Source organism: Xenopus laevis, chromosome 1S, assembly GCF_017654675.1.
Source record: "Xenopus laevis strain J_2021 chromosome 1S, Xenopus_laevis_v10.1, whole genome shotgun sequence".
NCBI lineage: Eukaryota > Metazoa > Chordata > Amphibia > Anura > Pipidae > Xenopus > Xenopus laevis.
In genome coordinates, this window is record NC_054372.1 from 12,158,374 (window position 1) to 12,302,552 (window position 144,179).

At 39.7% G+C, this 144,179-nt stretch overlaps 1 protein-coding gene across 1 annotated transcript; it reads left to right on the forward strand.

Annotated features, from left to right (window-relative positions):
- Positions 1-9,130: 9,130 nt before the first annotated feature.
- fgfr3.S (fibroblast growth factor receptor 3 (achondroplasia, thanatophoric dwarfism) S homeolog) lies at positions 9,131-85,115 on the forward strand (the record flags this gene model as incomplete). The annotated part of the gene is given in 17 exon segments (NM_001090701.1): positions 9,131-9,212; positions 38,386-38,649; positions 41,479-41,544; positions 59,004-59,173; positions 63,837-63,960; positions 65,788-65,978; positions 66,802-66,949; positions 71,124-71,311; positions 73,185-73,333; positions 73,417-73,538; positions 74,700-74,810; positions 75,514-75,704; positions 79,339-79,461; positions 80,414-80,484; positions 82,035-82,172; positions 83,914-84,019; positions 84,105-85,115. Coding segments are annotated over 17 exon segments (2,409 nt in total).
- Positions 85,116-144,179: the final 59,064 nt, after the last annotated feature.

Here is a 144,179-nt window from a genome sequence, read left to right on the forward strand (position 1 = left end):
GCAGGATTTGTGCAAAAGGCAGTTATTTTGTTAGATTTTGTTTGTACTGGAATCAGTTATTTGAGTGAGCTCTAATTCATCTGCTAGGAAAGGAGCCCCCCTATAAGATATATTGGATCTAACTGTCAGTGATTATCTGACACCCAACTGCTGCATGAAGAGAGAATGAAGAGAAACAGATGATGAGAGAGGGATAGTGAACATAAACGTGACTATTTCAGAAACAATGCAGAATATTTAATGCAGATTGTATTTAGAAAGTTTCTTATTTCAGTATGCTGAAGCTTATATTACATTTTTATTTTTGCGATAGTTCCCCTTTAAATGGTTATTTTCCAGCAGCAGAAGTGGAGCCCTTTGAATAAGGTAGGAAGTGTGATTGGGTTGTTGCTCTTGCTCACTTGTTCTATCTGCCTCACTTTCCTATAAAGTGCTGTTACAGAGAACTACCCTGTACTGACTACTCCTTATTCACAGGGTCCCTGTATCCCTGACTTCACCAAAGCCTCCCCTTTACTGAGGCCTAAGCTCCAGGTTCCCCTTACCTTGAACTCCCTCCTGGAGTGGCAGGTAAAAGAGGAAGCTCCACCCTCTGCCCAGCGCTATACTGAAGTGTGGCAGGAACTTGTCATCAGCCTCTGGGCCAATGATACACTGCACACGTTATGCTAATAAGCAAAAGTAGATACATAGGGGCAAATTGACTAAGATGCGAAGTTGCGCCAGGGGCAACTTTGCCGCACTTCGCCGCACTTCGCCAGGCGTAGTTTCGCCAGGGCTCCGCAAATTCACTAAAATCCGAAGTTGCGCACAGGGGAAGCGTAAGGTTGCGGAGTTGCGCTAGCGTTGATTCGCTATATAAAGCGAAGTTACGCTAGCGAAGGGTAATTTGCATACGGCGCGAAATTCAAATTTCAATGGAGGAACACGTATCTGCACTACAAATGCCTAGAAAACTTTCAAATCAGCAAATAAAAATTTTATTTTGCCCTACACATGTGCCCACTGTCTAGGTAAGTTGCCATGAGTTAGGAAATGTAGGGGGGAGGAAGGGGAGCCCCAAAAAAATTTCGATCTTTTTCAACCTATCAGCCATCATGTAGAAAACACGCCAGCGTTTTTTGGGACTTAGAAAAAAAATTGACTTCTTTTTAAACAATCCCTATCTACTCTATTGCGCTTCGCCAGGTCTGAGGTGGCGAAGGAAGTCTAGCGTAAAAGGTAGCGTTCAGTACACTGCGCAAGTTAGTGAATTTGCGTAGTTTCGTCGCTAGCGAAACTTCACCTGGCGTAAGGTTGCGAAGTAACACTAGCGAAACTACGCCAGCGTTTGTTAGTGAATTTGCGCAGTAGCGAAAATGCCAAACGCTAGTGAATTAACGCTAGCGTTCCGCGCTTCGCAGCTTAGTGAATTTGCCCCATGGGGTTTTGCCCAGCAACCAGAGAACAAGGAAATGTAGGCATTTAAAACCATAGGGGAGAATTAACCCTATAGGTCTCTATACATAGACAAACTAAAAACTAGCACAGCCACGGGGTAAGCGCTTTTAGGTCTATTTTAAAGGAGAGCAATCACACCTGAAATTTGTCTCTTTTCAAAATATTCTGTGTATTAGCTATAAAGCAGGCCAGAATTTATGCTTACAATGCGGATCAGACAGGATCTGTGACAGAATTTTCTGTCATACAGATAGCTAAAATCTCAGCCATAAAGCAGGGCTCAGATAGGATCAGTACAGCCACTGGGACACTGGGACAGAATGCTCTGTTATACAGATAGCTAGAATCTCAGCTGCCATAAAGCAGGACAGGACTGCTGCTTACAATGGGGATCAGATAGGATCTGTGCAGCCACTGGGACAGAATGCTCTGTTATACAGATAGCTAGAATCTCAGCTGCCATAAAGCAGGACAGGACTGCTGCTTACAATGGGGATCAGATAGGATCTGTGCAGCCACTGGGACAGAATGCTCTGTTATACAGATAGCTAGAATCTCAGCTGCCATAAAGCAGGACAGGACTGCTGCTTACAATGGGGATCAGATAGGATCTGTGCAGCCACTGGGACAGAATGTTCTGTTATACAGATAGCTAGAATCTCAGCTGCCATAAAGCAGGACAGGACTGCTGCTTACAATGGGGATCAGATAAGATCTGTGCAGCCACTGGGACAGAATGTTCTGTTATACAGATAGCTAGAATCTCAGCCATAACTGCTGCTTTATTAGAGACAATGAGGAGACTGGGCAGGTGCCTGCCATTTGCAAAATGATGTATTAATGCATTGCTTATAGGACTTTGAGAATATTCCTTCCATTGAAAGCAAAAACTTTACCTTTAAGACTGCTAGGAATTATACTGGGTGGAATTATACTATAGTATAGATAATGGTATTATTTGGCAAGCAACAAGACAGCTCCCACTCATAGGGATACATACAAATAAGAAGGTTCTACACAATAATCTATGCCCGCATTCTGCTGAGTGAAATGCAATGAAAGAGAAGCAGCACTGACCAATCATTCTTATCCAAGCAATTGGCACAAGTGGGTTTACTTTGGGTTTATTTGATTGTAAACATAGGGGTGGTTTGGAAATATTTTATAACTGTGATTACCCTGTAATAATATAAATGACTCCCTTCTCAAGTGAATGTGCTGGCTTCTAGATAAGAACGTGTGGGTGCCAGCAGTCTCAGCCAGCCCACAATCCCCTGTGTGTACATTTTCAACACAAGCGATTTGATTCCGTTGGGTTTTGGAACATTTTATCACAGGAATTATAATTTATTACTGTACAAATAAAAACTGTGCCAGACACTCTTTGGCACAAAATCGAATATCATGCTGTACTTGGTGCATCCTATATAAATATGTGAAATAAGAATGATGTAGGCGGATGGGTTAAAAAAAGGTACATAAAAATATAATTAATTCATAGTACAGGTATGGGATCTGGTATCCAGAAACCCGTTATCCAGAAACCTCTGAATTACAGAAAGGCTGTCTCCCATAGACTCTATTTTATCCAAATAACCCACATTTTTTAAAATGATTTCCTTTTTCACTTTAATAATAAAACAGTAGCTTGTACTTGATCCCAACTAAGATAGAATTAATCCTTATTGGAAGCAGAACCAGCCTATTGGGTTTATTTAATGTTTATATGATTTTCTAGTAGACTTAAGGTATGAAGATCCAAATTACGGAAAGATTCATTATCTGGATAACAGGTCCCATATCTGTAGTATAAGCCTGTGTGACAACAGAAACAATAAGTAATTATGGGAAAATGCACCAAAATGACAAGACTAGTAGAGATGCCTTTGAGCCTATGGACAGGCCAAGGTGGAAAGAGTCAGAAGAAAAGGCAAATAATGTAAAATAAATAAATAATAATAAAGACCAATTAAAAAGGTGCTTAAAATGATCCATTCTCGAGTATACTAAAAGTAAACTTAAAGGTGAACTACCCTTTTAAGAAGGCCAGACTAGAGCGCTGCCAGGCTAGAAGCTAGGCAAGTATGAGGTTAAAGGGATCCTGTCATCAGAAAACATGTTTTTTTCCCCCGAAAAGCATCAGTTAATAGTGCTGCTCCAGCAGAATTCTGCACTGAAATCCATTTCTCAAAAGAGTAAACAGATTTTTTTATATTCAATTTTAAAATCTGACATGGGGCTAGACATATTGTCAGTTTCCCAGCTGCCCCTGGTCATGTGACTTGTGCCTGCACTTTAGGAGAGAAATGCTTTCTGGCAGGCTGCTGTTTTTCCTTCTCAATGTAACTGAATGTGTCTCAGTGAGACATGGGTTTTTACTATTGAGTGTTGTTCTTAGATCTACCAGGCAGCTGTTATCTTGTGTTAGGGAGCTGTTATCTGGTTACCTTCCCATTGTTCTTTTGTTTGGCTGCTGGGGGGGAAGTGAGGGGGGTGATATTACTCCAACTTGCAGTACAGCAGTAAAGAGTGATTGAAGTTTATCAGAGGACAAGTCACATGACTTGGAGCAGGTGGGAAATTGACAATATGTCTAGCCCCATGTCAGATTTCAAAATTGAATATAAAAAAATCTGTTTGCTCTTTTGAGAAATGGATTTCAGTGCAGAATTCTGCTGGAGCAGCACTATTAACTGATTCATTTTGAATTTTTTTTTTTTTCCCATGACAGTATTCTTTTAAGAAGCGCTGCTGTCCAGCTATGAAAGCGCTGCAGATACGCGCGGGTTAATATGTATTGATGATGATGATGTAAAGCAGAGAGAGGCGTGTGCGAGAGGCGTGTCCTACAGTCGGATCCCCGCCCAGCACGCTGTAGTTGGAGTTAGGGGCGGAGCTGCAGAGTGGCCGGCAGTGTAGAGTAGTAGAAGCGGGAGGAGAGGAGTAGGACGTCGGTGTAGCAGCAACAGCAGCAGGAGGGTTGTTCCCGGCCGGGGCTTTATCGTTACGGGCGCAGGAGGATCTGTTGAGGGTGCGCCTGGGACTAGCAGTCTATTGAGAGGGATCTCTGTATCACAGAGCAGGTAGGTGTCCTTTACTCACCCTGCAGAGCTCGGCAACTTTCTCCCAGTGTATCAATGAGTCCGGCCGGGGGACAGCGTTGCGCTTCTTCTTTCCTCTCTCCCGGGCACCCAGGAACTTAATGACACCCAGGAACTCACTGGCACCCCTTCCTATAGGACCCTGTCTTCTTACACCTCATGTAGCACCAGCCTAGTGCTGATCCACTGTACAACCCTGACCCTGCAACTAACCACCTCCATTCCCTGCTGCACCCATGCCACTGGCCACCCTGGCTCAATACCTCAATACCTGCCTCAATACATATCACACACACGCGCCTGCCCAGAGCCTCCTTCTGCAACCTGTGCATGTCCTGTGCCATCTGACTCATTGTAGCAGCCACTGCTCATTTGCAGCAACTCTGATCCCTCTTGTGTTTTACCCAAAGCTTCATGCTCTGGCACCCTGGGTACAGCTGGCACCCCTACAGCCTACAATCTGGATCCCCCTGCAGCAGATACATTGTAGCCACAGGGGAATGGGATGCCACCAGGTTTATCTATGGATTATTCTAGCTACTTGCTTGTTGCTGTCAACTGCTTCTTGTGAATGTTCCGTCTCACTCCCTTATCCCTGGTGTTCCCCAGCAAAATTCTCCCGTCTTGCAGAGCTCCATCTGCCAAACCCATGCTTCTCTAGCTAGGGACTTGATTGTGACTGGGGGCAAACCAGTAGGCTTAAGGTATGACAATCCAAATTACAGAAAGATCCATTATCTGAAAAAGCCCCATGTCCCAGGGATTCTGGATAACAGATCCCATACCTGTACAGCATATATCATATATTACATTGGAGTGCCCCCTGGGACTCCATAATTCCCTGCCATCCCCAAACCGTGAGACCATTGTAGTAAAGCCTTTTTCCTCTATAAGTTCCTATCAACCACATGCTGCCTGCTGTCAGTAATTTATTATACATAAATAGTATATAGTTAGCATCCTAAATACCTTCCCTATACACCACTGCTACCGGACATCAATCCTCCAGTCTGACGAGGAGCTCAGAAATACTGTTTTGTGTCTCACTCCCTTTTCCCTGATGTTCCTCAGCCAAATCACGAGCAAATTCACCCGTCTTGCAGAGCTCCATCTGCCAAACCCAGGCTCCCCAGCTAGAGACTTGATTTTTGTGACTGGGGGCAAATGCTCTATCAAGGCTACACAATTTCTATCTTTAAGCCTCTTCAAACATATATCCAAAACCTAACAATCGGTTTGTTGCACCTCCGTGCATTTTTTTGTGACTTGACAGAATTATTTTTGTGGAACATTATCTCATTACAATGACTGGCGAGTTAGAAAGCGCAGGTGTTTGTTGCGGCTGGCCGTGATTAGACCAAAAAATGTGCTGGTTTAAAAATATTTGCTGTGGTCTGTAAGTTTGAAGCCGGCTGCAGATTTCGGTGGGTAATGATGCATTTGTAAAATCCAAGTTATTGTCATGGCAGGAGGGAAGGCTTCCCGCTGGGGTTTCGGTAATGGGAAACCTCTACAGAGTTTAAAGGGTAACTGGTGTGAGATAAGTGTGCCCTTTTCACTTTCAAATGTTACACACACACACACACATACATACATATATATATATATATATATATATATCTATTGCTGTATAAGCTCACATAAATATAATGTTTTTGTTTTCAACAAACATCCTGGAGTTGCTGGTCTTTTTGAATTATATATATATATATATATATATATATATATATATATATATATATATATATATATATATATATATATATATATATATATATATATATATTACACAAAAGCCATGAATATCTTGTAAATTATATCCTTATAATACACAAAAGCCATGAATATCTTGTAAATTATATCCTTATAAACGGTGAGTAGTGATGTCATCAGTTATAAACGGTGAGTAGTGATGTAATTTCTGTCACATGACTCACTAAAATTTGTGTATTATAATAAATAAAGTACCCCAGTTGTAAAATATGAGGATATTAGAAGTTACCTCGGAGTTCCATGACCTGTATAAAAACACTCGGCCTTCGGCCTCGTACTTTTATATGGTCATGAAACTCCTCGGTAACTTATAATATCCTTATATTTTACAAGAGGGGGTACTTTATTCACTATATATCCTTATAAACGGTGAGTTCTGATCATCATCATCATCATTTATTTATATAGCGCTGTCAAGATACGCAGTGCTTTACTGCAGTTATAGCAAACAGGGAATAAATGGTGGATAACAGACAAGGATTACAGAGTACAATAGGGTTAGAAGGACCTAGAGATTAGAGTTTACAAACTAAAAGGTTAGGGTACAATTGAGACATTAGGATTATATAAACACTGTCATCAGTTATAAACGGTGAGTTCGGATGTCATTTCTGTCATATGAAACACTGAAATTTGTGGATTATAATAAATAAAGTACCCCCAGTTGCAAAATATGAGGATATTAGAAGTTACCTAGGAGTTCCATGACCTGTATAAAAATTATATGGTCATGAAACTCCTCGATAACTTATAATATCCTTTTATTTTACAATAGGGGGTACTTTATTCACTATATAATACACAAAAGCCATGAATATCTTGTAAATGATATCCTTATAAACAGTGAGTACTGATGTCATCAGTTATAAACGGTGAGTTCTGATGTCATCAGTTATAAACGGTAGTAGTATTAGGAGTAGTGATGTCGTTTTTGTCACATGACTCACTAAAACTTGTGTATTATAATAAATAAAGTACCCCTTGTTGGAAAATATGAGGATATTAGAAATAACCTCGGCATTCCATGACCTGTATAAATATATGGTCATGGAACTTCTTGGTGACTTATAATTTCCTTACAGTTTACAATAGGGGGTACTTTATTCACTATATATAAATACTAGTGATATACAGTAATGGTACGGTTATATATACAGTATTCTGAGACCATAGGATTGATCGTTATCAGAAAAATTGATTATATAAAGTAATTTTTTAACAAGGAATCTGCTATCATTATTTTACCTTTTGAGCAAACGTTTAAACAGTTTTGCGTCTCTCCAATGTCTAACTGGTAAATATGGGCAGTAACCTTAGGTACCAGGCGTTATTTTGAGGGCAAGTATGATGCGTAGAAAGGAAGGCCTGAATATAGGGATAAGCTTAAAGGAGTTATTCACCTTTTTATTCAGCAGCTCTCCAGTTTTGAAATTTCAGCAATTTGATTGCTAGTGTCCAAATTACCCTAGCAACCATGTATTGAGTTAGAAGAAGAATGCAAATAATTCAAAAACTGTAAAAAAGAAAAAATGAAGGCCAATTGAAAATTTGCTTGGAAATGGTCATTCTATAGCATAGTGAAAGTTAAAGGGTTTGTTCACCTTCGAGTTAACTTTTAGCATAATGTAGAGAGTGATATTCTGAGACAATTTGTGATTGGTTTTCATTTTTTATTATTTGTGGTTTTTGAGTTATTTAGCTTTTAATTCAGCAGCTCTCTTGTTTGCAATTTCAGCAGTTTGGTTGCTAAAGTTCAAATTACCATAGCAACCATGCATTGATTTGAATAACAAGCCAGAATATGAATAGGAAAGGGGCTGAATAGAACGTTGAGTAATGAAAAGTATCAATAGCTATACATTTGCAGCCTTACAGAGCATTTCTATTTAGATGGGGTCAGGGACCCCCATTTGAAAGCTGGAGAGAATCAGAAGAAAAAAGCCAATAATTCAAAAAACATAAAAAATAAATAATGAAAACCAATTGAAAAAACTGATTTTTTATATTTAATTTTGAAATCTGACACGAGGCTGGACATATTGTCAGTTTCCCAGCTGCCCCTAGTAATGTGACTTGTGCTTTGATAAACTTCAGTCACTCTTTACTGCTGTACTGCAAGTTGGAGTGATATCACCCCACTCCCCCCTCCCCCAGCAACCCAACAAAAGAACAATGGGAAGGTAACCAGATAGCAGCTCCCTAACACAAGATAACAGCTCCCTGGTAGATCTAACAACAACAACACTCAATAGTAAAATCCAAGTCCCACTGAGACTGATTCAGTTACATTAAGTAGGAGAGATAATAGCCTGCCAGAAAGTAGTTCCATCCTAAAGTGCAGGCACAGGTCACATGACTGGGGGCAGCTGGGAAACTGACAATATGTCTAGCCCCATGTCAGATTACAAAATTGAATATAAAAAAATCAGTTTGCTCTTTTGAGAATTGGATTTCAGTGCAGAAGTCTACTGGAGCAGCACTATTAACTGATGCATTTTGAAAAAAACATGTTTTCCCATGACAGCTTCCCTTTCAAGATGAACCACCCCTTTAACTTTAAGGTGAACTTATGGGGTGCTGGTATTGCAGGCTGAAGATTGCAGGCTGAATATCAAGACTGGGAAGGGTTTTTAATGTGAGAGTTCTTAAAGTGAAAACTTTTTTTTTTCATCTTTCTAGGTTGGCACAAGGGCACTAGAAATAGGATTACCCACCCAAGGAAAGTATGCGACTAGAGGATGTCTAAGGCTGAAATTGCCCTTTATCAAGGGATCCATATGGGAATGGTCACCCTGTTCTGTACTCTCTGCTTTTTTATGGTCTCTGTGAACGGTGTCCCGGCTGCCCGACTGCCAGTTACGCTCCCTGGAGAGGACAGAGCGACCAGAAAAGCACCAGGTAAGCAGGAGAGAGAGATTTGGATTTAGTCCTGTTGGTTTTGCTTGGAAAGCACTGGGTTAAAAAGAAAGCAAAATTGTTGTTGCTGTGAATGGCATAGCAGGGAGGGAATGGTTTGTTTGACATGAGGGATGCCTATGGATTAAACCAACCCTTGCTGGAGCTCCTGAGAAATGCAAATGTACTTGTTGTCCCTGGCGTTCCCTGGGAGAGAATAGCAGGGGGGCATTGTTAGACGAGGCTAATTAATCATCGGGATGGCTGAGTTGCATATTAACGCCTTTAACTTTAATTGACCGGACTCCTCTAATTTACAGTCATGCCGTGCTTGATGGGGCCTAATGAGCTTACAGTACCTTCAGGGAGCCCAGGCAGCTCCCACGGGTGCTCAGTAATCACTTGGTAAATGTTCAAGTGGCACCAACGTTTGTCCATCATTACTTCCATCAGAGTATAGGACCCTGGGCCCCCCATCCCTTGGTGAAATTATATAACAACAGTTATATTTTATCTGTAGTTGAACCACAAATCACAACACTAGGTTCTGGAAGTTGTAGTTTAAAGGGATTCTGTCATGCTTTTTATGATGTTGTTTTTATTTCTAAATTACTTTGTTTACACTGCAAATAATTCACTCTACAATATAAAATGTAATTCCTGTACCAACAAGTGTATTTTTTTAGTTGTAATATTGGTGTGTAGGTGCATCTCAGGTCATTTTGCCTGGTCATGTGATTTCTGAAAGAGCCAGCACTTTAGGATGGAACTGCTTTCTGGCAGACTGTTGTTTCTCCTACTCAATGTAACTGAATGTGTCTCAGTGGGACATGGATTTTACTATTGAGTGCTGTTCTTAGATCTACCAGGCAGCTGTTATCTTGTGTTAGGAAGCTGCTATCTGGTTACCTTCCCATTGTTCTCTTGTTAGGCTGCTGGCAGGAAGGGGAGAAATCACTCCAACTTGCAGTAAAGAGTGACTGAAGTTTATCAGAGCACAAGTCACATGACTTGGGGCAGCTGGGATACTGACAATATGTCTAGCCCCATGTCAGATTTCAAAATTAAATATTAAAAAAAATCTGTTTGCAGCACTATTAACTCTACTATCTTTTTCCCATGACAGTATCCCTTTAAGAACAGTAAAACAATCTCATTTGGGCAGAGGACTAGAAATGTGCATGAACTAGAAAAAAAAAAAAAGCAAGGCCAAGACATACACACTGTATCTATAAAAACCATCCCTATTAGTAGGGTGCTATCTCATTGCATCATTTGGGAAGGTGCAAACTGCTCGCTCTTGCAGTCTCTGTTCGATATTCAAAATCTCCCAATGGCAGGCTGGAAGAAGTATAAACACCCCTGGCACATGGTACATCCCAAGCGCTCATGTGATCAGGCCCGGGCTCACAGCATGAGTGCGCTGTTTGCAGCAGGAATAATCACAATAAGGGCAGGACTAGATGATGCGTTTTGACCCGACATGTCACACGCATGTCGGATGAAAACGCAGCCGACAGTCGGATCAATGTAGTTGTTTACATTAGATTCTCCTTCACTTCCGTTTTCATTAACCATCCGACACGTCGCATGCGTTTAGTCTCATTGCGTTTAGTCTCATTGCGACGTGTCGGGTCAAAACGCATCATCTAGTCCTGCCCTTACTGTTGCTGGATGTTTCCTGCACAATCCAGATCAGGTGTGTGTCATATGATGGTGCTCCTGATCTATATCCTAAGCTCTTGCCTGAAGAGTGCCCAGCTCATCTCTGTTCATCCTTATAGACCCCTATTGTATTCCCTTGTCCCCCCACAGTTCCCAGCGCTGTCAAACTAATAATATAAACATGAATACGCTTTGTAAACTGTTTGGTGCTCTGCTTATCTTTATAGAACTACTGTTCCCATCATACCTGGCTGATGTGGAGCGCTGGGAGGTATAGTTCTACATATCTTGGGGGTGGGTGAGGGTTTGTAACCAGTTTCCTAAAAATGTGATTTGGAGATGCTGTGAAAACTGGAAACTATGAATTGGCTGGGAAAAAAAAAATATTGCTGTAATGTGCAAAACGCGTTATGTAACGACCAAAGATTTGCATGTTATGATTGGCTGATCAGTAATAGCTCATCTGCATTTATTGTGCATCTCTAAAGCAACTTATGGATCAATGAAGGCTGCTGTACAACACAGTGCCTAGAAGTGCTGACGCCAGGAATGGCTTTTTGACTGCATAAAGAAAGATTTATAGGCATTAACCCTGCTGATATTTTTTCTGTGATTCATTCCCCATTTAAAGGGCAAGCACTATTCCTTTTCACCGCCAATGTTTATAACGTGAGCTTAGGTTATTCTGCATTGTTAGCCCCATGTATGCAACTGTTTTTAAGCGGCTATAATTTCTCTGATGAGGTGACCTCATCCAAACATTCCAATTGTACAGCGCCCTCTAGTGGTCAGATTCCCATACATAGTGGTTGTTTGGGTTAACCTAGCAATAGAGACTTTGTTGTGCTCAGGAAGAAAAGTAGGTGTAGTTTCCTTTCATAACTGGTCAGTATAATGCCCTTTTATTCTGTATTTATAATGCTATGATTAGTATTGAGTATTCCGCCTGCAGCAGACTTATTCTGTAAGTTATTCTGGGCTGGATAGAAGCAATTAGTTACTGGCGATGGCTTGGCATTATTTTATGCCATAATAAAGCAATGAGTAAAGTAAAGTGTCCAACTTAAATTGCTTCCCTTATTCCAAAGAATATATTTGCAGCTATTATAGTACAGGTATGGGACCTGTTATCCAGAATGCTCAGGACCTGGGGTTTTCCGGATAATGGATATTTCCGTAATTTGGGTCTTCATGCCTTAAGTCTACTAGAAATTCATTTAAACATTAAATAAACCCAATAGGCTGGTTTTGCTTCTAATACGGATTAATTATATCTTAGTTGGGATCAAGTACAAGGTACTGTTTTATTTTTACAGAGAAAAAGGAAATCATTTTTAAAAATTCAGATTATTTGGATAAAATGGAGTCTATGAGAGACAGCCATTCCGTAATTCGGAGCTTTCTGGATATCGGGTTTCCGGATAAGGGATCCTATACCTGTACTGACTTATATCCCATTTACTGATGGACCTGTGGCTCTTATAGACAGTTCTGTCACAGTTACTTTCATATTGTACTTGTAACAGTGGCTGTTATACTTCTGATTATATCCCAGTTAATTATAAACCTGTGGCTGCTCCAGTTACCTACAGTATATGTACCTAGTTCTAACTCAAATACTTACAGTGCATACCTGTGGTGTGATCCTTATAATACCCAGATATTAGATTTATATCTACCGGTAATTAAATATTCTATTCATTTACAATATATACTTGTGGCTGTCATAATACCTATTTATGTCAGTTACTTGTTGCTGTTATATATACAGTATACTGGGATATAACCCAGTTACTTACAATATATACGTGTGCCTATTATAGTACCCAGTTAAAAACAGTGGCTAGTATAGTACTCTATAGTACCCCAATTACTTATATACTTGTTGCTTATACAGTAACCAGTTACAGATATGGGAATCTGTTATCTTGAAACCCATTATCCAGAAAGCGAAAGGCCATCTCCCATAGACTCCATTATAATCAAATAATCCAGATTTTTAAAATTGATTTCCTTTTTCTGTGTAATAATAAAACAGTACCTTGTACTTGATCCCAACTAAGATATAATTAATCCTTATTGGAAGCAAAACCAGCCTATTGGGTTTATTTAATGTTTACATGATTTTGGAGTAGACTTAAGGTAGGAATATCCAAATTACAGAAAGATACATTATCCAGAAAACCCCAGGTCCCAAGCATTCTGGATAACAGGTCCCACTTGTATAACTTGTTATAGAACCCAGGTATAAACTATTTACATATATACCTCATACCTGTGGCTGTTATGGTACAGATATGGGACCTGTTATCCAGAATGCTAGGGACCTGGGGTTTTCCAGATAAGGGATCTTTCAATAATTTGCATCTCCATGACTCAAAAGTAATGTAAACATTAAATAAACCCAGTATGATAGTTTGCTTGGAATAAGGATTAAATCTATCTTGGTTAGGATCGAGAACAAGGTACAGGTATGGGACCTGTTATCCAGAATCCTCGGGCCTAGGGTTTTCCAGATAAAAGATCTTCCTGTAATTTGGATCTTAATACCTTAACTCTACTAGAAAATCATGTAAACATTAAAGGGATACTGTCATGGGAAAAAATTTTTTTTTCAAAATGAATCAGTTAATAGTGCTGCTCCAGCAGAATTCTGCACTGAAATCCATTTCTCAAAAGAGCAAACAGATTTTTTTATATTCAATTTTGAAATCTGACATGGAGCTAGACATTTTGTCAATTTCCCAGCTGCCCCTGGTCATGTGACTTGTGCCTGCACTTTAGGAGAGAAATGCTTTCTGGCAGGCTGCTGTTTTTCCTTCTCAATGTAACTGAATGAGTCTCAGTGAGACATGGGTTTTTACTATTGAGTGTTGTTCTTAGATCTACCAGGCAGCTGTTATCTTGTGTTAGGGAGCTGTTATCTGGTTACCTTCCCATTGTTCTTTTGTTTGGCTGCTGGGGGGAAAAGGGAGGGGGATGATATCACTCCAACTTGCAGTACAGCAGTAAAGAGTGATTGAAGTTTATCAGAGCACAAGTCACATGACTTGGGGCAGCTGGGAAATTGACAATATGTCTAGCCCCATGTCAGATTTCAAAATTGAATATAAAAAAATCTATATGCTCTTTGGAGAAATGGATTTCAGTGCAGAATTCTGCTGGAGCAGCACTATTAACTGATTTATTTTGAAATGTTTTTTTTTTCCCCATGACAGTATCCCTTTAAATAAACCCAATAGGCTGGTTTTGTTTCCAATAGGGATTAATTATATCTTAGTTGGGATCAATTACAAGCTACTGTTTTATTATTACACAGAAAAAGGAAATCACTTTTAAAAGTTTGGATTATTTGGATAAAATTGAGTCTATGGGAGATGGCCTTTCCGTAATTCTAAACTTTCTGGATAACGGGTTTCCGGATAACGGCTCCCATACCTGTACTGTTTAAGTATTACAAAGAAAAGGATTTTTTTTTCTATTTGAATTGATTCAAATTGAGTCTATGGGAGATAGCTTTCCTGTAATTTGGTGCTTTCTGGATAATGGGTTTCTAGTTAATGGATCCCAATACCTGTACACAGTTGTAAATTAGTTACTTATATATGTGTGGCTGTTTATAGCTCCCAGTTATACGTTCATTAGTTATATAGACTTGTGACTTGTAGCTGTTCTAGTGCTGATTATATCCCAGGTAGGTTTTGACTGTTGCGTTAACCCAGAGTGCTTAGTCGCCAGTGGCTACAAGTTGTCAGCACTCGGCTACTTCTCATTCCCTCTCATATTCTGCCGTTAATCTTTCTCTTGACAGTGGCCTTAAAAGAGACATTTTGTGTAAAAAATAAGAATGTACCAGTGCGTTACGGTATAATCATTTACATATAGAAGAATTGTGCTTAAAAAGTCATGTTTTAGGCTGATTTATTGAATATTTCTGAAAAAAACCCTAATAATCCCTCCTTTCCACTTCTTGCTCCCTGAATTCCCAGGCTGTACAGGGGAGCCGGCGGCTCTCCGCTCACTGCATTGTAGGACAGGAACCAATCAGCAGCTAGCAGGACCTGATAGGGAACTGAAGCCTGTCTGCGCTTGTGTGATTGCAGGGCTGTGATTGGCTGTCCTCCTCCTCCTACTGCTTCTTGCAGGGACCGTTAGGACACGCCCACCCACCCCTCCTTTGAAACACAGACGGGGACCAGAAAACATCTATAGGGATCTCTAATAAAGGGGCTATTTTTAAAGATAATATTAATTTTTAGCACTATGTAAAAGCAACACTATATATTACTTATAATTGCCTACAAAATGTTTTTTTCATTTATCCTATATGTCTCCTTTAAATACATTGGCTGCTGCTCAAAAGTCAACAAATATGTATTTGCCAAAATGTGTTTTTATTGGCTGGGCTTTGTTTGGAACAATGTAGAGCCCACTGGTGGGAGGAGCTGGATTGGGCTTGGTAAGTGATTTTGCTCAGCTGTATATTGTATTGCGGTAATGGAACACACACACACACACATATATATATCATCATAGAGATGTTTCCATTATCAGTAATTATGGTGGGGTGGGAATGAGTGATCTGTCATTTTCCTATAGGAATGAATGGGGCCTGCTGAATAGCGCAAAGATTTCTCGTTTGGCTGTACACATTAACCCTTAATGCCATGGAGGGGATCATTTAGAGTAACAGAGCACAAATCTGGCCCATTGCAGTCGTACAGAGCAACCAATCAGCAATTGGCTTTGATTAGGCAGCTACAGGCAAAGCAAATAGTTAATTGGCTGTTATGGTTTACTCCAAGTTGTGCCATCAAGGGAGCGCTGAGCTTGTTCAGTATACTATCTGTATGAACTACATCTCCCAGAATCCTCATTGGTTGAGGAGTGGGAGTTGTTATTGTTTCTTGTTTTTTTTTTTTTAAATGCACCTGATTTTTTTTCCCCACAAAGAAAGCCCCAATGAACCAAGGAAGCCAAATAAATTGTCCACGTCAGGTGTTGTCTTTTCCACTGAAACGTGAGCGAGTCACCTGAGCTCCTGTTGGACTGTATTTCTTCTTTGTGTTTAGTATATCCCGTCTATTGAGTGAACCAATCAGACTGCAGGGCCTCGGCTTTATGCCCAGAGAGAGAGAGAGTTTGCATTTGATGCCTTTGCAGCTGCAAATATGTTTCTGTCATTATTGCTAAAGCTATACACTGTTCGCAAGAGCTTGCAATCTATCAGTCTGCTTTCTGCTGTATCTAAAGGGTATTTCATGTAAACTAAGCCGTAGAACATTAACATTCCTTAAAATGTGTCTTCTGCTTTTTTAATTTCTAATCTCCTTGATGCTGAAGAGGTCCCGATTCTGGTCAGACCTAAGCCGGATTAATTAACCCCTTTTGCAAGAACCCGTGACCGTATTGCCCCTCTCCGGCACATGTTTCAGCAGTAATTAAGATTAGTTACAAAATATCTTTTATTTGTACAAAGTTAAAAATGTATATTTGCATCTCCATCCGCCTTACGCGTTTTGCACCCACCCATGGCCCTTAGTCATGGGCCAAATGACCGTGGGTGGGTGCGAAACGCGCAGGGCGGATGGAGATGCAAATATACATTTTTAACTTTGTAAAGATAAAGGATATTTTTTAACTAATCTTTATTGGTCCTGTGGATCCGTTTGAGTGCCGGTCGGCCCTGTTTCTTCTTCAAATCCGGTGCAGGGAGTTGCTAACCGGTAGAAGCCTTTTATTGTAAAACACTGGAACAGCTTGGCTAGGTTTAGCAGAATTTCTCCTTTAAACAAGTATATGCTTCATGGAAGTAGTTTTGCAACTTTGCAGTTGGTCGTCTTTCTATGAAGTTATGCCTTGCCTGCGACAAGCAGATACGTTGCGTGTTTATGATTACATGGAATCTATTGATTTCTTTCGTTGAGATTTTCAATAGGTACAAGGGCCCTTACAAAGCAATCCCAAAGTGGGATTTACTAGACATTTAGTAGACTCCGACTGCTTAGACCTGTGGCAGTTCCGCAGCAGCACCTTATTGGCAAATCATAACAGAGACCCATAACTAAAAGGAATAGGAATGTTAAACCCTGTGCACAGTCACACCTGGGAATTTTCACAGTTTGGCCCCCCAGGCAGTGGCTCTCAGGATTTTGTTGCAGAATTCTCAGTGACAGATTTATGAAGCAGAGCTTACACTTCCTGCAGGTAATTGACATCTTCTATTTTCCCAGATGTTGCCCCTTCCCTATAGATCTGGCAGGGAGACATTGTTTTCATGTATGGTATTGGGTGCAGTCCAGTGTGTTTATGTACTTGAGGGTGGGTTAATAAATGTATATTGGAAGGTAGTTCAGAATAACAATTTCTTTCAGTAAGCAAAATTATATTTGGTAATTTGGGTTTGTATCCCCTTTAAAAAAAAACAGGATTGGATCATTATCACCCTGCTGACATGGGGTAAATTGGTATCTCAGTGTTGCACTGGTATAGAGAATAAACTGCATACAGATACCCGCAGGGATCAAATGGTGTATGGCAGCAGTGCTAACCATTGTGACGTCATGCAGCCACCGGCATTAACTACAGGTATGGGACCTGTTATTCAGAATGCTCGGGACCTGGGGTTTTCCAGCTAAGGAATCTTTCCTTAATTTGGATCTTCATACCTTAAGTCTACTAGAAAATCTTGTAAACATTAAATAAACCTAAATAGGCTGGTTTTGCTTCCAGCAAGAATTAATTATATCTTAGTTGGGATCAAGTTCAAGGTACTGTTTTATTATTACAGAAAAAAAGGAAATCATTTTTAAACATTTGGATTATTTGGATAAAATGGAGTCTATGGAAGATGATCTTTCTGTAATTCGGAGCTTTCTGGATAACAGGTTTCTGTATAATAGATCCCATACCTGTACTAGCCTGCAGGATGTGCATTTCTTATGTTTTAAAAGGGGGTGAGGTGGCACATCTGCTGGTCTCTTTGTGGAATAAGGCTGTTTTAAAGGAGAAGGAAAGGTTAAAAACGAAGTAAGCTTTATCATAAATACACCAGTAAACCGTCAAAGTAATGTTGCTCTGAGTCCTCTGTCAAAAGAAACACCAAATTTCTTTCCTTCTATTGTGTACTCATGGGCTTCTGTATCAGACTCCTGTTTTCAGCTTAAACCTCCAGGGCTAGGGCTTGAGCATGCTCAGTTTGCTCCCCTCTCCCTCCTCTCCTCCCTACTGTAATCTGAGCACAGAGCTATGAGTGAGCAGGGAGAGACTCCGGCAGGAAGTAATGCCATACCAACTAATATGGCAGCTGCTATCCTAAAAACAGAGACAGTGTCTAGAGCTGTTTACTCGGGTAAGGAAAAGCATTCTAAAGAATAAAAATTGCATTCTAGCTTGCACTGTTGTGGCTAATCTATTTGCAATAAACTGCCTCGGTAACTTTCCTTCTCCTTTAATGCAGACCAAATTTTTATCAGTAATGCTCCTGAAATCCCTTGAGCGTCTTAGCCTTCAGGCACTCGGGCTTTGATTTTCCTGCTTTGTGACATGGTGCAGAAGCTACCCTTTAAACGTCAGGGTTAGGAAAGTGCAGCAGGTTAGCATTGACCAACCTGTAACGTGATCTTTGACACCTCTCCGTTCATGTGGGGATAATTGGATTGCATTTGACTTAAATACATGTGATTTTCACATTCCATTAAGAAAAGTTAAACATTTCTGCCTATTTTCACGTGTCGGTTAAACAAGTCTCCTGTTTCAATGCTGACCTGTCACATCTCTTGTCACTAAGTGCTTTCCAGAGGGGGGGGTCAGAATTCCCCTCCAGTTACCTTGTTAATTTAGTTGTTCAGCTCTGTACTTTCTTTAGTTCAGTCACATCCTTATGATTTATCGTTCAACAACGCACAATGCAATACGACTCTGATCAATACTGTTCTATGATATCATAGAGCCCCCAAACCCTGTTCTGCGTAATACAGGCCCATGTTTGATGGCAAAAACTCAGAGCTCTAAACATTTTTTTAAAAATGTTCCATCCAGCCAAGATGGAATGTTCTGAAAACTCTCTGTAGTTGCTGCTTTGTGATCTAATGTAAAATAAAAAGACTTTGTGCCCCATCAGGACTGACCAATTTGAATCCAATGAAGATGAATGCCAGTTGTAGCCTTGAGCAATGATTCTTGCACCCGGATCCTGTGTATAAATTTTCCTGGTGCTTTTACTCAACTTTCATAAATCTTGCCCAAAGTGATTTATTGTATAATGGGGAGAACATCTGTGCGCCCGCACCCTATTTCCATCCATGTTGTATAGAATACAGAGCCAGGTGGCTGCCTTCAAATTGTCCTAGTCTTGCTGTTTTTTACTACAAAATGTTTACCATTATGGATGGCTGGACACCAAACTGTAAGATACTCATAGTGTACTATGGGTCTTTATGAAAAATGCTTTATACAAACAAGACTGAGAGGGCCAGTTTTATGGTATGAATATTTGTCCCAGGCCCAGTTTTAGTTGATGGGAGAAACTTTTAATAACATGAAAACTCAAGCCTATGGAAAAATGAAACAAAGCTGTTTGTAAATCCAATTGCATCTGAAAGCCATTAATTGTTCAGTTCTGACTCCTGAAACAATGTACGTCGTTCTCCTCCAAAGGAGATGACAGATACTACTGAGAATGAATATCAATTACACTCACACATCATTTTAAAACCAATGACGTTTATTTTAATGAATATATATTGGAAGGTTGCTTAGAATTGCATTTCGTTAGATGGCAACTCTAGGCATAAACATTATACTCACTTTAGGACCTTATAAATAAAGCCTATTAAAGTCAGCACTTGAGGAGATAAACCCCATGTTGCTGCTGGTGTTGATGATCCTTACTTCCCTGGATATATTGCCTGTCTCAGTATTTTCTTGCCTTTAATCTTAAGATTACTCAGAGCTTTCAGTGATAGGTCTATATCAACCATTGATCCGTCTCCTCCAGCTGCTGCTGCTGCCGTCCATGGGATTCAACTCATTCATTGATTAATCCTTCCAGAGCAGCTTTAGTCACAGATGTTCATGTAGTTGAGGTTCTTGTATGTGCTGGATAACTGACCCGGGAAACATCTGGGGTCTGAATGTGCAGATCTGTCACTGGGGCTATTTACAATCCCCAAAGCTGAGGCTTAACAGGAATATGAAGAGTTGCTGGAAACCACAAGACTCCAGAATGAGGTCCCTATTTGTCTATTAATGGAAATTTGGTTTCTCAGCATAGGGCTATGAGTACAATGAGGCGAACACCCAGTGACTGGCAGTGTCTCAAAGTAGTATGGAGGCCCAGGTGCCCAAATGTGAGCCTTCAGCGTAAAAAAACAAAACAATTAGCTATAAGAACTAAACTAAAATGCCCTGCTTCTTTTTCTGTTTCTGGTGTGTCCGCCTTCAGTCTTATTAATTGTTATTTGACCATCTAATTCTGCCATGGGTGTGAACTGTTCCAGGCTCTTTGCCTTATGAATGAACTGTTCTAGCCATTTGCCATGTGTATGAACTGTTCTAGTTGCATGCCAGTTGTGTGAACAGCTACAGTTGCATGTCAAGTTAGTAAACTTACAATGTGTGAACTTTTACAGTCTCCTGCCATGTGAGTGAACTGTTAGTCACCTGCAATGTGAGTGAACTGTTACAGTCACCTTCCATGTGAATTACAGTTGCCTGCCATGTAAGTGAACTGTTATAGTTTCCTGTCAAGTGTGTGTGAATTTTTTACAGTCAATTAACAAGAGAGCTGAGAGAAAAGCAAACGAAGAGGCAGAACTTGCTGCTAGGTGCTCTTTATTGCACACAACATGTTTCGGGCCAGAGCCCTTTATCAAGGAATTTTTACAGGTACATGCCACATGACTCAACTGTTATAGTCACCTGCCATATTAATATTTTGCCTATGTCATGGGAAAAAACATTTTTTTCAAAATTAATCTGTTAATAGTGCTGCTCCAGCAGAATTTTGCGCTGAAATCCATTTCTCAAAAGAGCAAACAGATTTTTTTTATATTCAATTTTGAAATCTGACATGGGGCTAGACATATTGTCAATTTCCCAGCTGCCTCAAGTCATGTGAGTAGCACTATTAACGGATGCATTTTGAAAAAAACATGTTTTCCGATGACAGGATCCCTTTAAGTGTCTCTCAGGCATGAAACGCTTAAGTCTCTTTGCTGTGATGTTTTTTTGCCTAAATAAATACTTTCTTACTGCATCAACCTGAGTCCGAATTGTGCCAGCCTTTTTCTATTTTGCAATTGTTTGCCTCCCTGAGCTGAAGGTCTGGGGCTTGAACACCTGGACCCCCGATTCATTTGGGTAAGTTTACCCCAACCTACACTATGTCAGACACTGAATGCGTTTTTTGTAAATAGTTTTTGTCATATTAATATCTTACCTTTATTAATAAATTTTGGCTGCGTTAGTAAAGTCAAATTCAGAATGCTGGAGCTAAATTGGTGTAAATTTGTTACTCCAGCTATTTGATATTTAAAAACATTTTGGCGTAGTGTTGCTTTCAGATGTGTGTTGTACAATTATTTTCTGGAACATTTTTTGCCAAATTTAGCTTAATGTCAATTTTGTGAATCCCTATCTCTTTTTGTAACAGAACGTAACATGACATTCCTCAGCTGTATATTTAAGAGTGCAGGAGCTTTAACAGTGAGAAACGACGTGATAATTGTGACCCTTTGTAATGCTTTCAGTGAGTTACTCCAGCCACCCTTGATCTCTAGTTACGGCAGCTGAAGGCCCCACACCTTGGCCAAACAGGGCAATGGAATAAGCAAAGCACTCTGGGCAGGCTGAGTTCTAGCTGACAAGGAGCTGAGCGGAGTTAAGTGAGACCCAGTGAAACTCACATGTCAGTGCCATCGCATGAATGGAATTAAACATTCCGCAGCTATTTGGAACTGGGAAGCCTTTCATTTCTCACACTGCTGCTTTGAGTAAATGTGTTATTTTGTAATTGGCAGTGAAAGGAGGTATTTTTGTTGGCGGCTTTTAAAAAGGGAGGCTCGTGAGGGGGGGGGGGATGCAAGTGCCAACTCCAACAGAAGAGGAGTAAAAAACCGTATTGGCTAGTGGTGCTCTTGCCCTGCCCTAATTCACATTAATTATGACAAATTAGAACCACAACTTGGGAGAATTGTTGAATCAGGTTGCTGGTGTGGAAGGTTTTACAATTTATCACTTGGAGAGGGGGATGGTGGTTAAAATCAACAGTATTTGTGGAATTTCCCCCAGGAAAAGCACCTTTAGTTTGTCTTATCCACCTTTTCCGTAGTAGTAGATTTATCCTGTGGGGTTTTAACATCTGCTATTCTCCTTCTGCCGCAGGTTACAAGGCAGGTCTGGAAAAATAACTCTGAATTGAAAGCTTAAAGGGGATGTAAACCCAAAAATAAAAATGTGCATAAAGAAAGAAACTATCATTCCAGAGCACTTTCAAATATATATTAATTACAAGGTCTCAGTGGTTTTTACATTATTTGTCCAACGGTGCTAAAACTGCAGTTATGAATAACTTCAAGGCCACTGAAAGTCTTTCATATCTTTGCATTGGAAAGTTGCTTAAATTTAAATTTTTTCTTATTAAATGTTTGGTTTCTTTGGGTTACATACACTTTAAATCCACATTTTTAATGTCATCTGTTTTTTTCAACGTACACTCAGCATTTTTGTGTCTGGGGTAGAAAACCGCAGTGCACTACCAACTGTCATGGAGTCTATGATGTATTCATGAAGATTTTTAAATGGTTAAAAATATCCTTTTATGATATTTTAAATGCCAGGCTTTTTGTTGTTTTTACTATGCATTTTCCTTACTACTCTGTTATTATATAAAAGAAAGGGTCTCTGACCACTATGGTCTGAATGCTGTATTATAAAGATAGCTAGGATCTCAACCATAAAGCATGACTGAGCTGCTGTTTTGTCAGATAAAAAGAATGAGATTTAGCCTAAAGATTCAGCTTCCCTGTTAAAGCACAAATAAGGATAAATATTTTCTAGAAATATATTATTGTATTATTTATTTATTTCGTTTTTAAGGAGTATCCTTATACCCCATGCCTAATTACAGACTTCTGTCGTTATTAACGGTCGTTATCGGCTTTGTTATTGAATGGGAGGTGGTGCTATCTCCATAAACTTTGTCCTTAGCTCATCAGTGTTGTAGGACCAGTTCTTTAAAGAAGTATTCTGCAGAACAGAATAAATAGGAAAGACAAACATACAGGTTTTGTGCACGGAGGCAGCGATTAGATCTCTTGGAATTTAACCAAAAGTTACTTTTAGACAAAGATTTTGACAGATATTCATACATGGGCATAGGCTGGACTAGATACATACAACTATGGGTATTATTAGAGTCCATTAACCATATTTATTTCTGTATTTATGCTTTTCTCTCAGCAGTTTCTTGTGTCGGTGTAGAGTGGTGTAGAACCATTTTGTCTTGGTTATGCAGAATACTATAATATGAACCAGGGATTTCCTTAATCAGGGATTTTGTTTAGGAATTGGCAAGCATGTTTAGATTTGCCAGAATCCTTTTGTTTTTTAGCAGAACACAATAGAAACCCTTCTAGTCGTGACTTTAAATCAAGGGCAAACCTGCACCAAAATCCAGCATTTTTCAATACAGCCTAACACTGAACGCTCGTGAGCAGTAAAGCAAATCTGAAATCGAATCTGCATATTCACATTTGAGGAAAAATATAAAAATTCCATCATTTGTAGAAATCAAATTTGCTTAGAGCTTTAAAGTCACGTGATTTGGTCCATCTGTCTAATAATGAATCACGTGAATCCAAACCCTGCAAAGAGGGCTAAAATGTGGCCAGATCCTGAGTTCTGTGTATCCACACAGTGGCAGTAGGACTTGTTTACTGATATCAGTGCTAAATTGCCATGGAGATTAGACTTCCTGTGGTGCAGTAATGCAGTGAAGCGACTAAGCAGGAAGTTGTCGGTAATTGTGCATCGGCTGTTTGTCATTGGATCAGTTGTACCTATAACAGTTTATATAAGGAGTTCTGTCACTAAATCAGTTCTGCTGTGTAAAACATTTTGAATGGCATGAGGAGTAAGAAGGCAGGGCCTGTAACAAGTGACTTTTATGAGGTGTTTCAGGGTTGCCAGATTGGCAGTTTTCTACTCAAATTTTAAGCCTAGGCAGGTTTTGAAAGTACAAACTAGCCAAGGTACGGATTTGGGCTACTTTTTGGGCCTTTGGCTGGTTTGTAGCAGCCAAAGTTTTTTCTTGCCCTAATGTGCCAAGCCTGTGTCTCCCAATGCATGTTGGGTAATGTAGTTCTTGTTTAACAATTTGCCTACTGCCAAGTTTAATGTAAGACTACAATACCCAGCATGCAATGGGACTGACTTGTGTAGAAGTCATACCAGATTTTGGGCTCTTTACCCCAGTCTACCATCCAATTCTCACATTCCTCAATTTTAGACAATTTTGGGGCAAAAATCTGCTGGCCACCAAAATTATCTAGAGGTTATCTAGAGGTCTGTCCCATTTTGGTTCAACATAAACTTTGTGAAACAGTGAAAATTTTAAAAAGGTGTATTTTAACATAAATTAATTTATTTTTTACCATTTTTTTCACTGCACAAATTGTGATATTTTTGAGCTGCTGTTGAATTGCCTCTTTGCGCTGGTTTTTGTAGCTGACTTTGGCTGGTTTTGAAGATTAGACCTGGCAACCCTGAGGTGTTTTGCAATTCATTTTCGCTTATTCAGTTGCCGCATGAGACTGACCAAGATTTAGTGTTGGACATGTGGAAATAGAAAGATGTCCTGTAAGTAGGAGGAGGCTAAAAGCCTATAATGAAGGCCATTGATTTCAGTGCTGACTTTTGGCTGTGCCCCCAGAAAATGTAGCAATGCTATGATTACTGAGAAATATAATGCTCAGGATTCACACTACAATCAGCAAGTTCTTCATGCCTAGAAAGGCATTCTATCCATATATAGCCGTGCCCTCTCGCCGAGAAATAGCTTTTGCTGTGAAAGTTGGCCACTTGTAGTCGGAATAACAATTCATTTTCCCTGAATATAGTCCTGGTGGGGGGCCGTATTGAATAGGCAGAAAAACACTACTTGCACAACACTAACTCTATAAAGGGCCTCTGGTTTCCACTTTTAATTAGCGGGGCCAGCAAAATTTTACCCCATTGTTCCATTTTCAGGATTTTTTTGTCCCAAATAGTATCTTAGATTTCCCCCGGCTGACTGCAATCAGGCTGTCCTTTTTATTTCACTTCCTTTTAGAGTTTTGGGTTTTCCAGGATATATAGGATTAGGCTCATTGTCCTGGGATATTTGCTGCCAGCTGCCGCCATTGAGGGAACATTAGGCACATTAAAGCTGGAAGTACATTCACATGAATGGAGTTGTGCCTCGCTCTCAGTCTGTGGAAAGAATGGCAATAAACTGCCACAGAGCTGTCTTTTGGGAGGTGCAAACTGGTTTACAGTTACGTAAGATGGGGCCACTAATCCTTTTATCCCCGTGTTTTCCAACTTGACCACCATGAGGTGGTCTAAATGCATCTACCTTACTGTCAGCTGGGATTTGTAGTCCAACCAGGCACATTGTACAGACTATTTTGCCACAGTGCTACTAGAACTGGTCTACACAATTAATAGTTTGAGCTCTTATATCAGGAATATTCCATCTAAAGGTGGCCATAGACTTAACAATTACGATCTTTCTTGGGAAGGATCTTTCCAGTAAAGATTGTTCATTTCAATACACACATCTAGAGCTTCAGATATACAGGTAGTAACAATAGAATTCTACCTGTATCTGATGATTCAGCACTAACAATGGTTGATGTTTGGGTCAATTCAAAGGCACCCAATCAAAATTTGCCGTCCAGCCCGATCTACGAGCCGACCGATATCCAAGTCTTCTGCCGATATCGGTCGTCTCTTTTCCCACCATACATGCACCAAATATCGTACGAAAATTTCTTTCGTACCATATCTGTGCATCTATGGCCTCCTTAAGTCCCACGTCAGACTAATGTTAGCACTAAGGTTGCCACCTTTGCCAGCAGTTAAACCCGTATAAAGAGGCAGATATCATTGGGGGTGGGGCAGTGATGTTGGGATGGGCATGATGACATCAGAGGAAGGCACAATGATGTCAGTGGAGTTATGATGCCGGGGGCGGGTTTAGTGCATCATTTAGATGCAAACGGCTTGATTTCTGTCCAGTTTTTTAAATGTTTTAAACCGGACAGAAAGTTTTGAACAAACAGCCCTTTGGAACACTGAGATGTCCAGTTCAAAACCACAGGGATGGAAACCCTATCTATATTGTGTCTGATGAGTAAACCCAAATCTCTAATTACAGGTATGGGATCTATTATACAGATATTGGTTATCAAGAAAGCTCTGAGATACAGAAATGCTAATTTAGAAAAACAATTTCTTATTTTTGATTGATTGGACGTTGGTCTTTTTTCCTTGGTCTTTGGTCTTTTTTCAACCCAACTTAATGTAACTATGATTTGCTTTTTTTTGTTTCTGAATTAATAAGAAATTAACTGTATTTTATAATAACTAGGTTGTGTTAAGATGATTATCTTAGTATTTAAATGTTTTTATTTTTAGGGCAGATTATTGTTCGGGTTCCACAAGGCTGAAAACCGAACAGAAAGTTGAGATCTCAACAGGCCTTAGAAAAACCGAACTGTTCTGGTTAAAGGAGAAGGAAAGGTTAAAACTAAGTAAGCCTTATCAGAAAGGTCCATCTAAATATATAAGTAAACCCCCAAAGTAATGTTGCTCTGAGTCCCCTGTCAAAAGAAACACAGCATTTCTTTCCTTCTATTGTGTACTCATGGGCTTCTGTATCAGACTTCCTGCCTTCATCTTAAACCTCATTGCCCTGGGCAAGAGCATGCTCAGTTTGCTCCTCTCCCCCCACCCCTCCCTTCTCTACTGTAATCTGAGCCCAGAGCAGGGAGAGACTCAGGCAGGAAGTGATGTCACACCACATTAATAGTGCAGCTCCTATTCTAAACAAACAGAGAGTTTCTAGAGCTTTTTACTCAGGTATGGTAAAACATTCTACAGAATAAATATAGCATTCTATCTTGCACTATTGCAGCTAATCTATTGGCAATAAAATGCCTCCGTAGCTTTCCTTCTCCTTTAAAACCGAACAGGTGGCAACCCTAGTTGGCACTTCTCTTTTGAAACTAAATACAACCAGTCTGAACTTGTGTATGACTATGAAGATTTTCATTCATCCAGGTCATGGTATATCTGATATAAGTAATTCTAAAACAACTGGACTTGCTGAGTAATCATTGAAGACGTTTCACTATTTAAGTGTGGATGATTAGTGAAACGTCTTCAATGATTACTCAGCAAGTCCAGTTGTTTGTTTAGAATCACTTATATTCGATATCTTCTTGTGTATTTTTGATTTATCAGCCTTTTCTTGTTGCTCTCTCTGAACTGAAATTTAAAAAGCTCCTTGGTTACTAAGGACACTGACTCTGGCAACCTATTCAACGTAATATTTCACTGCTGCTACCACACAGTGGCATGTATACCACGTAGGCTGCAGAAGCTAATATCCATTTGTAGACTATGATTTTCTTCGCCCACATCACAATATATCATGTAACACATTCACACTGATATCCCTTAAGAGGGTGGGTCTTATTTCTTGAGGACACTAGTTCAATGACTGCTTACACTAAGGGGGTTATTTATTAAAGTCCCATTCTTTTCCAATCGTAGTTTTAAAGTGGAAAAACACAATTTCTTCTAGTAAAAAAAATGTACAATTTTTTTAGGTTTATTAAACCCCGATGCTGTTAAAAGTTCAAACAAAAAAGTACTCCAGCTCCAACCCAAACCTCCCAACTGTCCGTTTTTTGCCGGACAGTCCCGATTTTGACAGCTCAACCCGCAGTCCCCGATTGTTACTGAAATGTCCCAAGTTTCTCTTTGATCTCCTGCACTGAACAGCCAGAAAAAGATACAAAGTTTCTAAAACTGAAAGGGATCCTGTCATCGGAAAACATGTTTTTTTCAAAACGCATCAGTTAATAGTGCTACTTCAGTAGAATTCTGCACTGAAATCCATTTCTCAAAAGAACAAACAGATTTTTTTATATTAAAGGAGAAGGAAAGCTACGGAGGCATTTTATTGCCAATAGATTAGCTGCAATAGTGCAAGCTAGAATGCTATATTTATTCTGTAGAATGTTTTACCATACCTGATTAAAAAGCTCTAGAAACTCTCTGTTTGTTTAGGATAGGAGCAGCAGTATTAACATGGTGTGACATCACTTCCTGCCTGAGTCTCTCCCTGCTCTGGGCACAGATTACAGTAAAGAAGGGAGGGGTGGGGGGGGGAGGAGCAAACTGAGCATGCTCTTGCCCAGGGCAATGAGGTTTAAGCTGAAGGCAGGAAGTCTGATACAGAAGCTCATGTGTACACAATAGAAGGAAAGAAATGCAGTGTTTCTTTTCACAGGGGACTCAGAGCAGCATTACTTTGGGGGTTTACTGGTATATTTAGATGGACCTTTCTGATAAGGCTTACTTAGTTTTAACCTTTCCTTCTCCTTTAAATTTTGAAATCTAACATGGGGCTAGACATTTTATCAATTTCCCAGCTGCCCCTGGTCATATGACTTGTGCCTGCACTTTAGGAGAGAAATGCTTTCTGGCAAGCTGCTGTTTTTCCTTCTCAATGTAACTGAATGTGTCTCAGTGGGACATGGGTTTTTACTATTGAGTGTTGTTCTTAGATCTACCAGTCAGCTGTTATCTTGTGTTAGGGAGCTGCTATCTGGTTACCTTCCCATTGTTCTTTTGTTTGGCTGCTGGGGGGAAAAGGGAGGGGGGTGATATCACTCCAACTTGCAGTACAGCAGTAAAGAGTGATTGAAGTTTATCAGAGCACAAGTCACATGACTTGGGGCAGCTGGGAAATTGACAATATTTCCAGCCCCATGTCAGAATTCTGCTGGAGCAGCACTATTAACTGATTCATTTTGACATTTTTTTCCCCATGACAGTATCCCTTTAATTGTCTGTTGGAGAACCCAGAATATGTGGCAGTTTCAAATAGATACTTTTGTAACAATTTAAGATAAGCAAAGAAGCAATTGTAACTATTTAAGATAAGCACCTTCATTAGCAAAACTGTAATAACACATAAAAACCACAGAAATGTGTTCAATCTTTCATAACCTGTCAAATTCTGTAAAATGAACATGGTAATTAGGGGGCCACACAAATGTTCATGGTGAAAAAATGTCAGCACGTCAAATCTTTTTATCCCTTTTTGTATTTCCAAAATGTTTGCAAACCTGCCGAGGTCATGTAGAAGTCAATGGCAGATGTCTTGTTCACAATTGGAAGATAATAAATAACCCACATAATTTGTGGTTTTCCGGCGATAATCTGATGTTTTTTAATGATTTTATCGAGTCTTTTCCTGCACTAGATTTTTTTTTTGGAGTAAATTTATTGATAAATTCGGTAAAAATTTGGAAGGGAGTTTGTTTAATGTGGTTTTAAGAAAATAGTGAGACATTTTGGGATTTTATTAAATTAACCCCATAAATGTCTGTTTTTCTGTGCTGGACACGCAGTCGTGCAGCTGCAGTCCTTATTTGAAATCAGAATATCTGAATGTAAGTAACCTGAACAGACTTTTAGACCATCACCAGTCAAAATAAGCCTGTTCTTTTCTTCGTTGCCAGCTAGCGTTACGGTTTGTGCAATAACGCCAACATGCCAACGTTCTAATGCAAACAATCGCAGCAGGATAAAAGCAATTATTCTCTCTGAATTCCTGACTCTGCACTTGTTACTATTGTATCAAATGGAATGTGATTTATCTCAGTTTAACATTGTGGCTTGTAAAGGGGACACTGAATTAAATATTTACATATGGGATATGGTTAAGTGCTACAATAACTGCATTTTGGCATTATTAGTTTTTCTTTTTATAATTATGTTTTTTTTAACTTGCTCTTTAGTTCTTTCATTAAAAATAGATACTTGACCAGTGGTTTCTGGGAGCCCTAAAATATACTGGGCCAAATGGGATCCTGACTGATTTGTATTTTTATTTTATTTTATTTGGTTTGGTTTTTTTCTGTATAATAAAGTAGCATATTGTACCTGATGTGAATCTGGCCACATTCATCCTTACTGGGAGTAGAACAATTCTACTGGGTTTTTAATGTCTGATTCCCAGGTACAAAGAATTCCAGATAATAGATCCTATACCCATTTATTTTTTTATTTATTTATCCTCAAACAGCTATTTAATAAAACCCCGCCTAGTGGTGCTACCCCTTATTTTGATGGTACTATTGAGTATTTCTCTCCTTGTGAAGTATACTGATACATATATATATATATATATATATATAATACACAAAAATGCTAGGAATATCTTGTAAATTATATCCTTATAAATGGTGAGTTCTTATGTCATTTCTGTCACATGACTCACTGAAATTTGTGTATTATAATAAATAAAGTGCTCCCAGTTGTAAAATATGAGGATATTAGAAGTTACATGTATAACTTGTGCTTTTATATGGTCATGAAACTCCTCAGTAATTTATAATATCCTTATATTTTATAAGAGGGGGTACTTTATTCACTATATAATGTCTGGGTGAAACCTTTCTGTCTGGATTTCCAAATTAGGAAATTGAAAATAATGACATAGCGATCAATCAATCGCCAAGTGCCACATCATCAATCCAATCCCCAACATCACCAGTCCCGCCCCCGATATCACCGGTCCTGCCCTAACCCGCCCCCTGCCCGTTTTATTTATATATATATATATATATATATATATATATATATATATATATATATATATATATATATATATATATATATATATATATATAGTATATATTATATATAGTATAATATAGTGTAAATGGGACCAATGTTGATAAATTAGTAAATCGAGTACTTATAAGATACAGATCTGTTTTATCTCAGCATTTAATTTGTTACTTCGCCCTTTCTCCATGAAAAATGTGCACTTCCTTTGTTATTTGATTTAAAATGCCTACATTTGTCTTCTTTGTTTTGGCTCAACTCTTTATTTCATGTGGTTTCTTTAAAACCTAATTGGCAGCAATAAATTAAATGCAATGACGCCTTTAGTGAGTGAGAGAGTGAATGTTTCCTCGCTTTATACTCCTGTATTCTCTGAGCTCTCGCTAGAGCACATGCACATCAGATATATGACTTTACATGCAGGGGCCTTATTCTGAGAGTCTAGGTGCAAATTCATTAACTTCCTAAAATTTACCGGCGACGGCTTCGCTAACATTGCAACACTTCACAGGTGTAGATTCGCCAGGACATCGCTTATTCACTAAAATACGAAGTCCAGGGCGCTGAACGCTGGCGAAGTTTCGCTAGCGATCTTTTTCAGCCTATCACTCTGGAAAAGGAAAAGACGCTAGCGTTTATTGGGACTTAGAAACATTTTCAACTATTTTTTGAGGAACTTCTATCTACTCTATTGCACTTCTCCTGGTCTGAGCTGGCGAAGGCAAGTCTGGCGCAAGAGGGAACGTTCAGTAAAATCCGCATCTTAGTGAGTTACGTCAGCGACCGTTAGTAAATAGGCGAAGTACCAAAATGGCGTCACTCTGGCAAATTTTCGCCTGCGTTAGTCACTTCGCCCTTTAGTAAATCTTCCGCTAGATATCTATGTCTGTATATGTGAGTTATAGTTCAACAGCAGCTGGTTGAATATCATTTACATAAATTGTGATGGTATGATAAGCATTTTGCTCAGCTACTCGTTCTGTAGGCCTAAAATAAAGTTGCTCAACCAAGAAACATCTTTTTACTAAACATTCCGCATGATGACAGGTGTTTTACTTTAGGCCTAAGTTTTGTAGAAGGTCTAATTTGTACTTGCGGGTTTTTGCCAATTATAAATGTGTGATTCTGCATCAAAGAATTACAGAAAATTGATGTTTCCTGTATCACATAATTACATGTTAGCTTTATTTTCTTTTTATTTGCCCAGATTTTTGTTCTTTCTCTTATGGTGCGGACTAATACAAAAAAAAAAAAATCACCATAAATAATAGCTGCAGCTGCCTTTATTCAGCCGCATTCGAATCGAATTTTCAATTGGAACCTTAATAAATGTGCCCCTTCATGTTCGTAAGGCACAGTGCAAAAATCATGGCAGATTGTACCCATTAAATTAAATATTAATTTAATGGGTAAAATCTTCCATGATTTTTACACTCTCACTTACAAACATGAAGGGGCACATTTATTAAGGTTCGAATTGAAAATTCAAATTTTCGAGTTGGATTTTTGGTCAAAACTCACAAATTCATTTGGGAATAATTCAAACTTATCTTATTTATCATACCTTGACCCTGGGAACAACTCAAATTCGACTATTCGCCACCTAAAACCTGCCAAGTTCATGTAGAAGTCAGTGGCAGAAGTCCAGTGACCCATTTGAAGATGTTAATAGCCTTTTTTCGGAGGAAAAAACTTTAGTTTAGTCAAATTCGTTTTGAGCTCGATTCGAGTTTTCAGTTGGTAATATTTATTCGAGTTTTAGATGTTCGAATTTTAGATGTTCGAGTTTTTTCATAAATAAAGTACTATTCAAATTTCTCGAAAACTCTAACATTCGACCTTTGATAAATTAGCCCCAAAGTAACGCCACAGATCTCTGCACCCCTAAATGCAGCACAGAAACCTGCATCCTCTCAATGGCAGTCCGCATCTTATGATTTAACCATTAGGTGCCCTCCTGTTGAGGTTTAAGCCCTATTAGAGGATGCTGGGAGTTGTATTGTATTATATTATATTATATTAATGGAAGAATTGTGGATTTGTGTCAGTAGCTGTTGTACTTGTAGACAGGTTCAAGAAAGGGTTGGTTGCTTTTAAGTAAGACAATACAAGGCTGCTGGTATTAATAGCTGATCAGAGGTTAAAATTGATGGACACGTGTCTTGTTTTTTCATCCTCACTTATTATGCAATTGTATCTGAATCTGAGTTTAGAGACAATGATATGTGCTTTCAATATGAGGTCCTGCCATGATGTTTGGTTTTCAGGGTTTTGATGGAAGACAGGCACATTTATCTTCATTTCCTCCTGTGCTCTTTGAAAGGCAGTGTTTATTTGAGTTCTCCATTTGATCCAATATGCATGATACGGAATACGTTTTGCTGCTTCCCATTCTGTCGCTGAAGTATGTTCTGGAAAGATAATAACCGCAGACCTCAGGGGGGGGTTTATAATGTGTAGGTGGTTAGCTAGTGTGCAGAATCAGTCAAAAAGTATTAACGGGAGTCTTCTCTCTTTTTAAGTGGAAGTATAAGGGCTCTTACAGACGAGCGTTTTTACCTGCGCTCCCTGACCTGCAGAGTCATGGCCCAGGGCTGTCAAAGGATGCTGGGAGCTGAAGTCCATCTGTAGGCAAATGTATCTTTAATTGTTGTGTGGCTAAACAGACTTGTCGGTGGTTCCAAAATGGTTCTAAAAAAGAAAATAACTGATCAGTGCACCTTTAACTGATCAGTGAACCTGTTGGAGGATTCTGAGAGCTTTAGGGCTCTTACTGATGAGCGTTTTTACCTGCGCTCCCCTGCGTTCCGTTTTTCTGCTTTCAGCCGCAGGGGAGCGCATGAATAGACGCATTCGATTTTTTCCAATGGGGCTGTACTCACACAGGCGCGTGTAGATGCCGAACGCAGGTTGAGACACAACATGCTGCATTTTTCCTGTGTTCGGTGCCTACACGCAGAAAAACGGAACGCAGGGGAGCGCAGGTAAAAACGCTCGTATGTAAGAGCCCTTACTCAAGACTAAAGTGCCCCTACAACCTCCACTCCCTACAACTCTTTTACCATCTTGTCATACATAAACTGCTAGGCCTCCACTCTTCTCCAATACAGCTATTGCTCTCTTGGGTCATTAGTAAATGCCAGCCCCTGATCCACTGCATCTTGCTTGCCCATGGTTGACTGTATCTATAAAAGAAGATTTGACCTTTTTTTCTGCTTATGGAAAGAACTGTGGCCACACAGGTACCAGCATTAAAAAATATGTATAAAAAGCCTGACATTTACATGAGTCAGAAATGAGTTGAAAATAAAGCAATAAGATAATTCTGTTCTAAATGCGTAATACTGCAGAGGCAAGTTTTCCTCTTGTTGGTGAACCTCAATGATATTTTTATAGTCTGGGCATTAGGAATGTTCCACAGTGCTGGAAAGTAATGGTTCCTATATATTTATGGCAGATACCAGAATTCTTGAAAGTAGCCTTTCTTCACCTTAAAAGACACTCTAATCATTTAAAATCATTAGAATTGGAAATAAAAATGGACTTATGTAAAGTCCTTGTGAAATTCATGTTTTTAATTGCTTCAAGTGTCCCCTTGTAAACAACACTGAATGAGGCAGAACTTGAATGAAAAAAATCCCCAATGCTTGACCTAGCCAAGCTAGCAGCACCCCTATACATTTTGTATAAATAATGTGGATTTAGTACCTAACTTTGGTCAAAATATTTCATATTGGAGATCAAGGCCCCTCATTGTACGAGTCAGACATTGCCTGTTGGTGCACTAAATCTATGGTGCATTTAGAATCATTAATGCTCACCGACAATGTACACTAATGTACGACCCTTTTGCAGTTATATGGCCATACACTTAAAGGGATTCTGTCATGATTTTATGGTGTGATTTTTATGGAAAATTTTATTCCTGAACCAAGACGTGTATATTTTTTACTTGTAATTTTGGTGTGTAGATGCATCTCGGGTCATTTTGCCTGGTCATGTGTTTTCAGAAAGAGCCAGCGCTGCACTATGGAACTGCTTTCTCATAGGCTATTGTTCCTCCTACTCAATGTAACTGAAGGAGTCGCAGTGGGACTTTGATTTTTACTATTGAATGCTGTTCTTATATCAACCAGGGAGCTGCTATCTGGTTACCTTCCCATTGTTCTGCTGATGGGCTGCTGGGAGGAGGGGGTGGTATCATTCCAGCTTGCAGTGCAGCAGTAAAAAGTGGCTGAAGTTTATCAGAGCACAAGTCACATGACTGGGGCACCTGGGAAACTGACACTATATCTAGCCCCATGTCAGATTTCAAAATTAAATATAAAAAAATATGTTTGCTCTTTTGAATAATGGATTTCAGTGCAGAAGTCTGCTGGAGCAGCACTATAAACTGATGCATTTTGAAATTTGGTTACCTTTGCTTTTGAACTCAACCCTAGACCATGAGGCATTAAGTCATAAAAGAACAATTCACAAAACCCCCTTTGCGAGCTTTCCTTGATGGACCCTTTCCTAATTCTTCATAATATTCCAGTATGACTGTGAGGTTAGCACACTATAATGCTTAATCTCTTAGATCGTTGATAAGTGCTTAACAGTTCTCAAATGATCCCAGATCAGGGCATTGAGGACTCTTGAATATTCTCTCAAAGAAAAAAATATATATCCCATCCCAAGGTTGAAGTGACCTATCAACCTCTAGGTTTTAGTGCTCAAGTGAAATAATTAAACCATTATGAAGTGGCTTATAGGATTCCAACTAATGGCCGCTCACTCTGAGGCTTGTAGACGAGGTCAGAATTGGTCCTGCAACAAGCATGGTGGATTTATAACATTTTGATAAAGTAATGTGCATTTCTGTTTTCATGCACTCTGTCTCTAATTGATGGTTATGTTCAAAAGGCAAAAAGGGTAGACTGAGAAAAATCTGTGTGTGTTACATGTAACACCAAAAAAATGCAACAAAACAGCAGGAAGGTTGTTACACAGAGCCCTTTCTTCATTGGGAGCCCTTTAGGCAGCTGTTTGCTCAGCTCTTCCTGAAGCCAGGGTAGATATTTGAGCCACTCCATTTTTTCTTTGAAGGCTTTTAGCCCAAATATTTTTCTTCTTCCGTTCCTTAATGCTTTGTAAACAGCTTGTGCATTTTTGTCTCTTCTTCTGTTGATGTTCTGTCTCTGCTAGGAAAGCACCAAACCCAGAATTCAGTTCAGGATTCGGTCAAATCGAAGCCCTTTTTGCAGAATTTCGATTCAGTCGACCCCTTAAAGCATTTAGCCAAATCCAAAAAGGGTGCCTTCCCTCTATAACACCGCTGATGGACAATTGAAGTCCATTTTAGTAGCAGAGAAGAAGAAGTAAGCCATCCCCATTCATAGAACAGGGTGTAAAAAAATGTAATATGACTTGTGTTGTAACCAAAAAGTCAACCACTGTTGATATATATATATATATATATACAAATACAGAGTATATTATGGCTTTTCTGCTGACCTGGGTAGGGCAGACAATAAAGTCACCACACTCGTGAGTTGTGGAGGGTAAGCTCTTAATTGTCCTAATGTTCCTCAATACAACTCTTTATAAGATAAGCCTAGGCAGGTTGAACCAAAGGGCCCAATGCCGTGGTACACTTTTGATCCTATATAGGGTTCACCATTGGCCTGTGCTTCTCCAACACCACCAGAAAGCTGGTGGAACAAACAGAACAAATAAGTACCTGTTCTATAAATATGTTCTTCAAAATATAACCTTGAAATGTAATATTATCTATATATTTATTTATTCTAATAAAACTTGAGGCAAGCTTGAGCATTTCCCAAGGCTGCTAAGGAAACAGTTGCTGGTATCTCCAATATATAAGTTGTGACTCAGCGAGGACCTATTCTAACTAATGACACCTTGTACATTTAATAAAGTGATAGCATCAGTGAAGTCTTCACACAATCATATCTACTGCAGAAAACAAGAGAGATCTTGTTTCTCTTTCTGTAGCTATTTTTGTAAGGAATGAAAAGAAAATCGAGCGTTTAGCAATGAAAAACTGTTTATCACTCGCGTAATTATTCTGACAAGCTTGATCCAAAGAGTTGCACAGTGATGGGCCTTCTGGGCAGATTTGTAAATCCAAGAATGTCTAAACGTCGCCCTGACAAAAACTATTTGACGGGAAACATGAGCAGAGTGTAAATCGACGACACATTTTTACAGCCTTTTTGTTTATTTTGATTTTTTTAAAATTGGTTTAGCCGTCATCTGAAGTCAAGGGCAGCTTTAAAGCTAAAATAAGCAGCCCCCTTGGAGGTTTTAAGTAAATAGGAGAGGAAAAATAAAAGGCACACTGTTGCAATTACTTAACATCTTAAAACAGTTTTTAATTTTACTGTCAAGTGGGTGTGATGCCGACGGAACTATTGTTCCAAAAAAGAAAAAGTGAAATTTAATTAACCATGCAAATTGAAGTGTTTTGGTGAACACATCTACTGAACAACTTGAAAAGGCTTGTCCTCCATACGAGAAAAGTTAATTAAAGCGAAGCATGGCTTCTTACCAGAACTTTGAAACTGCTTTCTTGCCAACTTTGAGTTAAGCTGACAAGCATGTTGAGTGTTGCCTGCAGGGATCTCAGCCTAATATGCAACTCGATGACTTGCCGATGCTTTTTAGAGATATACCGGTATGTATTTCTAGACTGACCGTTATTGCCCTCCTTGCGATCTTCACCTCTCACATACAGGTAGCTTGGACTGTGTAGGCTGTTAAATATCAGTTCTACTCAAGGCTTTTATATCTCAGGGTGGTTTATTTTCATAACAAGCTAGATGTCGGGCGCTGGTATAAGGGGTCATTTACAAATGCAAGTGCATTGCAAGGTTTATAGGGGTGGGGATTCAAAAACGAAAAATGAAGTGTGGACGTTGCTCACTCAAGAGTTTTATATACAGGTATGGGATCCGTAATCCAAAAACCGTTATCCAAAAAGCTCGAATAACGGAAAGGCGGTCACCCATAGACACCATTTTATCCAAATAATCCAAATGTTTTTTTTAACTGATTTCCTTTTTCTCTGTAATAATAAAACAGTAGCTTGTACTAGATCCCAACTAAGATATAATTAATCCTTACTGGAAACAAAGCCAGCCTATTGGGTTTATTTAAAATTAACATGATTCTCTTGCAAACGTAAGGAATGTAGATCCAAACTACGGAAAGATCTGTTATCCGGAAAACCGCAGGTCCCGAGCATTCTGGATAACAGGTCCCATAACTGTACTTAAATAAATAAAACAGATATAGAAGTATTTATACACACGAAGCCCCAGTCAAAAGATGAAAACAGGTTTGTATAGGATTGTGTGAACTACTCAAAAAGTAAATAAGCCAGTAATTATAGAATAAAAAATCTACTTTATTAGGACATATCAAATGGCCTAACGAGTTTTGAGCATGGTGAAGCAAGGTAGTTACTAATGAAACAACTACATGATGATATATGTTATATATGTTGCTCTACCAAACTTGTTTGCCTACCATCCTTTAAGTATACAGTATAAATGTACTCAATATGTACTCAAATGAGCGCCTGATTTTCTTTCAGATTATCTCATGGTAGAACAGCCCCCATTCGATGAACTCATGTATACAATTGGAGAAACCATTGAGTTGTCCTGCGCTGCAGAAGATGCTTCCACAACTACCAAGTGGTGTAAGGATGGTATTGGCATTGTACCGAACAACAGAACAAGCACAAGGCAGGGCCTGCTGAAGATTATCAACGTCTCCTCCGATGACTCCGGGATATACAGCTGCAGACTATGGCATTCTACAGAGATTCTGCGCAATTTTACAATCAGAGTAACAGGTAATTATCATGTACCAGTTCCTGGCAGGTATTATATAGTAACATAATGTTTGTACAATTAACATCCACGCTGGGCTTTTTCTGTTTTGTGTCTGGATCCAAATGGGTTAGACGAATGCAATAAGAGTGGTAATGTTTGCACCTGGTCTAGTTACCCATGGCAACCAATAAGATGTTTGCTGGCTATTTTAGTGCTGTTCAGATGTTACTTTACTAAGATTCAGCAAATAATCACCCATGATGGGTGTTGGGTTGCCAGCTCACCCCTTTAAAACACATGGAATCCACAGCCTGCATGGCTAATTAGCAATTCATTTAGATACATGGCTGCACATAAATCAGTTCAGTCTACAGCATAAATCTACATGAATTGCTAATTAGCCATGCAGGCTGTGGATTCCATGTGTTTGGTTTTAAAGGGGTGAGCTGGCAACCCTAGATGGGTGCCAATAGTTTACTAGTTGCTATCACAATCAGGACATAAAGTTACAAACAAGATAGTATTTTTATAATTTCCTTTATTTATATATGTGTGTGTGTATATATATATATATATATATATATATATATATATATATATATATATATATATATATATATATATATATATATATATATCTATCTTGCATTATGCCATTCTGTTGCCTCATCTACTGCCTCATAACGAAAGCCTGGAAACTCAGATACTGAGCATCATATGGTGGTGAAAAGGGTTGATAATTGGATTAAAAGACGACGAGGATCATGTAACCTTACCCACTGTTAAAAATACAGCCTTTTCCCATAGATTCCAAATGTATGTATATAGAATTGAACTTTACTTTGGCTTCCGATGTATCAGAATTCATGCAATAAATGTAAAGTCTCTAGTGTTTCTCTATCAGAAACATTCAGTGTTTAAAGTCTGCTTGAGTCTGTATGTGATATTTCCTTTTTGCAAGATAAATAGGAATTATTTATCCTTAGTGCTGCATAAACTTGGGGCCAGAGAAACACTGAATGATTGGCAATTGCATAAGTAACTAATGCGTGACTTATCTGTCTTCTATATTTGGTGATCCTATAGCATTTGTTCCTGTGTGCACACATCCATAAGGATTAGTGAGCCCTATTTTATTATCATCCTGTAAATGGATTTCCCCATGTGTACACAGCCCAAACCACAACAATTTTATTATCCCTTAGTTAAAAACAATTAGCAAAGCATGGAATTAATTATCAAAGCCAGCTGTTGATTAACCCATATCTTTCTCTTTTTTTAGAATATGGGGGCATATTTTTGTTTAATGTGTGGGGTAAGCACTGCTTTCCCTCATTCCTCCATTGCATTTACTACCAGCCAAGCAGAGTTTGTGGGATTCCTGTAGAATTTCCAGGGGAGTGCCTGTCTCTGCCCAGGATTAAACATTAAAAATAAAGAAACAAAGGCTTTGGAAGGGGATTGCTATTTCTTTTTCTCTCACTCTGTCAGATTGATATACATCTGCTTTTAATCACACATTATTTAAGATTCCGGGAGACATTTCGAGGTCAGATCAATTAAATAGTCAAAGGAGCTTTTTCGATCCCTTCCCACCCCTCCTTACACCCATAAAGCTGTAACAGGAGAAGAGTCCAAAGAACTTATGAGTTCCTAAAAAAATGTGGTTTTGTCTATAAAATTGCATTAAAATGCTTTGGATCAAGGGGCAATTCAGAGGCAATAGTTTGGCGGGCTGGCAGTGTCTTCAATAGAAAGCAGCTGTGACTCCAGGAAGATGATGGATCAAAGATATGTTTGGATCGTAGGAAGAACCATCATCTTGATGTTTTAACAGATTGGCCCTCTTTATACTCTTTTAGACTGGCTCATCATGAAGCCATAACTTTAATGCGTTCCTGATTTACTGTATGTGCTAATATTGCCTCCATCTACAAGACTGGAAGGATTAAACTGGGCTTTCTTGCCTGTCCATAATATGGTGGTTATTGCATATTATCTGCATATATTTAGCTTTGGAGCTCTATTTTGAAAGAACCCCCACCCCTGTTGTAGTCAAAATGCACATAAAGCCTCTCAAAACTCAGTTTGTAAATACAGGTATTAAACCTGTTATCCCAAATCCCTGGGATTTTCAGTATAAGGTTTTTTGTTTTTTTACATAATTTGGATCGCTATTTGGATCACGTGTTTAGGGGCAGATTTATTAAGGGTCTAATTTTTTTTTGCCCAAAACTCTCAAATTCAAATTGTGAATTATCCAAACTCGACTAAATTCGAATTTAAACAACTCGAATTCGACTATTTGCCACCTTAAACCTGCCAAATTGCTGTATAAGTCAATGGGAGAGCTCCAGGAATCATTTTGGTAATGTTTGCAGCCTTCCTGACATTCAAATTTTTTAGTATGGGACCTATTATCCAGAATGCTTATCTCAAAATTGTTACAAAAGTATCCTATCAGCTGTTGTGGCTGTTCTGGGCTCTCTGTTAAAAGCCAATTAAAGCTGGCCTAGATGCAAAGATCCGATTGTTCGAATCCTCGAATGATCGGACTTCCCCATCTACCGACCTGCCACTAACCATTCAGATGAAGTAAAGTAGAAAAAAAATGGGACTTTCCAGTACAAACGAGGGACTGCGGGTTGCGCTGTCAAAAGAGGGACTGCCCTCTAAAAACGGGACAGTTGGGAGGTATGCATTACTTGGTTTTTCCAAACTGAAGCCTTTTGGAAGCAAACATATAATGGTTTGCTATCAATATGAGAATATAGTTTTCTTACATTCCCGAAGCCCAAGAAGCATAACGAATGTCTATTCTGACATTTTATATTCTTTCGGCCTTTTAGACTTGCCATCATCTGGTGACGATGAGGAGGATGATGATGATGATGATGATGAAACCGAAGACAGAGGTAGGAGGAATTTATTTTCATTTAGAAGATGTTTATGCTCTGGAAGCTTTTCTTTACTTTTTCAGTTCCCCCAGTTTATCACAAGTCTAACAAGCCATTCCTTTTGTCATTTGTACTTTCTGTTCAGTAAACTTTCAACTTTCAGATGAAGAAAGGAATGAAACAGGAGCCACATATGCTCTTTATCAAGAACGGTTGCTGAAACTTAGCGGAATGTTATTGTAGCCATGTTTGCTCTTTTTTTAGCAGGACCAGTCTCTGCATACCAGCCATTTCTTTGAGTTATCTTAATGTTTGTTGAGTTTCCCATTCTCGGTCATTCACATTGAATTTAACTTGAGCCAATTGTTTTCTGGAACCATGTCCATTTTTTGGCCAGTCTTTGGTCGATGTATGGGTTGCCCAGTTTTCAGAAGGGCTGCCTGAGTCAAGACAGTCTGCCAAGTTTTCCGGGCAGGACCTCCCCTGATTGACATGATGATCAGTCAGTCATTGATCATCAACGTCGTAGCCCCACCCACGTGACATAGCACACCCTGCCTGCAACATCACTGACCTGCCCCTGTGATGTCATGGCCCGCCCCCTGCCCAGATCATGAGCCGCACAAAGGTGGCAACCCTAGGTCGTCATGTTTTTAACTTTCTTTGAGTTGACCAATTTTTGTAATCATGTTAAGGTTTAATCTGCCAATTGAGCCCGTTCAGACTGAGTTGTGTATGGGGCCCTATGACAAAAATCAATCAGTTGATCGGACAGTTTAAAAAATCCCATCAGGTTTAACGTGGTTCTCATGACGGCTTGCATCTCCGTTGTTATGATCTGATTGTTTGGTGAGGCCAAATGAGTGGATCTTTCATTGTTGGCCAGCTTCAGTCCTTTCTTTGATTTTCCCATTCACCATAGATTCAAGTTTGACTTTAACTTGAGTCAACCAGTTTTGCATCCATGGGCATTGCATCAACAAGATTATCCTTTCTTTGAGATAACTGGTCATTGTAGCCCGTTGGTCCTTTTTTGAGCTAACCAGTTTATTCTTCAGAACAGGTCAAGTAGCTATAATGTTTCTTTAGCTTGAGATAAGCTGCTTGAATTGTTAGGCATGTTATTCAATGTGATAAATCTATTTCATATACTTGCATCATCTTTAAAATAACGATTATTTAGGGTTTCCTTGTATGCCAAATTAAACATGTCCATACAATGTTGCTTCATTTATACTTCTGCACTTTAGCAATATAATGTTTCACAACAGGTTTCTCTTGTAGCTCGAGTTCCCAGCAACTGATGTATGTAAAAGAGCACAAATCTCTATTGACTTTTTAATTAAGAAAAGGTTTTATTCTTTTGACGCAATATAAATTGTTTTCCAATGAAAGAAAAACGTGATCAGCATTTATACTGCTGAAGATTTGGGTTGGCATGTAATATAAATCATACACAGATGTTTGAGTACACAAGTGGATGAAAGCAAACATATAGACTTTCTGAATTTTGCCATGAACAGGCTCTTAAACCAATGCAAAATATCATCTGTGTATAATTTAACTTTGGTTTTAAACAAGATGTAGTTCATAGGTTTAGCAGCTGAAAACCGTATTATTGGAGTTTATGGGAGATTTCCATGTCCAATAAATGTTCAAGAAATAGTGTAAATCTGTTGCCAAGTTTAAGGAACTGGGAATAAAGGTTTATACTGAACCTTACTCTCATCAATAATGTTCATTTTGCTTATTTTACTTTTTTGCCATAAAATACAGTTGCTTTGTAGTAGTAAAAATACAGTTTTCTGCTATATACAGCTCACATTTTTTTTAAAATAATAAATGATGTTTTGAGGTGACTGAGAGCCAAGAGCATTTAAAAGACCGTTTCATACATTGTGTTAAGTGATTTGTTAACTACAACCTAAAGGGATACTGTCATGGGAAAAAAAAATTCAAAATGCATCAGTTAATAGTGCTGCTCCAGCAGAATTCTGTACTGAAATCCGTTTCTCAAATTAATTTTTCTATATTTAATTTTGTAATCTGACATGGGGCTGGACGTATTGTCAGTTTCCCAGCTGCCCCCAGTCATGTGACTTGTGCTCTGATAAACTTCAGTCACTCTTTACTGCTGTACTGCAGTACTGCAAGTTGGAGTGATATCACCCCTTCCCCCCCAGCAGCCTAACAACAGAACAATGGGAAGGTAACCAGATAGCAGCTCCCTAACACAAGATAAGAGCTGCCTGGTAGATCTAAAAACACCACTCAATTGTAAAATCCAGGTCCCACTGCGACACATTCAGTTACATTGAGTAGGAGAAACAACAGCCTGCCAGAAAGCAGTTCCATCCTAAAGGGTAATTTATAAATAAAAACAACATCATAAAAATCATGACAGAATCTCTTTAACCTGTATGAACTACTGTATAGCTGATAGTTTTCTGCTCACATCCTAGCTTGTATTGAGAGTTGCCTAAATACTGAACCAGTGTCCTTATATCATAGTTATAATTTTATCTGACAGTTGACCCTAGTTGATGAAGACCTATTCTCAGACTTCCTTGCTAGTATTGCCTTTGTCTGTTGTCAAATATACATCTCTTTGCCACCTTTTCTCAAAAAAAAACAGCCTTCCTAAATTTTTACCTTTTTTCCGTTGTTTGAATTTCCATTTTTTTTAGAGAAATCAAACTGGTTATTGTGAGACGGGCTTAAAGGAGCCAAAAATACCTTCACAATGCAAGACATGCAACAAAAAAACCTTCTGAAATCAGGAGGTATTTACATGCTCCGCTGTTCTCCAAGTCCTACCCACTCAGAAGCCATGTTCCAAAATCTTGCACTGATGAGATCTAACAAGATCAAAATATACTGTCTGCAAGTTTGGATATATGGCTCTGAACTATTTTTTTTTTTTAGTTTTTTAGCATCGGTATCACTTAGAAAAATCATGTAAACATGAAATAAACCCAATAGGCTGGTTTTGCTTCCAATAAGGGTTAATTATATCTTAGTTGGGATCAAGTACAAGCTACTTGATTATAATGGAGTCTATCGGAGGCAGCCTTTCCGTAATTCGGAGCTTTATGGATAATGGGTTTCCGGAAAACGGATTCCATACCTGTAGTACAAAACAAGTAAAAGCAGTCAAGGTCCTATAGAAGTTGATTGGAGCTGCTCTGATACTATTGGACCTTTTTTTATCCATTCAGACTTTTAGAAATGTACAGATTTTTTTTTTTTTGCTATGAATTATCAGAAAAACTCTAATTTTTAGAGGTATTCAGATTTTTTAGCACATCGTTCTATCCTTTTTTTGTTAATACTTTTTTATAATACTTAAGTGAAATAGAGTTTCATCGTAATTTTGAAAATCTCTAAAACCATTAAATTCGAATGTGGATAAATGGGCCTCCTCATGTTCCTCAGTAGGGTTGCCGTCTGTCTGGTTTTTACCCAGGCAGCCTGGTTTTTTGAAGGGCTGTTCGGGTCAAAATTGGCTGCCCACTTTTTCAAATTAGGAAATCGGGGGAAGGATTTAGAGTCCTGCAGGGGGGCGGGTACCCGCAAAAACCTGTGGTACCCTGCGGGTTGCGGGTAGATGTTCCAGGTGCAGGTATAGACGCGGGACGGCGGTTCTGTGCGTCGGGCCGCGGGTCTTCTCAATATTGATTTATACTCCTTGTTTCTGATCACGCCTACTTCCGATGATGTCACTTCCGGCTTACAATGACTGCACTTCTTGATGGTCAGCTATTCACGGGTCCGGGTTACGGATAAGGTACTTGCGGGTCGGGTAGCGGGTCCAAGCACGTAAGAATGCGTGTCCGGGCTGCGGATTGCAGGTTGTGGGTACTGGTCGGGTACGTGTTCCAAAAAATTGACCCGTGCAGGATTTCCTGAGATTGACGTGGTGATTGGCCAATAGAGATTACCATGTCATAGTCCCGCCCCCTGTGTGACATTCCCGCCCCAGCATGTCACGGCTCCAGCCCCGGTGCGTCACTGCCCCCTCCGCCCAAACTTTGCCAGGGGGAAAGGTGCCAACCCTATTCCCCAGCAATCACACATATCAAAGGTTTGTTCCTCTAGATTTAATAGCTAAACTGTTGGCTGCAGAGCATATTTTTCCATGACCATAATCAGGATAGGAGGTTAATTATAGCAAGATACTGACTTTTTTTTTACTATATATCATATCCTTTGTTTACTCAAATTATTCTGTTGATTTGGGAAGTTCCTGGTGGGTGAAATGAATGTGAGGAGTGAGCAGGCTGGTGTGGGAAGCCACTATTGTGTCTATTTTTCTACATGATGTCATCATTCTGCCCTAAAATCAGCATTAGACAAACATTCCTCTGTAATACATTTGTTATTCCTGTGCTTCTGAAAGGGGAGCCTGAAAGTAATTGAGGGTTGGATGGTGCCAGCCTTTTTGCCATCAATGCTTGCTTTTTTGGGATAATTTCCTTTGAAACAAATAAACAGCCTCCTGTGACACAAACTGGAGTATTTCTTCATCACCACCAACCGCAAGAATTTAGTGGCTTATCTGCTACAGAACCTGCTGTTTGTCTCCAGCCTACGTACATGTAAATATTTAGCAGACATGCCATCTAATCTAGAGTTTGCTGGAAATTTGCATTCATTGATGTGTCTGTCGTTTACATATCTTGATACAGTATGGGTTCTGTTCTATGAAAATACAGTGCGTAGGCAGAAAGGCTTACTTCACTCCCCTGATGACCTGGCTTGCTAAATAGATTAGATGAAAGAGTTAGGGCAGAGACACGCTGCAATTCGGGGAGATTAGTCGCCCGGCAATAAATCTCCTCTTCTTCAGGGCGACTAATCTCCTCGAACTGCCTCCCCTACCTTCCCACCGGCTGGAATGTAATTCGCCGGCGGGATGGCACTCGGATCGATTCGTTTTCTGAAGTCGCCCGAATTTTCGTTGTGAGGCGACTTCGGAAAACGAAGTGATCCAAGTGCCATCCCGCCGGCCATTTACATTCTAGCCAGCAGGAAAGCCGGGGAGGCAGAAGAAGAGGAGGAGATTTATTGCCGGCGACTTACCTCCCTGAATCGCAGCGTGTGTCTCTGCCCTAAGGGGCAGATTTATTATGGTCAAAACTCTCAAATTCGACTAAGGGATTATCCAAACTCGATTCAAACTTTTTAAAAAAAAATTTCAGTTTGATTTTCAAGATTTATTATATTCTGAATTCGAATTCAACTGTTCGCCACATAAAACCTGCCAATTTACTGTTAAAGTCAATGGGATCAATTTGGAGATGTTTACAGCCTTCCTGACATTCGCGTCATACGTATTTAAGTGGGTTTAAAAGACCAGTAACATAATTTTCTTTTTTTTAAAAAAAAAAATTGTTTGTATTTAACAAAAAAAACCACCAAGACAGTTTTAACTTTCAATTTTGTAAGTCTTTATTAAGAAATTACTTACTGATTCTCTGCTTGCGCTCCTCTTCAGAAACAGTGACAGGGCGACAATCCATCATGCGACGCTCGATTTTTCCTCCTTGCCTTCTATAGGAGATAGCCAGGGAGGAGAAATCGAGCACCCACGATGGATCGTCGCCCTGTCGCCGTTTCTGAAGAGGAGCGCAAGCAGAGAATCAGTAAGTAATTTCTTGATAAAGACTTTTTGCGAATTGAAAGTTAAAACTGCCTTGGTGGTTTTTTTTTTTCGTTAAGTAGAAACATATTTTTTTTATTATTTTTTTTATGTTACTGGACTTTAAAAAAAAAACTCCTATGAATTAGAAATTTGACCCTTGTAAAATGTTCCTCTAAATGTACTATACATACAAGTGTTCCTTTTTCATTGTGTGTGCAGGGAATAACCATGTATATTTATTTTTAAGGACATGTCGGGGTGTATGTTACCTTTGTTGGGGTGTTACGTAGAAGGTTTGATTGGTTGTGATGATTTGTCTTTAACTATTGTTACCTATAGCATCCTAATAAACTACAACTGACCATTGTATTTTGGGTTCCACAGTTGACCTTAATTGATGGTTTATTTTCTTCAAATGCCTTGCTGCCTTGGCCATCCTTGCTTATGACCAATAGGGTGTCTTCATCACTCTTAGTGGCCCATTTATCAAAGGTCAAAATTCAAATTCATGTGAGTTTTTTAACTCTAATAAATTCGAATATACTGAAATACTCAAAACAGCAGCAACCAAGCCCAACAGGAACACCAATAGAAATAACCGCCCGGAGACACATAGTAGGCGAAACATAGTCATTCCATATGTAGCTGGAGTGTCAGAGAAACTCAGGAGGATTTTCAACAAACACCATGTCCCTGTGTTTTCAAACCTAGCAACACACTGAGACAAAAACTGGTACACCCAAAGGATCAAACACCAAAAGAAAAACAAAGCAATGTGGTATATACGGAGTCCAGTGTAGCGAGGAGTGCACAGATCTATACATTGGGGAGACAAAACAACTGCTCTCCAAGCGAATGGCTCAGCACAGGAGGGCGAACTCTACAGGGCAAAACTCGGCTGTTTTTCTACACCTAAAAGACAAGGGACACTCATTTAAAGATAACAATGTCCAAATCTTGGATAAAGAAGACCGCTGGTTTGAATGAGGCGTAAAAGAGTCGATTCATGTCAAGGTGGAGAAACCATCCCTGAACAGAGACGGGGGCCTTCGACACCACCTGTCTGCTACATACAATGCTGTTCTAACATCTGTACCCCGCGGATTAAGAACACTTCACACGTCCATTCATGCAACTCTAACACCTGTATCTAGGAGTTGCATGACACATTGGATAATCCTATCACAACTACACAGAATCTTCAAAGAGGTGACATCTGAAGAAACTCACAGAGGTGTAGACCTCTGTGAGTTTCTTCAGATGTCACCTCTTTGAAGAGTTACAATGTGTCATTGTGATTGGATTAGTGGAAGAGTTTATGTGCCGAGAACTTCCCACACCAGTCAGTTGTACTGAAGAAGATGCTCGGATGAGTAGTGATACGTCTTCATTGATTACTCAGCAAGTCCAGTTGTTTTTAGATTTACCTATACTAGATATACCATGGCCTGGATGAATGAAAATCTTCATAGTCATCCCAGTGGATATATAAACATATGGATGCATCGTACTAAATGGCAGTGTGTTGGGAGTTTCCTTAAATGAGAAGGATCTTGGGGTCTTTGTAGATAACACGTTGTCTAATTCTGGGCAGTGTCATTCTGTGGCTACTAAAGCAAATAAAGTTCTGTCTTGCATAAAAAAGGGCATTAACTCAAGGGATGAAAACATAATTCTGGCTCTTTATGGGTCCCTGGTGAGGCCTCATCTGGAGTATGGGGGCAGTTTTGGACTCCAGTCCTTAAGAGGGATATAAATGAGCTGGAGAGAGTGCAGAGACTTAGTGCAACTAAACTGGTTAGAGGGACGGAAGACTTACATTATGAGGGTAGACTGTCAAGGTTGGGGTTGTTTTTTCTGGAAAAAAGGCACTTGCGAGGGGTCATGATTACACTTTACAAGTACATTAGAGGACATTATAGACAAATAGCAGGGGACCTTTTTACCCATAAAGTGGATCACTGTACCAGAGGCCTCCCCTTCAGACTAGAAGAAAAGAACTTTCATTTGAAGCAACGTAGGGGGTTCATCACAGTCAGGACAGTGAGGTTGTGGAATGCACTGCCGGGTGATGTTGTGATGCTGATTCAGTTAATGACTATAAGAGGGACTTGGATGATTTCTTGGACAGACATAATATCAAAGGCTACTGTGATACTAAACTCTATAGTTAGTATAGATATGGGTATATAGAATTTAATTAAAAGTAGGGAGGGGTGTGTGTATGGGGCTGGGTTTTCATTTGGAGGGGTTGAACTTGATGGACTTTGTCTTTTTTCAACCCAATTAAACTATGTAACTATGTATTAGAGTCCATTTTCTCCCAATTTCTCAAGAGCCTCCGGGTGCAATGGATTATTCTCTAAGCAGGCCAGACAGACATGGGACAGACGTGATGCAATATTTACAGCACTAAGTGTTGGCTTTAGAATTACAGTCAGTAAAAACACGGTTATTTGGGGAGTGTGGGAAGTAATGGAACAAAAAGGAAGATCTGAACTCTATGACTAATATTTTTCAGGGAATAATGTCTTACTAAAGCACTTCTAAGGCAACGCTGAACAACCTATTTCATAATATCCTTAGCAATAAAGAGGTTGAAAAAAAAGTTCTTGGTATGAGGTTGAGGCTCCTATTTATATTTAAATATATGTCTGCTGCATTTCAGCAGACTGGAGGAAGATGATAATTTTTTCCCTATCCCATCCATGTCGTTGTCCTTTGAAGGTTACTAACATGAGAATTACTCAGACATAATCAATTTCATATTCTTTTTATTATTTTTCTATTTCATCTGGGACGAGAAATATATTTAAAGGGGTTGTTCACCTTGAAATTAACTTTTAGTATGATGTTGAGACATCGCATTTGGTTTTCATTTTTTATTATTTGGGCTTTTTGAGTTATTTAGATTTTTATTCAGCAGCTCTCCAGTTTGTAATGTCAGCAATCTGGTTGCTAGGGTTCAAGTGACCCCTAGCAACAATACAAAAGAGACTGGAATATGAATAGGAGAGACCTGAATAGAAACACAAGTAATAAAAAGTAGGAATAGCAATACATTTGTAGCCTTAAAGAGCATTTATTTTTTATTGTTTTGTTAAAATGTTATTTACTTCTGATTTGCTTTAATATCCTTTGTTCTGTTTGAGGTACACGTGTGTTTTTTGTGCCACACTGATTATTGTGTTGTTCGTGGGTCTTCTATTGATTTCCCTTTTCCTAGAAGAATTAGCATTGCTAATTTAAATTCTATTCCATGTAATAATTTGCTTATCTTAAAGGAACAGTAACACCAAAAAATTAAAGTATTTTAAAGTAATAAAAATATAATGTACTGTTGTGCTGCACTGGTAAAACTGGTGTGTTTGCTTCAGAAACTCTACTAAAATTTATATAAACAAGCTGCTGTGTAGCCATGGGGGCAGCCATTCAAGCACAGGATACACAGCAGATAACAGATAAGTACTACTATAGTTTATATAAACAAGCTGCTGTGTAGCCATGGGGGCAGCCATTCAAAGCTGAAAAGGGAGAAAAGGCAGCAGATAACAGATAAGCTCTGTAGTATACAATGGGATTCCACAGAATGTACCTGTTATCTACTGTGTATCCTATAGTAGTAATTATCTGTTATCTACTGTGTATCCTGTGCTTGAATGGCTGCCCCCATGGCTACACAGCAGCTTGTTTATATAAACTATAGTAGTAGTTATCTGTTATCTACTGTGTATCCTGTGCTTGAATGGCTGTCCCCATGGCTACACAGCAGCTAGTTTATATAAACTATAGTAGTACTTATCTGTTATCTACTGTGTATCCTGTGCTTGAATGGCTGCCCCCATGGCTACACAGCAGCTTGTTTATATAAACTATAGTAGAGTTTCTGAAGCAAACACATCAGTTTTACCAGTGCAGAGCAACAGTATATTATATTGGCATTCGTTTAAGACACTTTCAGTTTTTGGTGTTACTGTTCCTTTAAGTAAGTTTAAAGGTAACAACATAGACCCCTTTGTCTTTATGGCACCCTATAGACTGGTGACACTGAATAAGCAGATGATATGTTATGATAATGGGCTTCAGCAAAGAATTGTATGTCAGATGATACAGTTATTATGGAGTAGAGGTTTTCTTGTCTCTGGATTGAGGAGAATCAAGTCGTTTCTAAAGTCCAGCGTGTGATTGCAAAGCTTATCCAATACTCCCAGTTCCCAATATAAAGAAGTCAAGTATTTTTCAATTACATTGTCTACCAGTTCAGTAGCTCAGTTGATTGAAAGTATGTATTTAGACAAAGACAGGGAAGAGCTTATCTTTTCTTTTTCCATTAATGTTCATTTTCCTTAAGGGTATAGGCAAGTGTTGGGTAATATATTTGCTGTTTCATTAACATCTGGGCAGAACACTCCTCTAGACTGGGCTATTCCTGTTTTAATCACTTTTTTTTTTTTCTTTGAAGGTTTCAGGCAGAATTGATTCTCTCCCACAGTCAGAATTTATTTAAGAGAAAATTGCAGGAAGGAGACATTGAAGTGCACATCTTATTTTTTTCAAGTACTGCGCGTCCTTGTGTGCACTGCAATGGGAAGACTTGTGCTACAAACACTTTCTTATCTAATGTTAGAACAGAAATCTCACTTCAAGCTAAACATATTGAGAAAAATATATGAGTTTATCTTTTTTTTTTTTTTTTTTCCTATTTGCTTTACTGGGAATCCAGAATCCAAATGTTCCATATTGCAAGCTCCTTGGGGAAGCTCATTGGCTCATGAAAAGTTGCTTATGAGCAGATAATTAGCTGTTAAAGTTGGTATTCCCTAAGCTGTTATCTCTGCTGGGTATGGCCCAGGGCAGTTATAAACGTACTGGGACAGGAGGCAAGATGAGTCCTGCAGTTGGTCGGGTACCTGCTGGTTACCCCAAAAACATGCGGGTAGAAGTTCCGGGTATAGACCGGGTTCTGCAAGTCTTCTCAATAGCGATTTTTACTTCTTTTTCCTAATCACGCCTACTTCCGTTGATGTCACTTCCAGTTTACAATAGCAGCACTTCCTGATTCTTGATGGTCAGCGGGTCCGTGTTGCGGATAAGGTACTTGCAAGTCGGGTAGTGGGTCCAAACGGGTAAGAATGCGGGTCCGGGTTGCTGATTGCAGGTTGAGGGTATGGGTCGGGTACGGGTTCCAAAAAATGGACCCACGCAGCACTCTAGCTTGAGTCTCACTAGAAGAGCACCCTTTTTCAGTAAACCAATAGGTTTAAAGGGGACCCGTCACCCCCATCTAGAATATGCCGTACAGTTTTGGTCTTCATCTCTCAAACAGGACATTATTGTATTAGAGAAGGTCCAGAGAAGGGCAACTAAGCTGGTAAAAGGTATGGAAAATCTTAGCTCTGAAGAAAGACTGGCCAAAGCATGTTCATGCTGGAGAAGAGGCGTTTAAGAGGTGATATGATAACTATGCATAAATATTTAAGGGGGTCATATAATAATCTCTCTAATGCTTTATTTACCAGTAGGTCTTAAGAAAGTAATTGCCTGGCCCCCCTCTATGCCTAAGGCAGACAATATTTGATTGACAGCTGAGATTCTTAAATTACTTTACAACAGCTATGAGTGGTTTAATAAAAAAAAAGAATTTGGATTTCATGTTTAATTTGAAAAGGACTTTTATTATACACGTATTTATGTCTGAGTGACAAGTCCCCTTTTAGCTCCCCCACCGAGTTTTAAAGCACAGTCACGATCAGCTCCCAGCAATATTATTTTCATTTTCAAAACCATGATAGAGGCTTTTTGGTGTAGTGCAGGGTTTTTTGATCAGCAGCATATGTTGAGTCATAATAAAAAGCAATTGGAGTGAAGAGACCCACGCACATTTGTGTGCAAAGCAGAGAGTATCCTGGGAAGGAAACCCTGTTTTCTCTTATTATTATTAACATGTATTTTTATAGCGCCAACATATTGCACAGCGCTGTAAAATAAATGTGTTTATACATAGAAATCACATGAATTACATACAGTAGAACCCCCGTTTTACCAGGTGACCAGAGAAAAAAGGTGTAAAATCAGCGAAACGTATTATGCACAATATATAGGTGGGACCACAAAACAACAATGTAAAATGAGGGGAAACTTAAAATCAGGAGATGTAAAATGGGAGTTCTACTGTACATAGAACATACATAGTTGCACACATAATGACCAGTATCGGTACAAAAGTTGAGGAAGGCCCTTTGCAAAGAGCTTACAATCTAAAGAGGAAGGGAATGAGACACAAGGTGTGGGAGTGGGCAAGATCAGAAATAAGCAGGTGAGAGATGTAATTTCGTAGCAAAACAGAGTTAGGGTAGGCTTCTCTAAATAAATGTGTTTTTAGAGATCTTTTAAAACGGGTTAGAAAAAAGTCAGGCAGTCCTGAAAGTCTGAGAAGCGGGAATGGTTCTGTAGCAAATATCACAACTGACTGACTACTTGAAGGCTGCCCTCCAGTATCTGGCTTCTTTGGTTGACATTTTTAAGAAACATTGCATTGCGTGGAACCCTGTCTCATCCATCTGCTGACCTCAAATAAAGAGTATTAGTACCATAGAGAGGTGATCTGAAGTGGAAGGACTGCCAAGTCCTGTTAGAATGAGAGTATCAATGCTCGCCCTGCCAGGAGCTGTACTGCAAAAGGTTTATCAGGGACACCTTAGTACGGCTGAGATGATGATGATGAAAATATAAGTTCTCCAGTTACAATAATTTATTCGGAATGAAACTGTCAGTGTTCCGTCACCTGTGTGTAAATCCTTTCCGTGAGCCTTCATGTGATGTTCTGCCTTCTATCCATCTATTGTTTGGGAGAGTGCAGTTGCCTGATCTTTGACCATCTGCTCTTGAGGATCTTGACAAATACATAATAGCAGATGGTTCCTTTATGTTCCTGAGATATTACGAAGGCAGACTTTATTAACGTTCTATAAATACACTCATTTGTGTCAATGCTGTAACATTGCATGGGGGGAAAGGACTGCATGAGCTAAAATTAATTACAGAGTACATCTCTCTGTTTTTTTTCTCCTACCCAACCTGTCAATGACTTGAGCTTTCCATAGACGCAAAGATCTGATCGTACGAATCAAGGATTTTCGGACAGTGTGTGGAGAGTCCCGACATTTTTTGTCCGGCAGAGATCGGTCGTTTGGTCGATCGACAGGTTAAAAGATTTCTGTCGGCTGCCGATAATATCTCTACGTGTATTGCCGATCGTACGATTTTCAGAGTGAGACTGTCACCAGCTTTGGTGGTCGGCTGTTCTTTTTTACTTTATTTGATCGGAATGGTTAGTGACAGGTCGGGGGATGGGGAAGTCCGATCGTACGATGATTCGTACGATCGGATCTTTGCGTCTATGGCCAGCTTTGGTGTGGAATACAACCTCCAAGTCTCACTCCTGCTATAGGGCCTCGTCCTCTGCTGAGAACAGTAGGAATCCTGCTGTGTGTGTGGTTGGAGGCAAATCACAAATAAAAATCATTACCGTCATTCTACAAAACCTTGTTTGCTTGACAAGGCTACAGAGTTGGCACCCATTCTTCACGCTGAAAGACAATTGCTTTCTAAATGTAGCAGGCAAATTGAAAAGTAGTGGGAGTTCTGCAGGGACCTACTGCTGGTCTGTCATTGGAAGCCTGGATCTCTAAAATAGAATTAAGCTGATCCTAAAAGTGGGATTTGCACAGGACTCCCAACCTCAACAACTGATGAGTATAAGATGAGTATAGATCAGTTGGACTGTATTTTGCCAGGGTTAGATGGTGACATTTTTCTTTGGGGAAACTACTCATAGAAGGCTTTCTATTGGAGAACATATAACTGTATACTGTATGACTATATAGCAAGTAATCGTTTTTTGGGGAGTTTAGCCTCCTAAATTCATTGCAGTTATCCATAGGGGCCAGTCATATTTTGACTATCATAATTCTAACTGTACAAGACCAAAAAAGTCTATCTTCTTGTTGGTTTCTTTGGGTTACTGAACTAGTTCAAACAGTGCCTATATTACAGGTATGGGACCTGTTATCCAGAATGCGCCAGACCTGGGGCTTTCCGGATAACGGATCTTTCCATAATTTGGATCTTCATACCTTAAAGGTGTTGTTCACCTTTAAGGTAACTTTTAGTATGTTATAGAATGGCCAATTCTAAGCAACTTTTCAATAAATTTTCATTATTATTTTTTTTATAATTTTATAGTTATTTGCCTTCTGACTCATATTCCAGTCTCTTTTCAAATCAGTGCATGGTTGCTGGGGTAATTTGGACCCTAGCTACCAGATTGCTTAAAATGCAAACTGGAGAGCTGCTGAATAAAAAGCTAAATCACTCAAAAACCATAAATAATAAAAAATGAAAACCAATTACAAATTGTCTCAGAATATCCCTCTCTACATCATACTAACAGTTATCTGAAAGGTGAACCACACCTTTAATCATGAATACATTAAATAAACCCAATAGGCTGGTTCTGTTATTAATAAGGATTAATAATATCTTAGTTTGGATCATGTACAAGCTACTGTTTTATTATTAAAGAGAAAAAGGAAATCAGTTTTAAAAACTTGGATTATTTGGATAAAATGGAGTCTGTGGTAGATAGCCTTTCCATAATTCAGAACTCCAGATAATAGATCCCATGACTGTACTCCAACATATCTGTAACTGTATAAATTGTATGTTCATGTGTGATGTGTTAGATTTTCTTAACATTCAACCGTCTTCTCATAAGTTCTGATTTACTTGACTCCTTTATACCTTTGTAGGTAACTTTCCATTGAATCTACATGGCATCTTGGAAACCTATATTAAATGCATGTTGGGGGTTTAACATTTACAGGAAAAATATTCTCAGATTATTGGTAGGAAATCCCAGAGACCTTCCACTTACAGTGTATGCCTTTCACTTGAACAACTTCACTAGGGATGCACCGAATCCACTTTTTTGGATTCGGCCGAACCCTCGAATCCTTCGTGAAAGATTCGGCCGAATACCGAACCGAATCCAAACCCTAATTTGCATATGCAAATCAGTGAGGGGGAGAGAAAAATAGAGTCGCGCATTAAGTTTTTTACTTCCTTGTTTTGTGACGAAAAATCACATGATTTTAAGGATTCAGATTCTGTTCAGCCAGGCACAAGGATTCAGCCGAATCCGAATCCTGGCCGAATACCGAATCCTGGATTCGGTGCATCCCTAAACTTCACTAGCCATAACTTCACTGGGCCATTCTGTAAGGGTGACTTTATTAAATGCAAAGTCACTTTTACTCCACGGATTTCCTAGAAAATCAAAGCGAGAAAGATAGAAAATCCTTCAAACGCAGGCATCTCCAGTAAAAAGGCTCACACCAATTACCTGGGGAAATACTGTACACATTATAAATGAAAATGTATTCAACAATGCTTAACATGTAAATGTATTCCAGTTGGTGTAGTTCCCACTTACCACCCAATTGTGTATATATGGTATGCTAATTTGAGGAACCTACTTAAGTGCCTTCATTTTAGACCCTTATGATGGATGACAGCTGTCATTTGCACCCACCAAACAAGGTGCAGACACTTAATTTCATTTGCTGAATTTTTTTTATTTTATCATAGAATGATATACCTTATTTTGTATTCATTTGCACCTGGGATTCTTACCTTGTACATCAGAAACTAAAATGGGTCACTGTGTTTGATGGGTATCCATAATCCCCTCTAATAAGGTGGAATTTCTTAGTACAAAGCAGTAAAATTAGTCTTATAATTACAGAGTCCTTGGATTGTGGATCTGACTGTCATTCTTCATATGGGAACCCCTGAGAGTAAAACTAGGAAACCCTGTCATGTACTATGCTGAGGAGTTTGCCTGTGCCACGCTGAAGAGATGCCCATTGTGGCATCACTCTAAAATCACCAGCACATTTTCATCTTTGTTAAGATGGCCATACACATAGCAATAGTATTGTACAGGTATGGGATCCATTATCCGGAAACCCGTTATCCAGAAGGTTCCAAAATATGGAAAGGCTGTCTCCCATAGACTCCATTTTATCCAAATAATCCAAATTTTAAAAAATGATTTCCTTTTTCTGTGTAATAATAAAACAGTACCTTGTAATTGATCCAAACTGATATACAATAAATCCTTATTGGAATCAAAACCAGCCTATTGGGTTTATTTAATGTTTACATGATTTTCTAGTAGACTTAAGGTATGAAGATCCAAATTATGGAAAGATCCCTTGTCCGGAAAACCCCAGGTCCCGAGCATTCTGGATAACAGGTCCCATACCTGTACAAAACAAAGTTCTCTTTGCCAAATACTTTAATTAGTGGCTTAGGCTGCTGCTGTATAATGTTTAACTACAATTTACCAAATTCCAGCAAAATTTACATTTCAAGGTCTAGGGGGAAAGAACAGTGTTCTAAAGGGATTCTAAAGGCCCGTTGCCTAAAATGAAGACGCACATAAATGAGTATATCCATGATATAATTGTGTGCAAAGTCCATGTATACATTCCCATAGGGTAGGCATCACTCCGCGTCCTCCATCAAACAAATGCTGGGAATCGCTGCGCTCATGGACCCGTTTAGATCTCTCAGTTTCAAGTTTAATATTCTTCCTGTGAAACTCTAATATTTATCATCTTATGTCTTATCGATCTGAATATTGAGCTGCCCTGTACCAATATTATCCAGAGGCGGATCCCATGCCAGTGGGGCACTGTAAATAAAATGTGAGATACAGTAAATGAGAAATAATCAATCTGGTGCTGCGCTCGGGCTGCGTACATACCAGAGGCAAGATTATACAGTGTAGAGCAAACAAGGCGAATGTTTGCACCCAACACCTGTTCTTTATCACAGAGTGACACCAGTGTACATGGAATTTCTGAGCTACTTATCTCTGTTAAAAGGATGTTTTTACTTTGCATTTTATGGCTAGGGTAAGATGCTCAGCTCCCCAGCTGTTTTTGAACTAGAACTCTCAGTAACTGAAGGCTGCTGTTTTATTAATATGTGTTATGTGTTGCGTAATGTATGGTCATTGTGTTAAAGGAGAACTAAACCCTAAACATGAATGTGGCTAAAAATGCCATATTTTATATACTGAGCTTATTGCACGAGGCTAAAGTTTGAGCTTGTCAATAGCAGCAATGATCCAGGACTTCAAACTTGTCACAGGGGGTCACCATCTTGGAAAGTGTCTGTGACACTCACATGCTCAGTGGGCTCTGATTGGCTGTTGAGAAGCTAAGCTTAGGGCTCGTCACTAATTATCCAGCAGAAAATGACCTTCCCTGGCTGTAATATAAGCTGATGCTACAGGTTTGCTGATTATTAAATTCTGATGCTAATTGCACTGGTTTCTGTGCTGCCATGTAGTAAATATGTGTATTAATTACTAATCAGCCTTATCTTGTGACATTTCTATTCTATGTGTACTGTATATTGTGAGTGGGTCCCTAAGCTCAGTAAGTGACAGCAGCACAGAGCATGTGCAGTGAATCAGCAGAAAAGAAGATGGGGAGCTACATTTCTACCTACTTCTTTGTTTAGGCTTTAGTTCTCCTTTAAGTAGTTGTTATTATGTCCTATTCATGTGTTTCAGAGACATAAATGGATCCTTATTCATATGATACTGGTGAAAGAATAGGTTGATTGCATAAGTTATGTTTATTTAAGACTGACAAAGAGCTGGGTCACAATAGAAGACTATTAAAAATAAAGTCTTGGGTTGAAGACAATAAATTTATCACACCTTCATTGTCGCTTTGCTTGTTCCCTCTTATCCTAGAACCTCCTCGCTGGACCCAACCTGAGAGGATGGAAAAGAAACTTATTGCAGTCCCTGCTGCTAACACAATCCGCTTCCGGTGCCCAGCCGCAGGGAATCCCACCCCTACCATCCACTGGCTAAAGAACGGAAAGGAGTTCAGGGGGGAACATCGTATTGGTGGCATCAAAGTGAGTTATTCTTGTTCAATACTCTATGGTTCACTGTTACTTCTCTTTGATCATAAATGCCCAACTGTGGAATGTATTTGAATGTTGGTACTTTGGATGTAGATACTCAGTGGCTCTTTGTTTCTTCTGTTTCTCAAGTAGAGAGTAGGGCACCTTTTTGTTACACTTGATAGGAGCTGGCCTGAAAGCCCAACATTAGTGGCCAAATTTACATATGAATAAAAGCAAATCCCATGTTCCAAAATCTAGTGGAAAATCCTTGCAGAACAATAGAGGGCAAAGGCCACATAAAAACCAACTTCATACTAAAGCTGGCCATAGACGCAAAGATTTGATCGTACGGATCTCCGTTACGTATGATTATCGTCCGTCCCTACATTTTTCCTGAGATGGCGATAGGTCGTTGAGATGATCAGACAGGTTAGAAAATTTCTGTCGGCTACTAGCATTGGGAATATTTATTTCCCATGTACAGTATGTAAGGGTACATTTGTATACATTTCCCCTGTATTCCTAATTGTAGTCTTGTTCATTCACCAATCAGTTTACATGCTTTCTACTCAATAAAGCACATGTGAAAATGATGGGGATGTAAAAGTCAAACACATGACACACATGATGGGGACATTACATTGTTGTTTGGTACCAACAGGCTCCAGTAATCCCTTAAACCCACTGCAGCAAGAACAGAACGCTCGCTCTTTAGTTCCTTGTTTTTAGGGTACATATGAGTCCTGATGTCATAGATGAGTGAAACGCATTGAAGTCAATGGGCGTTTTTATGCGCGACAAATTTTTATACCCAACACATTTTTACGCGCGCAACAATTCTTCTCACTTCAAATGAATTAAATCAATGGGCTTTTTTTTCTTATGGCGACTTTTTTCTCCAACTGCATTAAAGTCAATAGGCGTTTTTTCTTATGACGACTGTTTTTGTCCTAATGCAGTAAAGTCAATGGGTGTTTTTTCTGATGGCGACTTTTTTCTCCAACTGAATTAAAGTCATTTAGCGTTTTTTCATATGGCGACTTTTTTCTCCAACTGCATTAAAGTCATTGGGCGTTATTTCTTATTGCGACTGTTTTTCTCCTTATGCATTAAAGTCAATGGGCGTTTTTTCTTATTGCGACTGTTTTTGTCCTAATGCATTAAATTCAATGGGCGTTTTTTCTTATTGCGACTGTTTTTGTCCTTATGCACTAAAGTCAAGGGTGTTTTTTCTGATGGCAACTTTTTTTCTCCAACTGCATTAAATTCAATGGGCATTTTTTCTTATGGCGACTTTTTTGTCCTAATGCCTTGAAGTCAATGGACTTTATTTCTTATGCCGACTTTTTTCCTCCAAATGCATTAAAGTCACTGGGCTTTTTTTTTTATGGGCGTTTTGTCACTGCAGTTTACGAAAAATTCGTACATGGGGAAATTTGGAATTTCGCCACAAATCCATGGCTGGCGAATAAAGTTACTCCTCATGTCCTAAATGAAAAACTTAATGGTCTTAGGGTATATATTGCTCTGCTATATAAGTAGATGAGGATAGTGATTAAGAAGAGGATGATTGGAATGTGTCCAAGAGGAAGAAAAAACATTAAAATGCATGAGGTGTTCCGGCTGGCCCAGTACCCAGCAGCTTCTGTCAGCTGTGACCAACCATGTTCCACAATTTGGATAATGAAAGGATAGGACCAGGCCCGGACTGGCAATCTGTGGGTTCTGGCAAATGCCAGAGGGGCTGCTATATGGTGCCATAGAAAGTCCGTATTTAGTGGGCTGGTGGGGGCTGTTTGGGCCTCTATATGGGCTGATTGGGTCTCTGTGTACCTGAAATGCCAGGGCCTATTTTAATTCTCAGTCCAGACCTGGATAGGACAATCTTCCGACATTGTCAGTTTCAGAGCTTTTAGGCTCGGGCCACAATCAGTTAGTTGAAATACACTGGCTTATTTCAGCTCTACCTCGGCATTAGCCTCCGCTCTCTTCTGCATTCAGAAACATTGAATCGGAAGTGACGCAAACAGACTTTGGCGAATTTCTGCTCACAATGCAGAGACTCACAGTTCATCGCAGAGTCTGTAGGCGCCACTTCCGATTCAACTTCTGAATGCAGAAGAGAGTGGGGGCTACTCCAGCGTATTCCAGATGGCTGATTTCGGCCCCCAGCCTGGCCCTAGCCTTAACACCGGAAACTGTCTCCCTGTGGAATGCATTCTGGTAGTGAATGAGTTAAATTCAGAGCCCTACGAATGTAAATACTGAGCATTTGTAATTCATCCTTCGTAACTGCATTAACCACAATGAGTTTTACATGATTAAACAAAGCTAACAATGTTATTTTTAGGCAACAGACTAATTGTTTGTTCTTCTAACTTGTTTAGACTGGCTGTTTCCCTGTGAATTACACTGTTATTATTTGACAGGTTGGCCCAGGTGACGCATTCTTTCTCACCCGCTGTTAACCTGTGCACGTCTGCATTGCTGATACTTGGCCTAATGAAATACTGCGGCATTCTAATGAACTGTCCACTAGGGATGCACCGAATCCAGGATTCTATTTGGGATTCGGCCTTTTTCAGCAGGACTCGGATTCGACTGAATCCTTCTGCCCAGCCGAACCGAATCAGAATCCTAATTTGCATATGCAAATTAGGGGCAGGGAGGGAAATCACGTGACTTTATCGAAAAACAAGGGAGTTAAAAATGTTTTCCCCTTTCCACCCCTAATTTCCATATGCAAATTAGGATTCGGTTCGGTATTCGTCCGAATCTTTCACGAAGGATTCATGGGTTCGGCCGAATCCAAAATAGTGGATTCGGTGCATCCCTACTTTCTACTATACATTCAGTAAAATAGTTCAGTGTTTTTCAAGTTATTTGTAAATGTCATTGCTGTTTAAAAGAAGTGCTTGTCTGGCTCTTTATAATTTCTGCACTGCTGGTTCTGACTCTGGAACCAAGAAACAGAAAGGTATGAACAAATGCTGCTTTTCAGCTGCAATTGCAAATGACATTAGAAACCACTGAAAATGTTATGTAGCTGCTTCCATCTTGGGACAGGGGCTATCAGGACAAAGAAAGTAAAAGGTTGCAGAGGGAATAAGTTGTTTGGCTGTGTCTGGCCCCTTATCTGTTTGTTCTGTTGTTTGTTCATCACAGGCCAAACATAGATAAGATAGTTTCAAGAAAGGGTTAAATGCCATTTTATCAATCTGCTACTACAATGTCTTCAGAGAGAGAATTCCACAACTTTAAGGGCTTTAGCACATGGGCAGATTTGGGCTGATTTAGTCGCCTGGCGACTAATCGCCTCTTCTTCAGGGCAACAATCTCCCCGAACTGCCTTCCCGTCGGCTAGAATCGAAATTGCTGGCGGGAAAGCAATTTGGGGAGATTAGTCGCCCGAAGAAGAACCGATTCGTCGCCGGGGGACTAAATCTCCCCGCATATTCGCGTGTGTCTATGCCCTTATACATCTAAATCTAAAAAACAAAAATCTTTGATTTTCAACCTCTCTATAGAGTAACTTGAATAAGCCTCTAAGAGCAGTGCACAAGTAGCAGATGTACTAAAGACCAGCTTATATAATGGACCCTAAATCATCTGGTTTTCCCTGAGATTGTCCACAGCTAAAGAAAAGCCCTGCTCCCATCATCCCCAGATAAGACATTTGCCATTGGCAAGAAGTCACCAATCTATTTTAGTCAGTCACAGGTCTCGCTCTGAAAAGAAACAGAAGGGACCTTGTGATAGAGAGAAATTTAAACAAAGTTGTGTAGAGGAATAATGAAAACAGCAACATTTTGAAGGCAATGCTTGACCTTCTGTTACACTGTTCAGGAGACCCTTCAAACATCAGTAGCTGCTTTCAGCTGATGGGCTCCAGACACACATTTTTCTGGCTGCTTTGCAGGTTTTTTTTCTGTGAAGTGTAAAACATTTTTATCATCTAAGCAGGCATACAAACAGGGCCACCATCAGAAATCGCAGGGCCCTGTACAACAATATTTTCCAGACCCCACCCTCCCCAGAGCCGGCCCACCCCATTGATGGTCAAGCAGCCCCCCCCCCGTACAAGTAAAAAAAAACATTGAAAGCCAGCACCCCCAAGGTTAAAAAAACATTGATGACCAGCCCCCCCCCCCACCAAAAGTGAAAAATAAAACATTGGTGTCTAGGCCCCACCCCAGATTAAAAAACATTGGTGGCCAGGGCCCCTACACAAGTTAAAAAAAAACATTGGTGGCCAGTGGAACTTACCTTTAAATTTCAGCAGATAGCCTTCAATGTTAGCAATACATGTTGGTAGCACAACGGCAATTATAGAGGATGTCTTGCCTTATCTAAGGAATGCAATGTAACTGCACCCATACATATGTATAAAAGCAAGCAGGTATCAGATAAATGTTATTTGGCAACAGTGATTAAATCAACCTTGCATACTATTCCAGCAAGTTCTGCTTACCCGGCCCAACAATTGAATCATTACTGGTGACATCAACATCCAATGAAGTCTTTGTTCAATGGAATTCTCTAACCCTTTCAATATATATATATATACAGTATATGCTATAGAAGATAACTCCTTTAATAAAACCGTTTTATCAAACCACAATCCAGTAAGATGCCCATAATTCTGACTTGCTGCATGTTTTCCATATTGCAGCTCCGACATCAACAGTGGAGCCTTGTTATGGAGAGTGTGGTCCCATCAGATAAAGGCAACTACACGTGTGTGGTGGAGAACAAATATGGAAGCATCCGTCAAACCTATCAACTTGATGTCCTTGGTAAGCCTACCGGGTATAACCTATGCTGGCTGCTGTACAGGCTATGGCTTTGAGGAACGTCAAGAGTTTGCTTGTCTAGACATCAGTTTAGAACAAGTTTTGGCCCATTCATAGTAAGGCTAATTCCATGTAAATTGTATCATTCATATGCATGAGAGGCCCTGAACACTTGCCTTGTTTGGGATCCTCCCACCCTTAGTGCCTGTTAAAGGAGCTCAGTATACATGTGCTACAGTTACAATACCTGTTTTGTTTGTTGTTTTGTTTATGCTTTTATAGCTGTGGACGGCTGAGGAGATTATGTTCCTGGCAGCCCTACAATAGGTTTCTAATGATTGCCTAAAACCTGGGAAACTTAACCCCCATTTTTGGCAGGTTCCAGGTCTAATGTTGGGGTGGCTTGCCAGCTTTTCATAGTGGTTTCTTCATGAGCTTCAGGTGGTACAATGCCTTCTCAGGAAATGAAGGGATTGGGGTCTCTAGGCCTCACGTACAACAACATCTCAGAAGAGCTTTCATGTAGGTCCAGTGAAAGGGTAAAGAATCTGCCAAAAAAGGTTTTGGCAGGGACACCTTAAAAACTGTTTATTTAAAGATTGTGGGGGTGCTAAATATTTTAATGGAAGTTTGTTTGAAAAATATCGTGGCCTTGGAGATGGCTTTTAAGCATGAAGAAGACTGTCCGGTTTGGAGCAGGAGTCGGGTCTATAATTTCATGTCAGGAGACACAAAAATGATGTGCTCTGTAACCACGGACATTTGTATTTATCTGTTCCATTTGTATTTATCTGTTCCATGCCTCTTCTTCGGAGGCCAAGGAAAGTCACACATAATCTCCAGCGTTCTGTAGGCTTTCTAAATAGACATGTTCAAAGTATATCAATTAAAGTGGAACTATTTAAAGGACAGTAAATGGACAATATATGCTCTGTAACCACAGACATTTGTATTTATCTGTTCCATGCCTCTTCTTTGGAGGCCAAAGGAAAGTCACACATAATCTCCAGCGTTCTGTAGGCTTTCTAAATAGACATGTTCAAATTATATAAATTAAAGTGGAACTGTTTAAGGTACAGTAAATGGACAATAAACCTCACACTTGTTAAAGGACATGTAAAGCCTACATTTTCCCTCCATGTATGTAAGTTGGCATATATTCCCCACACAGAGCACATCATTTGTACTGCATATATACCCCCTCCATTTACCAGCGCTATCAGTTTCCTAAAACAAATAGCAGCTTTCACCCGGCGGCCATCTTCCCTCTGACACATCATCAGTAACATTGATAAATGTATGCTGAAAAGTTCATGCAATGCAGAATGCAGGTTTACACAGGCACAACATACTTTGATTAAAAAGTTATGCTAGAGTTTCTATAGTAACAGCCAATGCTATCTATTCATTGGCTATTAGACTGGAGAGTGTGTTTAGTAATCTGAGCTGAGAAGAACTGAGCATGCTCATGAGCCAACAGCCAAAGTACATTTCTGAGGGAGGGGGCAGAGAGGGTAGAGGAGGACAAGGAGTGATTAAGGGGATGGTGCAGATTTACTGTTAACCTTTAAACAACCAGAGGGACAGTTATCAAATGATTTCAAAGAGACTGTTCGCTAATTACATTTTCGTGGGGAGGGTTTACATGTCCTTTAACAGTACCAGCATAACTTACTGAGGGTGCAGAGCTCTGTCAATTTTTTTGAGGATGTAGCAATTGTTTGCCCAGAACATTTCTATTCTACATAACTGTAGCTATAAATAGGAGTGGGAGCTGCCATGTATGTACCCCCCTTCACCCTAACATGGTGCCTTGTTTCCGGTTTGTAGAGAGGTCCTCTCACCGGCCCATCCTTCAGGCTGGGTTACCCGCCAACCAGACGGTTGTGCTTGGGAGCGACGTGGAATTCCACTGCAAAGTCTACAGTGACGCACAACCTCATATTCAGTGGCTTAAACACGTGGAAGTGAATGGCAGCAAATACGGCCCAGACGGAGATCCTTACGTCTCAGTGTTGCAAGTAAGTTGCCCTAGAGGAAATGTCCAGAAAAGGAAAGATGGTGGCTCTTTCTTTAAAAGGTTGTACTATTTGCTTATAAAATAGAATCTTTTGTTTTAGGGCCAGAGACGCCTGTACAATTTCCTTTTTAAAGGGATACCATTGTCGTATGTTTAATAACTCCCTTGATTTTAATCTCATCGCCTCCTACTCAGTGTTGGGCTTGTACATAAAGCTTGGGATATATTGGATTATATGAAAAGGTTTGTTTCTGATGTGGAGAGGCACATTGCTTATTTATAATGGGCTATGACACCCGCAGCTTCAGACCGCAGATTTTGCTTTTTATTTTGTCTCCGGATCCTATATATAAATCTGGGTAATTGAAACAGCATTTATACTCATGCGGGTTGGAAGCTGAATTTCTCGGGCAGTGTTTTGTATCCTCAACACAATTACAGACGTTGCCTTTATATTCGTAAATAATGTTATAAACAGATATCAGCTGCAGCTTTATTTGCGTGTGTCTGACACATGTTCTGTAGATGACGCATGCTTTCAGTTCCAATCCCAGAATGCTGTTTGCTGGGGCAAAATGCATTATGGGTTATATTCAAGTTGGCCTCCAAAGTGTTGTTTTTGCATTAAAGTCAGCCTGACTTATACTGTATATGATTTATTGGCCATGGAGTTTCATGACGCATATGAAGGAAGGTACATGGCCACAAGCCCATTATTATGTAAGGGGCCCAAGGGCAAGTACAATGTGTTCTCAATTAGGTATCCATAGCAATGTGCTTTTTTGCCCTCTAACTGAAGTCACAGCATGTATCTGTTCCTGCAGTCTTTCATCAATGGCACTGAAGTCGATTCTACCCTAAGTCTAAAAAATGTGACCGAGACCAATGAAGGACAGTATGTGTGTAGAGCCAACAATTTCATAGGAGTAGCCGAGGCATCCTTTTGGCTCCACATTTACAAACCAGCACCAGGTAAAACTATAGGCTCCGCCTGCCCCCACCCCAAAAAATAGTCTTGGTATGGATGCAAATATGAGCCACGTGAACGGGGAGAGGTGTTCTTATCCGTAAAGTCTTTGGGTGCTCTGGTAAAAATCTACCGGGTCCTTGGGTGACTTAACATCTGCTACTCTTTCTGCTCTTCAACACTGAAATAGATTGTCGCACAAAAGGACCCACAACCAGCTAACTTTCACTTTGCCATAAAGTCAGGATTAATTCATGAAATGCAATGACCTTTAGGAACGGGGATAATTTGGATCTAAAGCTCAATTGAATCCAGTAGATAGTTTGGATGATTCACAATTTGAGAGTTTTGACCATAAAACAAATTCGAAAATTCAAATTTTCAATTCAACCCTTAATAAATCTGCCCCCCTAGAGTAACGTTCTTGGCATCTTTGATATATAAAGACACCCTTTCTCCTTATTCTGCATGACAAGCCCCACTCCATTTGAATGGGTAGTAAGTGTATTGTCCATTTAATTAAAATGTAATTAGCAATGCTCATTCTGCTATATCTATATATATATATCTATCTATCTATATATATATATATATATATATATATATATATATATCTATCTATCTATATATATCTATATATATCTATATATATCTATATATATATATATATATGATCAAATAAAGGACTAACTTTTTCACAATAAACCCTGGTGTGCAGCAGCATCTTTCTTGAGTGAATATTGCATCTCTGTATTGCACCCAGGTATGTAACTCCTTATGTGTGTGCCCTAGCCTTCCGTTGCATATATATATATATCTATATATATCTATATATATCTATATATATCTATATATATCTATATATATATATCTATATATATATATATATATATATATATATATATATATATATATATATATATATATATATATATATATATATATATATATATATATATATATATATATATATATATATATATATATATATATATATAATTTATATCAGCAATGTCCAAATGGTAGATGGGGATCTACCAGTAGACCTTTAGATGGTGATCAGTAGATCTCAAAACACTGTCAATAAACAGCTTGTCTAATCTCCCTCCTATTTCATGCTTTTCATTCAGATATTTATGTTACGGTTACATAAGAAATAGTTATATCTTAAATATAGCAATATAAATTCTCTCATAAATCAATATATTTAAGTAATATTTTCCATGGAACAGAATGCTCACAATGCTATTATGGATGTAGATCACTAGAAGTAGATCTTGCATTAGTAAAGTATGGGCACTCCTGATTTATAAATTGATAGTTACAATTAACTGTGTGCGGAGAACATTCCCCTCTTGTTTCTGTTCTTGAAGCTGTCCTATTAGTTACCTCAGCAAAGGTCCTCTATATAGACTGGCCCCATCCCTTAGCAAAGCCATAATACTTTCTTCTAAGTATATGGTATTACTTGCATTATTATCTATTTTATTACTGACATCCAGTCCTGAGCTGATTGATCATTTGCAGAGGAAGAAATGTATTCAAGTTGTGTTGAGCGAGCATTAGATCCAGACAATTCCACGGGAACCTCTTGTTTGCATTTACTGCCCAGTACCGTTGTAGTCATTTTAGAACAGGGATCCCCAACCCTTAGAACCCGTGAGCAACATTTAGAAGTAAAAGGAGTTGGGGAGCAACACTAGCATGAAAAATGTTCCTGGGTGCCAAATAAAGGCTGTGATTGGCCATTTGGTAGCCCCTATGTGTATTGTCAACCTACATTGAGGCTCTATTTGGCAGTACACCTGGTTTTTATAAAACCAAAAGTTGCCTCCAAGCCTGGAATTCAAAAATAAGCACCTGCTTTGAGGCCACTGGGAGCAGCATCCAAGGGGTTGCTCACAAGCTACTGGTTGGGGATCACTGTTCTAGAACTACAAACTGAACATCCATTCTAGAGCCAACATTCTGGTTCCTCGATCTCATGTGCTCATTGCCTGTGCTGTGTTGTGGGTCAGTTATTGCAGGCGCCAGTTGCATGCATGTTGCCATTAGACAAAAAGGATAAAGCCTGGTGATGGGTGCTGGTGTTTTTTTTTTCTACAGGTGTATAAAAAGCTGGTGATGGGGGCTGGTGTCCTTTTTTTTTTTATTTCTACAGGTGTCATCATTTGGGTCTTTTGCCAACTCCATCTGCTTTGGTTTCTAATTCTTGTCTTTCAGTATTCTGAGCTATGCCGGGAATCTGGGTTGCCTTTCATTGATTTGTTCCATGTGCCCCGTTCTCTTTTCCTTTATCTTTAATTTCTCTGATCTTTTTTTAGCCTACCGGTGTTTACTCCTCGGATAAGGATCTTGAGGTGCTGGTTTTACGCAATGTGTCCTTTGAGGATGCTGGGGAATATACTTGTCTGGCTGGGAATTCTATTGGCTATTCACATCACACTGCTTGGCTGACGGTTCTCCCAGGTATTCTTGCTCATCACACTGTCTCAGTGGCGCTTTCCATGTACCCAAGAAATACCAAACAGACTCCTTTCAGGATGAATGCACTCTTTTTAATGAAAGGAATGTTGTTGCCAAAGCTTGAAGTTGCCTAAAAGATTGAGCCACTTAGATACAGCCATATAGACACCATAGAGGATTCTCCCAGTACAGAGATGGATTTCCTGTACTTCAGAGCTTGGATAATGGATCCCATACATGTACCAAAAATGCAATGGCTTCAGCCATACCTGGGTCTCTTTTTTTGTCCACAATCTGCCCAGATGGACCTCTGCTCATTAGAGCAAGCTCTGTAACCTTTGGAATCTCCATTCACATTTGTTTCTTTAGCAATGGCCACAGATTGGGATCGTATAGGCCTCTTTGCCTTGTGCATATGACTCGGCTTATTAAAAAGGGACAGAGAAGGCAAAGGATTATCAGATAATATATATTATCCTGTTTTAACTGACTCCGTTTGGCATTTCTGTACATGTGATCTTCTTACTGAATCTCAATAATACTACCATGTGCTTATGGGTGATTAACTCATTCAGTGTCCTTGATCCAACTGTGGCACTGGATCAGTTAATGGCCTGATTTTCTTTCCTCGAGGTGCTGGATAAAACGCCTTTTCTTTCTCTCTCTCAGCGCTCTCTGTTACTCTTGGCTCTTCTCCATTTTTATTTCTTGCTATCAAATATCCATTGTAGCAGAATGAATGAATGGAAAGATGCATTGTTTCCTGAATTATTTTGTATTGTATTAATAACAATTGTGTTGCACTATAAAAATGTGTCATACCAACAGCCATTGTACCCACCAATAATGGACCACACTCCTATGTTTGGACAGGAAATATTCTTATAGGAAATGTTAAGTAAATCCCTTAACTGAACTGTTGTATGTAAATTATGTGTATGAGAATAGGGATTTTAACTCCTGATTATTCGACATTTCAAAAGGGTTGTTAGACATTATAAACAAATGGCAAGACTAGCTTGTTAGTATACTCTATTTTTCCATGTGTAAACACAACTGCACAAATGTTTCCTCTTATGAAAATCCGAATTTTTAGTGGGGAAAAAAACTTGAATTTTTTGGGATTTATTATACCCGAGGTTGGAAAAAGTCAGAATCCGAAAATACAGCATCTCAGAACTGCCGAGGTTGCATATAAGTCAATGGGAGAAGTCCCGGAGATATCTTGATCTGCACTGGGTTTCGTGCAATAATCCGAAGATTTCAGGAAAAAATCCAAAACGTTTGTACAGTCTGAAATTCTCACAAATTGTTCTTATTTTTTCCCGGCAAAGGAAAGTTTTGTGATAAAATAAGGCGAAAAACCCCCATGCGGATTTGGTTGGAGTAGTTTTCAGAAAATAATTGTTTCAAGCCAAACATTGTAGGGACAGGACTTGGTCAGTATGAGATTGATCAAAACAAATTGCCTTTTGGCTTCTATGGGAAAAAGCTCTGAAATTTAACACCTATATTAGCATATTGGCCCCAATGTCTCAACTTGCTTTCACCCAACCACTTCCGTAGGGCTAGTGGTTAGTGTAGTGTAGGTATGTGGTTGTCTCTCTAATCCTAACCAAAAGGCTAAAAGTAGGCCCTTCTCATACCATTCTAACAGCTTCTGCAATGAGAACTGCATGTTTTCGGTTGCATCTGATTCTCCTCTATCCTCAGCAGAACCAGTGGAGAAGGCATTGACAACATCTTCCAGCTCTATCACCGTCCTTATTGTGGTCACCTCGACCATTGTGTTCATACTGTTGGTTATCATCGTCATCACCCACCTCATGAAGGTCCCTTCCAAGAAGTCAATGACCGCCCCACCGGTGCATAAAGTCTCCAAGTTCCCCCTCAAACGGCAGGTAACAGAAAGTAGATACAAGATTACTGCACTCTACTCCTTTCTGTTTTTTCTCAAGGGTGAATTTCCACTTATTCTTTATGGAAGAGTCGACATGCCCACTGCTCTGCAGGATTTGTGGGCCTCGGATCTTCGGTTGCCACAGCTGGCAGGGCACGTGGTTTGATACTGGTGTTTTTGTTCCCTTTAATGGGAATATATTCACTTTTTATGAACTGAACCTATCTTCCATTATTTCTTTAAATGGAAATTAAGCTATGAGGGCAATTCTCTCTTGCAACACTTGTGCATCCGTATTAGTTGCCCAGCTGGTTAAGGGGAAAGGCTAAATCTGGCAGGAAATTGGTGGAAAAATATCAGAGGAATTGTCCAAAATATCTTATATAGAAGCTGCCATGCATTCACATTTATATGGTTACAAAAAAAGAATCACATTCAGCCTGCCTAGATTTTCAGTTTGCTGACCATGCTCAGTCGGATAAGGGCACAAGAGTTCATCTGTGGCACCATGAGAAATTACTTACAAAGGAAAAAAGTGTACTGTGTTTTTAAAGCAAAGCTGCACTTCCATTTATCACCAGCATTGTAGCAGTTCAATATGAAAGGTCTGCGCCATGCAGATGGCTACGGTTATACATTGGTTTCCCCTTGGCAGCATGCAACATATATACAGTATAATATACAGTATAATATATTCTGCTATGTCATTCCAGTGAATAGTTTACTGGAGGTGAAGCACGTTATACTCATAAAGAAGGCCTCTATTTAAAAGAAAATAATTGGAAGATAGACCCTGCTTGAATATAATTAAAATACTAAGCAATACTCAGTACTAAACATGCATAGAATTTTTATAGCACATGTAATAAGTGATAATTCACCTATCATTATTGCATGTATTTTCTTTTACTGGCTGTTAACCTGTATTCAGTTCTGACTGAATACATATATTCTCCTTTCTTATCCTCTGAAATGTACTGTTCCTCCTAACAATCTCTCTCTTCACTGCCTATTTGTGCTGGATGACACTCAGTATAAAGAGCAGGTATATTATCGAACATTATAAGGGGGGCATATACATCCCAAGGGCTTTACAATGAAGTGCTCGTATATCATTACAGAGTATTATATTAGAGTATGTGGTTATGACCACAGTAGCATTTTAAGTCCTTAGTCCCCCCATGTTTACTTTTGCTGCTTACCTGCTACAAACACAGTTTAAAGAAACAGTTCAGTATCTGATATAGTTAGTTAGGCAAAAATGTAATGTATAAAGGCTGGAGTGACTGGATGTCTAACATAATAGCCAGAACACTACTTCCTGCTTTTCAGCTCTCTGAGTAAGTCAGTGACTATAATGGGGCCCACATGGGACATAACTGTTCAATGAGTTTGTAATTGATCCTCAGCATTCAGCTCAGATTCAAAAGCAACAGTTATGACCCATATAGTCTCCCCTCAAGTCACTGATTGGTTACTGCCTGGTAACCAATCAGTGGAAGCCAATAGAGCTGCAAAGCAGGAAGTAGTGTTCTGGCTATTATTTAAGACATCCAGTCACTCCAGCCTTTATACATTACATTTTTAGCTAACTAACTATATTAGACACATTTTTCATTTTGCACATACTTTCTATTTACCCAGTTTTTATTTTTACACTGAACTATTCGTTTAAGCCACTTGGTTGTAAAAGGGCAAATCTGTTCAGTTTAAGCAGTGAAGCAGTATAATAAATAACCAATAACAAGGAGAAGTAAAAGACAGTCCATTTGGTGAACTGTGGGCACCCATTTTGAGGTTTCACCTTTCATTTGTATTGATTTAGACAAGGTGCAGCAGTTGGCAATAATACAAATTGGTTTGGTTTATTTAAGCAGGTGTCTCTAGAGTCCAACTCTTCTATGAATTCCAACACCCCGTTGGTGAGGATCACTCATCTGTCCTCCAGCGATGGAACCATGCTGGCTAATGTGTCGGAACTTGGCCTGCCACTTGACCCCAAGTGGGAGTTATTGAGATCAAGGTAAGTGGAATTCGTTAGACATAGATCGGATTTTGGTTGATAACTTTTATGCTGATGGCAACTTATCTGTCTTACTTTTGCAGGCTGACTTTAGGAAAGCCCCTCGGGGAAGGCTGCTTCGGTCAGGTGGTGATGGCAGAAGCTATTGGCATTGATAAGGAAAGGCCAAATAAGCCTGCTACTGTAGCTGTAAAGATGCTTAAAGGTATGTGGGGTGGAACAGGTGCAGTGATTAGTCAGGCTGTACTTCAATTGTTTTTGTCACCTTTATTAATCTCACCATTTTCAACATCTTGGTTTGGGCAGTGCCACCCAGCAAGAAAATAAACTGTGACTAAACTTCTCATTATCTAGAACCTCAACCTTTTTTACCCATGAGCCACATTCAAATTTGCAAAGAGTTGAGGAGCAACACAAGCATGAAAATAGTTCCTGGGGGTGCCAAATAAGGGCTGTGATCAATTATTTGTAAGCCCCTATGTGGACTGGCAGCCTACAAGAGGCTAAGTAAAACTTGCTTCCAAGTCAAGAATTCAAAAATAAGCATCTGCTTTGAGGCCACTGGGAGCAACATCCAAGGGGTCAGTGAGCAACATGTTACTCGCAATCCACTGGTCAGAGATCACTGATCTAGATCGTCTAGATGTCCTGAATTTTTTAAAGATTTTAAGTAAAACACAAGGTATTAATCAAGAAGCAATGTTAAAAATCAAAAGAAATAACAAAAATTACGGTAAATACTATAAAAAATGAATAGTGCAATACCTGTCAAAAAACAGTGAATTATAGGATTACATTGGGTACATTTTTATATAACTCTGCTATTAGGACTAGATTTTGTAGGTACTATGATTTCATGGAACAACTGAGGATATTGTTGATTTTGTATCTTTCTATAGAGTCTATGTAGTAAATAAAGTAGCAGCACTCCGGTATTTTGGAGTGCTGCTGCTTTATTTACTACATGTATACTTTGCCCTGGCAGGGGGTACGGCGTGCACCCGGGGCTGCAAACAGCTTAATCCGCTTTTGAAGCACACCTTATCTACATTTACTGGTTTCTATAGAGTCTAGGTTTTCAGAGAAGATCTTCCATTTGGAATTGAAGTTTAGGCAGTTATGAGTATTTTCTGAATCTATAACTAATAGCTTAGTTGGTATGAATGGTTTTTAGTTCAAGTGTCACCTCATCATGGTTGGTATATTTTTTTCTAACCATTTTTTGAAGATGTTTCTTTGTGCTTAGATGCCCTGAATTCATAAAGCCGTGACAACACAAACCATGGAATGACTAGATGTTTCCAAAGTCCATCCATAGGGTTCTAATGCAGTAACACTTAATGCTATTTCTGCCGCTTGTTTGCAGACGATGCCACAGATAAAGATCTCTCAGATCTGGTCTCTGAGATGGAGATGATGAAAATGATTGGGAAGCATAAAAATATCATCAATCTGCTGGGAGCATGCACTCAGGATGGTACGTAAACCTATGTTCTAAAAATGTTCTGTAATTGATATAGCTGCAAACTATATCAGTGTTGTTAAATATATATATATATATATATATATATATATATATATATATATATATATATATATATATATATATATATAATATGTAAAGGTATAATTTCTAATAGGAAGGAACATAATGGAGCACAGAGATAAAATACACCAGGCGACCATTTTTTAGTGTTTTCTGTAGTTTCTACCCTGTGAAACATGTGCATCAAGTTCAACCTTTTAAATCTATATACTGTATAACCTGCCTATCTGTCAGTTGATCCAGAGGAAGGCAAAAAAAACCCATCTGAAGTCTCTCCAATTTGCCTCAAAGGGGAACAAATTCCTTACTGACTCCAAATGGCAATGGGACCAGTCCCTGGATCAACTTGTACTATGAGCTATTTCCCATATCCCTGTATTCCCTCACTTGCTAAACACCATCCAACCCCTTCTTATACCTATCTAATGTATCAGCCTGTACCACTGATTCAAGAAAGCTTCCAGCATTAGGGGAGTGTGGGAGTTGCAGTTTAGCCTCCAGTTGGGGTTATAAGTTATCTCACACCTGCATTTCTCTAATATTTTTAAGCCTTACAAAGGGAGCCCTGCATTTCACTTTTATTGGGTTTGACCGTGCTAATGAAGGTTCTAAATATTTAATTTATCCCATGCAGGGCCGCTGTACGTTCTGGTGGAATACGCATCGAAAGGGAGCCTCAGGGAGTATTTAAAGGCACGGCGCCCCCCAGGAATGGATTATTCTTTTGATGCCTGCAAAATTCCAGCTGAGCAGCTGACGTTCAAGGACCTAGTTTCTTGTGCCTACCAGGTAGCTCGTGGCATGGAGTACCTGGCATCACAAAAAGTGAGTTTTGCAAATATTATATTAAAGGAGAAGGAAAGGTTAACACAAAGTAAAGGTCTACATAAATACACCAGTAAACCCTCAAAGTAATGCTGCTCTGAGTCCTCTGTCAAAAGTAACACCACATTTCTTTCCTTCTATTGTGTACTCATGGGCTTCTGTATCAGACTTCCTGTTTTCAGTTTAAACCTCCAGGGCTAGGGCTTGAGCATGCTCAGTTTGCTCCCCCTCCATGCTGTAATCTGAGCCCAGAGCTATAAGTGAGCAGGGAGAGACTCAGGCAGGAAGTGATGTCACACCAAGCTAATATGGCAGCTGCTATCCCAAACAAACAGAGCTTCTAGAGCTGTTTACTCGGGTATGGTAAAGCATTCTGCAGAATAAATATAGCATTCTATCTTGCACTATTCTGGCAAATTTTTTGGCAATAATCTGACTCTGTAGCTTTACTTCTCCTTAAAGAGTTCTCCTATGATACCCTCTTACCCTGTATGAGGTTCACCCCCACATGTCTCTCCCCAAATACATCAAACACTTTTCCAGAGGCTGTTCCTTTAGCTGTTCCTGATTTTTGGGTTGCAGCATCTAAAGCACCACATGTGCCATGGCCCTTAGGCTTACTGAAAAGCACACAAACCCATTGAGCCAATCCCCAAATCCGCGTGTAACAAATGGTGTCAGGCAGAATTTCATTATAATCACTGACGGCTTTCAAGTATTTTTCACCAGCTACACCATGTACAACAAGCCTTTAAGGAGTGGTTCACATTTAAGTAAACTTTTAATATGTAATAGAATGGCCAATTCTAAGTAACTTTTCCATTCGTTTTCATTATTTATTTTTTTATAGTTTTATAATTATTTGCGTATAATTTTCCAGCTTTCAGATGGGCGTCGCTGACCCCATCTAAAAGCAAATACTCTGTAAGGCTACACACTTATTATCACTGCTACTTTTTATTGTTCATCTTTCTAGTAAGACCCTCTCCTATTCATATTCCAGCCTCTTATTCAAATCAATGCATGGTTGCTAGAGTAATTTGGATCCTAGCTACCAGTTTAGTTTATAATGCACATTGAAGAGCTGCTGAATACAGAGCTAAATAACTCAAACACCTTAAATAATAAAAAATGAAAACCAGTTGCAAATTGTCTCAGAATATCACTCTCTATATCATACTAAAAGATAACTCAGAGGTGAACAAGCCCTTTAAAGGAGAAGGAAAGGTTAAAACTAAGTAAGCCTTATCAGAAAGGTCCATCTAAATATACCAGTAAACCCCCAAAGTAATGCTGCTCTAAGTCCCCTGTCAAAAGAAACACTGCATTTCTTTCCTTCTATTGTGTACACATGGGCTTCTGTATTAGACTTCCTGCCTTCAGCTTAAACCTCATTGCCCTGGGCAAGAGCATGCTCAGTTTGCTCCTCTCCCCACCCCCTCCCTTCTCTACTGTAATCTGAGCCCAGAGCAGGGAGAGACTCAGGCAGGAAGTGATGTCACACCACATTAATACTGCAGCTCCTATTCTAAACAAACAGAGAGTTTCTAGAGCTTTTTACTCAGGTATGGTAAAATATTCTACAGAATAAATATAGCATTCTAGCTTGCACTACTGCAGCTAATCTATTGGCAATAAAATGCCTCCGTAGCTTTCCTTCCCCTTTAAGCCTCAGGGCAATAGTAGAAAGTGCAGTTAGATGTCTGCACTGTATCCGTTTCCAAACTCCCTTCCACCAGGCAGATTGTAGAATTCAGTTCTACACGTTACAAGGAGTACAAGGATTTGCAGTATTTGCTGGAGACAAAAATACACAGGATTATTCCTAATTATATAAATAGGAATTAGTAAGGAACACAGGCAGGATTATTCCCCAAAATTTGCTGGTCATAATCACTCCCATGTGCTGTTTTCCATTTTAGCATAATGGGAATAATTCCAAGGCCTTTCCCAGGAACAATCACAGCAATCAATAGTTTGTAGACATCGAGCCATTCGGGAGATGGGCCAATCCCTATACATACACAATGAACAACATACAAATACAGAAATATCCTGACATTTTAAACTCCATTGAGGTCCCTGGCGATGGGGTTAAAGTGAGCGTTATTTTGTCCATCAAATGTTAACTAAAAATGCATTTTGTAATAACATTTTGGTGCTTTTGATGTCGGCAAGGCAAGAACCAACCAACCAGATGGAATAATAGAATGCTGACGGGGATAGATTATGCTGTAGGCCAGTGGGGGTCAGGCTTTCATAACTTAAAGGGGAAGTAAATTAAAATAGAATAAGGCTAGAAATGCTGTGTTTTGTATACTTAACATAAACATGAACTTACTGCACCACAAGCCTAATCAAACAAATGATTTATGCTTTCAAAGTTGGCCACAGGGGGTCACCATCTTGTAACTTTGTTAAACATCTTTGCAAGACCAAGACTGTGCACATGCTCAGTGTGGTCTGGGCTGCTTAGGGATCGTCATAAATGATCAAAACAGCCCAACGCAAATAATATCTGCCAGAAGCGGATACAGCAAGACTGATAAATAATCAGAAGATACAGACTGCACTGGGTCCTGTGTTGTCATGTAATCTAATGTGGATTTTATAGTTTTTGTATTGTTTAATACAAACTTTATCCAACTCTGCAGAACCAGTGGCTGCAACAAAATAATCCTCCAAATAGAATCCCAGTTTATCTGTTTAAATCTGGCTCCATGATCTTTGTCCCTGCAGCTGGAGTTGGAAACAGTAAAGGGGATGTAAAGGCAAAAATAAAATCCAATACAAATCTCTACACAGTCGCGACTGCTCTACAGGGAAACAAACAAAGCTGCTTGAGTTCTGCATGGCTGGGAAGTAAGGCGGGGGCTCCCCCTGCTGTTCATAAGTATGATTGTTTCCCTGCAGAGCAGTTAGGGACCGTCTGACAATTCATATCCACAGCAGTAAATGAAGGGAGAATTTCACTGCATACAGTCAGGTTTCTTATAAAAACAGTAAACATTTTTTAATTAAAGTATATTGGAGATAGGTTTCTTTTTCATTAAAGATGAAATGGGATTTAATTTTTTTCCATTTATATGCCCTTTAAACCCCCCTTGGAGGTTCAGTGTTAGGTTAGGACCCCTATCATACAGATGTAGGTAAACACTGGTGTCTCAGTCATTGTGTCATAGTTACAAGATTATCTAGGATAGTAATTAAGTCTCACCCCAAATCTCACACTAAGTGACACTCAGGCTGGGCTTCCTGATCGACTTACCAGTGCATAAAACAGGCTGGTCCCTTGTCACTGCTTCACATGGGGGGGGGTAGTCTTACAGTTCAGGGAACCAATGCTGTAGTTGATATGATTTAGATGCCAATGATATATGCATTGCAAAATAGGAAGGTACTCTTGCTTGCGTCAGCAGCCTGTTTGTGGCAGAACGAATGACTAATGATACCTGCTGGGCAACCTTGCCTCATATTCCCAGGATGAGGGATAGTTCAGGGTTTGTGGGACAGTGGGTGGGTGTGGGTGCCTGCCAGGGGCACAGAGCTGTAGCTTTGACAGTGAGGAGTTTCATCTTGCTTATATTTATTTTAATGCCTCTTGTACTGACGTGTTTTTGCCTTTCTCCCCCAGTGCATTCACAGAGATCTGGCAGCCAGAAATGTGTTAGTAACAGATGACAACGTAATGAAGATTGCAGATTTCGGCTTGGCCAGGGACATCCACAACATAGATTATTACAAGAAAACAACAAATGTAAGTGATGCAAACAAAATGGACATTTTCCATGCTATGTTGCTAAAAAAAACCACCCTCTTCCCGCGGGTATAATAAAAAAACGCCAGCGGTATGGCACTCGCGGTGCTTCGTTTTCCGAAGTTGCCCGAAGTTTTCACTTCATACCGCTGGCAATTTTTCATTATAGGCGGCGGGAAGTTAGGGGACGGCAGATCAGGGAGATTGTCGCCCAGAAGAAGAGGCGATTAGTCGTCAGGCGACTAAAGGTGGCCATAGACCTGCAGATTTACCTTCATATCGGACGAGCGATAGTTCGGTGCCATCTCCCAAATTGCCACTAACCATTCAGATCAAATAAAGTAGTAAAAGAACAGATCAGATGATGTTCTACCCCTAAAAGCAATCGTATGGAAGTTATGTCCGACAAAAGCTGGTGACAGTCTCCCACTGATATCGTCAGATCGGCAATACATGCAGAGAAATTATCGGTAGCCAACAGAAATTTTCGAACCTGTCTAATCATCTGAACGACTAATCGCCATCTCACGAAAAATGTCGGGACACTAAACACACAGCCCGAAAATCGTATGAAACGGAGATCCGTACAATCAAATCTTTGCGTCTATGGCCAGCTTTAATCTCCCCGTGTGCCCTTACCCTTAGCCTTATTTACTATCAAACTGCAGTACATTCTATAATCACGTTTTCTGTCTGTTCTGCTGCTAAAATAACGTTTTCCCATTGTGAGGCCTAATGTGAGAGCAAATGATGATAACCAACGCTGATAAGCATTTCAGTCCTGCGGAGTCACCTGTTCTCTGTTAATCTGTTCACCCATTATCTGTAGCCAGAGAGCAGCTGAAGTCAGCGGTAGTGGAAGCGTTAGATAGTGGATCACAAGATTGGAGGGTGCCATTGTGACTGCTCCCGGGTGCTGATGTAACAGTCCTTTCTGTCTTCCCAATTACAGGGTCGGCTGCCTGTGAAATGGATGGCTCCGGAAGCTTTGTTTGACCGTATCTACACTCATCACAGCGATGTGTAAGCATTAACTACCCACAAAGGCCAAATTCCACTACTAAGCATTCTGGGAACAAATGGGTGACAGTTTATCTATCTAGTAAAGGGTAACTAACTCAAAATAAGTGTAAGGTGCTCCTGTACCCCTGCTGTGTATCTGCTGTGAATCCATCTTGAGGCAGTTGAGAATGGGTAACCTATAGGCCTTCCAGATATGTTGAACTGAAACTCCCACCACTGCAGTGGCAGCTGACAGCTGGGGAAGTGTCCATTTAAATGACCGCATTCAGCTCAGCAAATGGTTATATGGCAGCATATGGTTCAGACGACAAAATGACAGCATGTATTCCAGCAAGGGGGATGAGGAAGAATCCATAATCTACTGTGTTCCAGTAACTATTTAAAGGAACAGTAACACCAAAAAAATGAGTGTTTTAAAGTTCTGAAAATATCATGTAGTGTTGCCTGCACTGGTAAAACTGATGTGAGAAACACTACTATAATTCATAAAAACAAGCTGCTGTGTAGCAATGGTGGAAATTGAAAAAAGGCTATATGGCACAGGTTAAATAGTGGATAACAGATAACACCATTATGTTCTAAAGAGCTTATCTGCTATCTGCTGTGTAACTTGAGCCTTTTCTCCTTTCAATGGCTGCCCCCATTGCTACACAGCAGCTTATTTATATAAACGATAGTAGTGTTTCTGAAGCAAACACACCAGATTTACCAATGCAGGGCAACACTGCATTATATTTGTATTACTTTAAAACACTTTCATTTTTTGATGCTACTGTCCCTTTAACTGCTTGAGCAATGCATTCCTAGCCCAAAACAGTCTAAAAGGACAGCTCCAATCTAGGCTAGTGAATAAAGATATGATCTTTATTATAAAAGTAACAGTAACACGTCTTTAGCCTGGACACATTGTGTGCTGGTATTGTATGAAACGCGTCAGGCTAAAGTGTTAACTTCTTTTTTTTAATAATAAAGATATTTTCTTTATTCCCAAGCCTGGATTTGGGTTGCCTGCCGTGAGTATATTTTTCCTTTAAAACAAACTGCGTAGTTATATTTTTGTGTAGTGTTAAACCTTTAGCAGACCCCGTTCTGTCTGTCTAATGTGTTACTGATGGTTTGGTTTAGTAGTGATCTCTGTAGAATAAAGGTGGGCAATTATTTTCATTGCCGGTCTCTTGGCTATAGCCAAAGCTCAGTGTCGCTCCTCTCCATTCACGTCTCACAGTGCTGGAATTCAGCGGAGGGAATATGTGCATGGCTAATTTGATTTGTTCCATTCACTGAGACTGCTGGAAATCTCAACAAAGAGGGAACTGGAGTAATGGAGAAGCTGTCAGCCTTCTGATTAAATGCTCATTTCAATTTCAGACTCAGTGCCTAAAGGGGTTTTTTTTTTTCTATTGAGCCCGGCCAGTAGCCATCTCCAAGTAACTAGTAAAAAAAAATTGCCCAGGCAATTAGTCATGGGGCTGATGACTCTGTTAGTTATGCATGGCTGCCCACAAATAAGGATCCCTTGTGAATTGGAAACGTCTCTCTTTAATTCCCAGATGGTCGTACGGAGTGCTGCTGTGGGAGATATTTACACTGGGGGGCTCACCCTACCCAGGGATCCCGGTAGAGGAACTTTTTAAGCTATTGAAAGAAGGCCACAGAATGGACAAGCCAGCAAACTGCACACATGAACTGTAAGTAACGCCTTTGTCTTGCATATACTAGCTCCATTCATAAACTGAGACTTCTCTCTATACTCATGGAGTTTAAAGAGCCACTATACCTTCCTGGTTTTTTTTTTTTCACTTTGGATCTGTTTAACGGAACTACTGGGAGTTGAATGCATTTTTATTTTTCCTTAGCTGTATTTTTATGAGCCTCCACGAAGTTTAATCGCTAAGGTGGCCAATAAAAGCTGCCAACTCTGTCCCTACAGACTGAGTTTGCAACTTATCGTTCAGTGGATAATAGGGGTCCTGACCTTTTTTACCCATGAGCCATATTCAATTCTAAAAAGATTTGGGGAGCAACAGACGCATGAAAAAGTTCCTGGGGGTGCCAAATAAGGGCTGTGATTGGCCTATGTGGATAGGCAGTCTAAAGGAGTCTCTGCTTTTCAGTGTATCAGGTTTTATGCAACTAAAACTTGCCTTTGAGCCAGGAATTCAAAAATAAGCATCTGCTTTAAAGGAACTAAACCCTAAAAATGAATGTGGCTAAAAATGTCATATTTTATATAGTGAACTTATTGCATGAGGCTAAAGTTTCAGCTTGTCAATAGCAGCAATGATCCAGGACTTCAAACTTGTCACGGGGTCACCATCTTGGAAAGTGTCTGTGACACTCACATGCTCAGTGGGCTCTGATTGGCTGTTGAGAAGCTAAGCTTAGGGCTCGTCACTAATTATCCAGCAGAAAATGAGCTTCCCTGGCTGTAATATAAGCTGATGCTACAGGTTTGCTGATTATTAAATTCTGATGCTAATTGCACTGGTTTCTGTGCTGCCATGTAGTAATTATCTGTATTAATTACTAATCAGCCTTTTATTGTGACATTTCTATTCTATGTGTACTGTATATTGTGAGTGGGTCCCTAAGCTCAGTAAGTGACAGCAGCACAGAGCATGTGCAGTGAATCAGCAGAAAAGACTATGGGGAGCTACTGGGGCATCTTTGGAGACACAGATCTTTACTGCTAAAGGGCTGGGGTTTCCTTGGGCTGGTACAGAAGCACAAAAAATAATGCACATTTCTAGCTACTTCTTTAGTTCTCCTTTAAAGGAGAATGAAAGGTTAAAATTAAGTAAGCTTTATCAGAAATGTCTATATAAATACACTAGTAAATACAAAGTAATGTTGTTTTGAGTCCTTTGTCAAAAGAAACACAGCATTTCTTTCCTTCTTTTGTGTACACATGGGCTTCTGTATAAGACTTCCTGTTTTCAGATTAAACCTCTAGGGCTTGAGCATGCTCAGTTTGCTCCTCTCCCCCTCCCCTTTACCTCCTCCTTCCTCTCCTCCCTGCTGTAATCTGAGCCCAGAGCTATAAGTGAACAGGGAGAGACTCAGACAGGAAGTGATGTCACACCAAGATAATATGGCAGCCGCTAACCTAAACAAACAGAGAGCTTCTAGAGCTGGTTACTCAGGTATGGTAAAGCATTCTGCAGAATAAATAAAGTGTTATAGCTTGCACTATTGTTGCTAATCTATTGGCAATAAACTGCCTTAGTAACTTTCCTTCTCCTTTAAGGACACGGGATTGGTGAGTAACATGTTGGGACCACTGGGGTATAGGGACAATGGGCCTGCCCAGCTGACATGTGGCCATCAGATTGACTGCATTTAGCTCTATTTGTTCTTCAGCTCCAGCCACAAGCAGATTATTGCTGTTGTAAAACGTGAGATTCAGTCTGTTTTCCCCCCTGCTCTCAGGTATATGATCATGAGAGAGTGCTGGCACGCTGTCCCCTCACAAAGACCCGCCTTCAAGCAGCTGGTTGAAGACCTTGACCGCGTTCTTACTGTAACATCTACTAATGTAAGTGTGTGTGTGTGTATACAAGGAGTGTTGGTGTTGGTGTGTTTTACTATATATACAATTGTGTGTATCTTTTGTCTTTCAGGAGTACCTAGACCTCTCGGTAGCATTCGAGCAGTATTCTCCACCCAGCCAAGACAGTCACAGCACCTGCTCCTCAGGGGACGACTCAGTCTTTGCTCACGACATTTTACCCGATGAACCGTGTCTTCCCAAACACCAGCAGCACAACGGCGCCATCCCCACATGACTGCGGTGGGACATTAAAAACGGGAAAGTAGAAGGAATCTAGACTTGATCCCAAGGAGGAAGCTCCCCAAGCTGGATTGTATTTTTATGAGCCGTATAAATCACTTGCTGTACTCAAAGTCAAGAAGCACTGTTTCACCTGAAGGAACTCGTTTTTGTGGCAACATACAGAAATCTAATATATATATATATATATATAATAACGTTGAAGCTCGGAGGATGGACCTCCAGCCATAAGCTATGGAGTGCCAGAGCAAACCATTCCGTGCCTGAGATGTGAGACACTGACGTTCCACCGAGGAACTGCGTTTCTATAGAATGTAAACCGTGCTCTTCTTTTTATGCAACATGATTGGGCGACTGATCGGATCGTGTCGCCGTGTGCACCATTTTCACAGATTTACACAATGGCGGGGGGTGGAAATTTGGAAATTTTATTTAAAACGCACATTTAGAGGCAGATTTATCAAGGGTCAAATTGAAAATTTTAATTTTAGAATTTTTTTATGGTCAAAACTGTCACTGGAGATTTTTTAAAATTCGATTTGAGTTTTTTTTTTAAACATTTCTAATTCGATTTTCAAGATTTATCATACTCTGGCTCTTTAAAAACTCTTAATTCGACTTTTCGCCACCTAAAACCTGCCAAATTGCTGTTTAAGTCAATGGGAGACGTCCAGGGATCCATTTGGATTTTTTTGCAGCCTTCCTGACATTTGAGCAAGTTTTTGGATTCGAATCGAATTTGATTTCGAGTTTTCGGGTCCATTTAATTCATCCTAGTTTAAAAAATGTGATTTTATTAATCAATTTCGAATGGTCAAATTTAGGAGAGTTTTTAAAAATGTTGAAATTCGATAAACATGCCTCCTCATGCATCAGTAAATGATAACTCCACCAGGATTTTTGAACCCCCATCATACCCCAGCTTTTAGCTGCTGGTGGATGCTGGGAGATGTAGTTCAACTATAGATGAGAAAGCAGATGCGAGGGTCCAAAATGTATTCCCACGTACATATCCAACTGCATAGTTCATTCATGACTTTATTAAGTATTATTACATGCCCTGCTTTATAGGCAAAATATTCCCCCTTAAAGGGGTTGTTCACCTTTAAATTCACTTTTAGTATGATGCAGAGAGTGATATTCTGAGACAATTTGCAATTGGTTTTCGTTTTTTATCACTTGTCTTTTTTGAGTTATTTCGCTTTTTATTCAGTAGCTCTCCATTTTGCAGTTTAAGCTATCTGGTTGCTAGGGTCCAAATTACCGTAACAACCATGCATTGATTTGAATGAGAGACTGGAATACGAATAGGAGAGGCCTGAATAGAAAGATGAGAAATAGAAAGTAGCAATAAAAATACATTTGTAGCCTTAGAGCAGAGACACACGTGGAGATTCCGGGACATGTAGTCGCCCAGCGACAAATCGCCTTTTCTTCGGGTGACTAATCTCCCCGAACTGCCTTCCCGTCGGCTAGAATCTAAATCGCCGGCGGGATGGCACTCGGAGCACTTCATTATCCGGAATCGCCTGAAGTTTCCTCGTGAGGCTACTTCAGGCGACTTTCGAAAACGGAGCGCTCCAAGTGCCATCCTGCCGGCGATTTAGTTTCTAGCCGATGGGAAGGCAGTTCGGGGGGAGATTAGTCGCGATTTGACACCGGCGACTAATCTCCCCAAATCTCCACTTGTGTCTCTGCCCTTACAGAGCATTTCTTTTTTTGATGGTCAGTGACCCCCCATTTGAAAACTGGAAAGAGTCGAAAGATGAAGGAAGATAATTAAAAAAACTATTAAAAAATAAATAATGAAGACCAACTGAAAAATTGCTTAGAATTAGTCATTGTTTAACTGTAAAAGTTAACTCAAAGGTGAACCACCCCTTTAAGTAGCAGGACATTGCTTTCCGGGTGCACAGAACATTCCTTCTTGTGCAGGTTTGGATTGATACGTAGAAGTGGAAGCTTCTTTATTGTAGACAGGGTCGGACTGGGGGGCCTGGGGCCCACCGGGACTGCAGTCCAGGGTCCCCTACAGGCCCCCAGTCCCCCTGCTGTGCGCCATTCCTCTGGGCGCGCATGCGCACAAGACGCCCCATCGGCTCGTATGCGCGTCGCGAAGATCCTTTTTAAAAAATAAAAAAGCGAGCAACAGGAGAGGGGGTCTAGCCCTGCAGGGCCCATGTGGGTCGGGGCCCACCGGGTTTTTTCCCGGTGTCCCGCCGGGCTAGTCCGACACTGATTGCAGAGGTTCATTTCCGATACTGAGACAGAACAGCACCCCTAGTGGCCATACATGGATAGTTTGTGCTGTTATCTTTAGGATTCACTGAGCAGTTTGGAATCTCCCCCTAACTCTTTCTGGATGTTCAGAACGTGCCCTATTCATTTTAAACGAATAACAAGCCCAAAAGAAAAATCGCTCTGTTACTTCAGTGGCATTGAAGGATCCTTTTAGAAAAATCGCTCCAATCATCTTTGAGCGTTTACTGGTCTGATGGATTTAGAATAGTGAAACAAAGCATCTGATTGGCCCAAACGCTCTATCTGTTACTACAGGGGCATTGAAGGATCCTTTTACAAAATTGTCTGCATATTTGGCTGGAGAAAAAACGAATGAACAGTGAATGTTCTCCAAGAACCATCACCCCTGGATTCACCGATCCGTTCAGCCACAGCTGAGAATAGAAGTTCAGCAAACACAGACAACTCACCTCCTGCCTTAAACCCTCTTTCTCTCCCAGGAGAATATTCCAAACGTTTATTGCATTGTACATCATCGACATTGTGTAAATAGCTCTTTTATTTCGATGGAGAATTGGACGAGATACATCAATTTCCCTTTAGAATTCGAAAGCATTGCAATCTAGGATAACATGGATCCCGGGGCAGAAAAAAAAAACATTTTTAACAGTTTTGTTTTAAAAATTGTAATTTGCAATGTGTATATTTGTAAAGGTATTTATAGACTTTATAGATGCACAGCGTACACTCACAGATTTATACCTTTAACTTATTAACAGAAAATATATATATATATCGCTTTTGTGTCTGTTTATAATAAAACCACAAAAAAAGGATCAAAATATGTAGAGTCTCTAAATAACTAACTTCATGTAGGGGCACATTTATCAAAGGTCGAAGTGAAAATTCGAATGTAAAAAAAAATTTCGAGCTATTTTTTTAGGGAATAGTCCTAATTCGATTTGAATTAGAATATCGAAATTTATCATGTACTGTCTCTTTAAGACGAATTCGATCAAAAACTGACCTATTTGCCCAAAAAAAAACTTATATATTTTTTTTTGGATAAATTTCGATTTTAATTCGAATTTCGAAGTTATTGGAGTTCAAAAAAACTTCCATTATGTCAAAATTCTACCCTTGATAAATTTTCCCCTTAATATACAGGACTGGGGGTGTTTTTGTATATATTGGCCATTTTTGTAGCAACCAGATGTAAAAAAAAAAAAAAGACCTATTTACAAAAGGTTCCAAAATGTATTAATTTATACCTTTTTTTTATTATTATTAAAACATTTTACGTTTTAATTCCTGGGTGTTATCTATATAATGATGCTTCTCTTGGAATCGTTTCTGCGGATGAAAATCGGCAAAGGGAAGAGTGGGTGGAAACTATCGTTTGGGCATGGAAAGAGGCTGGGGTTCAGAATTGCCCCAGTGAAAGAATTCAGTATTTGTACAGGTATGGGATCCGGATCCGGAAACCTGTTATCCAGAAAGCTCTGAATTATGGAATAGCTGACTTCCATAGACTCAATTGTATCCAAATAATCCACATTTTTAAAAAATCCCAACTACGATATAATTAATCCTTATTGGAAGAAAAACCAGCCTATTGGGTTTATTTTATGTTTACATGATTTTCTAGTAGTAGGGGGTTATTTATCAAAGTCCGAATTTATCTGCTACAAACTCTGATCAAATCCGCTCTGGTTCGCGAAAATTTGCTTTGCGGTAAAAAATCTGATTTTCACAATCTTTTCGGATTTTTTCATGATTTTCAAAAGTTTTTTGGAATTTTCACCCGAAAACTTTGGGGTATTGCACGAAACCCAGCGCACATCAAAAAATCATTGGGACTTCTCCCATTGACTTATATGCAACCTCAATAGGTCTGAGATGCCGGATTTTCTGATTCAGAATTTTCTATCCTCTGGGTTTAATAAATTCCGAAAAATTCGTGATTTTTTAAAAGTCTGATTTTATAAAAAATAAAAAAAATTCGTGATTTTTGCATTTGGAGTTTAGTAATTAATGCCCTTAGTGTATGAAGATTCAAATTACAGAAAGATCTGTTATCCGGAAAGCCCTGAGTCCGGAGCATTCTGGGTAACAGGTCCCATACCTGTGTACATAAAAGGGGGAAGTATGTTAAAGGGTCCCATACCTTTTGCCTTTGTCTTGTGCAAATATGAAGAACTGATTGTAGTAATGTTTCCTTATTGCTTTCTGCCGCCCAGTTCCATGTTGGCTTCTAAAAAGGGTTGTGTAACGCAATAGGAGAGTTATGGGAGGCCATCCAGCCTGAGAAAAGGATAAACATTTAAATATAACCCTTATACATATACCCAGATGTTGCCCACAATATACAGGTTTAAGACATTCTGGGTGCTGTAATCTGTCAATATCTACTGGGGCCCAAGGTTAAAGGGATACTGTCATGGGGAAAAAACATTTTTTTCAAAATGAATCAGTTAATAGTGCTGCTCCAGCAGAATTCTGCACTGAAATCCATTTCTCAAAAGAGCAAACAGATTTTTTTATATTCAATTTTGAAATCTGACATGGGGCTAGACATTTTGTCAATTTCCCAGCTGCCCCATGTCATGTGACTTGTGCTCTGATAAACTTCAATCACTCTTTACTGCTGTACTGCAAGTTGGAGTGATATCACCCCCTCCCTTTCCCCCTCCCCCCCAGCAGCCAAACAAAAGAACAATGGGAAGGTAACCAGATAGCAGCTCCCTAACACAAGATAACAGCTGCCTGGTAGATCTAAGAACAACACTCAATAGTAAAAACCCATGTCCCACTGAGACACATTCAGTTACATTGAGAAGGAAAAACAGCAGCCTGCCAGAAAGCATTTCTCTCCTAAAGTGCAGGCACAAGTCACATGACATGGGGCAGCTGGGAAATTGACAAAATGTCTAGCCCCATGTCAGATTTCAAAATTAAATATAAAAAAATCTGTTTGCTCTTTTGAGAAATGGATTTCAGTGCAGAATTCTGCTGGAGCAGCACTATTAACTGATTCATTTTGGAAAAAATGTTTTTTCCCATGACAGTATCCCTTTAAGAGCTGAGAGTGTGAAATTGATGAATGTGATGAGAAGCTTGATGAAGGGCTGGTTATGCCCGAAACGTTGCTTCACTTGCACAAATAAATTATTTTTCACTATACCGGAGTGCTGCTGAACTTTGTATTGGAAGTGAAATTAATGAATATGTTACACAAATTAAAGTTAAAATGTTACCCTTGTCTCAGCTGGATCATGACAGTTTTCCAATCACCTCCCATAATTCTCCTTTTTTGTTATAATATCCTTGGGGAAGGCGTAATATGGAGACAAAGGCAGTGTGGTAGGAAGGGCCAAAGCCATAATCTTTCCAGAGAGATGTCATAATATTACAGCGGAACTTGTACAGGTACGGGACCTGGGGTTTTTCGGATAACAGAAATTTCCATAATTCGGATCTTCCTACCTTAAGTCTACTAGAAAATCATGTAAACATTAAATAAACCCAGTAGGCTGGTTTTGCTTCCAATAAGGATTAATTATATCTTAGTTGGGATCAAGTACAAGGTCCAGTTTTATTATTACATAGAAAAAGTGAATAATTGAAAAAATTACGATTATTTGTATTAAATAGGAGACAGCCATCATTTAGAGCTTTCTGGATAACTGGTTTCCGTATAACAGACCCCATACATGTACTGCAAGAAAATGCAAAGCTGGGAATACAGGTAAATATTCATTTGTGTTCCCCCTTTCTCTGGGGACCCACGTTCTGGCCAAAAATCATCATCCAGAAATAAAGGAACGAATTAACAAGCAATGTGGCCTTTGTCTAATTTCCAGGCAGATATCTGTCAGGCAGGCCAACAGGAAGGGTCCCTACATGGGCCAATAAACTGCCATTTTGGTGTGAACTGACAGTTTATATCAGCAAGCATGGGCCATATTATACACCCATTAATCAGATTATCCTGGATTGCAATGAAACTCATTTTCCAAATATTGCATTACTGAATGTAGGATACAGGGATGGGATCTGTTATCCAGAATGCTCGGGACCTGGGGGTTTCCAGATAAGGGGTCTTTCTGTAATTTGGATCTTCATGTCTTAAGTCTACTAGAAAATGATCTAAATATTAAATAAGCCCAATAGGCTGGTTTTGCTTCCAATAAGGATTAATTATATCTTAGTTGGGATCAAGTACAAGCGACTGTTTTATTATTACACAGAAAAAGGAAATCATTTTTAAAAACTATGGATTATTTGATCATAATGGAGTCTATGGGAGACGGCCTTTCCATAATTCAGAGCTTTCTGGATAACGAGTTTCCAGATAACAGATCCCATACCTGTACATTATTTCTTCTATTCTAACAGGTCCCTACTAAAAGACAACAGAAGAACGTTGCATTTACTTTATGGTGCAAACACTCCCTTCTGGTACGTAGGGTTTGTCTTGACTTCCCATAACGTTCCAGAGAATGAGTGAGTGAAATATTTGCCTTTAATCATCAGCACCGGGAGCTGCCACATTGCTTGTCTCTATCCATAGAGCAATCTGATTATGACCACTAGAGGGCGCTGTTCTATGGCAGGATCAGCCAGGTCAAGAAATATGGCAGCTCGGAGACACATTGGCAGGGTGGGGGGGGGAAAAGATGAACTTTTTTTTTTTTTTCCATTGATTCTGAGTTTTTTTGTTAATGTGCTTGATAGATGTTTTTTTTATTTAAATTTTTTTTAAAAACTATTTTCTTACAAATGTCTGCTAATTGTGTACATTCAGTGTACCTAATGCATTTTCCATTACCGAAAAAAAAAACTGTGCAAAACTGTGCATGAAGTGAAATGTTACTAAATATTATAAATATATATAAATATATAATTTATTGAGTTTTTATAAGATGTATCTGTTGTAGACCTGGAACTTAACATTTATTATTGAACGCTTATATCGTTTTTATAGTCTGAGCGGTTATCTTTAACAATCTGACTTTATTACATTTTATACTGTTGAAGTGACGCGGAGTTTTCGTGTGGTGGGCGGGGCTATGTTAGGGACATGGACTTTTGCCTGACTTATGCTGCTGTAGTGAAGGGGTGTGATGAACACCCATACCATTCTACATTTTTGTTAGGAGAAATTTTACCAAACAATAAAGAAAAAAATGATTTTGTTGAAGGGCTGGACATTCTTCGCTTTCTGAAGACACACCACACTTCATACATACATAATGGTATAAACCTCGAAATACACGTACAGATCACACCAACCCAATCATTCAACCTCCAGGCCAATTGGATCACATTGGGAGGTCTTTGCCAGCATGCATGGAGAGGGTCTACAGCCAAAATTTTAAATTCAAGCTCCATTTTAAAGTCCAACCATTGGCCAGAGACTCCTTGAAGGTCCAACCATTGGCCAGAGGCTCTTTGAAGGTCCAACCATTGGCCAGAGGCTCCTTGAAGGTCCAACCATTGGCCAGAGACTCCTTGAAGGTCCAACCATTGGCCAGAGGCTCTTTGAAGGTCCAACCATTGGCCAGAGACTCCTTGAAGGTCCAACCATTGGCCAGAGACTCCTTGAAGGTCCAACCATTGGCCAGAGGCTCCTTGAAGGTCCAACCATTGGCCAGAGGCTCCTTGAAGGTCCATCCTTTAGTCAAGGATCCTTATTGCTCATGAAATGAGTACTGATAGACTTTTAGGTGTATCTAGTAGAGCAAAAGGATATTCTCCCCAATTCTCGCCATAATTGGCCTTCAGGCTAAGCCGCCCTACAACTGCTGCCAGTCCATCTCTAGGCCCAAAGCTCGGACATGCATGGCATCATGCCAGCTGGTCATTGCTCTTTTATATTCTTTTATGTTCTTGTGGCTGCCCCAGTAATGTCAGAGATAGGGAAAGTGTGTGTATAGACAAAGAGAAGAAGTCTTCTGCACTCAAACCATTATCAATATATTAAGGACATTAAGACATTTTGTGCATTAAGCTACTAAAATATGCACTCCCCTTTAAACAAAACAGGGATTGTGTGTCCATATATTGGCTTGGGTATATAAATAACAACAGCTCCCCAGTTTGGGCTGGGTACAGGTTGGGAGAAGGCAGGTCAGGAAAGGGTGTTGGCGTTGACTTTTTTCCACACGCACATAACTACATCCCTCAAAACCAGAGAATCTGTTTAAATAATTGATTGTTTTCAACCACCCACCTCTTTGTGAGCAGGTTTTTCAAAACATTGGGCACTGAAGTTATTGGATGTTAAATTCTGGTTAAGAGTGGCCAAGTCAACTGCCAATATCTCCCTGTGTTTGGCCAGTTCAAGCATCATAAGGCTCATAATCATGTGATTATTAAAGGAGAACTATTGTGAAAATGAAAATTTAAGATAAGCTTCATCATACTGAAATAAGAAACTTTCTAAATACAATCAATTAAAAATTCTGCATAGTTTCTAAAATAATCAAGTTTAGCTTCACTATTCCTCTCTCAGCATCTGTTTCTCTTCATTCTCTCTTCATGCAGCAGTTGGGTGTCAGATATTCACTGACAGTTAGATCCAATATATCTTATAGGGGGGCTCCTTTCCTAGCAGATGTATTAGAGCACAATCAAATAACCGATTCCAGTACAAACAAAATGTAACAAAATAACTGCCTTTTGCACAAATCCTGCATGTAGAGAGACATGATGTCTGGTGATTTTAATAGAGTGAGCTCTAATACATCTTCTAGGCATAAGGAGAAGATATATTGGATCATTCATCTGACACCCAACTCCTGAATGAAGAGAAACAGATGCTGAGAGAGGAATAGCGAAGATAAACTTGATTATTTCAGAAACGGTACATAATATTTAACTGTTTTAGAAAGTTTCTTATTTTAGTATGATGAAGCTTGAATAAAATTTTCATTTTCGCGATAGTTCCCCTTTAACTTACACAGGGTGCTTACTGGACTGAGATAAACCTTTCATCTACAACGCAACAGCCAAAATTTTTCAGAATTCCCCCAACACTTGTCCTTAAATAGGAGGAGCAGTTTAGTGATAGAAAATACCCCATGTAATCACTGCCAACATCTGTGACAGAGGCGATAGTCTGGTGCCTCATAAGGTGGCAATAAAAGGGCAGATTTTAGAGTTTCTCCATTCGTAAAACAGACAAATGCTCAATAATTGTCTAATTCACGGTTCTAATGGTTCAATCTTATTTTAAACCCCACCAATGCTGGATGGGCATCTATTCACTTCCTTTCTTGAAAGACTCACTGCTTACCATAGGGACATCAAGACATCAAGTGTGTCTGCACAACTCCTTCAGGTGACCATACTTGCAGAAGATGGTTGGTTAGTTAATAAGACTGAAACCATCTACCTGCCTATGTATGACCACTTTTAGATTGCAGAAGGCCAATTACTGTACTGTGAGATCTGCTGATCTTGCAAAGGTTGGCCAACTAAGTGTGACCAGACATCTTTGGACATTGTGCATTGGAGTGAGCACTATTCTAGTCAGCTCAGACTGAGACATTTATAAACACTGGGCAAATTTGCACTGGGCAGTAACCAATGGCAACCGATGAGATGTTTGCGTCCATTGTTCTTCCTGCATCCGGCAGAAAAAAAATCGAACCACTGACCAGTTGCTATGCGTTAGTGCCCATGTTTATAAATAAGCCCCAGTGTCTACAGCCCAAATTTTGCTCATATATGTCCAGCTAAAAGCCAACTGAGGTCCTTTTAGAATTAAAACATTTGTTGGTAACAGAAAGAAATGTTTATGGGTCCATTTATCTGCTTACACTTCCCTTGTCTGCCTCAAATTAATATGGAATATCTCATTAATTGTTGCATATAAGACATTTTCCAGAAAAGCCATTGTGTCAGCTCTTACCCTCAACGACACACACCTAATGTTTGATAATAGCGGCCTGTCCAAAGATGCTTGGGCTAATGACGGCAAACTCTTCCTTGAAACCGAAGGGACAGACACTCTCATAAAAAGAATAATAGACGTCAATAAAATGCACTTTTTTTTATAATTATATTTTAGACTTGCATAGAAAAGCATATTTCTGGATAAGCCCGGCTTGTTTTAGCTTGTTTACTGCACAGAGAATAACAACAGTCTGGTCATGTTTTATGACGGAGTTTACAGGCACATCTTTATTACATTATATTATTCAAAGATATCTAAATGTGCCTTGGTTCAATGATACCTATTAGCACCCGCAGCCTGAAGACCAGGGAACCAGATGCACTGCTCACACATCCTATTAAATGCTACTTGGTATTGGCACAGATTAAAGCTCATTCCTGCCGCTTCCAGAGTTGTGCGATAGTGATGCGCAGGCCGGCGGGTTTGGGCTGATCTCACTCCTCTTCGTGGGTGGCAGGAGGCTGCGGGTTGAGCTCTTCTCCTGCACTCCCCATCCACCACCTTCAAATGCCGCCTTCCAACTTCTGGCTTTATAGTAGTGCGCCTGCTTGACCCGCCCCTTTTGTGACGTCATCGGCAGGACGGCAAGGGTCGTTGAAAGTAACCGGAAGTCGGATGCGGGTGGGTGCGGGCTGAGGGAGGGCGGGTTAGGGTCGGGTGCGAGTCGGGATAAACCCGACCCGTACATCACTATTGCGCAATCCTTCTAGAATTCATAGGAGTACAGCGAATAATTTTTTTGAGAAACTCATATGCTGGTTTTCGTGAGATGGTATGGATTAAAGGAGAAGGAAAGGTTAAAACTAAGTAAGCCTTATCAGAAAGGTCCATCTAAATATACCAGTAAACCCCCAAAGTAATGTTGCTTTAAGTCTCCTGTCAAAAGAAACACCACATTTCTTTCCTTCTATTGTGTACACATGGGCTTCTGTATCAGACTTCCTGCCTTCAGCTTAAACCTCATTGCCCTGGGCAAGAGCATGCTCAGTTTGCTCCTCTCCCCCCACCCCTCCCTTCTCTACTGTAATCTGAGCCCAGAGCAGGGAGAGACTCAGACAGGAAGTGATGTCACACCAAATGAATATGGCAGCTACTATCCTAAACAAACAGAGAGCTTCTAGAGCTGTTTACTCAGGTATGGTAAAACATTCTACAGAATAAATATAGCATTCTAGCTTGCACTATTGCAGCTAATCTATTGGCAATAAAATTCCTCTGTAGCTTTCCTTCTCCTTTAAATATGGATTCAGATTGAGCTTTTTTAATTATTTTGCGATCAAATGTTACGTACATATTTTAAAACGGATAAGGTTTTGGGCATTGAGTTGTAGAAGTAAGAGCCTCCTTATAACAGAATGTATTCCCATGTATAATACACCATACAGAGAATTTCCTTAAAGGAGAAGGAAAGGCTAAAACTAAGTAAGCTTTATCAGAAAGGTCTATATAAATACACCAATATATATATATATATATATATATATATATATATATATATATATATATATATATATATATATATATATATATATATATATATATATACCTCTGTTAAAGGAAACACCACATTTCTTTCCTTCTATTGTGTACTCATGGGCTTCTGTATCAGACTTCCTGTTTTCAGCTTAAACCTCCAGGGCTTGAGCTCAGTTTGCTCCTCTATCCCTCTCCCTCCTCCTCTCCCCTCCCTACTGTAATCTGAGCCCAGAGCTATGAGTGAGCAGGGAGAGACTCAGGCAGGAAATGATGTCACACAAGCTAATATGGCAGCTGCTATCCTAAACAAACCGAGAATTTCTAGAGCTGTTTACTCAGGTATGGTAAAGAATTCTGCAGAATAAATATAGTGTTATAGCTTGCACTATTGTCGGTAATGTATTGGCAATAAACTGCTTCGGTAACTTTTCTTTTCCTTTAAACTAATTACTGAGAAGCTTTAACGCATGTTTAAGAAATTATGGGTGAAATTTACTCCTTCATGTGTCTGTGGCCAACGGTGCATTTAGGATCTGTATGTTTTAGATGTCATCAGTGTAACATACTCAAGCACAGCTTGTGAAGAGCAACAATGGCAAAACCATCACTGTTAGGATGAGAAAGGGTAATAGAAATAAGAGACTTTTTATGCAAGACATGTAGTGTAAAAACTTCTAACACAGAAGCTATTTGTGTGCCTGATGCTAAACAGAAAGTATATATTGGGCATGTAGATGAACCCTTAAAGGAGAAGAAAAGGCCCATTTACTTGTGGGTGCCAAAAGATAGACACCCCTGGGACCCCAAAAGATAGATTATATATATTTACCTGAAACCCTGGGCCGGTGCTCCTTTCAGCAGAAAACTGCACCAGCCCGGGGTTATTCCAGCGAGCATCACGAGTGATCCTCTTCTGGCTTTTTCTTTCTTTGCATGGGTGCAACTATTGGCACCCCCAAGTAAAAACAGCCTTTCCTTCTCTTTCATGTCCCTGTGGCCTCCAGAACTATGTGTTAGTAACACAGATACAGCCTCGTAATTCTGAACCTGCTCAGACCTGGGAAAACCTGTTGACTCCTATGGAAGGACATTTAATTTGACAGTATTGTATTTCTATGGAATTCACTGAGCAAACTCTTTGGCAATATTTCCAATACCAGCTAAGGTTTGACAACCCTAAGGCGCCCACATACGTGACAATCAAGTGCACATTGTGACCAACCAATCCTCAGCCTTGTAGACAGAGAGTGTATGATGGGGCCATACATGTTATTGCTCCTTTCTACTGTTCTGATCATTTGTGGCAGGAGCATGAAGGATAAGAACATCAGAAAGGGAAGAGGAGCTGCAGTTCCCATGTGCAATGACATGTTGCAGCGACAGGTGAACTGTTCAAACCTGCTCAGTTACCCACGTGACCAATATCCATAGTACAAGAATATCAGTTGGGATCCACAGGCCCCGCCATGCGCACACGTAGAATCATTAGATTATTGGTTAAAGCCATATCTAAGGGTCAGGGCAAACCACCTCTTCTTCGGGGCGACTAATCTCCTCAAACTGCCTACCGTCGCTAGAATGTAAATCGCTGGTGGGATGGCACTTGGAGCGCTCCGTTTTCGAAAGTCGCCTGAAGTAGCCTCACGAGGAAACTTCAGGCAACTTTGGATAATGAAGAGCTCCGAGTGCCATCCCGTAGATAGTCGCCCGAATAAAAGGCGATTTGTTGCTGGGCGACTACATGTCCCCGAATCTCAACGTGTGTCTCTGCCCTAAAGCTAGAAATGTATTTTTATTGCTACTTTTTGCTACTTTTTATTTCTCATCTTTCTTATCCATATCTAAGGGTCAGGGCAAACCTCCTCTTCTTCAGGGCGACTAATCTCCTCGAACTGCCTCCCGTCGACTAGAATGTAAATCGCTGGTGGGATGGCACTAAGAGCCCTTCGTTTTCCAAAGTCGCCCAAAGTTTCCTCGTGAGGCGATTTACATTCTACCTGGCGGGAGGCAGTTCGAGGAGAGTAGTCGCCCCAGAGAAGAAGAAATTTATTGTGACTAATCTACCCGAATCTGATCGTGTGCCCTGACCCTAAAGAGGATTGGGCCAAATACTGGATTCCCTGCATCCCTAGCAGAAAGGAATGACTGTACTTTTCATCCACCTTTTTTATTCCCATGGCAGAGGAGATGATCTGGATGGGAACAAGTTTCCTCTTCAGCCCATTACAACAAGTCCTTTCACGCTCACATAAAGTTTCCATATGTTGCGTATGTGGCTGACTGTGGGTTTTATAAGGTCAGTAAGGAAAAATCCTCCCATCTCCTCTGATCTTTATATTTACACCTCCCATATGTGACTGTTACACCAAACCCTCTGAATTTCACATTAGGGCTCTATGCTGCTTGGCCAGGAATATAGAGCAGAACCTGTAATGTTACAGTTTGGGTAGAAAAAATCACACAGCAGCAGCTACGCTACGGAAAAAACACTACAAAGGGACATTTTAAATGTAAATCGATGTGCTTTAGACAGATATTCTGGGACTATTTGCAGCTGGTAGTGAGGGACGAATTTATTTGCCAGGCGGTGAATTCCCGCTATTCGCCGACAGCGAATACATTCGCAAAACTGCAGCAAAAATTGCCGGCATCAAAAAAACGATGACGGTGTAAAAAACGGACCCCGGCGTAAAAAGTGAGACGCCAGCTCAGTTTCGTGAATTTTTCGCCGTTTCACCAGCACCAACATATTCCAGCGGGCTGTAATTTAGAGATCACATACAGAAATACAACCGGTACAGAGGGTCCAGCTCAAAAGAGCTTACAATCTAAAAGTAGTAGGGGTATGATGATTGCTTGGCAAATCCAAGGATTCATTCTTCATTCATTCTGCAGACCTCTCTAATACAGGGATGGGATTTATTATACAAAATGCTTGGGACCTGGGGTTTTCCAAATAAGGGGTCTTTAAAGGGATACTGTCATGGGAAAAAAAAAAAATTTCAAAATGAATCAGTTAATAGTGCTAATCCAGCAGAATTCTGCAGTGAAATCCATTTCTCAAAAGAGCAAACAGATTTTTTTTATATTCAATTTTGAAATCTGACATGGGGCTAGACATATTGTCAATTTCCCAGCTGCCCCAAGTCATGTGACTTGTGCTCTGATAAACTTCAATCACTCTTTACTGCTGTACTGCAAGTTGGAGTGATATCACCCCCCTCCCTTTTCCCCCTCAGCAGCAAAACATAAAAACAATGGGAAGGTAACCAGATAACAGCTCCCTAACACAAGATAACAGCTGCCTGGTAGATCTAAGAACAGCACTCAATAGTAAAAACCCATGTCCCACTGAGACACATTCAGTTACATTGAGAAGGAAAAACAGCAGCCTGCCAGAAAGAATTTCTCTCCTAAAGTGCAGGCACAAGTCACATGACCAGGGGCAGCTGGGAAATTGACAATATGTCTAGCCCCATGTCAGATTTCAAAATTGAATATAAAAAAATCTGTTTGCTCTTTTGAGAAATGGATTTCAGTTCTGCTGGAGTAGCACTATTAACTGATGTGTTTTGAAAAAAACATGTTTTCCAATGACAGGATCCCTTTAAATACAGTAATTTGGATCTCCATACCTTAAATCTGCTAAAAAAAAATCATTCAAACATAAATGAAACCAAATAGGATTGTTGGCCTCCTGCTTGAATCTTAGTTGGGATCAAGTACAAGATACTGTATAATTATAACAGAGAGGAAATCATTTTTTAAAATGTCCCTTATTTACTTTAAATGCAGTTCATGTGTGATGGCCTTCCTGTAACTCAGAGCTTTTCGGATAACAGGTTTTACGGATAATGGATCCTATACTTGTGTTCGAGTTAAAGGATATGATTTTGTTGACTTTAAAAAAGTGCAAATGTTGCAACTATGTTATAGCAACTAATCAGCACTTCACATTTACAGCTCTGCTGTTGCTGTTTCATTACAAACTTTATGAAGTCCACCAGAGGTTCAAACAGAGACCACATATCTGTGAGCCCAACAGGGAAAAAGAAATGGCAACACTGACACAGAATAAATAAAACCATAAATGTCTTTATTAAAACCACTATGGCCATATAATATATTGATTATATTGAATTACTCTGACCTGTACAGCTCTCATAGGTGACACTATGTTCTCAAGGTTCCTCCACATTGGGACCCTAGAGCTACAGGGCACAATATGGCCACTGACTCCTTCTACCTGGGCAACTTTAGCAGTCTCTTCTCTTCCAGCCTAATTCTTCCAACTTCTTCCAGCTCACAACTGTTAAGTAACTATGTGATGGCCCCACCTCTGCTGTTGGACTGAAGGACCTTCTGTGGAAAGCAAGGTCAATGTGAATAAGGGATAAGTTCAGGCCTGCCTATGGCTATTACTGTTCAATAAAAGCATTTTATTAAAAGAAAACGGAAACGGGCACATCTCTACAAAATGTCTCTCTATATATTGCACCTTTGATTTTCCTTTTTTAAAAACAGCAGGTTTCGAGGATATTAAGGTATCTCCGTGTTCTTCCAGCCACTGGATCTCTCATTCTGACAGCATATAAAAGTGTCAGGCCGGCAGTTAATAGGAGCTAGACAATCAGTTAAGAGTTAGACAAATGACAACCCTTTGAGACAGGCGTCGTATTGACTTTTAAGAGATGAAAAATTGTTAAGAAAACCAGGTTGCGGCAGAGAGGAGGGGGCTCCTGGCAATGCAGGAGAATCAGAGACCCAATATAAAGAAGAAAGTTAGATCAAGGATATCCAACCTATAGCCTTCCACTGTTGTTTGACTGAAACTCTTCTCATCTCCTCCAGTGGTCGGGTGCTAGATGTTTAAATACAGCAGCCATGTGTCTGTACTAAAAATATTCACAATTGCTTCTTATTAGAGTCCTGCAGCGGGTCGGGCACCCACGGGTTAGCCGCAAAAAAAAGCAGGTACCCTGTGGGATGAGGGGAGGATATTTCGGGTTGTGGGTCTCATCTAGACTTCTTATCTTATGTTATTTTGTCTAAATTTTACTCCTTTTTAAAAAAAATTCTGTCTCCATCCATTTTTATGACATCACTTCCAGTTTGCAGCAACAGCACTTCCTGTTTAATGGTGGTCGGCGGTTTGCAGATCAGGTTGTGGATAAGGCGGTGGTTGCGGGACTGGGTCGGGTATCGAATCCAAGTGAGTAATTATGTGAGTTGCGGTTCAGGTTGCAGGCTGCGAGTTGGTGGATCAGATCAGGTCTGGGCAGGGCCGGAACTAGGGGTAGGCAGAGTGGGCACATGCCCAAGGCGCAAAGCTAGGGGGGCTCCAGGAACGCACCTTCTCTGCCTCCCCTACCCCCGCTCCGGCGTGTTTGATGTTTTTTGCACATTCGCACTGTGCCTTCCATCCTCTTCTTATATTTGTGCATGCGCACGCACGGTTTTTCGTGGTGCATGCACGAACATTCTTTCTGCTCGCACGTGCGCGTTATGCGCCCTCCCCATTGGGGCACAACAACAGGCCTGGCCGCCTAGTGCCACTGGGTCCGGGTCTCAAAAATTGCTTCCACGCAGGACTCTACTTTATATAATATGTCCCTTGTATTTTTACCTTGATTTTCCCCTCTGAAGCGAATGTCTGAGGTTTATTTCAGATAAGGTAAATAAATCACTTGCCCTCACTCAGTATTTTCCAAGAAGTTTTCTCTATTTGCCTAGGAAGCCAGACAAAATTGCTGACAAATTGGCACCCACGGGACCCTCTATAGATTAGATCAGTGATCCCCAAACAGTAGCTCATGAGTAACATGTTGCTCTCCTACCCCTTGGATGTCGCTCTCAGTGACCTCACAGCAGGGGCTTATTTTTGAATTCCAGGCTTGGAAGAAAGTTTTAATTGCATAAAACCCAGGTGTACTGCCAAACAGAGTCTCCTATAGGCTGCCAGTCCACATAGGGGCCACCAAATAGCCAATCACAGCCCTTACTTGGCACCCCAGGAACATTTTGCATGCCTTTTATGCTCCCCAGCTCTTTTTATTTTTGAAAGTGGCTCATGGGTATAAAAGGTTGGGGACCCCTGGATTAGAGGGTGTAAAAGCCAAATGAGTCTGTACACAGTATATATTTCCATCTGCAACAATATAAACATAAGCTTTATTTTTGTTTTTATTTTCTTGATTTGTTTTTCTTCCTGCTGGGGGGTTGGTATATAATTAATGCAAGAGATTGGGGCACTGGGCCTGTCGCAAAACTTGGCACTTGCATGTACTGTAACTTTACATTGCTCTGGATTATGTGCCCGACACCCGAAGAAAGGAGCTGTGTGAACAAACTTCTCTCATTAGTCAAGCAGTGAAAGAAGCACAATGGTGGTATCTGTGTTCCAGGGTATATTCTGCTAACTTAATCCCAGGTAGAGGAAATTGCCTTGGCTTCTGAATTTCCATAAATGCCAGCTCTTACCTGGTTCATAAATGTCTTTTTGAAGGCGACAAACAAAGATTCTTTCAGGTGGCTGCAGACTTACAACCTCTTAATCGAAAGGAACTGACTGCTATAAATTTTCACATTCATAATATTATATTTAGAAACTGAATTGCACTTAGACTTATTGACATTGACCAAGAGCGGTAACGAGACTTGACTAAGACGATGGCACAGAATTCAGACAGTTGCCCCTTCTTATACAAATAAACTTTCCTTCCATGTCCAGTTTTCTTTAATATTGCAGGTTTGTGTTTTTTTACATTCAATGTGTTCAGATGAGGTTGCTAGTTTAGTTATATTGGAATATATCTTGAGAAATAAAAGCAGAATTCCAATATTTTGATTCAAGTCAGTATTTGGTTCTGCCACCAACGGCTGCAAAGAAACATTTCCGGTGAACGTTGACCAGGGTCTCAAATCATTGGTAAGATATTCTGACCCACTACACTTTGCAGAATTCCTGTCATTTAGAAACATTTCCAGGATTCAACAGTTTGAAAAACTGCTTTCGGGGGTTACCAACCGGAATTTCAGTCGAATCCTGGTCAGATATTGACTAGTTCATTCCATAGAAAGAATTAAATAGAAAGAGACCTACTTTTATTGAAGCAGTAGCCAAATTATTTAAAAAATTAAAAAAGTTTTTAAAAGGATGCGTTTTGTGCCTTACTCATCGGGCACGAAACGCATCAGGCTAATGCATGTCCTAATAAAAACATTTTAATTTTACAAATCATGTACAGTATCTACTGCTTCACCGAGGGGCCGATTCACTAACTTCGAGTGAAGGATTCGAAGTAAAAAAACTTCGAATTTCGAAGTGTTTTTTGGGCTACTTCGACCATCGAATGGGCTACTTCGACCTTTGACTACGACTTCGAATCGAAGAATTCAAACTAAAAATCGTTTGACTATTTGACCATTCGATAGTCGAAGTACTGTCTCTTTAAGAAAAAACTTTGACCCCCTAGTTCGCCATCTAAAAGCTACCGAAGTCAATGTTAGCCTATGGGGAAGGTCCCCATAGGCTTTCCTACGTTTTTTTGATCGAAGGATATTCCTTCGATCGTTGGATTTAAATCCTTCGAATCGTTCGATTCGAAGGATTTAATCATTCGATCGAAGGAATAATCCTTTGATCGTTCGATCGAACTATTTGCGCTAAAATCCTTCGACTTCGATATTCGAAGTCGAAGGATTTTAATTCCCAGTCGAATATCGAGGGTTAATTAACCCTCGATATTCGACCCTTGGTGAATCGGCCCCTGAAAGTAGGTCTTTTCCCATTTAATTTTTTCTATATTTCCTAAACAATTGATAACCCTTCAACTGGGGGTTCCCTGGATGAAACCACCATATAACTTTTTCCAACGGACTATTTGACTTGGTGATACTTTGTTGTAAGAGCAGAGTCACACACCATTGGTTATTTACTTTGGTTTATTCCATAACCTTCGTTGTATGAGCTTGTTTACAGTATTGTGGTCACTGTCCTGGTTGAGATTCTGCCTCCATACACCAAGTGATGTTCTGAAATGTTACTTAAAGGTCCTGATACAAATAGAAACTCGTATCTCTTTCAATAATAACAAAGCAACCAAGCCCAGACCATCTCACTGCACCTCCATGGTTTGTCAGTAGAAGGCTCTTTCTGTTAAATGTTGCATTTGGTTAATCCTTTGTCATTCCAAAAATATCTACTTTTGATTTATCTCTCAACAGAATATTCTTCATCATCATCATCATCATCAATTTATTTATTTATATAGCGCTGTCAAGATTCTTCAAGAAGTCCCTATGGACATGCAGGTGATTTTTGGTGAACTTTAGATACATTTTCATATTCTTTTTTTATTTAGAAGGAGATTACGTCTTGCCATTCTCTTACGTGTCCCATTTTGACAATATTTCTTATTGATGAGTCATAAACACTGACTTGTTCTTGAATTTCATTGGATGTTGCTCTAGCTCTAGTTTTCTAATTTTATGCAAGAGAATTTTGCAGAATTGTCGGTTCTAGGTAGTCTGGGACCTCACCCTTGAAGCAGAAATTTGCATCAAGATCTCAAATTTTAGCAACATGTATGGGAGCAATGTTCCCCTAAGTTTTCAAAATCAGGTGAATGTTTTTAAAACAGATGAAGTCTGAGGTTATGAAATGCTTCCTATGTCTGCAGATAATGTGCCTGTAAAGAGTAAACTAAAATAAGACAATTCATAGCAGTCAACTAAAGAGTTAGCAGATATGTAGAAGCTTTACTTGATGCTGCATGTGTGAAAATGTGTGTTCAGTTTGTAGGGAAATAATCTCTTTATAATCTTGAGGGCAGAAAAGAGCTAAACCTAAAACTGATGGTTGTTGTCTCAATGAACCTCTGGAGAAGCTGCTTTGAAGAGAAAGGTGGAGCAATACACATACCTTAATATATGGAACCTCTTTGATGTAATGCATTAAGAAGATTGCCAGAGCATTTAGTAGTGATAAACTGGACAAGGGAGACAACTTGGTGGTGTTTTGGGGACCAAACTAGTGTCAAGAAGAACTTGTATAATAGAGATCTTTGGTCTACAAAGACTGTATTCCATATTTCATATTTTATGGATGCACCACCTTGATATGGCATGCCATTACAATAATATGCCTAATATGCATTTCATGGTTAAATACTTTATGGTTGTACCAAATTCAGGATTCTTTTTGGGATGCAAATGGATCCAAGCACTTTCCACAGGGCTTAGAAAAGTCCTTAAAGGAACAGTAACACCAAAACACTAAAGTGTTTTAAAGTAATGAAAATATCATGTAGTGTTGCCCTGCACTGGTAAAACTGACCTGCTTCAGAAACACTACCATAGTTTATATAAACAAGCTGCTTGTAGCCATGGGGGCAGCCATTCAAGCACAGGATACACAGTAGATAACAGATAAGTACTACTATAGTTTATATAAACAAGCTGCTTGTAGCCATGGGGGCAGCCATTCAAGCACAGGATACACAGTAGATAACAGATAAGTACTACCATAGTTTATATAAACAAGGTGCTGTGTAGCCATGGGGGCAGTCATTCAACACAGGATACACAGTAGATAACAGATAAGTACTACTATAGTTTATATAAACAAGCTGCTGTGTAGCCATGGGGGCAGTCATTCAACACAGGATACACAGTAGATAACAGATAAGTACTACTATAGTTTATATAAACAAGTTGCTTGTAGCCATGGGGGCAGCCATTCAAGCACAGGATACACAGTAGATAACAGATAAGTACTACTATAGTTTATATAAACAAGCTGCTGTGTAGCCATGGGGGCAGCCATTCAAGCACAGGATACACAATAGATAACAGATAAGTACTACTATAGTTTATATAAACAAGCTGCTGTGTAGCCATGGGGGCAGCTATTCAAGCACAGGATACACAGTAAATAACAGATAAGTACTACTATAGTTTATATAAACAAGCTATATGACTAAAGTCTATATGACACAGGATAAATAGTGGATAACAGATAGCACCATTATGTTCTACAGAGCTTACCTGTTATATTTTCCCCTTTGAATAGCTGCCCCCATGGCTACACAGCAGCTTATTTATATAAACAATAGTAGTGTTTCAGAAGCAAACACACCAGTTTTCTGAGTACAGGGCAACACTGCATTATATTTTTATTACTTTTTAAAACACCTTTTTGATGTTACTGTTCCTTTAATGCTTAATCATACCTATTCTGAACCCATTTGGCTTGACAACTGAGTTCTAAAAATGTTACAAGATATAAGAAATTGTGCACAAATCTAGATATTCAAATTAGGGGTCACATTCAGCCAACATTTTGGTTTAGTATTTCGGATTTGGAGCAACATTAAAATATTTCACATGCAATTCTTTAGGTTCTATTGGTGAACTCATGGAACCCACCTCATTTAGAATCCATACATAACTAGGCTTATTCCGTTGTGACTTACTCTACAATAACTAAGTCAAGTTTGCTTACGGCTGCCTAATTACACGTCTAAAATGTCCCAAATTGCTTCCCCAGCCCTAAGATAGTTATATATATCTCCAGCAATTGTTTCACATCCAACCTTCTGGTACTATGATGCCATTAAAGGGGGAATAGAAATGTAAGCTTGGAAACAGAACATATTTTCTTAGGGAGTTTAAATGTTTTTAGACATAGCCCATTCATCCAATGCACACAAAAGCCTTTCTATATATAGTTTATACATAATTAGAAGTTGCGTGTTGGTACTCTCAATTGTGAATGTGGCTATTCTCCGAGTGCTTAATCCAGGAGATATTTCCTTTCCATCCATAGAAGGCCTTTACAATGACATGTGATACTGGGAAAATCCAGGAAGGAACCATTTGTGTTTATGCTTTTTAACACCGGATACATAATCAGGTCATGTGGAATTTTTATTTTGTTGTATAGAATATTACATCATTTGTAGAATAGCTGAGAATTCTGCCCATATCCCAAAAAAAAATAAATCAGGTTCACCGCAAAGTTGTACTTGATTACGAGAAATTTGATAACCATTTTTCTAATTAGCGCTGATGGCCACAGTTCAGAGTAGGAAGTTGTGTAAAGGTTTGTGTAACCGAATCCCGTTAAAAAGAATTTCCTCCGTAATTATCATCCAGTTCCATGCTACGATATTTAAGATTGAGTAAATGTAAAAAAAAAAAAAGAAAAAATAGAAGTTTATGTTTATTTGGTGGGAGGAAGAGAAAGATTATATTCGCTTTAAACAAAACTACAAGTGTCATCTAATTTCAGAAGTAATTTTATTTGAACAAAACCAGCATTAACTTGTTCCGGTTGGACTGAACAAGGATCATTTCCTACAAATCAAAATTGTTGGTTTTACATTATATATCATTTCTTTATATTTCTTGAATTCTGCCATTTCTGTAAGATTCAGCAACTGTCTACCTTTAAAGGGCATGTTAAGTCTAAAATAGAATAAGGCTAGAAATGCTGTATTTTTTATACTAAATATAAACATGAACTTACTGCACCACAAGCCTAATCAAATAAATAATTTATGCTTTCAAAGTTGGCTACAGGGTTCTTCGGATCTCCTCCCTAAAGTTCGAGAGGTTGGATATTTGCCACGGGGAATCTCAGATCATGCCCCTTTGCTTCTTTCATTAGACCTCCTCTCCGACCCCACGCATAGAACTTGGAGGCTGAGCCCATACTGGTTGAAGGTCCCTAGTGTGGTCGGGGAATCTGCTGATTCTGTCGCACAATATTGGAGTGTGAATTACGGTTCTGCGGATCCCTCGACTGCTTGGGAGGCCTTTAAGGCAGTCTCCCGAGGCACCCTAATGGCTGCAGTGGCCAGGGCTAGAAATACCTCTAGAGAAACCTTACACCACCTAGAACTGGCAGTTACCCAATCCGAAACTGAATATATTGCCAATCCCACGCCACAGACGCATGGGGAATTTACGGCTGCTCTTAGGCACCTCAGTTTGCATAGGATAGAGCTGACTAAAAAGCAACTTCTTCACGCCACCAGCACTACGTTTGCGTATGGAGATAAAAATGGCAAGCCCCTAGCTTTCCTAGCCAATCCTCCTAATGGTACTTCTGCTGTCCCCAGGATACTCTCCTCAACAGGGGACATGTTGACCTCTCCGTCTGAGATAGCCTTAGAATTCAGTAAGTTTTACTCCTCTCTTTACACTTCTACTGCGCACTACTCTAATGCTGACCTTCACGAGTATCTTAATGGGATTCCCATTCCGAATATCTCACCTCAGCAAGCAAAGTACATGGATTCCCCGATTTCCCCTCTTGAGATTGCTGAAGCCATACTATCCTTCCCTTCCGGCAAATCCCCGGGCCCGGATGGCTTTGTTATAGAATGGTACCGTATTCATTTACGTGAGATAGTCCCTAAATTGCATGAAACCCTGATGTATGCCTTTGAAAATTTCTCTCTCCCTAAAACATTTTCAGATGCGACAATTGTGGTCATCCCCAAGCCAGGGAAGGACCCTACACTGTGCTCCTCCTATAGGCCAATCTCATTACTCAATATGGAAATCAAAATTCTTGCAAAAATTTTAGCTAAACGTCTTGTCAAAGTGGTATCTACGGTGGTGGAACCTGATCAGACCGGCTTTATGCCTTCTAAATCAACCAGCTTTAACCTGAGAAGACTGTTCTTAAATTTGCAACTGAAACACGAAAATATGGGTTCTAGGCTGGTGGTCTCCTTGGATACGGCTAAGGCATTTGATTCGGTGGAGTGGCCTTACTTATGGGAGGTTGTAACTAGAATGGGTTTTGGCCCTTCCTTTACAAAGTGGCTTCGGCTGATGTACAGCGAACCAAAGGCATCCATCCGGGTTAATGGCATTACTTCCGTACCATTTCGCCTGTCCAGAGGTACTCGTCAAGGGTGCCCTCTCTCTCCGCTCATATTTGCGTTGGCAATTGAACCCATGGCCATCGCTATTCGGCAATCTGAGAGGGTACGGGGATTCATCTACAAAACTGTAGAGGAGAAGGTCTCATTGTATGCAGATGATACGCTCCTATACTTAGCAGACCCACATGAATCACTTGCCTCTGTACTTGGGATTGTCAAACAATTTGGTATATTTTCAGGCCTTCAAATTAATTGGGACAAGTCCATACTGTTTCCCCTTGACGGACAGCTTCCAACAGGGATGGCCGCAAACTGTAACCTAAAAGTAGCGGATAATTTTAAGTACCTAGGGATAATGGTGCACAAAGATCCGAATTTATTTTTGCAGCATAATTTACACTCCTTACTCCGTAAGTTCAAAGACACACTTGCACACTGGACCAAACTCCCTCTCACGCTAATAGGCAGAATAAATATATGCAAAATGATTTATCTTCCTAAATTTCTCTATATACTGAGTAATGCCCCCTGCCACATACCCAAGAAAGCCTTGCATGATCTCGACCGAACACAGTCTGAATTTATTTGGGGGAATAAGACGCCCACTCTGTCCAGAGCCATTCTTAATGCTCCTCATGATCAGTTGGGTCTGACCTCTCCCAATTATGAGCTGTACTATCTTGCATCCCAGGCCTCGCATGCAGCCGGTTGGAAAGTGTTTGACGCTGATAACCCGGCATCCATAATAGAGGCACTCTATCTTACTTCTGTGGAAAGCCTGCACAATGCTTTATATAGAACTCGAAAGGATCTTGGCCCTTTGTTACCTGTAATGGATGCCACTAAGAGAGCCTGGGATGCAATTGTGCAAATCACTAAAGCGGATACCAGTCTTTCTCCAGATTCACCGTTATGGGGTAATAGTAATTATCCACACTTAGCCACATTCACAGAGGTGGGAACATGGTCTAAATTTGGTCTAAAGCGGCTATCACAAGTATACGCTGATGGAACTCTTCGCACACTGCCTGAATTTCGCCAGATCCTCTCTCTGCCTGATTTGTCCGAATTCCGTTATAACCAGATCAGTCATCTTTGCTCCGCGCAGTTCCCGACCCCTCCTCCGCTCCTGCAATACACAGGGATGGAAGAATTAATATCTCAACCCGCCAAAGTCAAGCTTCTATCCAATGCATATAGGCGCTTAATCTCCAATAGATATGATCCCCGACCCAGAGTGAAGTATAAGTGGGAGAGTAGTGGGGTTTGTGTCGACCCAGATGATTGGGAAGAAATTATAGGCAATCTATACATTCCTTTAGTGAGTGTCAGAGACAAGCTTATACAGTTTAAGATAGTACATCAAACGTACCTCACCCCTCAGAAACTATTTACTATGGGAAAGGTAGCTTCACCCAGCTGTCCGAGATGTGGTGCTCCTGTAGCTAATTTCATACATCTAATGTGGGACTGCCCAGTGATACTCAGATATTGGAGGGCAATTTTGAACTTCATGGCTACGGAACTGGAACTTCCCCAGATACTTAACCCTGCTACATGTCTTCTGGGTCTCCTTGACTCCGTGATACCCAGAGTAAATACTAGATGCCTGATGAGGTTGCTTTTCTTTTACGCTAAGAAAGTCGTTGCCCTGCACTGGATGGGCCCATCGCCACCGTCTCTGAGTAGATGGATTGGACTGGTTAATTCGCAACTGGAACTGTACAAGCTTACGTACTTGGCACGAGGATGCCCAAAGAAGTTTGAGAATATTTGGAACCCTTGGCTTGAGTCGCCAGCCACCTCGACCAACCATTGATAGTTACTTTTTCAGCCATACCTCTTCTCCCCACCTTCCCCTTCTTTTCTTCTCTTCTAACTTGCTTTTCTTCCTTCTAATTTTCTGTTGGTAAAATTCAATAAAAATTAACCTTTAAAAAAAAAAAAAAGTTGGCTACAGGGGGTCACCATCTTGTAACTTTGTTAAACATCTTTGCAAGACTAAGACTGTGCACATGCTCAGTGTGGTCTGGGCTGCTTAGGGATCATCATAAACAAAGCTGCTTGAGTTCTGCATGGCTGGGAAGTAAGGCGGGGGCTCCCCCTGCTGTTCATAAGTATGATTGTTTCCCTGCAGAGCAGTTAGGGACCGTCTGACAATTCCTATCCACAGCAGTAAATGAAGGGAGAATTTCACTGCATACAGTCAGGTTTCTTATAAAAACTGTACACATTTTTTAATTAAATATATTGGAGGTAGGTTTCTTTTTCATTAAAGAAAGTAAAAATGGGATTTTATTTTTTTGCCTTTCCTTGTCCTTTAAGTATATGACTCAAATGCCAGTGGTCGCCATGATGGAGTTTAAAGGGCACCTGTCATAGGAATATTGTTTGGGCTAATAGAGAGGGAGAAACAATACTATTTTGACCAAAACATTCCCTGGCAGCTCTTCTTGTATTCTTCAGAATTGTTTGTACTTGAGTGCTCTCATCCGCACGTACGCAATGTTCACACACTCGCTGACATAGTCGGCTGGGTTGCCTAGGGTGCCTGAAATACCAATGGCGAGTTCTGTGTTTTTTCTCCCATCTTTACTCTCAGGTGGAGGCCTAAAACAGGTATTGACCCTGGGCCCTCTTCTGTTAAGTAAATTCTTCTGGCACCTCCCCAACCCAGATGCTAGAAAGACATCATTCAGTAGAGTAACGTTTGGGTGTCGGGCCCCACCGCAAACAAAAAAATTCCGCACCATCGCCATGTCAAGGGGTGGGAGCTGCTTACAACCTCAGTCACTGACCAACCCACCCTAATCCCCACTTACTTCTTGCTTGTAGCTTTTAGAAGGAAATATATACAGATATGGGACCTGTTATGCAGAATGTTTGGGACATGAACAGTGTCAGACTGGGATGCCAGGAGCCCAACAGAAAACCTTAGACCACGGGCCCACTTTCCAATCGCTTATTCCTCCTCTCCTCACTCAACATCTTTATTTACCTAGTCTTTTATATCTACTTACTCTATTCTTCCATTATTAAGCATTTTTCCCATAAATAAATAGGGAATGACCATGAGAAACGCTAAATGGTTAGAAGCAAGAGGTCCACTAACATCTTGGCCCACCGGGAGTTCTCCTGCTATCCCGGTGGGCCAGTCCGACACTGGACATGAGGTTTCTGGATAAGGGATCTTTCCATAATGTGGATCTGAATACTTAGGTTGGGTTTCTGGGTAATCAATCCCATACCTGTACTTGTAAGGCCATATTTCTTATTATGGACAGTCAGGGGCAGAACTACTGGGGGGTGCGATTGCACCAGGGCCTGCACCCCCTCAGGGCCCACCGGACACTCACACCAGCGCAAATCCGGAAGGGGGCCCAGGTGCATGGCCTGCAAATGGACAGCCGCCTACTCTGCCTACCCCTAGTTCCGGCCCTGATACCTGCAGTGAGCACCAACCATCTGTTTTTTTGGTGTGCTATTAATGTGGACATGGTCTTGCGGTAACATGGGTGTGGTTTAAAGTGGGTGTGGTTTAAAAACAGGGAATGCTAACACTGGCTTCCATTATCGGCCCTCCACCATTTACATTAGAAAAATTCCGGCCCTCTGTACCATATAAATTGGACAGCACTGCCATAGACATACTGTATACTGCAACTGCTTATGAGTGCCCACTGGCCCCTCTATATCTCCTGGGACCCCCAGCAGTCACATGGTCTGATTTGTCTAATATATCTAACAATCATTGTCATACAGCAACTTGTCAAGTTTGAGCATTCAAAAATATTTCAGTTCATAAACTATTAGAAGCAGCACATTCCTTAAATCAGAAGCCAAAACAGGAGAAAGTGAAATGTGTTGTGCCGGCAATTTGGGGGCAATGTTACTCTGCTGGCAATTGATTCTGCCTTTGCTAATATTTAATGATTGAGATACCAGTGACTTCATGTATGGACAGATGGAGGGAGAAAATAAAGCATTTATAGCTTTCCTTTTTCTCATCTTGCCTCCTTATTATTTTTAATGAGCTAGATGTAAATCTATAACAAACAAGGGAAAGTTGTGCTCACCACTATTTTTTAAAACCATTAGGCGGGGGTGCAATGAGGCTGTGACCACAAAATACATATAGACAACTACAAGAGGTCCTCTGCACTCAACCCATTATCAATATATTTAAGACAGAGACATTTTGTGCATACTGCTACTAAAAAATGCCTTACCCTTTAAACAAAACAGGGATTGTTTGTCCATATATTGCAATATATTTAAGCTGAACAACTACGTCAGTCATCCCATATCTGGCCAGTCCTACGCTTAATTTTATCTGTTTCATTAAGAATTCAATTGCTTCATTATACATTTTACAAAGGGACTAAGTTTTACCTGCAACTTACTAGCTGCTTTCAAAGTAAAACTCCCAAACTTGGCTGCCCTTTTATTAGACACCAGTGGGATCACCTGACTATAGCTGGGAGGGGTGGGAGCTACAACATGGAGCTGGTCACTGCTCCTGTATAAACTATAACAAACAAGGGAAAGTTGTGCTCACCACTATTTTTTAAAACCATTAGGCGGGGGTGCAATGAGGCTGTGACCACAAAATACATATAGTCAACTACAAGAGTCCTCTGCACTCAACCCATTATCACTATATTTAAGACAGCGACATTTTGTGCATCCTGCTACTAAAAAATGCCTTACCCTTTAAACAAAACAGGGATTGTTGGCCAGCTTAAATATATTGCAATATATGGACAAACAATCCCTGTGTTGTTTAAAGGGTAAGGCATTTTTCAGTAGCAGTAGCACAAAATGTCGCTGTCTTAAATATATTGATAATGGGTTGAGTGCAGAGGACTCTTGTATTTGACTAGATGTAAATCTGACATTCCCTGTGAGAGTAAAATGAGTCATTAGGACATTATATCTTCTTTTACATAAAGCAAGTATTATATGAACACATTTGTAATTATTTCTTCTCTGTAATCTTGGAACTATGAGTTACTATAGGAAGCAGAAATACTTTTTATTACTATCATATTTTGCTTATACAGCAGCAACAAATTATACCGTCATTTCCATAGACATTTCAGTTCCTACTTCAGTGGAGCTTCCAGGCTTTCACCCAAGTTGTCACATTTTAGGGTCAATCACATTAGAAACCAGGGCCTAAAGAAGGGGTAGGCAACATCGCTTTGGATCTGGTTTGGCATCTCTGTTGGAAAAGTGTGGGCTCATCAGTAGAACAGTTCCTCATCTTTCCTCATCTTTTTAGTGTCACCTGGACTGTGTCTCAGACCACTGATCTTTCCAAACAGGGATAATGGTGGTTGCAACCATGGGAATTTAGACTGACACCCTTTTCGTGGGTGTTAAAGCTCCATGGTGTGCATCTGTCAGGAGCCTACAGTGGTTTCACTGTTGTTGGCTTGGCAGAAAATAGCGGCATTTGATTCTAAGATTGATAATTTGCCTCTAGCTGGGTCGAAGCCTGCTACCCTTTAAAGAGGCAAAGCTCTTCACCAATGATCCCCAACCAGTACCTCATGAGCAACATGTTTCTCTCCAACCCCTTGGATGTTACTCCCAGTGGCCTTGAAGCAGGAGCTTATTTTTCAATTCAAGGCTTGGAGGCAAGTTTTGGTTGTATAAAAACCAGGTGTTCTGCCAAACCAGGGTTTCCAGGTCTAATTTTCAAAACCAGCCAAAGTCAGCTACAAAACCAGCCCAAAACTAGCCAAGAGGCACTTCCAAAGTAGCCCAAAAATAGCACAATATGTGTAGTGAAAAAAAAATCTAAAAAATAAATGACTATATGTGAAAATATGCCTTTTTCAAATTTTCACTGTTTTGCAGGAGGCATATGGGCCCCATAAGGCCCTAATATAAATACAATTTCAACAAATATTGGTAAAATAGGTCAACATATAGACATTTTGGTGGCCTGACGATTTTTGCCCCAAAATTAAAGAGACAGAGCTCAAAATCTGGTAACTCTTGACTTCTACACAAGTCAGTCCCTCAGTCCCATTGCATGCTGGGTATTGTAGTCTTACATTTAACTTGGCAGTTCACAAATTGTTAAACAAAAACTACATTACCGAACATGCATTGGGAGACGCAGGCTTGGCACATTAGGGCAGGGCCGGGACTAAGGGTAGGCAGAGTAGGCACGTGCCTAAGGCGCAAAGCTGGGGGGGGCGCCAGGCACGTACCTGCTCTGACGCCTACCCCATTGTCCGGTCCCGTCTCTCCCCAACTGCCATGTATATTTTTTTTGTTATTGCACTTCTGCGCATGTTCGCACGCAGTTTCGCGCATGCGTGCTTGAGCGCACTTTTGCGCATGGGCACCAGAGCACGGTATCGCACATGTGCACCGAAGCACGCACTCAGCCAGCGTCGTGCCCGGCCAGGTTGCCTAGGGCGCCTGGCTGGGTTGGCCCGGCTCTGCATTAGGGCAAGAAGAAACTTTGACTGCAAACCAGCCAAAGGCCCAAAAAGTAGCCAAAATCCGTACCTTGGGTAGTTTGTACTTTCAAAACCTGCCTAGGCTTTAAATTAACAGCCCAATTTGGCTGGAAAACCACCGACCTGGCAACCGTGTGCTAAACAGAGCCTCCTGTAGGCTGTTAGTCCACATAGAGGATACCAAATAGTCAATCACATATCTCATATTTGGCATCTCCAGGAACTTTTTTACATGCTTATGTTGCTCTCCAACTTTTTTAATGTTGCTCATGGGTAAAAAAAAAGTTGGGGATCTACACTATATGGGTCCTGTGTAGAAGTGTTTCTGCTAGGGATGATAGAGGGCCTGATTGGAAGTCTTTTTGCCAGAGATAAGAGCAGTCTCTCTGAATGGGGCCGAGAGGAAAAGAGCAGCAGGGTGAAGTACTGCTAAAAAGGACTTTAAAAAGGTGATTGTTAAAAGGTACAGTGATCCATTGCACGTGTTTTAGCTTCTTTGCTGGAACTCCTGGTAGGGGACCAATACTAGTGAGAGTCTTTTCTTCTAGTGTTCAGTTAGAGCTGAAAGACAAGGCTTTTGTTGGGTTTTTTTCAGTTGAAAGCAGTTAATCTGCTTGAACTCTTTATAAACTAGACATTGGCACTTTGGGGAATATTTACTAAAAATCTACTCATTTTTGACCACAAATGTTTTATTTGTGCAAGTTAAATTCCTACATCAATTTCAAGTCTGTTTACCAAAGCATTTTTTGGAAGGAATTTCAACATTGGATAAAAACATTATAATCTACTTTCAGAGTAACTTAAAGTCCAATATCTGAAAGATCCTTTCCTAATGTTAAAGCCACTGCCATGTTTATAGGAATTCATTCCAGTTATCAGAAATATCAGCAAGCTGAACTGCACATCCATGATACTAGGGATGCAGCGAATCCAGAATTCGGTTCGGGATTCGGCCTTCTTGAGCAGAATTCGGCTGAATCCTTGTGCCTGGCCAAACTGAATCTGAATCTTAATTTGCATATGTAAATTAGGGGTGGGTAGGGAAATCGTGTGACTTTTCGTCACAAAAGAAGAATTTTTTCCACTTGTTCCTTTTCTGCCCCTAATTTGCATATGCAAATTAAGGTTCGGGTTCGGTATTCGGCCAAATCTTTCACCAAGGATTCAGGGATTTGGCCGAATCCAAAATAGTGGATTCGGTGCATCCCTACATGATACATTGAATATCTGTCATTTAATATATGACTGGCAAAAGAGCTGTACATTGCACTATACACCGTACAATGTGAAAAAGAAACATGTAGGTGCCACCCAGCCTTGTTCCGCACAGGTTATTGCTGACTTCTAGGTTTGCTGATCTAATTCTAGTAACTAATCTGTCTTATTGTTCAGACTCCCAGGCAATCAACTTCTCCGTATGTCATTCTTAACTCGTGAATGCAGGAACCTTCACCAAAAAAGGGTTTTCACAATCTGTTATTGAATCCATGCCTCGGGCTGAAAGAATTATTAATTAGTGCTGCCTCGTCAGTGTTTCTTGTGTTTGCAGCCAATGCTATCACCGTCAGTAAATGATCTTCCAGCACAGCTATGGGATTAGAACATGAAGACAAAATGAAGCTCTGGCTAACAGAGGAAATAACTAGGTTACATAGAGGAGAGATGGAAAGGGTTTATATGGGGGGCATCCTCCAAAGGTTGGGCTGAATCTTATCCAATAAGAATAATGAATTTGGGCATTCGAGTTTGAGACGTCCTACAAGCAAAGAAAGGAAGCATTGGCCAATAATGTTTTCCTCTAAGGTGGCCATAGATGTACCAATAATATGTGGTGCATCTTTGCCCGTAGATGATCCGGCTGGCCGGAAAATTTTGATTGAGCACCTTTGAAGGCTCCCGAACATCGCTCACATTTAGTGCTGAATCATCACATTCAGGTAGAATTCTATTGTTTCTATATGTATATATCTGACTATTCAGCTCTAACAGTCAGGGGGTTATTTATTTAAGTCCGAAAAATTCAAGTTTTTCTACTATAAAATCCAAATTGTTAGCGGAAAAAACTTGAATTTATTATACCCCGAGACTGCAAAAAAGTCAGAATCCAAAAATACTCCATCTATCTTCAACCTGTTGAGGTCCTTTAGAAGTCAATGGCTATTTGCAATTTGAACATATTATTGTCTGCCCTGGGTTTTGTATGATAATCCAAACATTTTAGGCTTTTCCGCCGATTTCATGAAAAATTCTGACTTTTCGGGCCTCATATGCGAAAAATTTCCGTTTTCCAAAGCGACAATCTGAAAAAATCACGTTTTTTTACGATCTTTTTGTGTTTTTTTTTAATGATGAATAAGGTTAAATTGTGGATACTAGTTTGGTTGGACCTTTTATATTTAGAACATCAGACAAATTTGGGTTTTGATTAATAACCCCTTTAGTATTGAAAAACAAGGACCAATGGTCGCAGGAAAGATCGTCACACCTACAATGTGATTGGATTTGCTTCGGAATTAGCAACTGTGTATTATCACCTGGGGTGGATTCTAAGTTGTGAGTTGTGTAGCTAACAAAACAAATGGGCAATAAATAGACAATCTCTTAGGTATAGTTACTTATATAGTTACATTACTTTTGACCGACATTCTCTGCCAAACAATATCTTTTAAGATAGTACTCTTTGTGTTAATGGTGGATCGGCCATACTTAACCAACGATCGATCTCTGATCATTTGTCGCCACATGACTATATCTGTACTATATCTGTATTATATCTGTACTATATCTGTACTATATCTGTACTATATCTGTACTATATCTGTACTATATCTGTACTATATCTGTACTATATCTGTACTATATCTGTACTATATCTGTACTATATCTGTACTATATCTGTACTATATCTGTACTATATCTGTAATATATCTGTATTATATCTGTTCTATATCTGTTCTATATCTGTACTATATCTGTACTATATCTGTACTATATCTGTACTATATCTGTACTATATCTGTACTATATCTGTACTATATCTGTACTATATCTGTACTATATCTGTACTATATCTGTATTATATCTGTACTATATCTGTATTATATCTGTCCTATATCTGTAATATATCTGTATTATATCTGTTCTATATCTGTTCTATATCTGTACTATATCTGTACTATATCTGTACTATATCTGTACTATATCTGTACTATATCTGTACTATATCTGTATTATATCTGTACTATATCTGTATTATATCTGTATTATATCTGTCCTATATCTGTAATATATCTGTATTATATCTGTACTATATCTGTACTATATCTGTACTATATCTGTACTATATCTGTACTATATCTGTACTATATCTGTACTATATCTGTATTATATCTGTCCTATATCTGTAATATATCTGTATTATATCTGTTCTATATCTGTTCTATATCTGTACTATATCTGTACTATATCTGTACTATATCTGTTTTATATCTGTACTATATCTGTACTATATCTGTAATATATCTGTACTATATCTGTACTATATCTGTACTATATCTGTACTATATCTGTACTATATCTGTACTATATCTGTACTATATCTGTTCTATATCTGTACTATATCTGTTCTATATCTGTATTATATCTGTACTATATCTGTACTATATCTGTACTATATCTGTACTATATCTGTACTATATCTGTACTATATCTGTACTATAGCTGTATTATATCTGTACTATATCTGTACTATATCTGTTCTATATCTGTATTATATCTGTACTATATTTGTACTATATCTGTACTATATCTGTATTATAGCTGTATTATATCTGTACTATATCTGTACTATATCTGTACTATAGCTGTATTATATCTGTACTATATCTGTACTATATCTGTACTATATCTGTACTATAGCTGTATTATATCTGTACTATATCTGTACTATATCTGTACTATATCTGTAATATATCTGTACTATATCTGTACTATATCTGTACTATATCTGTACTATATCTGTACTATATCTGTTCTATATCTATTCTATATCTGTATTATATCTGTACTATATCTGTACTATATCTGTACTATATCTGTACTATATCTGTACTATATCTGTACTATATCTGTTCTATATCTGTTCTATATCTGTATTATATCTGTACTATATCTGTACTATATCTGTACTATATCTGTACTATATCTGTATTATAGCTGTATTATATCTGTTCTATATCTGTATTATATCTGTATTATATCTGTATTATATCTGTACTATATCTGTATTATATCTGTTCTATATCTGTACTATATCTGTATTATATCTGTATTATATCTGTACTATATCTGTATTATATCTGTACTATATCTGTACTATATCTGTACTATATCTGTATTATATCTGTACTATATCTGTACTATATCTGTATTATGTCTGTACTATATCTGTACTATATCTGTACTATATCTGTACTATATCTGTACTATAGCTGTATTATATCTGTACTATATCTGTACTATATCTGTACTATATCTGTACTATATCTGTATTATGTCTGTATTATATCTGTACTATATCTGTACTATATCTGTACTATATCTGTATTATATCTGTACTATATCTGCACATCTATGACCAGCTTAAGAATGCTTGTAGTGGGCAGAAAAAGAAAATCTTCAAATACAATGCACGCATATTGACTTCCATTTAGCCGTGCTATTTCAAGATTCAGTTATCTCATTTGATTGTGGCTTTTAATCCTTTTACTAAATCCCTACAGCTTTGCACGTGCCATTCTTTAGTCCAAGAAAATCACTTAATTGCTACTGTAGTTGCTAAACTCTAAATTAAATTTCTAGACATTTAACCTCTTTTAGGATTTGTTTCCAACCTCACCAGGTTTTCCTATACCTTAATTTAAAAGACTTTAATAAGGTGAGACAGTTATCGACTTATATTTGCCTGCAGTTATCCCTGTACATGCAACGTTAGGGAGTATCTCCAGTTATGCCTACAATTCTCCATCAACTACTATTTGCAACTGCCCATGCCCCCATGGCCATTAGCCTATGTCTTTTGCTGGCCTATTGTTACAGGATCAGTGATAGACATAGACAGTATAGTGTCCTTTCTGCTGTATCAGCTGTATTCTTTTCTTTCCATTATATAGATACAAATGGATAATGTAAAAGATTTGTAGGGGTGCTTTTTAATCTCATTCCAATGTTGTATATGGAAGGGTAAGAACCGTAGAACCGCAAAACTGCTCGATTTTTAGAGCTGGAAATGTGTTCAGTATTGCCTTTTGAGCTTTCTTTACAACAAATCCAGAAACCTGATGTTTGACCTTCAAGGCTGGGAACCTTTGACCTTCAAGGTTGGACATTCTTGATTGCAGATAGGTCTTGTTATGACCTCTCAAGGAACTACAACAGAATTAGATGGTGGGATTAGAAGCCTCAGGACCTAAACAACTGTACATGTGGCAGTATTAGTTGCAACCATGGCCGGGCCAACTTAGCTGAGCACTCAGGCACCCTGTCCTTGGCCATGCGCATCCCTGCCCCTCTTGTGCACAAGAGAATGCACGTGGACGCACATAATAAAAAGCATAAGATGTGGACCCCAGAAAGGACAGGGAATTGTTCATTTTGCCAGCAGTTGAGACCCTTCAATGCCCAAACTAGGGAAGGTAGAAGAGGTCACATAAACTGGAATATTTACCCTTCTTGTATATTTCTGGTCTCCGAACCCTTGTTTCCATCCAAAACAACGTAGTCAATCAATCCAAGTAGATGGGTAAAGAAACCAATCAGCGCAGGTGTACTGCTGCAAGGTGCTTTTATTGAATACACAACATGTTTTGAGCTTAAAAGCTCTTGGAGCTTTTAAGCTCGAAACATGTCGTGTATTCAATAAAAGCACCTTGCAGCAGTACACCTGCGCTGATTGGTTTCTTTACCCATCTACTTGGATTGAAGGTAGAAGAGGTGTGTGTCCAGTGTCTCCTAAACCCTTAGCATGTGCCTCTTCTGCTAACCCCTCTGGCTGTGACCCTCTTTACAGGGCACCTTCACAGTCTTGGATTGGGGTTCTAGGTGCCCACCAGAAAACCTTTAACCACCACCAGCCCGATTTCCAGAATTTTTCCTTAGTATCTTCTCTTTAAATATTATATTTTTTCCATCTCTCCATATCTCCTTTTTGTTCTCATGCATACCGTATATAGGAATGGCCATGGGAAAGCTATGACAGGCAAAATTATTGAGTACCAGGACGACATACTGATACCTGGGCCCACCGGGTTTTTCCAGGCATCGAGGTGGACCAGTCCAAAACTGCACTTTCATATTTCCCAAGTATTTTGTTAAAAATTATAAAGAAGCTCCAATTCTTGGAATGGGCCATTCTCAGCACTTAATAAAACGGTGTCATGTTAATAATATTCATATCATCATATATCTTGTGTGAAAGAAAACATACGGTTAGAGGTTAACGCAACAAAAGATTTTTTTCACAGGGAATTAAAAGAGGACACAGGGAGGAATATATATCGCACATTCCATTTCTTCATGTCCCAGTGTTTACTTACGGTCACTCCGGAGCATATTCTTTCCATTGAGGAAATTACAGCCTGTAGGTTTGAAAGGAACAAAAACATTGGGTCCGTGGGTATCGCTTACAGCCCGGGTGCATTAAGTCGTGTGATTAAGGCCAGTGTTTCTCTAACCTGGACGTGTTGTGTTTTTGCTTGGATGGCTCTTTTCACTATAAAAACACCTTGAATTATTGTCTCAGACAAACTGTTGGTTTTTAATTTAGTCGCTCTCAAGCCCCCAGCTCAGCCCCGTTTGAAGTGAGGTGTCCCCGGGATCAATTCACATCACTGTTCAAATGGAAAGGGTTTCATAGAAGTCCAAGGAAGAGTTTTATTAAACCATTTTATGAAAGCAGTCGCTCGTTTCAACAAACTATAGGTTGCGTCAACATTCAGCTACTTAGATGTTTACATGTAAAGCTGCAAAAATATTTACTTCCTGGAGGTGACTAATGCCAAGTAGAATGAGCTTGGGTGGCTCATTAAAATCTACCCCTCCGAAAAAAAAGGATTTTACTGGTTTAATAAAAACATTTACACAATCTCATGCTAATTAAATTAAAACTCAGGGAGTATTTGTAAAAGTTGAAAAAAATCATGTATCTATCAAGTAAAGGCCCTCACATATATTTTTCCACAGGAGGATACATCCCTGTGACGATATTTATATCATTATAATACACAAAAGCCATGAATATCCTGTAAATTATATCCTTATAAACGGTGAGTTCTGATGTCATCAGTTATTAACGGTGAGTTCTGATGTCATTTCTGTCACATGACTCACTGAAACTTGTGTATTATAATAAATAAAGTACCCCCAGTTGCAAAATATGAGGATATTAGAAGTTACCTCGAAGTTCCATGACCTTCGGCCTCGTGTTTTTATATGGTCACGAAACTCCTCGGTAACTTATAATATCCTTATATTTTACAAGAGGGGGTACTTTTTTCACTATACAAATGTATTTTATTCACACACAATAGTTTGTTTTAAAGGAAAACTACATCAGCCAACCAGAACTTGGCTTTGTTGATTTTGAAACAGAAAAAAAAAAATAGTTTTTTTTGGATAAATATCAAAAATGTGAGATTGTGCAAGTGCTCAGAGATAGAGAAAATGGAGCAGAGGGATCCACCCTTTGAATGTTCTCCACTTGCCCCAAGGTATGAGCAGAAGTTTTCCAGAATATCAACAAGTCAGAAAATAAGTCCAAAACCAAAATATTTTCTTTATTCCCAACAACACAAGAGCAACACAGTAGGGCTCATTTACAACTGCAGCCTCAATTGTGGTCAATAATGGACCCAGTTGCCGCATGGAGTCACGCTATTGATTAAAGGTACTTGCACTTGAATATCTCAAAAGTGCTCTCATTGTTGCAGAGGAAATCTGGAGCTGCCGCAACCTCATAATTTTAATGCCAACCATCGGAAAGACGCTGGGTGGGGGGCAGTAACTGCTAGGGTTGTGGGAGGCAATTAGTGGTCAGATGTAGGGATGCACTGAATCGACTATTTGGGATTTGGCCAAATACCCGAATCCTTGGGGAAAGATTTGGCCGAATACCAAATCGAATCCTAATCTGCATATGTAAATTAGGGGTAGGAAAGGAAAAAGTGGGAAAAAAATCTTCTTTTGCGAAGAAAAGTCATTAGATTTCCCTAATTGCCCCTAATTTACATATGAAAATTAGGATTCGGATTCAAGCACACGGATTTGGCCAAATCCGAATTCTGCTGAAAAATGCTGAATCCTGGATTCGGTGCATCCCTAGTCAGATGTGTGCGGGTATAAGGCTGCCCTTTGCTTGTGCTTCCATCGCTCTTAATATATGTATCTCTAGAATAGACTTTTATTCACCCTTACTAACCCTAACCCATGATTATACACATCTAAAGAACTGGAGCTAAACTTCTTGCTTTAGAGTCCTAGATACAGTGTGAAAGAATTAAAGGGAACATAGTACCGAATATTGTGTTCTGATCATAGTGTCTTTATGTTCTATGTCTTTATATTAAATAGACAGAAACTGTTTCCACTAGGATCACCAGGAGCCAATGAAGACATAGTTTCCATCTTGAGATGTTCTTCAAGTGAGACGTATGTTGTCCATTTTTGCAACAGTTTCTCAGCACAAAATAAATGACTCTGATCCGTTCATTTACTTTCGCTAAAGGGACATTTGTCCCCCCAACACAACAACCAGACAGAGACCATCCAGTTGCCTTACAGTACCGGAAACAGCTCCCCTAGTGTCACTGGAGTAGATTGCACTGCAATGCTTGATCCCTACATGCACTGGCCCAGCTTTTTGTTCAACTCCAAGCTACACAGCACTGCACCATTAACATATTCACAACATGTGATAAAAATAAACACCAAACTAAATCTAGAGAAGTCTCCACATGAGCAGATCTCAGCCTGATTTGGCCACACACTAAGCCAAATCAGGTTTAGATGTCCAGATGTGGGTCAGGCTGAAAGGTTTGTGGGCCCATATACAAGCAAAGAATATGGCAACTTAGTGCCGAGGAACCTAGTTTTAGCAGCTTTTACCGGCACTTGGATGGTCTTCTATAGCCAATGAAATTGCTTTATTTAATGCCTCTCTATAGGTCACTATTTTCATTAGTGTTAAGGGAGCTTATAACTGTGTGTATGATATACAAGTAAAACGGCTTCTGGATTTGGGTGTAGATAAGCATTTCAGCTAAGCAATGCCTTATGGGCAGGAAGGAGGTGGAAAAAAAACATGGATGATCGGCACAGATTTATATGAATGGATTAATATTTGGAAATACAAACTGGCAAACACCCAGTAACACCCCAGTCCCTAGAGCAACACAGGATTATCAGTGGGATTTCATGTCATTAAAACCCTTCCAGTTTCTATTCCTTTGAGATCTTTTAGCCAGATTGATCTTGCACCTACATGTTATTATTGCTACACTTAAATTTTACATTCTTTTGAATTTTTCATATTCTTTTTCTTTTTGTTGTCCTAAGAGAGTTTATACTTTAAAACGGAAATAAAGATTATTGTTATATGTGAAATGAACAGACTCTAAATTATTGCATAACAACTGTGTTTGGCACCAATTACCATCTTAATAGATCAGCATGCCAAAGATCATCAATGTTCCATTTACCGTGAGAGATCAGGCAAATTATATTTTACAGCCAGGTCTATCAATCTCTCTATATCTTCATTGGATATATTATAGAAGGTGTCCTGTGAATAGACTATAAGACCAAAAGTATCCTCTTCTAACAACACAATACAGCTGAAAGTATCCAGGCAAGAAGATTGGGTTTATCTATGGTCAAGCAATCACAAACAAATTTAACATTACTACTCAATGCCAAGAGTAATTTGGAGCGGTGTGAAGAGTGGAGTGGTAACTGGGTTTGAAAGATGCATGGAGATTCTACCTGCGTGAACGTGTTATGTACGCTGAGAAGTTAAGAGGTGGAGGAAGATTGTTGTATGACTGTTTTTCATGGTATGGACAAAGGCCCCTGGTTTCAGTGGAAGCAAATCTTAATGCTTCGTCGCTAAATGCTACATTCATTACAATTCCATGCTTCCACCTTGAGGCAGCAGTTTGGTGAAGGCCCTTCCCTGTTTCTACACAATAATGCCCCTTTAGGACATCTATGCAAAACTGGTATTCTGAGATGGGAGTGATGGAACTTGACTGTTATGTACAGAGCCCTGGCCTCAACCCATCTACCCAACCCAACAGTTGCTTGCTAATGCTTTTCTGGAAGCAAACTCCTCCAACAAGGTTCCAACCAGGCCCAGACTGTGGGTTCTGGCAAATGCCAGAAGGGCTGCTGTATGGTTCAATAGAAAGTTACCATATAGTGGGCTGGTAGGGGAATGTTTGGCCTGGTAGGGGGCTGTTTGGGCCTCTGTATACTTGGAATGGCAGGGTCTATTTTGACTCCTGGTTTCAATTTTGACTCCTGGTTGCAACATCTAGTGGAAAACTCCTAAAATGACATACGATGCTATAGCCCCAAATAAAGAACCAAATTACCCTTGGTTTAGCAATGAGATAGAAAGGGTGGTGTTTAGAGTGGTTACATTTTGGTAATACAATACTAGTACAAAATAAGTATAACAATCTAGGAAGACCTTACCACAGTGATCAATGATGCCCAAATCTTATGGCTTCTGATGCTTCAAACTAAAGCTCGCAGTGTGTTTAATTACCCAATGTTAGAATGTTGAAAGTACCAGCTAGTGATCCTCCCTTAACTGGGTCCATACACAAGTTCATTGCTTGAACTTTTGTATAATTCTTTTGTAGTCCATAAGTATTTCTACGTGGTTATGTGGAAATAGTATATAACCCTTATAATACTTCAAGATGTTCTGTTACTTAAGCTTAGATCCATCTACACAAACACGTTCTTAAATGAAACAAACGGATGGCTGTCTCTTCAAATTCCAGAGTTTGAACTCTTGTTAAACACCCTAAAGGTGGTGTATCATGTGTCAGCTGGGACATATCAGTATTTATATCCAGTTAATTCATTTTGATAAAGCAAAGGTACTTTGCAATTTTGCAGCTTCCATCAATCAGATAAATAGCATTGTGTATCTGCCTGAAGGCACCTGAACTATGCCAAAGCCAAGCAATCTGTATGAGTCGCTTCTGACTCATCTCAACTTGCCTTCAGCAGAACAAACAACCTACATACAAGTACTGGGAAGTCTACTGGGTGACTGAAGAAGAACATCATCTTTGGCACTCAGCACAGGTGAAAGGTGTCTGCTATAAATGTGAGCTGGATCATATGGCCTGCCTAGTTGGGGAACATTTCAGATGTTATGGAGGAACCCATAGTGCAATAAATACATACCAAAGATATTTTTTAAGGGCATGTAAAGGCAAAAAAATAAAATCAAATTTTTTACTTTCTTCAATGAAAAAGAAACCTATCTCCAATATACTTTAATTAAAAAATGTGTACGGTTTTTATAAGACACCTGTATGCAGTAAAATTCTCCCTTCATTTATTGCTGTGGATAGGAATTGTCAGACGGTCCCTAACTGCTGAGCAGGGAAACAATCATACTTATGAACAGCAGGTGGAGCCTCCGCCTTACGTCCCAGCCATTCAGAACTCAAGCAGCTTTGTTTGTTTCCCTGTAGAGCAGTCGGCGACTGTGTAGAGATTTGTATTGGATTTTATTTTTGCCTTTACATCCCCTTTAATGTTTCCAACTCCAGCTGCAGGGACAAAGATCATGGAGCCAGATTTAAACAGATAAACTGGGATTCTATTTGGTGGATTATTTTGCTGCAGCCACTGGTTCTGCAGAGTTGGATAAAGTTTCCATTAAACAATACAAAAACTATAAAATCCACATTAGATTACATGACAACACAGGACCCAGTGCAGTCTGTATATTCTGATTATTAATCAGTCTTGTTCAGGTCCGGACTGAGAGTTAAAATAGGCCCTGGCATTTCAGGTACACAGAGGCCCAATCAGCCCACATAGAGGCCCAAACAGCCCCCATCAGCCCACCAAATACTGACTTTCTATGGGACCTTATAGCAGCCCCTCTGGCATTTTCCAGAACCCACAGATTGCCAGTCCGGGCCTGGTCTTGTTGTATCGGCTTCTGGCAGATATTATTTGACTTGTGCTGTTTTGATAATTTATGACGACCCCTAAGGAGCCCAGACCACACTGAGCATGTGCACAGTCTTGGTCTTGCAAATATGTATAACAAAGTTACAAGATGGTGACCCCCTGTAGCCAACTTTGAAATCATAAATTATTTGTTTGATTAGGCTTGTGGTGCAGTAAGTTCATGTTTATGTTTAGTATACAAAATACAGCATTTCTAGCCTTATTCTATTTTAGACTTTACTTCCCCTTTAAGATATTATATATATATATATATATATATATATATTTTATTTTATTTATTTTTTTGTAAAATATATTTCATGAGAGATATGTTTTACTGTAAATGTTCACAAAGAATAAAACACAAGTTACCTTTTTAATATTGTTACTCCTTAGGAAGCTAGGAAATCATTCTCAATCATTCCTCCAAGGAATTTTTTAGGACCTCATCTGGTCAAGTGCTCCAAAGGCTTCTTTATCCAACTGGAGGTCCTGTATGGAATGGTTGGGATGGGATGCAGACAATTTGAGAATGAGAATATTGACATGGTTGATACAATCTGCAACCTATGAGAACAAGATAATTCAAATGGTTGGGTCAGCTTGCAGTCATTCAGCGCAAGAGAATATTAATATCGTAGGACTAATAAACAGCCAATCAGAGCATGAGAATGTTTTCATGGTTGGGCCAGTGATGAATAAACGTGGGAGCACTTACTGGTCACAGTTCAGCTCCAGCATACTGCACAAACACTGCGATCCCACACAGCCAAGTTCAATATAGAGCACAAGAAAAATGAAGCACCAATGGAGCCGATTATTCGTCCGTTAAAAAATAGAAATTTATTGAAGAATCATTGAAAATGGTAAAGGCATGCCCAGAACATATTGTAGGCTGCCCGATTTAAGCGTTTAGTGGCTACTGGCCACTTCCTCATTTCTATTTTTTAACGGACGAATAATTGGCTCCTTTGGTGCTCCATTTTTCTCGTGCGCTTAATTGTTGGGCCAACCTGTAGCCAATCAGAGCTGGAGGTCCAGGGAATGGATATGGCCCTCCAATTTGTTTAGGCCTGGTTAAATGCTTCATAGGCTTATTTGTATGATATCGTCATTTAAATAATACTCTTAAGGATGTGGCATGACATAAGCACTCCACTACAGGGGTTCAAGACCTCTTTTTCTAACCCAAATGAACATTCACCCCGAACCTCACCCAAATTTGCTATTCAAGTTGCCCCACTGATCCAGTTCTTTGGGCCACATCCTCTGGGCATCAGACTCTCACCTAAAATTGTAGCAAATTCATAACATTGACTTTATAAATCCTTAATCTTTATAGCGTGGGTTTCAGAAATCAGCATATTGGATAAAGGGAGCCTCAGTATTTGTGAACACACTGACAAGTACATCAGACTCCTCTTAAGTGAGTGACATTCTAATAGTAAGATTGACTGCTGTGCTGAAATATAGAAGGAAGCTTTGTATCCACAGAGTGGTCATATTTTATCCTTTATTATCATAGACCGGATGGAAATAACCATATTTCAGCCTGCCTTTAGATGTGTCTCTACTCAAGTACTTAACCCCAATGCAAGGCAATTTTTTTTCTTGAATCTTTTTCCTTTAAAAACCCATTGAGAATTGAAGGCCAGCGTTTATTCATGGTCATACCCTGCTATTACAGGTCAGTAAATGTTCTTTGGTTGTTAGTATCAGTATTGGGTTGTAGCTCTTAATATTTTAATTTGAGAAGAGCAGCAAAGTTCTTGCCTTCATGCTTAGGAAGTGTAAAGGGAAACCTGTAGCCAATCAGAGCACTAAAATGTTTACTTAGTTTACAACCTGCAGCCAATCAGAGCATGAGACTATTTACTTGGCCGTGCCGACTTGTAGCCAGTAATATGATATTATTTGTATGGTTGGGCTGATCTATAGACAGAGAATGAAATTTTGACATGTTTGGTTCAACCTGCAGCCAATCAGAGCAAGAGTATTTTTTATATGGTAGGACTAATAAGCGGCAAATCAGAGCATTAGACTATTTTACATGGCCGTACCGACTTGTAGCCAGCAAGAATATAATATTATTTGTATGGTTGGGCTGACCTATAGACAGTTAGAGAATTAAATATTGACATGGTTGGGTCAACCTGCAGCCAATCAGAGCAAGTGTATTTTTATATGGTAAGACTAATGAGCAGCCAATCAGAGCATGAGACTATTTGCATTGTCGTGCCGACTTGCAGCCTGTAAGAATATGATATCATTTGTATGGTAGACAGAGAATGAAATTTTGACATGTTTGGGTCAATCTGCAGCCAATCAGAGCAAGAGTATTTTTATATGGTGGGACTAATAAGCAGCAAATCAGAGCATGAGACAATTTACATGGTTGTGCCGACCTGCAGCCAGTTAGAGCATGGGAATATTTGTATGGTTGAGCTGGCCTGCAGATAATTAGAGAATGAGAATATTGACATGGGTGGAACAACCTGCAGCCAATCAGAGCATGAGAATATTCACATGGTCAGGCCAGCTTTCAGCCAGTCAGAGCAAGGGAATATCAATATGGTAGGACTAATCAGCCCAGTGTCGGACTGGCCCATCGGGATACTCCCGGTGGGCCCAGGTGTCAGTGGGCCCTCCTGCTTAACATTTGACCTATTTCATGGCCATTCCCTATTTCTACGAGAACAAAGGGGCAAAATAGATGGATCATAGATTATAGTATGTAAAGAAAAGTGAATAGGAGAATAGAGGTTGAGTCTAAGGTTTTTTGGTGGGCCCTTGATTTAAGTTTTTTTGGTGGGCCCCTGGTGTCCCAGTCCGACACTGGTTGGGCCAACCTGCAGCCAATAAAATCATAATCAAAGGATCACAACACAAGCAAAGGCTATGATCTAATGTAACAGCAACACAATATACAAAATATACTTTTGTATAAATAAAGAGCAGGTAAGAAATCTGGCAAATCCCTCTAATATGTATAAATGCTTGGAGAAGTGTTAATCCTATGATTACTCAGCAAGTCCAGTTGCTTTAGATTTAAAACATTACTAAATACTGTGCCCTACTGACATATCTGGAATTACTGGATTAAATAGCCCCTGAGCTTTGCACTGCCTCATTACCTTGCTTTTAGGGTTCATTTCTAATTCCATTTTTAAAGAACATAAGGTAAATAAAATATTCTAAATTTTGGGAATCTGTGCAGATTAAAGCATATTCCTGTAATTAAAATTGTATAATAGTTTAGGATATCAGCACAGAAGGGATATTGTTACAGTTTAGCATTGTTTCCCGGGAATAAATACAGTACATCAAAATTCCATTTATAGATCCTCCGGCCTTAATTCAGCTTTCTTTATAGAGGAACGTGGAAACCTCGGCCTGCGTAGGAACGGTCACGTGACTCCCTTTGTCTGGAGTTAATTTGAAGGCGCAGGCCATTCATCATCTTGCAGCTCTGGAGACATGAATGGAACTTTCTTTAGAGCTTCTCTCCACAAGTTTAAATTGCTCACACAGCCTAATCTCCTGGGAGCTAATGCAAGATCCATTCTACTTACGTTCACATTTCCTCAGTGCTGAAGCCTCAGTGACTCCTTGGCCTACATAAAGGCTTGTTAGTCAGCGGCTGAAACATTCCACAGCTGCCTGTTATAGACAGGGGTGTAACTACAGAAGAAGCAGACCCTGCGGCCGTAGCGGGCCCAGGAGGTATAGAGGTCCCACGAGGCAATAATTTATATAATATTTCAATAAATATTGGTAAAACAAGTAAAACTCTAGACATTTTTAGGGCCAGAAGAATAAATTGCTGTATCCTTATAACTAGTTCTTCATGATGTCATCGTTATAACCAGTGTTTTATGGTGTCGTTGTTATAAGCAGTGCTTAGTGATGTCATCGTTATAACCCGTGCTTAGTGGTGTCTTTGTTATAAGCAGTGCTTAGTGATGTCATCGTTATAACCAGTGCTTAATGGTGTCATTTTTATAAGCAATGCTTAGTGATGTCATTGTTATAACCCATGCTTAGTGGTGTCATTGTTATAAGCAGTGCTTAGTGATGTCATCATTATAACCAGTGTTTTATGGTGTCATTGTTATAAACAGTGCTTAGTGATGTATCATCATTATAACCAGTGCTTTATTGTGTCATTGTTATAAGCAGTGCTTAGTGATGTCATCGTTATAACCAGTGTTTTATGGTGTCATTGTTATAAATAGTGCTTAGTGATGTATCATCGTTATAACCAGTGCTTTATTGTGTCATTGTTATAAGCAGTGTTTAGTGATGTCATCGTTATAACCAGTGTTTTATGGTGTCATTGTTATAAGCAGTGCTTAGTGATGTCATCGTTATAACCAGTGTTTTATGGTGTCATTGTTATAAGCAGTGCTTAGTGATGTCATCATTATAACCAGTGTTTTATGGTGTCATTGTTATAAACAGTGCTTAGTGATGTATCATCATTATAACCAGTGCTTTATTGTGTCATTGTTATAAGCAGTGCTTAGTGATGTCATCGTTATAACCAGTGTTTTATGGTGTCATTGTTATAAGCAGTGCTTAGTGATGTCATCGTTATAACCAGTGTTTTATGGTGTCATTGTTATAAACAGTGCTTAATGATGTCATTTGTCACATGAATCACTGAAACGTCATGTTTTATAAGAAATAATTTACCCCATGCTGTAAAATGTAAGGGTTACCAGAAGTCACTGCCAATACCTGTATAAAAGAACTCTGAATTCCCCTTCTACCCTTGCCCTCAACTTCATACCTTTTCCTACCATGGGGAGAGGCACATAGACACCCCCGAACCCTAACCGTCCCCTTGTGTTTGCTGGAGCTGCACCCACAGATTTTTAATTCAGCATAAAATAGAAGCCTGACCCCAAGACCTCTCTGGGCACAAAAGTATGACCCTAGAATTATAATTTAAAAAGCATTTAAAAAGCATAAATGCCCATTATATCTGATAGAGCAAATTTGAAACCCTTGCTCAAAAGAGTAGTGATGTCAAAGTACCACTTGAGTGGAGTTTCTCCCTGGATCCAAGCCCCATTTCTGTGGCCCAATAGATAATTAGTGCTCCCCATAATAAGTTTACCAGGATACAAAAATGTTGCCATAACAGCCATTTTGCTATATTTCCCAAATTCGTAGGACCCTTTGTAACTGTTACCCCCTAATCTAAGGGTCCCCAATCTTTTTTACCTGTAAGCCACAATCAAATATATAGAAAACCTGGAGAGCAACACAATCATGAAAAAAGTTCCTTAGGGTGCCAAATGTGGACAGTGGTTGGCTATTTGGTAGCCTCTATGTGGACTAGAAGCCTACTGGAGGCTAAAGCTTGACAAGCCAAGAATTCCAAAATAAGCCGGTTGGTGTGCACTGTGTTGATTTCCAGCCACTGGTTGGGGATCACTGTGAATCAGTCAATACTAAAATTGTTGAGCAAACTGCCCATGGAGAATTGTTGGAAACTGGGCCACAACAAGCTCATGAGCATTTCTGTATGGGACCTGGGTCTTGGCACTTTATTGAGAATACACTTGGCAGCACCGGTGGGATTACATTACAATAAAACATGGTTGCCAAAATATGTGCATTAGCTGTGAAAGTGTAAACATAAAATCTGCCTGAGGTGGAAAAAAAATGCATGGTTTATATATTTTCCATATTTTTTGTAATGGCAGAAGGTAATATTTCTGCAACCTGATGATACATGAAGTGCATGATTACCGAGGAGTTTCATGACCATATAAAAACACGAGGCCGAAGCTAACTTCTAATATCCTCATATTTTGCAACTGGGGGTACTTTATTTATTATAATACACAAATTTCAGTGAGTCATGTGACAGAAATGACATCAGAACTCACCGTTTATAACTGATGACATCAGAACTCACCGTTTATAAGGATATAATTTACAAGATATTCATGGCTTTTGTGTATTGTAGGGATATTATAAGTTACCGACCATATAACAGGTCGTGGAACTCCGAGGTAACTTCTAATATCCTCATATTTTCCTACAGGGGGTACGTTATTTATTATAATACACACGTTTCTGTGAATCATGTGACAGAAATGACATCACTAAGATCCGATTATGACCGATGACATCACTAAACACCGTTTATAAGGATATAATTTACAGGATATTCATGGCACTTGTGTATTATATATACACACAAGAGGGCTGGAGGGGGCTTTGCAGCTGTAGTGGGAGGCTGAGGGGTGCAGGGTGGCCCTGAGACAGCAGCCCTGGTGGACCTTGGGCCCCCCAGTCTGACGCGGCGCTGGTTTGACCCAACTTGAGAATATACAATATTTCTGGTTTATAAAATAGCAAAACTGGCTTTGCTCTTTCTGTCCAATAGGCAGAGCATCCCACAGCAGCTAATGTTTCTTTAACCGTCTGTCTCTGGTTTAAAGAAAGTTCCAGGAGGGGGAATTTCTTCTCACCCCAATGAGACATCATTAAATAAGGCACGTTCCAAAAATTTATATAGAGTGTTCCCAAACTGCAGTGGATGTTGAATAAATCTGTTTCACATTCAGGTTTTATTATTTTATTCTTTGTTTCGATGCTTGTCTTATCCTGGAATCAGTGTGTTAGAATGAGCCAGTCATTACATTTATATCTGGCCTTGCACGCTGGGCTCCACCCGCTTGGCATCCGGCAAACAAGCAGATCTCAACACAATGTGTCCACCCATGCACTGGGCCAAAATGGACTGATCCAATCACTGTCCAACACTCAGATCAGACAGCAGGGCCTACAGAGATTTCCCTTTTTCAGTTAATACCAACACATTAATATCACTGTATAATACACAAAAGCCATGAATATCCTGTAAATGATATCCTTATAAACGGTGAGTAGTGATGTCATCAGTTATAAACGGTGAGTTCTGATGTCATTTCTGTCACATGACTCACTGAAACTTGTGTATTATAATAAATAAAGTACCCCCAGTTGTAAAATATGAGGATATTAGAAGTTACCTCGGAGTTCCATGACCTGTATAAAAACACTCGGCCTTCGGCCTCGTGTTTTTATATGGTCATGAAACTAATAATATCCTTATATTTTACAAGAGGGTACTTTATTCACTATATTATACTGTATATAACTTTCTACTATATGTCAGTCCTCTGCCCGTTTTGATCTTATTTCCAGTAATGAGTCCAGATTGTTGTAAAATAGAATCACGTTCTGTACTGGTAAGTGACAGAGGGAGATGTTGGGGGACTTTGATCATTCATAATAAGTGCAGTTCTTTATCATGGCTGAAAGTTATCTGCTGTCAGAGGGTGATGGAAGCTGTACTTCAACAATAATCAAGAGAAAACAGATTGTTTGACAAATTTACTAAAAGGCGAAGTGACTAAAGCTGGCGAAAATTTGCCAGTTTTACATCATTTCGGTACTTCGCAGATTTACTAACGGGCGCTGGAGTAAATTCACTAGCGAAGGAGATAGACTCTAGCGCTACTTCGCACACTAACAACGTGCAAACAATTCAAAAACTTGGAAACGGACTCCACCGGATGAGATGACAACCACGTGGAAACCAACGTATTAAAAATGTTAATACTTAATTGAACATCGCTCTAAAATTACAAGCGGGCAGGGGATATGCGCTCACCTCAGACCAGGCAAAGCGCAATAGAGTAGACAGGAGTTCCTCAAAAAATAGTTGAAAATTTCAAAAAACGCTGGCGACTTTTCAGTTTTTCAGAGTGATAGGCTGCAAAAGATCGTTAATTTTTTTTAGGGTACCCGGCTTCCCCCCTACATTTCCTAACATATGGAACATAAACTATACACTGGGCTCATGTGTAGGGCAATATAACAACTTTATTTCATTTTATTAAGGTTTCCCGGGCTTTTGTAATGTAATGTATTTGCTGCTACATATACGTCCATTGAAAATTAACTTCCCGCCGTATGTAAATTAGCCAACGCTAGCGCAACTTCGCTTTGCTTGCCGAATTAACACTAGCGCAACTTCGCATCGTTCGGCGCCCTGGAAGCAACTTGGCAATTTAGTGAATTAGCGTTTTCCTGGCGAATTTTCGACCTTGCAAATTGTTGCGATGTGAACGAAGCCGTCGCTGGCGAATTTCCGCAGGTTTGGGAATTTGCCCCCAAGTGTTACTGGTGGGGCTGCTGAACATAATGGTATCTCGGCTCCACCATGTAGCGATCAATAGAAAGGTAAGGATCCAAACAGCATTGTTTTTAACTGCAAATTGTAATTAATGTCATGAAAGCAAACAACACCTACTTTGTGCTTAGCTTTTGATAAGCCTGAAGCATCTCTACTCAGTGTTGCACTGGCCCATTGGTAAACCAGGAAAACTCCCAGTGGGCCCAGGTGTCAGTGGCCCTCTTCCTGTTAACCATTTGGCTTATTTCATAGTCTTTACCTATTTCTGTATCAGAACAAGAGTAGAAATATTTTGGAGAGCAGGCCCATGGTCTAAGGTTTTATGGTGGGCCCTTGGCATCCCAGTCCAACACTGTCTCTACTTTTGATAAAGTGTAACTGTTCCATCTTCTCCTAAAGACACCATGTTGTCATCCAATAAACAGTTTGCACTACTGACACTATTTTACCCACCCATCACCAAGTTGCCCACTAAGAACATCTCATCCTTCAGACACAATCTCATTCTGGTGACATCTTCTACCACCTTTACCATGTTGTCTACTTATACTATCTCTTCCAACTGACACCAACTTATCTTGCTGATGCCCTTTTTCCCTTTTTCCCTACTGCCAACATCATGTTCTTCTGAAATGATCTTTTTACCCTACCATCACCCTCTTGTCATTCTGTTACCATCTTGCCCTACCTTTACCTTCATGCACTACTTCTACCAACCATCTGACATCTTGCCCAGTGAACCATCTTCACCTACTGGCACTATCTTGCCATATTGTCACATCTCACCCTACCGTCACCATTCTTCTACTCGCACCATCTAGTTTTAACATTATCATCTTGCTCTATTGTCTTCATCTTGTTATTCTGTTACCAACTACTTGTGCTATTGATGCCATCTTGGTCTATGTATCTCTCTGTGAACAATGCTTGGAGACAATCGTGTGTAGGGCTCCTAATGTGTTTGTCTCTCACTGTTTTTGACTTTAAAGGGATAGTGGCATGGGAAAAAAAGATTTTATAATAATTAATAGTGCTCCTCCAGCAGAATTCTGCACTGAAATCCATTTTTTCAAACAAACAAACAAACAGATTTTTTTTATATTCAATTTTGAAATCTGACATGGGGCTAGACATATTGTCAGTTTCCCAGCTGCCCCCAGTCACGTGACTTGTGTTCCGATAAACTTTAGTCATGCTTTACTGCTGTACTGCAAGTTGGAGTGATATTACCCCTCCCCACCAGCAGCCAAACAAAAGAACAATCGGAAGGAAACCAGATAGCAGCTCCCTAACACAAGATAACAACTGCCTATAAGAACAGCACTCAATAGTAAAATCCAGGTCCCACTGAGACACATTACATTGAGTAGGAGAAACAACAGCCTGCCAGAAAGCAGTTCCATCCTAAAGTGCTGGCTCTTTCTGAAATCACATGACCAGGCAAAATGACCTGAGATGCACCTACACACCAATATTACAACTAAATACACTTGCTGGTTCAGGAATGACATTTTATATTGTAGAGTGAATTATTTGCAGTGTAAACAGTGTCATTTAGAAATAGAAACAACATGATAAAAATGATGCCCTTTAATGAAGTTTCTTTATTATGACAATCAATTGATTCTACTAAATCGGCAGGAATCAGATTCAAAAAGCCATAAATGATTCATTGGTTGTCCAGTTTATTGGCAGATGTTCATACAATAAGAGAGGGACATTCACTGGCAGACAGGCGCAAAGATGGATAATCCGGATGAGAAAAAGTGAAAGCATATCAGCTCCGTATGGCAGCCATGTATTTATAAATTACAGGCTAACGAGTCATGTCACTTGCTTATTAGGCAAATTCCACCGCCTTGTTTTATTAATAACGTCCAGATTCCAAATCCTTGGCACATTTGGCAAATCCGGCTCCCCAGCTGTTTGCCGGCAAGCCTGTAGCATAGTTTGTGCGAATAAATCAATAGAAAATGCCAGGATTATCATGGTTTCAATCTGTCTATATCACATTACATAATGGCTAATACAAATGAGTGGCTCCCGCTCTCTTGCCCGCATGCTCGGAACAGCTGGGGCCTGTTGGAAATTTGAAATATCTAAAATTCCTCGGGAGACTGAAGGCACATGGACAGGGATCCACCTTGTGCCAGCGATCCAAACTGCTTGTGTTTAATTGGAATTTCATGGACAGTTATAGGGTAGAACATGGAGAGGGCTAAGAATCAGACCCCATAATCCCTTGGTTTTGGTAGAATGACAAATGGCCTATTATACAAACAGAGTAGGTGTAAAGTAACACATCCCCCCCCAATCTGAATCCAGACTTTACATATCCAAATGTATGGCTTTATTCTTCTATTAATAAATACCTTAAGTCTGCTCAAATATCACTTCATAAATTGATTTGTTATAAAGAAAAGTAGGGAAAAATATATTTCTGTTAATGGGGCAAATAGAAACAGCACAGTCCATTTGTAATACTGATTTTACGCCATTCCCCTGTAAACCAACAAATATATCACAGTAACTGTTTTTCCCAAGTGGAAAAATAATCCATAGCATTGTACAGGAATGCAATAATGTGACCTCCAGCTGAGGACAATAGAATGAGCTTAAAGGAGACGCACCACTGTCTACAGATGCCTTTTATGCCTTGGACCTTGTAATATAGGAGAAGCAGAGACAGTAACGTAACTAGTCATCTCGGGCTTACCTCCCAACTGTCTAGTGGCCACAAAGTGGGCATGGTCAATACCACGCGGCGTATGGCAAATCTTTTTTGTCCCTCATTCTACTTCCAAAATGTTGGGAGGTATGTTCTCTGGGCCCAGGCTGTGCATCCAGGCCCCCCGCCCACCTAGATGCATTTTATGTGCCGGATTTAATTCTGCGCAAGCTTTTGACGGGCCCTGAGAGGGGTGTTGTGTTACCCGGGTGTGATCACACCCCACAGTATTTCTGCCACTGAGCAGAGATTACCAAAGACTCTCTTTAAGGTTATACTGTACCTATAGGTGCTGAATGATTGTTTACTCCAGGGCTTGTGTAACAAGGGATGGGTGCTTTATTTAATTTTTTTTAAAAAAATCCATCCAAGGGGCAAATTTACTGAAGGCGAAGTGAAAGTCTCCAAAACTGCAATTCCCAGGGACATCACCAATTTACTAAAAGGGGTAGGAGGACAATTCGCTAGTGAAGAGCTCAGCGCTTACGAAGTTTTGCGCCTGTTCTCTCAGGCGAACGACTGTTACTCCGCAAATTCATCAAAGTGCGAGTTTCCTTCGCCAGTTTATACCTGACAAACTGATGAAGCTACATCCTCCTCAATCTTATGTCACTGACATCATATCCTGTAAAGTCATAAAAAACAAATGGCGTTTTTTAATATTTTAAAGTGGGATTATGTTTAACTGTTAATTTTTTTTTTACAATTTGAAGGTCATGTTACTTTTGTTTTTGGGTGCACACATGTCTAGGACATCAGAGGAACTCTTTTGTCTTTATTTTGTTTCCTTGGACATTTATAATAATAAGTGGCCACTTCAAGCATTTGCAACAACATCTCTAATAAAGACGTATATATGATCTATATGTACCCGCCCTATTCAAATTGATGTAAATGAAGTGCTCATCCTGATGAACTTTGCCAGTGTTCATCTGCAGAGACGTAACTTTGCATTTTGATAAATAAGCATATGCTCTGCAAATTAACATCTGACAAAGTTGAACGAAGTGTGGCGGAGGCTTCCAAGGCGAAAATTCACCCTTCAGTAAATTTTCCCCTATGGCTCCCACCTCACCCATACATTACGACTGAAAGCTGAAAGGTTAAGTCATCTAAATGAGGTGCTAATTAGTAACCATGGTATGGATTTACTGTCAGGTCTTACAGGGCATGACATATTACCTTTGCACTTCTACATGTAAGAGTGCAAAGACTAAAGCTTAAAAGGGATCATTTGTGATGCAGAATGCATTGTCAAAAATGCAAAAAAAAGGCTGCAATGGATCAGTTTTTTTAACTTTGCACACTGCGTTCTGCTTTTGCAGAGTGGCCTCAGGGCTCTGAGCTCAGTTTCGGAGCAGCAGCAGCAGCTAGCCCCTTAATAGGCAGTGCTCTATGCTAGAGGGGTGTAGCAGGTAGAGAGCAGCTTTTCCTGAGGCCCAAGCACTCTTAGATGAGCTTCTGTGTCACTTAGTTCTCAAACACTTGCACCCTAGGGAAACATAAATGACCAGTGATGAGTCTGTGCCACCAAAAAGGAGGAATTTTTAGGAGAACCCTTGGATCACTGGTCACCATGATACTTAAAATCCCAAGACTAGCACCCAAGCATGTTTCATAAGCTTTACTGCATCTGCTCAAGTGTAGAGTAGGAAATATAGGAAAAAGCACCTTATACTTATTCCTTAAGTCACCCTTGCAGAGAAACACAATCCTTTCTACCTTTAACAACAGCAACGGAGACTGCAAGGGACTGCAAGTTCATTGCTAGAGAAGGTCAAATGATCAAGTATCCAATTTATCCTTCTTAGCAGGTGTCGGAAGTTACAAAGTTGAGGAGGGGGACGGGGAATGGCTGTGGAACAGGGGCCAGATGCAGAAATTGTCCACAGCTGGGGAGCATCAGATATTCTCAAGTAGTCAAGCTTAGCCATGAGGAAGCTGCAAGCAATAGCACAGACAAATGATTCCTGCCCTTCCACAGGTCTTGCACTGAACCAGCAAATAATAGACTGGATTCACTCGCTACAATTCACTGGGAAAGATTAGTGGGGCAGCTACTGTCAGTGAGCACATAAGACAGAATAATAGGAAGGGATAGAGCAGGGAAAACAAGTAGTAAGCAAAGCAGAAAGGAAATCTGGGAAGTGCTGAGCTTGGCTATTACACAGAGGGGTGATTAATGAGGTTTCCTTATAACAGAGGAAAAGTCTAATATCTCAGAAGGCCTGTTTTGGGGAAACCTGCTGTTACAATTTGTAATAATGGTGACTTGTCTAATTTATAACCATGGCTTATTGCTGTAAGAGCATAAACATGTCCATTGCTGCTCAGTGATGCTTAAATAAGATCTATTTATAGGTACATTATCATAAGCCATGGTAGAAAGCTGACCATTATCTTTCATCCACATATTTAAGTGCCCTAATGCCAAAGTAAAAAGGCATATAATCAGTTCCTTCAACTTTAAATAAAATATAAATGACATTGATGGGTAGTAACCCATACCAACCAACCAGAATTTTCCTTTTATTTTGCACACTTTCCTTAAACTATCAGATCTTTCCTATTCCCTACCACAGTTTTATGCAACATCTTAATGACAATGATAGAGAATGTTTGAGAGCCAAATTATATTGAAATGTTTATGTGGGATGAAGAAGTCTGTGGAACCATTAAGCAGGATATCAGCCATACAAATGACTGGAAATGTTCCATTCAGACCATGTTCTCCATTTATATGCCTACCCTACCATATCACTGAATATCCTATGATGAGAATGATGATGAGTTATCGTCATGGGGATACAAATAGAGGTGACTGCTCTGGGTCTTCACATTCTAGCAGACAAGAGGACAATATGATGACATAAGCACAAGATGGTGACAGTAACTCCTAATATTGAGCCAACATGTAGACCTGTGGAGTTTAAATCTGAAAACCTACTGACAGCTGAGAAGCTGAAGGCCCATAGGTTGGATGATCATAACAGCTGAAGGTCCATAGGTTGGCTTGTCATAACAGCTAAAGGTCCATATGTTGGATAATTATAAGAGCTGAAGGTCCAAAGGTTGGATTGTTATAACAGCCGAAGGTCCATAGGTTGGATGGTAGAAGGTCCATAGGTTGGATAGTCATAACAACTGAAGGTCCATAGGTTGCATGATCATAACATCTGAAGTTCCATAGTTTGGATGGTCATAAGAGCTGAAGGTGCATAAGTTGAATTGTTATAACAGCTGAAGGTCCATAAATTAGACTAGATAGTATTGATGAACTAATTCATACATTATTTAAGAATTACTAATCTTATGAGCTAAAAATAGTGCAAACCCTTTCAAGTTCTTTGGGTTCAATTCCACCCTTACTGGTCCAACCTATATTGGACCAGGAAAGGTGGACTTGAACCTAAAAACTTGAAAACCTCTGACTGTAAATGATATGACTGAAGGTACAATATAATCCTGATAATCTTGTATTACCGTGGCAAAAAAACTAATGGTGAAAGGAATGCCTACCAGCAAAGTTACCTTCTTCCCTTATATTATTCACTCAACCCCTCTTCTCTACAAGCATTTGTAATCACATAGTAGTAGAATTGGGGTCATGTATGTTCCCTCCAATTCCCAATTATGTTATAATGAGGGATGTGCTGATCGTGATAAGCTCCTTTGGGTACAGATAAGCGAGGAACTTGCCAGCAGAGTCCAGGAAATAAGCTCTAAGTAGATTAACGTCCGATGAGCCTAAAAACTTCTCCGTTTGTAATTTCTAGATTTGCTCGCATCTGCTCTGGCTCCAGTTCCATAAATAGGAGGGGTTTTTTTTTTTGTTAAACAAGAATGTGCCAGTAACACATCTTAAACGAGCACTTATTGGCTCCAGGCCACAGCCTTATCCCCTCACAGTCACTGGGAAATCAGAACAGCAGGAAGAATACATCAAATATTTCTAATAACTTGCATGATTGCTTTAATGTACAAGAGATGAGATACCATTCTGTACCCACATAGCTGATGGGTATATTATATATTGTATATTAACCGTGTCTTGCAGCACAAACCACTGAAACCTGTGGGCACTGGAGGTAGGAAAACTAACTGTCATATTATCATTCCTACAAAAGGAGGATTTTATAGTTGCATCTGTCATGTTGCATGATGCCTTAGAGCAAGGCAAAGGATTGTGGGAAAGTGGACAGTAATAATGAGAGAAGTAGCCCTGGGGGGTCGGGAAGGTATTTCCCCAGCGATAAGCAGTTACACCACATAAGTGCTTACTAGTCTTGCCCCAGGCTAATAAGAGATGGATAATATTCTGCTGGAGATAAACCTGTTATGATTGTGTAGGGACTGAATCTGAGGATTATTTCCTACCATTCATTAAGATTCTCTGTTATGATTTATGAGGTCATATCACTATAGGGTTATGTTTCATCCCCCTCGTTCTTAGCAGCCCCAGTGGGACTCACATACTGTTGTTCTACGAGCTGAGAAACAAGCATGTTATAGACCAGTGATCCCCAACCAGTAGCTCGCGAGCAACATGTTGCTCTCCAACCCCTTGGCTGTTGCTCTCAGGGTCCTTAAAGCAGGTGATTATTTTTGAATTCCAAGCTTGAAAGCAAGTTTTGGTTGCATAAAAACTGAGTATAGTGCCAAGTAGAGACTCCTGTAGGCTACCAGTCCACATAGGGGCTACCAAATAGCCAATCACAGCCCTTATTTTGCACCCCAAGGGACTTTTTTATGCTTGTGTTGCTCTCCAACTCTTTTTACATTTGAATGTGGCTCACAGGTAAAAAAGGTTGGGGACCCCTGTTATAGACTAAGAACAGCAGTACTCACCCAATATAACAATGAGATCTGAAAGGTCCCTTGCTTAACTCCACTGATGGAAATAAAAGAGCTACAAACTGGACTTTTCTTCTCATGCTACAAATTTCCTCAGCCCCGAGAGCCAGATTGATCTTACTTTGTATCAGTTGATATTCACTTTAAATTATATGGATTCTGTGACCATATAAAGGCACAAGGCTGCAGTCTGAGTTATACAGTGAACTCTGAGTATCACTCATGTATTATAAGGGATAATGTACCCCCTACTGTAAATGATAAGGATATTAGAAGTCACTGAGGGGTTCTGTGACCATATAAAGGCACAAGGCTGCAGGGTGAGTTATACAGGGAACTCTGAGTATCACTCATGTATTATAAGGGATAATGTACCCCCTACTGTAAATGATAAGGATATTAGAAGTCACTGAAGGGTTGTTCTGTGACCATATAAAGGCACAAGACTGCAGGCTGAGTTATACAGGGAACTTTGAGTATCAATCATGTATTATAAGGGATAATGTACCCCCTACTATAAATGATAAGGATATTAGAAGTCACTGAGGGGTTGTTCTGTGACCATATAAAGGCACAAGGCTGCAGGGTGAGTTATACAGGGAACTCTGAGTATCACTCATGTATTATAAGGGATAATGTACCCCCTACTGTAAATGATAAGGATATTAGAAGTCACTGAGGGGTTCTGTGACCATATAAAGGCACAAGGCTGCAGGGTGAGTTATACAGGGAACTCTGAGTATCACTCATGTATTATAAGGGATAATGTACCCCCTACTGTAAATGATAAGGATATTAGAAGTCACT